The sequence below is a fragment of the Mustela erminea genome, chromosome 1 (assembly GCF_009829155.1).
Source record: "Mustela erminea isolate mMusErm1 chromosome 1, mMusErm1.Pri, whole genome shotgun sequence".
NCBI classification, from domain to species: domain Eukaryota; kingdom Metazoa; phylum Chordata; class Mammalia; order Carnivora; family Mustelidae; genus Mustela; species Mustela erminea.
In genome coordinates, this window is record NC_045614.1 from 92,176,264 (window position 1) to 92,319,572 (window position 143,309).

Sequence of the window (143,309 nt, forward strand, 5' to 3'; positions counted from 1 at the left end):
AGAGTGAGTTCATATAGCACTTGCCTAAAAGACGGATGAAATTTAGGTGCAGACCTGCCCTGGGATTGGGTGATAACCTTGTTTCAGTTTTCTCAACTGTCCACAAATCCTGTCTTGTTGCACTTCTAGTGTTTCTCTATCTCCCCTCTCACTCTGTGGGTAGGATGGGCTAGCTTTCAGGTAGTGACGATGACAGAGGACTGGGTCAAGCTCAGGAAACAATTTCACTCATGGGTCTGTAGGATTTCATGAGGAACAGGAAGAGCTTTCAGGATGCCTGCTGGTCTGCCCAGCTTTTTTCCTGCCCCTTCTCCTGGATGTGCCTGCTTTTTGGATATCCCAAAGCTAGACACTTGGTGGCTTGAATTCTCATTCCCAGTTGAAGGCGTTTGCTGGATCCATGTGGTCACCGTCCAACATGGAACTCCTACAGATGGTTGCCATAGTTCTAAGGACCAGCTATATAATTTATGGGGTCCCTTGTTCAAAGATTGTTAAGAATTTCAAGACAGCCTCTGAGTCGGAGTCCTGTGTGGCTACACAGTCTGCATGTCCATGGAATGTGTCCCAGTTGGCTCAAGGACAAAGGCCCGGAAGGTCACAAGATGTGAAGTCTATTTAAGAGACCATCCAGGTGGGCCTGGGTGGCTCAGTGGGTTAAAGCTTCTGCCTTCGGCTCAGGTCATGATCTCAGAGTCCTGAGACTGAGCCCCACATCAGGCTCTCTGTTCAGTAGGGAGTCTGCCCCACCCTCCCCAGCTTGCCTCTCTGCCTACTTGTAATCTCTATCAAATAAATAAATAAAATCTTTTAAAAAAGAGAGAGAGAGACCATTCAGATACCTTTCTATGGCAGCAGCTTCCCCTTGTCCACTACTTTCCATACGAGCTCACAGACGGGGTGCAGCATGGCAAGGAAGTGGGGAACAAATATAACTGTGGGTAAAACAGGGCCAGATCAGGACAGGAGAAACAGTCTTTGTAGAGCCTAGTAGATCGTTCCAGGATAATGCCTAAATTCTCCAAATAACTTAACACAGACAGCTGGGAAATAGCTTAATGAGAAAGTCCCTAGGCGTGATCATGAATATTGGTTGGGGCCAGAGTCCGTCACAATTGCTGTTTCTGGCTCTCTTTCTCTGTAATCAAAGTTCTGAACTGCCCTCACCTTCCATGTGCCCTCACTTGGGCCCCTCACAAAGCACAAGCAAGGAGCCCACTAAGTGAGCCCACGAAAGGCAGCCAGCCAGAATCCCAGGGATTCACACGAACCTCTACCCAGCACTTTGGGCAACGCAGATCTGCAGAATCACTTCCAAGCCAAACACCACATTTATTCAGCATCCTCAGTTTAGTTTATCAAAAGGGCTGCGTGTGATTCAGACTTTCTCAAAGGAATAGAGCGCCCCCTGCTGGGTAAATGGCATCGCCGTTAAGCTGTCCTTTACCAATGCACCAAAATCTGAAAATACACCGTTAGTGAATTAACATCGTAGAAGACCCAGAATCAACAGTATGACTCATAGTGATAAAGTTGTCAGTTATAGGAATTATATATGGATTTGGTGATAAGTTGATTTTTTTACATGTTTTATGACTCCTGAGTTCCTAACAATTTTTTTTTTTAGATCTTTATCTCAATTATGGAAACGAGGAAAACATTTTGAAGTACTCAATGTTCCAGTAGGATTTCCCACTCATTTCAGAGAAGAGTGGTCTCAGAAGATCTCACAGGGGAGGAGGCTGCATGGTCCAAGGAGAGGACATGGGTTTGGAGATCAGCCAGACTAGGTTGCTAGAGTGGTTTCAGCTTGGAACAAATTGTTCGATTTTGAGTTACCATCTTGTGATCACAAGGACAATAATATCCACCTTCAAAAGTGGTTGTGAGCGCTAGAGATCCTGTGCCTGAAGCGCTCAGAAGCGCTCAGTTAACTGTGGGTCATTGTTACTGTTACTCTATTATTATGAAGTGGGTCTAATTGGGCTTCAAAGGATCTGCCGCTTCCAGACACAGAGCCTACCTTCCCAGGGGGCAGGGGCTCCATCTGGCTCAGAGAATTTGCCCCTGGGTCACAAGGGCAGTGCTCACACTGGGCACTCCACTTTCTTTTGAACCCCACAACCACACTCTGGGTGCTGGCTTTGTGATACACACCTCTCACTGTGCTCATCTGGACAATTCTCCGTGTAAGAGATCCCTCCAGTCCCTCTAATTCCTCATCTGTCTTGTCAGCTCAAGCCAACTTCATCTCTCTCTTGAGCCAGTGCAAAAGCTCTTCTGTCGTTCCACCTCTGCTCTTAGCTGCTCAAACCCAGAGTAACTTCTGTTTGATAAAATGAGATCCAGTTGGGGCCACTCCCCTAGATCCCCCAGCTTACCTGCCTGCCTTGCTTGTAATTCCAGTCTCACCCCTGGGCTTTATGCAATTTGCTCTCCCTGCCATCGATCCTCAGCCCCCAGATTCCTCCCCTGGCTACTCCTTCCCATCCTCCAGGTTTTGGCTCAGACATCAAGGTGGGTACGAGAAATAGCACACTTTCTTATTTTCTTCAAAGCAAATTGAATTTTTTTGGCCTCATTCTGTTGTGCTGCAGCAATTAAATCTGTGGTGGCCACTAGGGTGTTTCTTCCTTTTAGGGTGTCACAGTTGTTTGGGTTGTTCATGAGTGACCTCAAAAGTGGGTGAGGACTTCTATTCTTCAGCTCATCTGGGTCACGGCTGCTATCCTCAAGGCCAGCTCTGAGGGGCTCTGGAAGGAGGGAGCACCAATGCTTGGGAGTCCTTGCCTAGGCTGGAAAACACCCCCAAAACACGAGCCTCTGAAGCTCATCTCACTGGGTACCACCAGCAACTGAGGCACAGTTTTCCACTACCTTTGAAGCTCCTCTCTCCTTTTCTCCCCTGCTTCCCAAGCAAGGGCTAGGGTTGTTTTTTAATTCATCTGTTCCCTATTGGGAACAAGAAGCTCAAAGGACCTAACCACTTACTTGGAGGAGGAAAAATTTCATAAACAAAATTACTATTTGAAGTTATGTGCTAGAAGTCTTGTTATAACATCTCACCATGATCATCCAGTCTAAGTCAGGTCTCCCAGACCCACTCTCTATACCCTGTGCTATAGGGCCGCACTGCTGGGGCTCAGTGTGGTCTGACCACACACCCATCCTCTGACTCCTGGCTCTGTGTTGGCTACCAAGAGTATGGTCACACTGTTCTCCAGGTAGCCTTGAACCCTGGGAATGCCTGCAGTATGTCTTCCCAGGGAACAGCAGGAGGGGCAGAACCAACGGCTGGGCATTGCACACTGGATATAAAGGCCTAGCCACTTGCCTGCAGCTGGGGAAATGGGGTGACCTCACATTCCTAGCACCCATGGAACCTGGCTCTTGACTTCAGCTTGGCGCTCTTTGCTCAGCCTCCTCCTCTGCTCTAGCCTGTTTCCTTCACAGGCTCCTCCTGAGAGCACCTCAATAAATTCCTTACACACGAGACTGCCTCAGGCTTTGCTTTCAGGTACCCAACCTAAGTGACAGCCTATTATTTCCCTTCTCCACACGTCACAATTTAAAATCATAGATGTGAACAATTATTGGCTTGATGTTTGTTTCCCCCACTAAACAAAGGCAGATGTACTTCTGTTCGCTGCTGTACTCCCAACACCAAGGGAGATGGCTTTTATGAAAGGCGATGCATTGAACTGGACACTGCACGAACACAGCCTCTCAACCTCGCTCTGCAGACTTCCCTCTTGGGTGCTGTGCGACATTTGCTTGAAAAGCCGCCTAGCATCTCTTGGGGCCATCATCATCAAGCCAGTCCTAGATTCATTCCCAAGCCGCAGTGGACAGTGTGGCCCAGGTTTGGTCACCTCATTCCTGACACAGTGAGCTGTGGTTTGGGCACCACATCACAGGTCAAACTTGGCGTGGGGGGACCATTCTTTGATGAGGGTGTAAGCCAAGCAGATACATCAACAGTTCTCTATCTTTACAAGCATCATACTGTGATTCAGTGAAAATCAAGACAGCTTTCACATTTTACTGGTCTACCTATATCCCTAGGAAAGGCTGGATTCATATGAACATGCCCTAGATTCCTTGATGTCAGCGTCTTAGCTGTTACATAGTTATAGACTAGTTATAGTAAAACCCTTATTTAATTAGAATGTGTAGGAACCATGGCATTCTAGGTACTTTCAGTTTTTGAAAAACTTTTCTCTTAATATACATTTTTCCTGAACATTAGACCCCTCTTTTCTACTGGGTTGTCTGTCTTTTGTTATTGAGGGACTGGTGACTTGGGGTCTTTATTCTGAGATGACTGACTTGTAGCCAAGACATGATGCACAGGGAGATCAGCCTGCATGTGTCTGGATTACAGGAGTTGCTACAACCCCATTTCCGACTGAAAACCTAAAATCAGCCCATTTGTGATATACTTCTTCCTAAAAGCTAGGCAAATAAAAAGACCCCTAAAAAAGAAGAGGGGTGCCTGGGTTCAGTCAGTTGGGCATCTGCCTTCTACTCCTGTCACGATGCCAGGGTCCTGGGATGGAGACCTGTGTTAGACTTCCTGCTCAGCAGGGAGCCCACTTCTCCCTCTTCCTCTGCCCAATCCCCTTCATGTGCACATGCTCTCTCAAATAAAATCCTAAAAAACAAAACAAAACAAAATGCAGAAGAGACACTTCAGTGATTCAGTCTTTCTAGTTTTTGAATGAGGGATACAGAAATATAAGTCAGGGCCTCTTCCCACAGTTCACAACCTAGGCAAGAAAACGTTGAGATGTCACTTAACAGAGGCAAATGATTTCAGGAGATAAATGTCCATGTTTTCAAAATAGGAGTTTTTTTTTTTTTTTTTTAAAGATTTATTTTTGAGAGAGAGAGGAAGAGCGAGCGAGTGGGGGGAAGGGCAGAGGGCAAGAGAAATCTCAAGCAGGTTCCCTGCTGAGCATGGAGCCCGACCTGGGGCTCCATCCCAGGACCCTGAGATCATAACCTGAGCTGAAATCAAGAGTCGGATGCTGAACCGACTGAGCCACCCAGGTGCCCCTCAAAATACAAGTTTTTATATAAATGTATAACTGAACATGGGCTTCATGGTGTTTCCGTCGTATCTGAAAGGGCTGTGAAAACACAAAATCTTGTTACTGAATAAAACTAGTGGTCCAGGTAGCCAAAGGTCCTTTCCAATGGCACCTAATTAACTTGTACAGAGCAGAAGTACCTGTCAGATAACCTTTAATCTATGAATTTATCCAAATTTTGAAAATGCCACAGGGGATCTGAGGAATCGCAACAATCCCAGATAACCATCCTGCAGTCAGGGGCTCTACACTGCTGTTCAGAGGGAGGCATGTGAGAAGTTAACAGTCCCCTCACACCTGGCTCCTCTGTCTTTGCTCGGCCCTCTCATCTCTTCAGTCACCCATGTCATGGGACACAACTCTGACAGTAAAGCTAAATCAGAGTGAAAGGCAAATGTTGAACCAGTCATGTTCAAACACAAGCTAGTGAATGAAGAACTTTTGGTTCAAAGGGCCAAATATTCTGCATTCCTGAGAAATCTCAACTGGTTTTTCATTCTGGTGTTTTCACACTGCATTTTGTTGTCACAAAAACTAGTTGGGTGTATATTTTTTACTGTAGATTTATCATGTCAAGATCTGAATGAGGAAACAGAAAGAAAACATTTTGTATCTATGTAATTTTCAAAAATCTGTCCATGAGAAAGGAGCCAGGTGTTAGTTTCCTACAGGGGGAACATTCTCATGGAGATACTGTAAGGCCAAGTCGGTCCACTTCATTTCTTGTTCCTTAACAGATTCCGTGGTGCCACCGTTGTCCTGTTCAGGTTCAGGAAGCTCATTCTGCAAAGGTACAACAGACATTCAGAATGCTGGTACACTCTGCATTAAGAAACCCCTTAAAACTCAAGAGCACTTTGGGTGCCTGGGTGGCTCAGTGGGTTAAGCTGCTGCCTTCAGCTCAGGTCATGATCTCAGGGTCCTGGGATCAAGTCCCACATCGGGCTCTCTGCTCAGCAGGGAGCCTGCTTCCCTCTCTCTCTCTCTCTCTGTGCCTGCCTCTCTATCTACTTATGATCTCTCTCTGTCAAATAAATAAATAAATAATCTAAACAAACAAACAAACAAACAAAAAACCTCAAGAGCACTTAGAAATCAAACCTCTGAGTTCTTAGAAACAGGCAGCATAACTGACAGAAATCTATCCTAAAGAAAGAACTAGGATGAAAAGACGGACCTTTTATCTCTTCTTGGGTAATCAGAGGAAAGAGTAGCCATCACCTCAGAGGACAGCTGTGAAACTAAATGGAGTAACTGAGATGGAGTGCTCACCCCTGCGGGCAGCCATCTGATGCTCAAGGAACGGCTGCTCTTATTACTAGAGGCTGGGCTCACCGATACTCAGTCCTTTTTTGGGAGGCTGCTTTCATTGAATACCACATTTGCTGGAATATTCCTTAAGTATAAGAAATGTATTTTTAACAAACTATCCCGTGCCCATCCTGCCAATGTTCTTATGGAGGTGAGTGGTGAGGGCTGAAAATGTAACATACTAGGTGAGGTGTCACCCTAGTGCTGGAGCACAGCAACACAAACCTCGGCAAATGACTGGTTCCTCCCCTGCTAGCATCTGTCTTAGAATGGTAAGCCATGGACCACACTTACTAGGGAATGTGACATATTTTTTCAGCTTGAGCTTTAATTTACATAGAACACTGTGTGAGTTTAAGGTGTACCAAATGATGATCTGATACATACATACTATGAAGTGATTATCACAATAGGGCTAGTTAACACACCCGTCACCTCATATAGTTAACTATGTTTTTATGTGTGTGGTTAAGAACTTTTGGTAGTTTCCTAATATTTTAAATTTAAATTTCTTATTACCAGGAGTATTTAAAGTTAGAGTATTTAAAGTTAGAAATAACATATGTCAAATTTCAACCTTAGTCCGTGGCATCAAACTGGTATTGAGTAAGTGGCAGCTAGAATTCTCATTGTGCACTCCCTTTTCACTGTTTTTCTGAACTTGAACTAAGCTGTGACCTATTATCTGATATGTGTATTATTCACTGAGCATAGTATCATCTCTTAGTCTTAAAGGAAAATGTGGGTGAGTGGAATTTTACTTCTCAGTAGGCAGCAGCAGTCTACTTGGAAGGTGCATTTTATTAATAGCTCTTCTCAGGGCGCTTGGCATGATCTGAAGATAAACAATCCCTGGAGTTTGTTCTCTGTGTTTTTTGTTAGGCCTCTACGACATAAATAGGATTGAAAATAAAAATTAATGCACAATTTTTAGATGATTTATTATGGGAGCGTAAAGAAACTCCCTGCAGAAGCGTTCTCTAGAGAGTGGGAAAGAAGAGTGTGTCCCAAGACCTGTTTGGTCTAAATCCAAGAGAAAACCCAGCTGTCTTCCAAACATTTTCCAGGGAAACTAGGATAGGTGTGTGTTTCGAGAATGTCTCTAAAAATAGCAAATGATCAATCACAGGTAGACAAATAAGAAATATAGTGTAAATGCCATTGCTTCTTGTTCCTCTCTATCTTTTGTACACTGAACTCTCATCTTCTGGTTTACTAACTTTGGTGTGGCAAACAGAACATGGCTCAGAAGTTTTGAGTCTACTCCTGGCATGACCCCTAACTGAGCTCCTCAAATCAACTCTCTGAACTACAGTTCTCTTCAAATAAAAAGTCAAACTATCCAGTGTCTCCTAGAGTTAAAGGAATCCACATCTTTGTGGATTTCTTTGCCCTACTAGTTTGTCCATTGACATCCTACTTCTAGTAGGGTTCACCAGATCATACCTTTAACCCACCATCCTTGGCACAAACTATAGCCTACCAGTGGTATTGCAACATCCTCATATGGCAGCTTATCTTCTCGCCAAGCATCGTCAATCAAATCCAAGATCCTTCCATCTCTCTGTACCTCACTGTCCATTCTTCTGCAGCTTTGATCTTGTCAGATCTGTAAGTCAAAGAGATTACTTCTTAAGCATGAAGACTGAGGAGGTGATGTAATCGAGCATTAGGCTTCCCCGGGCTTTTTAGCCTGCATGTATCTTTTGGTATAACATCACCCTGAGAAATGGGAAAGACTCATCTTCTCATCTGGGTCAGATGACAATCTAGTTCTAAGATCCCAGTCTCTCCCTACTGCCCATTCCCTTCCCCCAACCCATGGATGCTTTATAGCACATACAGGACAGACAGCAGACATAGCCTAGTTGACAGACCAATGTCACAGTGTGACAGAAGCCTTGTGTACAAGGCCACAGTATATCTAGAACATAGGTTTTCTCTAATTTGCATATTCACCTTTCCCTGTTCAGAATGCCTTCAATGAATCCCTAATTAATAACCAAGTCTCCTCTCTGTCCCCGTTAGGCTTTTTCTGCACTATGTTTTACAAGAAAGTCTCCACCTGCCTCAGCTTTAATATTAGCATTCCTAGGCACAGGAGCTAAATGAACGTACTGAGATACTGAACTGGGCTATGTGAAGTGACCAACTACAGAGCTGACAGAAATCCTCAGCTGAACTTTTAAAGGAAACTGTCTTTCTTAAAATAGTGCCCAATCCAAGTTCTGAAAGGAGCACCTGCAGGTGAACAACAGCAGCAGGCCCCCCGCTGCTCATTTCTGCTTCCCTTTGGGGTTCTTTCCTCTTTTAATGCTGTACTCCCTTCAATGCCTGGACCAAGTGGTCAAGATGTTACTTAGCTCCTTGGCCATGACTGACTATTTTTTCTCCTAAACATCTGCAGCCTACCTCTGGATTCCCTGTTTCCTAGTGTGGGCTCTGCTGCTCCATCATAGGTTCAATTTACTGTGTTCCCTGCCACAAAGCAGTCATCCTGATGGCCTGGAAACCAGTGGCACCAAAGGCACTCCCAGTCACTCCTAGTTTTTGAGGCTAGGAACATTCATAAAAGGAACATTCTTTAAGGGTGGACTCCCAACTCCTTCATACAGACCTATGCTTGGCCCCAGTAGCATGATTGCATAATAGCCCTAATGCCTGGGTAATAATTATTACAGGTTGGGGTTGGATAAGAGTTTTTAACCCCATGGTAAAGAGTCAGGCAAAACTGAAGCGTAAGGTGCCCAGCAATTTTGGCTACCAGTGAAACAGTTGAAGCCTTGATGTTTCACTCAAGAATTAATCCAGCACTACCCCATGGATAACGCAAAACAAGTATAAGGATATTGTCTTTAGAAAATGTACACACAGTTCCAGTTATATTTTTGGAATTCCTGTCCCACAAGAGCCCTTTTACCTGCTGCCAGTCCTGTGTCCCTGTTGCCCTGTCCCCTGCGATACCCTCATTTTTCCAGTTGATCAGAACTAGCTAATTCTCCAAGTCATACACAGATTCCACCTTTTTGTCAAGTTTTTTCAAGCCTCACTGAGCATTTGGCCCTTGAATGTCTCCTTCTTGTCTTTATGATCCACCTAACAAGTCTGGTAGTCTTTGTAACAGATTTCTCAGGTATCAGTGTCTACAATTATTACGTGTAAATATTGCAGACTCTTTCCCAAAGATGTGCTTTTGCAGCACATCTTTCCCAAATTTGGCCTCAATCTTTTCTCACCGTCCCTTTTCCAAACACCACTAACCCTGCCATATTTTCCAGCCTTTGCACTTAAAAGCCCTTTTCCTCCTCAGTAACGCTTATTTTCCTTTCAAACTCAACACTGGTGTCAGCTCATCTGGTCAACATCTCATTTCCAGAGTCAGGCCCTAGGGTGCCTTCACTCTTCAGGGGCTGGCAGCGTGGAAAGAATCAAGACAGCCAAAGTCCAGGACACCGCCACTGTCCAAAGCACCTGTCACACTCGACAGAATGAAACACTACCACCTTCCTGAGCAAACTTTCCTTACACATGTAACAGTTCCGATGCCTAGAACGCTCGTTACAATTCCTTTGTTTCCAGCTAAACTCCAGTCTAAAAAAATTGGCTCCCAGGTCGTCTCCTGCAGGAGGTCTGCTCCTAGACCCAGGGGGAGCATGGTACCCGTCCTTCCCGGAGTCCCTTAGCTCCCTGGGCGCAGCGAATGGTCCCAACTGGGAGCTTGTCACACTGTCCATTACAAGGTTTTCCCAAACCCGCGGCACGTGTGACCCCACTCCTGTGCTCTGCAATTCTACAAACGTATAGTCACATGAATTAAACGAGACGACCTTCTATCTAGCTAGAATTGACCCTCGCAGGCCACCACCATCCGTACACAAGTGTGGGCCCGCCCCCGTCCCGGCTTCCGGTTGGAGCTACCAAATGTGGAAGCGGGGGAGGTCCAGAACTGTCCCGCCAGAGCCCTTCCACCCTCCATGGCGTGCGGAAAGGAAAGTAATTGTGAAGATGAAGTGAGACATCGACCTCAACTGACGGAAGGTTGGAAAGGGCGACGCTAAGGAACCTACGGGTCCCCGTCCCTCCAAAACCAAGACTCTGGGCGCGGGAAAATCTTACCCGCGCCGGACCAGGGCTGCACCCGCTTCCACACAGCCCCTCCCCCTCAGCCTCACGTGACCCGCGCGCCTCTCTCACCGATCCCCGGATGTGGGTGAGCCCATATGCTTGCACTGAGGGGAGGCCTGGGAGGACACTTCAATTCAAAGTGAGGGGGCGGTGGGCGGAACGAACGTGGCGACGCCGGAGGCTGGACGTCGGGTCGGCGGTGACGCGCGTGCGCGCCCCCAGCCGGAGGTAACGGCGGGAAGCCTCGGGGGCGCGCTCGCGCGGTCCCAGTAACCGCATGGGCGCCCGGTGGACTGGCGAGGGGCGGGCGTGTCCTGGTCCGGAGGCAGCTCTGGCTGCGGTGGCGCCGCGGGCTGCGCGGCCGTATGGCCCGGGGCCGGCCTCCGCAGCAGCCCGCTGGCCACCAGGCCCGCCCTCGCCGGCCCGGGTCCGCTGCGGCGCCGGGCCCGTCGGCCTTCCCGCGTACGCCCTGCGGACCCGCGAAGGCGGATATGGCCTTGCCCGGCGCGCCGTCCCGGCCAGCCAGGTGGTCAGCCCCTCCCCAGAGGCCGGGCCGGCGGGAGGGCGGCGGGGGGTGCAAGCAGCTGCCGCCGAGTCCACGTCTACCGCGGCGGAGCCAGCTGCGGGCCGCTCTTCCTTTGCAGAGGAGGGACCCCCGGCACAGTCCTCCCGCCTAGGCTGCCTTATCTGGTTAGCTTCCCAGCATTGTTGTGACTTAGGCCCTTGACCGCACGTGATGCCGGTTCATTTAGGAGGGAATTTTAGCAAGTCTTAAAAAGTGAGTTGATGTTAGTACAAGAGGTACGGAAAAGTGGCAGAAGTCTTGAAGGATTGAAGAAGTTGAGAAGCCCTGAGTTTGCGGATTGGTCCATAAAAATCAGGGGTGGGAGATAAATGATAGGCTGAGAGTTTAAAAGGGACAGTTCCTTAGGGGCACTTTAATCGTGAAGATATTTGAGGGCAGTAAATCTAGGCTCAGTGTTTTTCTTACATTCCTTACAACAGAGTAAAAATGAGTCTGCTGTCAGTGACTGGTCTTCATTTACATTTAGGGTACCCTTACGTGCACGAAATAGTTTTCATTGAGCCTTACATGCAATTCCTTCAATTTCAATCCTTTAATAAAGCAGTTTTGTAGGGTAGGTACACTGCTGTTACAGAGTTCCCCTCGTGCTTGCGTTCCATTTTATACATGTGAAGAGGAAGTCATAATAAGGATCATACTACATATTACTTTCACATATTTACATATACTTAATCATAGCTGTAGCTTAATGGTATAACAAAATACATGTATTTTCTTACTTGAAATGCAGTGCCGCCTTTAGATTTGTGCAGCTTCTTACCCTTTGACTATGTCACTATCCGTGATCAGTATAGTAAAAATGAAATTAAAATGGGTTAGAGATTCATAAACCTCTATTAGACATTCACACTACCCTTAAAAATGTATGTAGATTCAGGTTTTTAAAAACTATTTCTAATAATTGCATGTTAGTTCTACTGTGCCATTTTCCTTCCATTAGAAGACCTTTGCTTTGTCCTTCCCTTTCTCATTTATGTAGTAGTGGTAGCCCGCTGGGACAGCATCTGTAATCCACTCTGATATATCAGAGTTGCCTCCTTAACCTTTTAAGCCACCCAGGTGCCTCCAGAGTTACCTACTTTAAAAAAAAAGTCAGCTTGATTTGAAATTCATCTGAAGCTAACATGAACAGAGGTTGCAGGGATTGAATTTATTTTTAGGTTGTTTCTTTTTTTTCTTCTGAAAGCTAAATTTGCTTTTTTGATTTTATAAAAGTGGATTACTGTCATCACACCTATGAAAATTTGTAAGAATTCCATGTTAGTATTCAGTCTGGGTTCAGATTTCCCCATCTGTCCCTTTGAAATGACCTTTTACAGTTAGCTCCTTTAGATCAAAATCCCTTAGAGGTCCACATGTTGTATTTGGTTGATAAATTGTTTAAATGTTTTTTAATAGTGCAGTTCGCTTGTGTCCCCCCCCCCCCACCCCCGGCAGTATTCTAGATTTAGCTTAATGCATCCGCATGGCATCCTTTTAACAAGTACATCTTTCCCTTTAAACCAGTAGTTAGATCTAGAATTGCACTGTCCACTATGGTAACTACCAGCCAGCTCTGGCTATTTAAATTAACTAAAATTAAATAAAATTAAAAATTCAGTTTCCTAGTTTTGTTAGCCATATTTCAAGTGCGCAATAGTCAAAGGTGCCTCATGGCTACCCTCTAAATGGTGCAGACATAAAATATTTCAATAATTGCAGAAAGTTCTGTTGAATAGCTCTGCTCTGGAAGATCAGACTTAACCTCAAATTTATTTATTTTTTTGTGGGGGTAAAGATGATTCCTAGGTGATGCAGTAGATAATCTATTGCATTAATTGTCAGAGAGGCATGAAGTGTCTGAGCTCTCTTGTGTTAAGATTGAGGAGTGTAATGCGTTCAGGTATTGTTAGCCCAATCCATCCATCCTGAAATTCCCCATGAGCTTTTCACTTAATGGTGAAATCTTTTTATGGATTTAGATAGCCTATATCCATTATTGCATTAGGGATTGCAGAATGGTGATTTTCTAATCCTATCATTCCTTCAGTATTACCTAAAAATCTTCTATGAAGAAGAACTCTACCCCATCAGCTATTTGACTGCCATCAGCTATATGAAATATAGCTTGTACAGGAAAAGCAAGAAGAATGCTTAATTCTTTCCCTGTTTTCAGACTACAGTAATGAGGTGGTGGCCTACCAATCTCCAAAGGTAACCATGAGGGGTTTTGCCTTTTTTTTTTTTTTTTTAAATCTTCATGGACTTGACTATATTTAAACTGTTTCAATTTGTTGCAGTCTTTTTTTCTTTTCTTTTTTTTTAAATACTCAAATTGCTCTGCCTTTGGTCAGTGGCACCTCTTTATGTTGGCTCCTGTCCATCTTCATATGATCAGTAGTCTTTGATAATTCATTTCCCTGTTTTCTGGTAAAACATGTTCTTTCATCATTTATACATTAATGGCTACCAAAAAGCCCTGGTTCCTTTGGGTGGGAGATGGTATTTAGAGACCCTCTTCTGGGTGCTAGAGGTGCTCATGGTGCCAGGTTGGTCAGTGGTTCTAGGATTTACAGTGGCCAGAGTTAGGAAATACATATATTTTTAAATATACAGAATTCACACTGATACTTACATTTTAATTTAATTTTTAAATTAATATAATTTTTATAATTTTATAATTTTTATAATTTTATAATTATATGTATTAATTATAAAATTAATATAATTTTATAATTTTTATAATTTTTAATTTAATATATTTGTTTTTATGTTTGGGTCTTTTAGTTTGCTGAAAATCTTGGAACCTAATATCGTTAATATAATTACTTTTTTTCCTATCCTATATTACATATATTGATTTCAGATTATACCAATTTTATTATTAACAATATGATTCCTGCATAGTTTTTAGGATTTCTTTGCAGTTATTTTTTATCTTTAGTTATATTCCACTTGGGATTACAAGTACAATAGAATTTTTGCATTTTAAAGGTATGTGAAACATTTTATTATATGGTTAGTTTTCCACCTTGATATCTAATTGATAGTTGATTTAATTTTGTTTCCCAGTTTTTCCAAACTGCTTTTTTCCCCCCATTTGGATTTGATTTATTATATGTAAAACATTAATATAAAACTAGTACTATAAAACACAGATATCCAGAAAAGTTTAGTGTCATTCCTCTTTTCTCTACCCTAGTTCTCTTTCTTTTCTTTCTTTCTTCCTTTCTTTCTTTCTTTTACTTTTTTAAAAGAAAATAGTTATTTTGAGAGAGAGAGAAAGGACAAGCAGAGGAGCGGAGCAGAGGGAGAAGTCAACTCCCAACTGATCAAGGAGCCCAGTGTAGGACTTGATCCCAGGACCCTGGGATCATGACCTGAGCAGAAGGCAGATGCTTAACTGACTGAGCCACTTAGGCACTCCCTAGTTCCCTTTCTTATAGGTATCATATTTAGTAGCTTGGGTTTATCCCTCCATAAAAAAAAATGCATTATCTGCTTGCTTTTCCTCCCTAGTAATATATGCCTTGTAGATCCTCCTAAGAAGTATGTTATCTGTTTTTACAGCTTCATAATATTCCATTGGTAGATGAATATTCAATTAGTCCCTGTTGATAGGCATTTGTGTTGTGTGCAACTGTTGCATATAGTACTGTGTGTCCTTGTACATATGTGATTTTGTATTTTTGCCATTGTGGCTTTGGGAAAGCTTCCTAGAAGTGGCGTGGTTGGATCAAAGGGTAAAGGCGTATTTTTTAGGTGCTAAGTATTGCCAAAATCTCAATAGAAATTGTATCATTTTCCATTCCTGTCTATAATGTATGTGAGGGCCCTTTTTCCCATAAATATAATTTCTCATAAGAGTATATTGTCCATATTTTGAGTTTTGGCTAATCTAAATACAGAAGAAAAGGTAACTTGGTGTATTTTAAATTTGTATTTCTCTTCTTGTGAACAAGATAGAGCACCTTTTCATGTGTTTTAGTTAATTAATTTTAAGTGTTTATTTTAATTTCCATTAATTAACATACAGTGTTATATTAATTTCAGGTGTACAAAATAGTGATTCAACAATTCCATACATCACCCAGTGCTCATCAGGACAAGTACACTCCCTAATCCCCAAACCTATTTCACCCATTTCTCCACCTACCTCCCCTCTGGAAACTATCAGTTTATTCTCTATAGTTAAGAGTATGTTTCTTGGTTTGTGGCTCTCTCTCTGTCTCTTTCTTCCCTTTGCTCATTTGTTTTGTATTTTAAATATATGAGTAAAATCATATGGTATTTATCTTTTTGACTTATTTTACTTAGCATTATACTCATTATACTCTCTATCTTCATCCATGTCATTGCAAATAGAAAGATTTCATTTTTTATGGCTGAGTTATATTCTGTCATATGTATATATCCATGGAGATATGTATATCAATCCATTATGTCTGTGTATATTTATCTCACCTCTTCTTTATCCATTCGTCAATTTTTGGACACTTGGGCTGCTTCCATATCTTGACTATTGTAAGTAATGCTGATCTTATATGTTTAAGGTCATTTGCATTTCTTTTTTTGTGAACTACTTGTTCATAACTTGTGTGCATTTTTTATAGATTCCTTTTCCCCCCTCAATTTTTATTTTAATTTTATTATTATTTTTCAAGATTTATTTATTTTAGAGAGAGAGAGTGAGCGAGCTTGGGGGAGGAGCAGAGGGAAAGGGAGAGAAAAACTCAAGCAAATTCCACATTGAGCACAGAGCCAGACAGGGCCTTGACCTCAATACCCATGAGATCATGACTTAAGCCGAAACCAGAGCTGGATGCTTAACTGACTGTGCTACCCAGGCATCCCTTCTCCTCAATTTTTAGATGCTTTTTATATATTTGGATAAATAATACTCTCTGATGAAACTTTCAAATATTGTGGTCTTTAGACTTCACTTATGCAATTTTCCTACGTAAAAGTGTATTTTTACCTACTCTGATTTCTTAGCTTCCTCCTTATTCTTTCTGGATTTTGAGCCATAGTTTGATCAGTGTTTCAAAAATTCCACTTTTATTTTGGAAAATTTCTTTGTTACTGTATCTTTGATTTTTTTTTCCACCTTAAGTTTAAGTAGGAACCTTTCTGGGCAATGGTAAATTATTATTTATTGGAGCAGCCAGTTTATCAACCATAGTAATTCTGACAGAGCCATAGATCTTTGTAATCATGGTAATGCCAAGACAGGTAAGGGACAGAGCATTGTTAGCCTCCTTTAAATGAGACTTGTTAAGTAGCATATCCCTTCTGTTAGTACACATTAATTCATAATTCTATCCAGAGATTTTATTTTCTTCCTGTGTCCCATTTTGTGAGTAATTTGATCATGGGTTTATACTTGGAATATTTTTCCTGATCTGTAAATGAAGAGTTTAAAGAGGAGTCCTTCAGATCCTTTCTAGTTCTTAAATTCCAGTATGCTAATGAATTTCAAAGCTTTGCCTTTTATTAGATATCCTATCTGGATTCTTTTTCCCCTAAGATTTAAAGTGTGTTTTCCCTGCTTCCTACCCTGTGTTCCCTTTAATTCTTCTATTCTAGATTTCACTGATTTAAAATAGCCTTCATTCCAAAGGAGAGTTACAATAAATAACTTAAAAGAGTTATAATTAATAAGTTATATTTGTTGAGGTCTTGGTTTAACTGCAGAAGTGACAGTTGTAGAGCTATACAGTTTTTATGTAACCACGTTAGCATTTTACATTAGTGGCAAGGAGTAGTAGATTACAAATGGTGAGTAATTTGCATTTATTTTTATGAACAAAGAGTATCTAACTTTACATCGCTATTACATGGCACAGGCAAAAGAAGAAAGCAGAGTGACATAGTATATAGAGGTGAATGAGGCTCGGTGTGGTTAGGAAGGAAGCGGTGAGAAACTCAGATGAGAAGAGTCCACAGAAAATCTGAGCCCTTGCTATTTACCTGATCCTAAACAATGAGAACTGATGGTGTTTGGCAGCTGTTCAAATAGATGGTGAAGGAAATTGGTAAAGAAACACATTACACATTAGATCATTTTCTAGAGAGAATGTTGCTGGTCCTCCACCCCCAATTTTTAAAAACAGAGATCTCTGTTTTAGTCTTGGACCATTAGTTTTACTTCTGAAATGGCAATTTCCAAAGGTGTGGGTTATTTTCACTATTGTGTTACTGCCATCTGGTGTCCATGGTGGTGAGTTTGCATTTTTTCCTGTACCCAGACTTTTTCGTTTGGTTTCATTTATTGCGAAGAAGACACTATTAAGCCAAAAGGAAAGATTAAGGTATTTTAAGATCTGGAATCCTGTAAAATTTATGAAGATTGCACATTGGTTGGGACTTAGAAGTTACTGCTTAAGTTTGATCCTATGACTCTAATGTATAGTTTACTGTAGTCAACCTATTTAACCCTCTAAGCCTCAGTTTCCTCAAAGTAATTGTGTCTGTCTTTTATGAGTGTTATGAAGAATGAATTAAACAGTGTGTAGGAGGCAGAACAGTCGTGCACTCAGTGACTATTACGTTCTGTCGTAAACATTGCTAATTATTAATAATATCATCTAGAAAATTATTACTATATATTACTAAGTATGTGTTACTAATTTATATTGCTAAATATATTAATGTTTAAGAATGAAATGACCTAAAGAAGTATAATTTTACTGATGATAGTTTTTAATGTCTGTAGTAGCGCTGTCCTTAGGAATAGCACTTTTTTATGGATTTAATAAATATCCATATACAGTAGGCAAGAGCATGCTACTTACAGTGGACATTGGCTACTAGAATGCCATGATACCTTGGGGACTATAGTTCATACTGCTCATTTTACAGATGCAAAAACTGCAGTCCAAGGACACAAAACTACTTAGTTGCAGAATAGGACTCTCTCCTGGGTTTTTTATCCACATGTACTGTGTAGACTGGGCACTGCCTCGCAGCTCCCCAGAGTAGAATAAGACATGGAATCGGGATTGTGCTGTAATTGACCATATCAGGGTTTGAAAGAAGGTGGATTAGAACATGAAAACCTCTATCTTTAAGTGTTTATTTTATTTAACATTGGTGTAAGGTGAAGGATCAGCCAGCTGTAGAAAAAGCCTCTCTGTCATATTTGTGCACAAATAGTTAAGTACTTCCGTTAGTAACTTTAGAAATGGATGCAAATAGCATGCAGTAGTTGTATTTTCCAATCTTCCATTCTCTTCTCTGTCTCCAGGACACTCTGTCCTCACCTTTGTCACTACATTTATCATACTGAGGCAACATTCTTGGTTAATTTTTTCTTTCACATACTTGACTATTAATTCCTTGAAAAGGAGCATGTCTTTCATCCTTGTGTATCTGGTGGTTGGTATGACACTGAATTCTCTGTTAAATGAAGAAATCCCCTTCCAGAGCATTGTAATTTTTGAATGAGGCATTAGGACGAATGGGTGGAACCTTCCACCACAGCTTTTGAGAATTACCTAAAGACTAATTCAGGGCTGAACCCTAAAGGCTTAAGGAAAAAAGCAGTGTCTCAGGAGTGAGAAGTAGTTTGACATTGGTTGATGTTTTGTAGAATTGAGAAACCAGCAAAGGGTACTTCTTCTCTTTTTTTTTAAGCAAAGGGTACTTCTATTGTCATTTCCGAATTGAAGGGTGATCTTTCACCTCTCTTCCCCACCTTCCTTTCTTCATGGTGTGACTTTCCCTTTCTATGGCAGTCTGTTCTCTCTCCTTCCTTTCTTTCTGTACTATGCCCTTCTCTATGACCAGCTTGTACAAGGGGGTTGGGAAGAGGGAGGGGAATTGTGATAAGTTCAGCCAAAACATCGAACATGTGCGTGCCATACTGAAACACTAGGCTCTCGAGCTGGAATACAATTAAATTTCTGCCCTTGAGGGCTGAATAGTAAGGAAAACGTGTGTGCAAAAACCTCATTCCGGATCGATGTAACTCCTGTGAAGGCACCTGTTAAGGACTAGCAGTGGGGAAGTAGAGAGGAGGGATGGCCTATAGAGTTGCCTTTGAAGGGAGGGAGAATGTTCTAGGAAGCTTCACCGGCCTGTCGTCTGAAGGGTGTGGGTAAGATCTGCCATGATGGACCAAGGAGTTCAAGCTCAGGGCATTTAATCTTTTTATAATGTCTCTTAAAATAAAAAAATCTACTTTTCCTCTGACATGTGTAATCCCTAATTCCACTCATTTTGTGAGAGGCTTTGTATCACTGTCCCTCTGCTTCTAGCCCCCCTGGTTCATAGGGGTACAAGAATGAGATACAATTACTATCATGTGGGGAGAGTATCAGCACAATTCAGGTCATTGTAAGTTACTTTCTTTCAGCCTGAAGTGTATTTGGTTTGAATATTTCTTGAAGTGGTGCTCCTTGACTGCTTCTATAGTCATCCTAAGATGTGCTATGTTTTCTCAAAGTTATTTGTTACTGTGTGCTTTCACATTCTTAGGTTTTTAAGTAGGACTGTTAGAACTTAAAAAAGGTATATTCTCCTGAATAATTTTTTTTTTCTTTCCCAGTTGCCAAACCAAAGGGGATTTGGCGATGGAGGCTTTGTTGGAAGGAATACAGAATCGGGGACATGAAGGGTAAGTTTGTTATTGACCTTAAACTTCTCACTAAATTATTTAGTTAGTTTATTTATTTATTAAATATTTTATTTATTTATTAAAGATTTTATTTATTTATTTGAAAGAGAGAGAATGAGAGAGACAGCATGAGACAGGGGAGGATCAGAGGGAGAAGCAGACTTCCCACTGAGCAGGGAGCCCCGATGCTGGGCTGGATCCCAGGATTCCAGGATGATGACCTGAGCCAAAGGCAGTCACTTAAGCAATTGAGCCACCCAGGCGCCCCTCTCGCTAAGTTTAAAAAGCATTTCCAAGTTATGCCTCTGATCATTTTGTGCCATAGTATAGAAGCAAAAATGCTGAGTGGAAGCTCAGCCGATCCACGTCCTGTCTGTGGACAGCATCTCTCTCTGGGGTGTTTGCCATATCTCAGCAATGTGGAGCTAGCTGCTTGCTTTCAACCCACTCTCAATTTTCTCTTCAAAAGCGAAAAGTCAAAGTTCAGAAGTTTTGTACATTAAGAACAAATGCTTTTATAAAGAAGTATTTAAGCCTTCTAAGCTACAGCTTTCTGTGGCTATTTCTGGAAACCTGTTTGAATCCAGTACTTCTTTGTCTACTTCTTTTTCTGCCTCTGAGATATCTGGCATCTCCTGTAACTGTGAAGGACAAAGGTCAGTTTACAATAAGGTCGGTTGCAGTAATTTTCTAGTAATAAGGGGAAGAATTAGTTGAAATACATCTGCCTCAAGGATGCGTTTCTTGAAACAGTTCTTAAAATTGTATTGTCATTTTCCCAATAGCTTCCTCACTTCAACGGCTTTTTATTTTGGTTAGCTAAAAATGTGACAAGCTTGCCTGGATTCTTCCTGACAGTGTTTCTAAAACATTACAAAAGGGCTAGTTGTTGGTTGTGGAAGTATTGCTCACAAGCCTGACTTAGACATCAGTCTTGTGTTTGACAGAATGACTTAGGCTTCAGAGTTGGGTATTAGAAGAAAGCAAGGTATGTAGGGGAATAAGAAATCACCTTAATATGAACATGGAAGGGAAAAGCTCAGAGATCCTTTTCCTTGTCTCTAATAAGTTCTTTATTGACATCATTCTACCTCAGCAGGGTTTACATCTGCTATATTTTTATACAGGAAAGAGGAAAAAATCATGGGCATGTGTTCTTATTTACAGGGGATTTTTGACATCCTGTGAAGCAGAACTACAAGAGCTCATGAAACAGATTGACATAATGGTGGCTCATAAAAAATCTGAATGGGAAGGGCAGACACATGCTCTTGAAACTTGCCTGGACATCCGTGAACGAGAACTTAAGGCTCTTAGGGGTCAGTTGGATATGAAACACAAAGAGGTAAAGCTGTTGATTCACTCCTCTTTTTGGTATTTGACCTTGGCTTTTATATTAAATATGTTTCTTTTTTAAGAAATTCTTTGTTTAAGTTCAACTTAGTTAACGTGTACTGTATTACTAGTTTCAGGAATAGAATTTAGTGATTCATAAGTTGCATGTAACACCCAGTGCTCGTTACGTCACGTGCCTGCCTTCAAGCCCATCACCCAGTTACGTTATCCCTCACCCCCCTCCCTCCAGCAGCCCTCAGTTTGTTTCCTAGAGTTAAAGAGTTGCTTATGGTTTGCCTCCCTCTCAATTTTCATCTTATTTTTTTCCCTTCCTTACCCCTATGTTTATGTGTTGTTTCTTAAATTCCACATAGGAGTGAAATCATACAGTATTTGTCTTTCTCTGACTGACTTATTTTGCTCAGCATAATACCCTCTAGCTTCATCCACATTGTTGCAAATGGCAGGATTTTGTTCTTTTCGATGGCTGCATAATATTCCATTGTATATGTGTGTCTGCACACACACACACACACACACACACACACACACACACCCGCCTCTTCTTTATCCATGCATCTGTCAATGGACATCTGGGCTCTTTCCATAGTTTGGCTGTTGTGGACATTGTTGCTCTAAATGGGGTACATGTGCCCCGTTGAATCACTTTTTGTATCCTTTGGATAAATACCTAGTAGTGCAATTACTGGGTCATAGGGTAGCTCTATTTTGAACTTTTTGAGGCACCTTCATACTGTTTTCCAGAGTGGCTATACCAGTTTGCATTCCTAAGTATGTTTCTTAAATATTTGCTGAAAAAAGCATTTGTATGTCAAGTTAGTTTCTATATTATATTTTAATTCTCATGGTTTCTTTTAGGAGAAGAATTTGTTGTGAAAACACATAAGCATATTAATATTTATTTCAAGTTATATTTGTATATCAATATTTATTTCATATTACCTTGCTCACATAGAATACCTAACTTCTTTAAGAAAATGTAGAGGGTGTATAGCCGTTATCCTATTACATGCCTTTATTAACATTGACTTGAGTTTAGTGAACATTGCTTTTGGCTTCATTTTATGGCTAGGGTAAAAAAGTTAAGCCCAAAATTTAGTAACTTGCCTCTTTGGGTTCGATTTAAAACGAAATTCAGAAAACCCTTAAAAAATTTTTTCTTTGCCCTTGTTGAAAATTGGGAGAAAAGAAAGAAAAGAGAAAAATAAAACTTACTTGCAATCCCACCACCACAATTTACTAATATGCTGATGGATTTCTCACAGTTTAGCTGATACAGTAAAAAGAAGAACATAGAATATTGGAAGGAAAGCAGAAAACACTTCTAAGCCCAAGAATTGCTTCTAAATGCCTGGCATCAATGTCCATGTGAGGGTTGGAAAAGTTGTAGGGAGGCCCTGGTCCCACGCCCCACTTTGCTGGACTCCTACAAGTAGAATCACCACACATGAGTACTGTTGACTCAGCTTACTCGGGGACACTTCTGTGAGTCTACACACTGACATTATGATTCTTTTGATGACACATAGCAAGAGTGTCATTTTAAAAACGTTTCATGTAACAAGGAGAGGATTAGTCATCATAAAAAGTGTTTTATGCTTGTCAGGGGAATCGCTCAGTGGCTGGCCATTTGCACTTTGGATCAAAGCAGTACAGAATACAATTGGCCACATCAAATTCAGTTTTCTGTGAATGCCATTTGCTAAACTGGAATTTATTTTAAAACTTGAGTAGACCTTAAAGAATGTATTTTAAAATTATACCTCATGTAAAGATGTAGAAGATGGCAAAAAAAATACATGGAATGATAATCATACTTGATTTTTTAAACATTGTAATTTAGGTAGGGTCAATGCTCCTTGTCTGGTAAGCTACTTTAGCTACCACTTCTTTATTTTTCCTGGGGTGAAACAAAAGTAGTTTTGTTTAGTAAGTCAAAGTGATTCGGTTTCCTAGCTAAGAAAAACAGTATATATATCTATCTATATATCTATTTATATATCTATATATATCTATCTAAGTTGTTTATTTTGTTAGAAACCCATTAAAGAAATTCCCACGTGTGTGATTATGAGAATATTTAGTCACTCTGAGACTGTTTAAACTTATTCCTGTAGCTTGGTTTTAATCTCAGGGGCATTACTACCATTACTTCATACCTTAAAAAGAAATTAAAGGGATTGAATGGATAGGTTCCATGGTAAGGATGTGAAGATTACAGTTTTGGCCTGGGGACATAAAAGAAATTTAGAATTGTAGCTGTCTGGTCAATTTACTGCTTCATTGATTGGGTTGCTGAAAGTTGATTAAGTTTCTAGAAGTAAAATGCTTTTACCAAATGCTAGTAATGGGACTCTATCCCATAGAGTTCTTTTGTGAAATTGTGTTGGTTTTTAACACGTTCATAATCTACTTTGATATAGGAGTTAGAAAATAGAGCTTTAAGTTTTTGTCATTCTTATTTGTTTGAAAGTTCTAGGCCTAGAAGCTGTGCTATGGTATGAACCAGTGCTACTCAAACGACACTGAGATGGAAAGCTTTCACCAGATTGTGAATCAGTATATTGCATCCTCCACTTCATGGAAAGTTTTGCTGCGTAAAAAAATGCCAGCTGCACTAAACAGTGTTTTTGGTGATGTCATTGCTTCACATTCTGCTTAAAGCTCCTTATCTTGCGCTGGATTGCTGTAGTGATCAGCTCCAGCCTATGTGCAGATCATGCTTGTAGGAGCACTAGCATAAACAGTTCATTTTGTAAGTGAATGCTTTAGCTGTTTTCTGATTACATTGTTGGGCTTGGCTGTTTCTTCTGGTGATAGATAACTCCTAATGCCATGCAGAGCAGGCTGACCTGATGAAATGAGTGAGGAACTTGGAGTCCTAACTCTGTCTCTTTTCTGCTGATTGGCCTTGGACAAATAGTCTTAACATATCTGAGCCTGTTTCATCATGTGTAAAATTGGGATATAATGTTTTTGTCCCAGGGTGGTTGTGAAGAGTGAGTTACTATTTAAGAAAGCTTTCTGAAAACTCAGTTGTATCTCAAACAATCTGTTATTTCAGCTCTTTCTTCTATCATCCATACTGGCAGTTTCAAACCTTAGCTCCTATTTTTCTGCCCAATGCCATTCCTCACTCTCAGCATTCATCCTCTTTTTCTCCTTTTTTTTTTTTAAAGAAATTTCAGTATTGGTGAGTGCCCATTATTGACTGGATCTTGGTACAGAAATAAAATTAAGCAATCTTATCTCCTCATTTAATATTTATGCTTGCCACTTGTAGTAAATAAAAAGATAAATGGTTCTGGAAGGCTGGTAAGAAAAACCAGTAATCACCTGCCCGCCCCTCAGAAAGTGGGATTCTGGCTTCTCTGAAGCAGTCATTTCGATGCCTTTAATTCTTTCTTTTGGTATTTTCCCCATGTTTCTAAGTGGCATTCAATACTGATTTTTCTGAATTTTCAGTTTTAGCTATTTCTCTAATGACTTGCTGCTATAAGAGATGAGTTTTGCTCTTTTATATAAAATTCACATCCCCTTATCCTGCCAGGATTATAGATCTTAATTTTTGGTTAAATTAGCATTTAGTATTTACATCATTAAAATGGCAAATATTATTCACATCTGAGTCAGTGTAATGATAAACTTATTTCTTAAACAATTTTTTGTCTTCCTGGGAATTTTCATTTGCTTTTAAAAAATGTACCTACCACTGATTCTTCCCAAACTCTCTGACACAAGTGTAAGTCTTCTATGTATCTTCAAATATATCAGGTAACCTATTTATGATTTCTTCTTCTTCTTTCTCTTTTTTGGAGCTTGCCATTCTCAAATAAGGATAAACTGTTATCTAGGTTAGCTGGATAGCTGTTATTTTGGCAACTCCCTTCACCATTATTCTGAAGTTTTTCCTGCTTTTCTCCTTTTTGTCTCTTTGGACTCTGTCATCTTTGTTTATTTCTCCATTTTTGGTAGAGCATACTTTTGAGATCTTACATGTATAAAATATCATTATTCTCTTTTTATATCTGATTGAAAGTTTGATTGGATATAGAATTCTGCTTTCAAAGTAAATTTATTCAGGATGTTTTTAGTTAAATATGAATCTTTCAGACTTTAATATCTGGTAAGGACAGGCTAGTTATTTTGGGCCAGCCCATCCGCTGAGGCCAACTACATAAACTAAATTAAAGAAAAAAAAAGTCTGCTTGAAGTAGAGTACTAAACAAGCTAGTGAAGAACCAGGCCAAGATCTCTGCTGGCTAGAGGTTGAGGGAGGAGCCTAGGGCTTGGGACAGTTGAAACTAGAGAAGGTAGCTCAGAGGATAGAGACTAAATGAGGTTTTTGATAACTTCAAGGTGCTAAGAGAATAAATGATTTGGTGTCCAAGGCAACTCTGACCCCTTCTCACTTTGGATTGGGACCCCAAAAGGCAGCACCCTAGGAGGGAGGATGGGCTAGATATAGAACAAGCCCTCTTGAAATCACCACTCAGCCACAGGCATTTAAATTTCTGAAATTAGTTTAAGGTGATCTTAGAGTGCCACTGTCTCTAAGCATGTCCTAAGTGCTAAGGCTTCTGTGAACCTGGAAAAAGTAAGCTTAAATTTTCTCCAAAGGGGGGAAAACACCATTCTGGGGCTTAAATTGTTTCCTCAAATAATTTTGCAAATACAACACTTGGTACCCACTCAGAAAGTAACCCCTGACACAGAAAGACAAGCGACAAAAATGCAAAAAGGCAGAAGCAACAGAAGATAGAAACAGGCCCATGGCAAATCTAGATACTGGCATTACCATGCTCCGACTTTGCAATAGCTATGTTCACTGTGGTCTAGGAGATAAAAGATAAGATTGAGCACTTAAAGAGTGGAAAATTAAAAAAAAAAGTGAAATGAATTGAAATTATAATATTGAAAAATAAAGTAACTGAAATTAAGGCCTTTAAAGATTAAAAGATAATTAATGAACTTGAAGATAGGTCAGAAGAAAATGTTTAGTATAAAGCATGGACAAATGATGGAAAATATAGAGGAAAGATAAGAGAAAGAAAATTCAGTGAGAAGGTATAATATGAGTATTTTTGGAATCCCTGAAGGAGAAAAAAAAAAATGCAACTGGACAGAAGCAATATTTGAAGATAAATTAACTAAGATTTTGCCACAAGTGAAGAAGGTCATGTATTTAAGAAGTCTGAGAATCTCAAGCAAGATAAATAAAAAGAAATATTTACCTAGGTTGAAAACTAAAAAACAAAGAGGAAATCTGAAAAACAATCAAGGAAAAAAAAACATTATTTAAGAAGAAAAAAAGATTATCTACAAACAGCTCCGAACAGCTGACTTGTCTCCTAAAACAGTGAAAGCCAGAAGACAATAGAATGATCCTTACAAAGAAATGACTTTTCCCCCTTGCCAAACCAAAAATCTATACCCAGAGTAAAGATAAAACAATGACATTTTCAGATGAATAAAAATTGAGAATCTGTCATTGACAGACCCACACCAAGGAAATACTAAATATTCTTCAGGCAGAAGGAAAGTGATCTCAGATCGAAGCTCAAGAGATAAAGGAAGAAATGAAAGGCAACAGTAAATATTTGGGTAAATCTGAATATTGACTGGATATAACAATAGTAGCATTTTCAGTTTAACATATATGTAGAATTATAATGGCATTTAAGTCTGGTTGGGGTATAAATAGAATAGAAGTATTTCTTTAGTCCTTGGGTTGCTTGGGAATTGGTAAAAACGACTAATGTTAGATTTATTAAGTTGCAAACCCATGTTTTAATCTCAAGAGAACTGTTTAGAGTATATATTGATACATTAGTAGAGTACATATTTTATAATCTAATAAAGGGAGAAAAATGAAATGATAAGTTAAAATTTCCAAAGAGGCCAGAAAGGCCAGAAAACGATCATAGAGCTCAGTAGGTACACATTGCACCTAATAAGATGAGAGATTTAAATCCAGATGGGAGGTTCCCTGCGCTCTGAAAGTGCGCCTGATACCACTTTGCTCTTACGAAAGACTGGTATCATTACCTGTTTTCGCTAGCTGACAGAAACCTGAAGAGAATTTCTACTTTCATGAAATGATCACTGTTCTTTGCTGTAGCCATTTTGACTTGCAGAAGGTTTCACAGGAACACTCTATTTTCAGATAATGGGGGAAACCTTGTAGGTCCTTTAAATGTAATTGCATACAGTGGCCTAATTAAAGATGAAAATTGTCCAACTGGGTAAAAATAAAGTCAACCATTTGGTGTTCATAAAGATACAGCAAAATTGTTCTTGTAAGAATTTTGTTTCTCGTTTTTTAAACTGAGATAAAACATATTAGTTTCATGTGTACAATGTAATGATTCAGCATTTGTATATATTGTGAAGTGATCACCACATTAAGTCTAGTTACCCTCTGTCACCCTATGTACTTACAAAATTTTTGTGGGTGTGGTGAGAACTTTTATTGCTCCAAAGATTTAGATGCCTCTATTTTCTCCTTTATTGATATTGCTTATTAGAATATGAGTGCTAAGGCATTTGGTGATTGATATTTTTATTTTATTTTATTTTAAATTAATACATACAATATAATATTAGTTTCAGGTGTACAACATAGTGATTTGATATTTATATACTTGATGAAATGCTCACCAAAATTATAGTTATCATCTGTCACCAAAAAAAAAGTTATTATAGTATTATATAATATATTATATAAAATATATTAAAGTTATTATAGTATTATTGACTATATTCTCTATGTAGTACTTTTTATCCTTGAGAGTTATTTATTTTATAATTGAAAGTTAGTAGCTCTTAATTCCCTTCATCTGTTTTGCCCATCCCCCTGCTTTCCTCGCTTCTGGCAACTACCAGCTCTCTGTATTTATGAATCTATTTCTGTTTTGTTTTGTTCGCTTGTTTTGTTTTTTAGATTACACATATAGGGGAATGATGAGAAGTTTTAAGATCTGTTTCTTGTTTGTTTTGTTTTTGAAATTGTCATTCTATATTGTGATTATTACCTAGTATTCCCCATTTTCCCTCTCCCTCCTCACTTACTAATAGATGAAATTCTAACCAGTTATGGAGAGACTTAGAGAGAGACTGATGGGTATTGATGGAGGTGAGGGCTGGTCATGAACCAGCTGTGGCTGGTATTAAACTATTGAAGAATGGTTTAGGATAGTGCCTTACTCTGGTTGGTGGAACTGATTTCTCTGAAGTGAGGTAAATGATAAAGTTTCTAGGCTCCTGGTATCTTTCCACCTGACATTATTATTCTGTTCTTTAATTTATATATTTTTTTTCTTGAAGACTCACTGATCTTTGTTCAGTATTCTTAGTTTCCAATGTTGTTATAACTTTGTGTATCTAATTTTTAATGAGTTTTTTTAAAATAAAAATTGTTAGGGAGAATAAATCAAATAGCAAGTTTCCATTTAAACCTAGAGATTTTAGAAAGTTTATTACATAATTAGATGTTTGACTTCCTAAGGAGTGGGGTATTACCATATACCATTGAGAACTTGTTTTTATGGATAAGTACAAAGGTTATTTCCATTTTTTATGTTTCAGGGGTATTGTTTCAATGCCAGTAATAAAAAATGCTACTACCTTTTTGCTTCTAGGTTGGAATGTTGCGTCAACAGTTAGAAGAACATGAAAAAGTCAAACAAGAGATGGCCATGGACTATAAGCAGGAGTTAAAGAAACTACATGAAGAAGTGAGATTTTAATTCTATTATGTATTGTATAATTCTTTCTCTTTAACCACTAGAATTTTGTCAATGTGCCCGTTTCTACTTGATAAAGTAGGAAGTATATAATCCATGGGAGACACAGGGATAGAAATCTATTTCTCTGTTCTGTGAATCCAGGCAAAAGAGTCTTGTCAAATTATATGTTTGGTACTGTCTAAACAGGGATTCTAAAATGTGTTTCTCAGTTGAGTACCTGAAAGAAATAAAGCTGTTTTTATATAATACTATGAAATACTGTTACCATTATTGGTATCAATATTGAAATAATGATATTTTAGTTTTTTTTTAAGATTTTTTAAATTTACTTGACAGAGATCACAAGTAGGCAGAGATGCAGGCGGGGATGCGGGGGCGGGCAGTGAAAACAAGCTCCCTCCCGAGCAGAGAGCCCGATGCGGGGCTTGATCCCAGGACCCTGGGAGCATGACCTGCACTGGAGGCAGAGGCTTTAACCCACTGAGCCACCCAGGTGCCCCGATATTTTAATTTTTGAGTTAAATCAGTTACTAGATTTTAAGTAATGGAGAATCCAATATATTCAGAAGCATTTTGGGATAAATAAGGAAAGTAAGAAAATTCTAGCAATTTAATATTATTCCTCAGATTGGGAAAAAAACACTGCTTTTATTTTTATTTAATTCCACAATACTCCTGTCCTGCTTATTGAATATCAGTGTTCCACAGGAGAATGGCTCAAGAACCACAGGGGAGGAATTTTTATTTGCTGCCTTTATCCTGGGTGTGGTTTATGGGGTCCTTAAGTGCAAGTCTATTGTAATAAAAGCCAAAGTTTTGTTTAAAGAGTATTTTTCCCTCAGTTTTTTTCTTCGATGCAGTATCTTTCTCTTCTAGTGTTTATTTTTTATATGCAGGTTTGAATTGTTTTGTATTTAATTTGCAAATCTAACACGCTCAGTCTATTTTCATTAGTACTGTTTAGCACTGCTCTTGCTTTCATGATACCAATTTGTTCCACCACCACTGTTTACAAATTCTTAAATTTTAAGTCTAGAAATAACTGTGTCTACAGTTAGGCAGACTGAAGAGAAGCTATGAAAAACTACAGAAAAAGCATATAAGGGACTTCAGAGGAAATGCCAAAAATCACAGGGAAGATCGTTCCGAAATTGAGAGGTTAACTGGAAAAATAGAGGTATGTTCATAGTAATAATGTCTTCGTAGTGGTTGTCAGCCTTCCTCTAGGAAGGTGCTGTTTCTAATAGTCCTAGTTCTGAAACCGATTTTCTACCATCTCCAGGACTGCCGTGGAGCTATTTCAGAGGTACATCCTGTCATCATCTAGTCGCCTGGGGCTGATGGGGTTACTTGCTATCAGTAGTTCTCACTAGGGCAGTACCACCCTTTGAGAGCATTTGGAAATGTATGGAGACATTGCTTTGGTTGTTCAGATGACTGAGAGTGAAACTGGTGTTGAGGGGACAGGAACTAGGGGCACTAAACCAGGGAATGCTGAGGACCATTGCATACAGGAAGAGTTATCGTACCCAGAATACCAATATTGAGAAGTACTGACCACCATTTCCTAGCGGTCTTCCGTGGGCAGTGTCCTTGTCTTATTTATCGCCCAACAGAGTTGGGGGCTGAGTAAATGTTGAAAGTACATGGCTTTTTGTACAGAGTACTGTGCCTATCAGATTGTTTATCCTCAGTTCCCATTTAGATGTAGTACGCCCTTTACCCCCTCTTTGCTGACTTTTTTATTAACAACGTAAGGGAGGTGGCGAGTTAACACTGCCAGAGGTAGATGAAGCAACAGCGCAGGACTGTCACACTTTACCCTTTCATCTGTCACTCCCCTCCTCTATCCGTGCCATTGGTTCTCCAGTGTCTTTAAGAATCCCCGAGGTCCTCTTTAGGCTGTCAGAGATTCTGCTCCAGTGTTATTACGTGAGACCTAGGAATCTGCATTTTATCCACCTCCCCTGGCTGATTGTAATTTGAGAACCATTGCTCAGCATCTCTCTGTGATTGCTTACAATTTGTCAGAGTGACCTTTCACCCACAAAAATGCTACTTAGAATTGTAATTTCTTTGTTTAATATTCTTTTACATCTTAATTTTTTTTTAATCTTTTTTAAAAGATGTTATTTATTTATTTGACAGAGATCACGAGTAGGCAGAGAGGCAGGCAGAGAGAGAGGGGGAAGCAGGCTCCCTGCTGAGCAGAGAGCCTGATGTGGTGCTCGATCCCAGGATTTTGGGATCATGACCTGAGCTGAAGGCAGAGGCTTAACCCACTGAGCCACCCAGGTGCCCCTACATCTTAATGTTTTTATACATTTGAAGAGCTTAGACTCAGAGGGCTGTGCAGACACTGCTTCCTCTCCAGCCATCTTTAGTGACACCGGGGTTTTTTTTCTCCCAAACACCTTATCTTCCTCTTGCCGCTCATTACCATTCTCCTTTATTTCTACCTCAAAACCACATCTTTGATTTTCATGTCACAGGCCAGTACCCCCAACCAGTATACGTACAACCAAAGTAGGCATCTTCTGATGCCTGAGTTACTTCCTGGCCCAGAGGTTTCAGTGCCCAGGGCATTGTCACTCTCTTCAGTGTTACACTTCTCATAATTCTTGAGGATTTCAGTATGTATAGGGATGATGCTTATAATACTTGGCTCTTTGAACTTCTTGGTGTTCTTTCCTCCATCCACATCTTGATCTCCTTCTTGTCTCATCCATCCATTCCCACTGCCATTCCATGGGTGTCAGTCATTATCAAACTTACAGACTTCCTGGAATCACATCTTTAATCATCTCATTCTTTAAATGCCGTCCTTCTCGTTGCAGTTCATGCCCTCTATTCTCAATAACCTCTTGGCTGTCAATAATCACTTGACCCCCAAGTGATTGAATTCTGCTGCCTTTTCACTGCTCGGTAGCTACCCCATGTCCTCACGTGTCAGTCCTCACACAGCTTAAATTCCGTGGCTGCATTCCTTACATTCCCCTTCAGCTCTTGTGTCCATTTCTTCCTTCATGATACTTGCTTGGCAAAACCATTAATCTACTTAAGTCTAGCTTTGTGCCTGCTCTCTACTTGCTGTGTTTGGCAGAACATGGCTGGAGAAAAACATAATCATGCTGACTGGCCTCATTTTAAATTCATGTTCATCTACCTCAAAAGAGTTCCTAATGCTTCCCAGAATCATATTACATTTCCCCTCACTCTGCTACTTTCCATAATGACTATTTTATACTTTCTCTTTTCTCAAACTTTTAGTACTTGTTCCCACATTCTCACCATTGGGTGATGATCTTGCTTTCCATTTACTTGAGAAAATGGAAGCAATAAGAAGAGAATTTTCACAAACTTCCAACATCTGCCCCCCTGTTTGCATCTGTGTCCATATGCTCTGCCTTCCTGCTAGTGGAACTGTCCACACTCTTCCTCGGCCCCTACCGGAGACATGGCTCCAGACATTCTTTTCTTTTGTGCCTCCTCCCTTCCTTTCTACTGAATGTTTTCCGCCACCATCCAGCTTTCTCCCCTGTTAAATATCCTCTCTTTACCTCTCTCTTCCTCTGGATGCTGCCCCATTTTTCCCTTTCGTTTTATAACTAAACTACTTTATGCACGTATACCTGTCTCCAGTTCGTTTTTGCCCATTTTTTTGCATCCACTCAGTAAGGGTTTTGCCCTGTCACTCTCTGGAAGCGATTTATATGGAGGTCACCAATGAGTTCCACCTTAAAACACTTTCTTGATTTGACTTAGAGAACAATCACGCTTTCCTGGGCTTTCTCCTACCTCTTTAGCTACTTCTCAATCTCTTTTGCTACCCACCCTTTTAACATTGGAATACCCTAGGGGTTATATCATTGGACCTTTTCTTTTCTGTATCTGTGCTCACTCCCGTAGTGATATCATTCACTCTCGTATTTTTAGCACTGTATGTATGTTGATAATCCGCACATTTATGTATCCAGTCTTAACCTGTCCTTTTTGCTACAGAGTAATTTCCAACTGCCTGGTTCAGCTGTTCCACAGCTCCACCTTGATGTCTAAAGCCATGTCAGACTTGACACATCCAAAATAAACTTCCTGGTTTCCTCTTCCCCATCCCCCAACACCATTCCTGTTTAAGGCCAACTCCATTCCTCAATTTCTCAAGCCGAAAGTCTTAGAGTGACCCTTGACTTCTCTTTTCTCCACACAGCAGCCACCATGATTCTGTTGTAAGTCAAAGCATGTCCTCTCCTTTACAAAAACCTTCCAGTACTATCTCTTAAAAGCCAAATTTATCCTAATGACCTATATAGTCTCGCTCCTTGTTAACTGACCTTTCTTTACCTGCTTTTCCCTTACTCCATTTGAACCACACCAGCCTCCTTGCTTACCCTTAAACATACCAGGATGCTTCCACTTCACTTTGTACTTGCCTTTCCCTTCCCAGAATAGTGTAATCTCATCCCCATCTCCCTGGAAGTTTACTTAAATGCCATCCATCCCTTTTTAAAATTGCAACTTCCAACTCTGAGCACTCTCTGCTCCATTTTCTGCAAAACAGGTATGATCATCTAATGTCTTATACACTGAATTTGTTGTCTATTGTCAGTTGAGTTGGGCTTGACTTTTTGTTTGTTTTGTTAACTATTGTAGCCCTACCACTTAGAATAGTTCCTGGCATATACAGGAGAATGGATGAGTGAGTGACTCTCAGAAAGCTGGTTAACAGTGATTATCCCAAACTCACTTCCGACTGCTGGAGTTGAGAATCCTGGAGGACAGTGATATAGAAATCCCTTTGATTTGTCCCATTTTCATAAATATTGGGCTCATTTTCTTATCAACAGGAAGTGATCCATGATTAATTTTGACTGTTTGGCTTTGGGTTACAAATATATGTATATCTCTTAAAATTCAGTACAGATATCCCCCTTGTTATTGAAGTTTTTGCAGTTCTTCTGTTGAGTTAGTAAAAATTTGGAATCAAAGGGTATTACATTATCTGAGTCTATTTTGTTCCTGAATTTCAGATACTAGAAGTAAGAATTGGCTACCCATGTGAAAATTTATTTGATCTGTTCAGTTTCTGGGTTTGGATATCAAGAATTTGGGTAGTGGGATCTCCCCATAATCATATTTTGAGATTTTAGTTCTCCTAAGATCAGTTTTCTGTAAAATCACTAAAAATGATAACAACCTTTAGGTGGCAGCAAATCTATGAAAATCATCACAACCTAGGATTTAGCATCTGTGTTTCATACTCTTCACCATTAGGGTGTTAAATTTAGAAAGACAGATAATCTAGAGGCACAGAATGTCAGAATTCAGTATTGCTCCATAGTTCTATCAGTTAAGTGAGTAATGGGGCTCCTGCTGGGGAGAAAGGTACATGTGTGCCCAGGGAGGAAGGGGAAAATTAAAGTAAAAGTGAATCAGGGAAGCAAGGACAGCAAGGGGAAGCACTTACAAGTTAAGTACCTTAATCACCTCTTCAGGAATTTCGTCAGAAATCACTGGACTGGGAGAAGCAACGCTTAATTTATCAGCAACAGGTGTCTTCTCTGGAGGCACAGAGGAAGGCTTTGGCTGAACAATCAGAGATAATTCAGGTAGGTTTAAGCCATTTTAAAATAATGAGAGGCCGAGAAGTCTTGATGGCATTGGCACTAGCTTAATGTGGTCCGTGTTTGCTCACTCGTGTCCACACTTGTGTCCACGCATGTCTTCATGCCACACACTCTTTTGTTTTCTCGCTCCTCCCTCATGCTCCCTCTTGCCCTCTCCGTCTTGCATTTTCCTGCTCACTCCACGCTCGCACTCATGTCATTTTCTCCTGATCTTGGTCTTCTCTTTTTCTCCCTTTCTGTCCCTCCCCATCTCTCTCTTTCTACCTCGGTTCTCTCTCTCTTTCTACTTCTTTGGGTCTCTGGCTTACTAGTCTGGGTGTTTCTGGCTTTTGCCTTAGCTCCATTTCCACGTTGTGCTCCATCTCTGCTAACTGGGGGGCCTTGGCCAAAATGCCTCAGTTGTGGAGCTTCAGCCCAGTTGCTTGGGCCTACAGGTACCAAGAGACTGACACCGCATTGATCTGCATCCTAACCAAAAGCAGTATCTTTGTGACAACGGAAACATGTTCTAGAACTCTAGTAAGAATCTTTTTTTAAATAAAGAACTAGTGACTTAAGCAGAACCAAAGAATAGCTATCTAATTTAGGGATATTTCTTCTTAGAACATACACTGTTTTTTTCAATTAAAAACCAAGAACACAAAAGGAAGTGAATATAGAGGGGAATAAATATTTGTGACCATCTGTTGTGTGCTAGACACAGTCTTAATGCCTCTTTTAGATTGCAGTTACCTAGAATATGTGGTTCTGTGTTGTCTGTTTAATATGATAATCTGTTAAGGTTATCTCAGTTTTATAGAATGAGGGAATTACTGGATAAGTTAAAAGAACTGAAGAGAAGCTTAAAAAAAATTTTTTTTTAAAACAATCTGCATTATTTGCTGCTTTAACTCTCAGTAATGTTTTGGCTTGTAATCATTCCCCTGAAATGTCAGCTGGCCAATTAATTCCCGTGAATGGCTCTGTGACTCCACTCAGGATGGGAGGAGGGGCCCACAGCAACCTCAAGGAAGAAAATTATTCACTAGGCTGCTGCAAGCTAAGCAGTCAGAGTGGGCCAATAAAATCCTGGCTGTCTAGACCACAGTTTTTTTTGACCTGAATGCTAAAGCACTATGCAAACATAAATAGCTATAAGGCACTGTTATATTCTAATTGTAGCTTTCAGTTTGGAAAAAAAAGAAAATCAAGTCCTGCTTTTTAGTTCTCAATTACTCATCTGTGGAGTATGCTTATTATTGATTGCAAATCCTTTTTTCAAATTACTATTGTGATTCCTCTGCATAATTAAACTTCATTGTTAGTAAAAGTGAGATTTTTATTTACCATAATTCAGGGAGGCCAGAATAAGAAGCCTTTAAAAAGCCAACATTTGTTTTCCCTGCTAAGGGTATTTGAATCATTCTCCTGGTAGTTTGTTTAAAACTACTTTCCCTGCTTAACTGGAAAAAATATTACTGTAATATATTTCTCTTCCCCCCTCAGCAAACTGAACAAAATTAAATCTTTCTGTGATTCAGTATGTGGCAATGCTGTATGACCATCATTTAAAAATGATTAAAAAAAAAAAACAGAACTTTTAAATTTCTGGATAGTTGTTACCCAGCATTAATAGTTACTATCATTTTGCTAGTTTTTTTTTTTTTTAAATTGTGGTAGAAAACATAAAAATTTACCGTCTTGGGGTGCCTGGGTGGCTCAGTGGGTTATAGCCTCTGCCTTCGGCTCAGGTCATGATCCCAGAGTCTTGGGATCGAGCCCCACATTGGGGGGAAGCAGGGAGCCTGCTTCCTCCTCTCTCTGCCTGCTTCTCTGCCTACTTGTGATCTCTGTCTGTCAAATAAATAAATAAAATCTTTTTAAAAAATTTACCATCTTAACCATTTTATTAAAAAAAATTTCTTTTAATGATTTAATTTATTTATTTGACAGAGATCACAAGTAGGCAGAGAGGCAGTCAGAGAGAGAGGGGCAAACAGGTTCTCTGCTGAGCAGAGAGCCCTATGTGGGGCTCGATCCCGGGACCTTGAGATTATGACCTGAGCTGAAGGCAGAGGCTTAACCCACTGAGCCACCCAGGCACCCCTATCTTAACCATTTAGTATAGTAATGTTAACTCTGTGCATGTTGTTGTGTAACAGATCTCCAGGACTTGTTTTACTTATAAAAGTAAGTAAGACTGTACCGATTGACAACAGCTCATTTTGCCAGTCTTGTTTCATGCTTCCCCACTTTTTACCTTTGGATGGAATATTACAAAGCAAATCACAGAAATTGTCATGTTTCCCAACAGATAAAGACCTTAAAAATTATAATATACCTGTATTACATTAACAGAGTACTTTATTAACATAATTTAATATTCAGTCTGTTCAGACTTCCCCAGTTGTCTGAAATTATATCTTTGTACAGTTTGATATTCAAATTGGAATCCAGTCAAGGTTGACATGTTACATTTTAGTGATATGTGAGTCACCGTTGAACAGTCAAGCGAGAAAATCTGGGAGGATGGATAAGTGGAGATCAGTATCCACACTTCCCCCAGTTTTTAAAAATTTGATATAAACTTTCTTCTTACATATTTTTTAACATCTGGAAGTAGAGTTCCCAATAACTTCTCAATCTTTGAGTCCTATGTTTGCTCAAGTTCTTTTCATCAGCTATTAAAGTTATTAAATACATGTTCATTTTGGAAAAAATGAGAAAATGTCAGTGAGACAAGAATTAAATAAAATCACCCATAATTCCATAATTTAGAGATCTCTCATGATGAACATTTTGGTGTAAATTTTGTCCAACTTTTTTTAATGTTTCTGTGCAGTGCACATTCCAGTCATGTACATTTACCAAAAAAACACAGTTGTGTGTTAGGGAGGTAATATGTATGTTTGGTTTTTAGATTCCATGATAGATGAAATCATACAGTGTTTGTCTTTCTCTGTCTGACCTGTTTCACTGAGTGTAATGCCTTCTGGTCCATCGGTGTTGTCACAAGTGGCAAGATTTCATTCTTTCTTAATGCCAGTAATATTCCATTCTAATAGAATACAAATACACACTAACACCCATTCCCCACATCTTCTTTAGCCATTTGTCTATTAATGGACACTTGGGTTGTTTCCATAACTTGGCTAGTTTAAGCAGTGAGGTAGTGAACATAGCGATGTGGTTCTCTCTTTGAGTTGGTATTTTTGTGTTCTTCAGATAAATACCCAGAAGTGGGGTTACTGCATCATATGGTATTTCTAATTTTGATTTTTTTGAGGAGGTGCCAGACTGTTTTCTATAGTGGCTGCACCCATTCACAATCCCACCAACACTGTATAAGATCTGCCTTTTCTCCACATCCTCACCAATACTGGCTATTTTGTCTTTTTGATAACTGGCCATTTTGACAGGTGTGAGGTGATATGTCATTGTGGTTCTGATTTTCATTTCCCTGATGATGAGTGATGCTGAGCATCTTTTCATGTGTCTGTTGGTCATCAGAATGTCTTTGGAAAAATGTCTCTTTATGTCTTCTTCCCAATTTTACATAAGGTTTGGTTTTTTGATATTAAGTTGTGTAAGTTCTTTATATGTCTTAGATTTTAACCCCTTATCAGATGTATGACTTGAAAGTATCTTTTCCCATTCCGTGTAGATTGCCTTTTTGTTTTGTTTACAGTTTCTTTTATCATGCAAAACCTTTTTAGTTTGATGTAATTCCGTTTGTTTATTTTAGTTTTTGTTGCCCTTGCCACAGGATACTGGTCCAAAAAAATATTGCTGTGACTGTTGTCAGAGAGCTTACTGCCTGTGTTTTCTTCTAGGAGTCTTAGGGTTTCAGTTCCTTTTTTTTTTTTTTTTTTAAATTTATTTGACAGAGATCACAAGCAGGCAGAGAGGCGGGGGAAGCAGGCTCTCCACCAAGCAGAGAGCCGGAGGGGCTCAATCCCAGGACCCCACCCACTGAGCCACCCAGGCGCCCCAGGGTTACAGTTCTTACGTTCAATTCTTTAATCCATTTTGAATTTTGTATGTAGTATAAGATAGTGACCTCCTATCATTCTTTTGCATGTAGCTGTCTAGTTTTCCCATCATTTATTGAAGAGACTCTCCCCGATGTTTGTTCTTTCCTCCTTTGTTATGGGCTAATTGACGATATAAGTGTGGGCTTATTTCTGGTCTCTATTCTAGTCTATTAATATATATGTCTGTTTTCATACCAGTACCATACTGTGTTAATTACTATAGCTTTGTGGGATAGTTTGAAATTAGGGGGTATGATACCTCCAGCTTTGTTCTTTCTCGTATTGCTTTGGCTACTTTAGGATCTTTTGTAGTTGCGCACAAACATTAGGATTCTTTGTTGCAGTTCTGTGGAAAATACCATTGATATTTTGATGGGGATTGCACTGAATTTGTAGATTGCTTTGGGTAGCATAGGCATTTTAACTATTCTTCCAGTTCATGAGCATGGAATATCTTTCTATTTATTTGTGTTGTCTTCAGTTTCTTTTGTCAGTGTCTTACGGTTTTCAGTGTACAGATATTTCACCTCCTTGATTAAATTTATTCCTAGGTGTTTTATTCTTTTTGATTGAAATATAATGGCAATTATTTTATAATTGCAATTTTCTGATAGCTCATTATTAGTGTAGAAAAATACACTAATGTTAGTATGTTAATTTTGTATTGTACAGCTTTACAGAATTCATTTATTCTAACAGCTTTTTCTGTAGTCTTCAAGGCTTTCTATATATAGTGTTATGCCATCTGCAAATTTTGATAGTTTTATTTTTTCTTTGCCAATATTGATGCCATTTTATTTCTTTTCCTAGCCTAATTGCTGTGGCCAGGACTTCCAATACTATGTTGTATAAAAGTGGTGAGCGTGGGCGTCCTTTTTATTTCTGATCTTGAGGAAAAGCTTTCAGCTTTTTGAGTATGAAGTTAGCTGTGGATTTGTCATTTATGGCCTCTATATCCCCTTTGTTAAGAGTTTTTAATCATAATGGATGATGAATTGTCAGATGCTTTTTCTGCTAGTGTGGAGGTGATCATACGATTTTGATCTTTCATTTTGTGGTGTATCACATTGATTTGCGGATGTTGAACCATCCTTATACTACTGGAATAAATCCTACTTGATAATGACCCTTTTAATGTATTGTTGAATTCAGTTTGCTCATATTCTGTTGAGGATTTTTTACACCTGTGTTCAGGGATATTAGCTTATAATTTTCTCTTTTTGTGGTGTCTTTGGTTTTGATACTTGGATAATGCTGGCCTCATAAGTTTGGAAGCTTTCCTTACTCTTAGTATTTTAGAATAATTTGAGAAGGATAGGTACTAACTTTTTTTAAAAAAAGATTTTATTTATTTTTTTGACAGAAAGATGGAGAGCACAGGTAGGCAGAGCAGCAGGCAGAGGGAAAGGGAGAAGCAGGCTCTCTGCTGAACAGGGAGCCTGACGTGGGGCTCGATCCCAGGACCCTGGGATCATGACCCGAGCTGAAGGCAGAAGCTTAACTGACAATTACCCAGGTGCTCTGGTACTAACTCTTCTTTAAATGTTTTGTAGAATTCACCTGTAAAGCTGTCTGGTTCTGGACTTTTGTATTTTGGGAGTTTGAAAATTACTGTTTCAGTTCATTACTTGTAATTGGTTGATTCATATTTTCTATTTCTGTGTGATTTAATCTTGGAAGGTTGTGTGTTTCTAAGAATTTTTCTATTCTGAAGATTTTCCAGTTTGTTGGCATGTAATTGTTTGTGGTAGCCTTTTATGGTCCTTTGTATTTCTGTGGTGTCAGTTTTAACTTCTCTTTTTTTATTTATTTGTTTCTTCTCTCTTTTGATCTTATCTATCTGGCTAGAGATTTATCAGTTTTGCTTATCTTTTCCAAGGACCAGTTTTTAGTTTCATTGATCTTTTTTATTCTTTAAGCCTCTATTTCATTTATTTCCTCTAACCTTTATTATTTCTTCCTTCTACTAACTTCAGGCTTTGTTTTTCTTTTCCTGTTTCCTTTATGTGTAAAGTTAGACTGTTCATTTGAGATTTTTCTTGTTTCTTGATGTAGGCCTCTATCTTTATGAACTTCCCTCTTAGAACTACTTTTGCTGCATAGTGTTTCCATTTTCATTTATCTAAAGGTATTTTTTCTTTTCGATTTTTTTGTTGACCACTTAGTTGTTTATAGCATGTTGTGTAGTCTCCATATGTTTGTATTTTTTCCAGTTTTCTACTTATAATCAATTTCTCTTTTCATATTGTTGTGGTCAAAAAAGATGCTTGATATGATTTCAGTGTTACTGAATTTACTGTGATTGGTTTTGTGGCCTAACATGTGATCTGTCCTGGAGAATTCCATTTACACTTGAGAAGAGTGTGTGTTTTGCAGTTTTTGGATGACATGTTTTGTTTCTATCTGTTAAATCCATCTGGTCTAATGTGTCATTTAAGGCCAGTGTTTCCTTATTGATTTTCTGTCTGGATGATCTATCATTGATGTAAATAGCGTGTTAAAGTCCCCTACTCTTTAATATATTACTGTCAGTTTCTCGTTTTATCCCACTTAGGTTTTTTAAAATTATTATTTAGCTACACTAAAGACTTTATAATACAGTATTTTATTCGGTTATCATGCTTAAATTTTTCCTTTTTTAATATGACAGATCAACAAATGTATAGTCATAATGATTGCATAGAAGTCCAGTCTACCATTAAATATACCATAATTAACATATTGAATCCCTTATTGTGTTAGAACATTTAGTTTTTTACATTTTTACTCTTGTAAATAGTGCTTGGGTGAATGTCTTTGTCTAAACATCTGGGAGTATATGTCCATTTATATTCTTAGGAAATGGCCCTAGAAGTGAAATTGCTGTATCAGTATACTTGTACATTCTTAAAGATTTTAATATATATTGGCAAAGTACACTCCAAAATTACATTGATCCAGACTTCACCAGCAGTATTTGGGATTGTCCATTTTCTCTCACTTTCCCAATATTGGGCACTAATATTTTTTTAAATTTCACCTACTTTTAAGCTTGTCCTTGCCAGTCTGACAGGTGAAGAATATGATACATGATTATTTCTTTTAATGTGCATTTCTTTAATTATGAATAAGGTTGTGCATTTTTTCATCTACTTGCAGACATCTCCATTTTTTGTAAATTGTTTGTGTCCTTTGCTCATTTTTCTTTTAGGAGATTTATATTATACTATTTTGAAATAGCTCTTCCTACATTGACTATATTATTAACACTTTGTTGTTTTGTTGCAGTTCTGGGTGTTTCCTAGTTTACCTTAATTTTTGCCTGATAGTTTCAGTGGAAATATGGTTGTTTTATAAACAATTATTTAGAATTGCTTAATTCTCTTCTAATTTTTTCTGTAGGGTTTCTATCTTGATGTCATAGTGTAAAGCTTTATCTAAGCCAAGATTTCTTCTGCTTTATAATTTTTTTATATATTTGATCTGATAATTATTATTATATGGTATTTGATAAGCTAAATTTGTTTTTTTTCTAAATGGTTATCCACATATTTTATTGACTGTTAGATTTTGAGAACTTGACAGAGTGATTCTAAAATTTTTATGGAAGAATAAATGAATGGTACTAAGCAGCATTTTCTAAAAGAGCGAGGGTGATGTTCTATCAAATATTAAAATGTATTATATTAAAAAGAACAGTTCTTAAACAACGTGACATTATTAGTTGCAATGATAGAATGATGGTTATATATGCATAGAAAAGGATCCATTTAGTCACTAAAACATAAGGTTATTTCTGTTTAGAAGGCAAGAAATCACGTGCTACTTTCCCTCTTGTCCATATAGAAATGTTGAAAGGAGATATTAAGGGAAATCTTTGAGAACATTAAAACATTTAAAAAATTAAAGTATTAAGCCAGCAGAGAGTATAAAATATTTAGCTGATAAATGTTATTTGAGAAAAATAGAGGTTCCATTAAATATACATGTTTTCCTTTTGAAATATTTAGATGACTGTATATCATTCAAGTTAGCTTTAAATCCACTTCTCAATTTTATATGTATATATATACATATGTGTGTATATATATATATATATAATTTTTAAAGCATCCTTTTCATGTTACAACCTATGAAGAAAAGATGATCCTAACTCAAATGTTAATCTGTTGTCTTGGTAGAAATATCAGAGTTAATTGAATTGGGTCAGACCTACTGTTGAAAGTTTATAGTGACATAGACACAACAGTGATAAGAGGGTATTACTGGGAGCCAGTCTCTTAATGGGCTCCTCAAGCTGCTCCCTGTTGGAAATGCTGCAAGGCTGTAGCCTGCACTGACATGTTTGGAGTCGACACTGATGGGGAGATTGATAAAGATGGTTCCTGCCACAGTCATAGCTTCATTCTGGGATCCTTTGGAAAATAAAAAGCCCTTGTTTTTTCATATCACATTGTTCTCAGGAATCTCACTATCTGGGAAAGCCATTCCATTGAAGCATCAGGATTACAGTAAAGCCAGAGAAGGATTTGACCTCAGTTGCAGCCACCCCCCCCTTCCCCTACTCTCACACTTCCATTGCCCACCTTGGATTTTATTCCCATCTCCTTGACATAAATTGCCTCTTTAAATATTTCTTTACTTTTATTTATTTATTTATTTTTTAATTTTAATTTTTTATTTTTATTTTTATTTTTTTTTTTAATTTCCAGCATAACAGTATTCATTATTTTTGCACAACACCCCGTGCTCCATGCAATCCGTGCCCTCTATAATACCCACCACCTGGTACCCCAACCTCCCACCCCCCGTCCCTTCAAAACCCTCAGATTGTTTTTCAGAGTCCATAGTCTCTCATGGTTCACCTCCCCTTCCAATTTCCCCCAACTCCCTTCTCCACTCTAAGTCCCCATGTCCTCCATGCTATTTGTTATGCTCCACAAATAAGTGAAACCATATGATAATTGACTCTCTCTGCTTGACTTATTTCACTCAGCATAATCTCTTCCAGTCCCGTCCATGTTGCTACAAAAGTTGGGTATTCATCCTTTCTGATGGAGGCATAATACTCTATCCCCAGGGGTACAGGTCTGTGAATCACCAGGTTTACACACTTCACAGCACTCACCAAAGCACATGCCCTCCCCAATGTCCATAATCCCACCCCCTTCTCCCAAACACCCTCCCCCCAGCAACCCTCAGTTTGTTTTGTGAGATTAAAAGTCACTTATGGTTTGTCTCCCTCCCAATCCCATCTTGTTTCATTTATTCTTCTCCTACCCACTTAAGCCCCCATGTTGCATCACCACTTCCTCATATCAGGGAGATCATATGATAGTTGTCTTTTTCTGCTTGACTTATTTCGCTAAGCATGATACGCTCTAGTTCCATCCATGTTGTCGCAAATGGCAAGATTTCATTTCTTTTGATGGCTGCATAGTATTCCATTGTGTATATATACCACATCTTCTTGATCCATTCATCTGTTGATGGACATCTAGGTTCTTTCCATAGTTTGGCTGTTGTGGACATTGCTGCTATAAACATTCGGGTGCATGTGCCCCTTCGGATCACTACGTTTGTATCCTTAGGGTAAATACCCAATAGTGCAATTGCTGGGTCATAGGGCAGTTCTATTTTCAACATTTTGAGGAACCTCCATGCTGTTTTCCAGAGTGGCTGCACCAGCTTGCATTCCCACCAACAGTGTAGGAGGGTTCCCCTTTCTCCGCATCCTCGCCAGCATCTGTCATTTCCTGACTTGTTTATTTTAGCCATTCTGACTGGTGTGAGGTGATATCTCATTGTGGTTTTGATTTGTATTTCCCTGATGCCGAGTGATATGGAGCACTTTTTCATGTGTCTGTTGGCCATCTGGATGTCTTCTTTGCAGAAATGTCTGTTCATGTCCTCTGCCCATTTCTTGATTGGATTATTTGTTCTTTGGGTGTTGAGTTTACTAAGTTCTTTATAGATTCTGGACACTAGTCCTTTATCTGATATGTCATTTGCAAATATCTTCTCCCATTCTGTCAGTTGTCTTTTGATTTTGTTAACTGTTTCCTTTGCTGTGCAAAAGCTTTTGATCTTGATGAAATCCCAATAGTTCATTTTTGCCCTTGCTTCCCTTGCCTTTTGCGTTGTTCCTAGGAAGATGTTGCTGCGGTTGAGGTCAAAGAGGTTGCTGCCTGTGTTCTCCTCAAGGATTTTGATGGATTCCTTTCGCACATTGAGGTCCTTCATCCATTTTGAGTCTATTTTTGTGTGTGGTGTAAGGAAATGGTCCAATTTCATTTTTCTGCATGTGGCTGTCCAATTTTCCTAGCACCATTTATTGAAGAGGCTGTCTTTTTGCCATTGGACATTCTTTCCTGCTTTGTCGAAGATTAGTTGACCATAGAGTTGAGGGTCTATTTCTGGGCTCTCTATTCTGTTCCATTGATCTAGGTGTCTGTTTTTGTGCCAGTACCATGCTGTCTTGATGACGACAGCTTTGTAATAGAGCTTGAAGTCCGGAATTGTGATGCCACCAACGTTGGCTTTCTTTTTCAATATCCCTTTGGCTATTCGAGGTCTTTTCTGGTTCCATATAAATTTTAGCATTATTTGTTCCATTTCTTTGAAAAAGATGGATGGTACTTTGATAGGAATTGCATTAAATGTGTAGATTGCTTTAGGTAGCATAGACATTTTCACAATATTTATTCTTCCAATCCAGGAGCATGGAACATTTTTCCATTTCTTTGTGTCTTCCTCAATTTCTTTCATGAGTACTTTATAGTTTTCTGAGTATAGATTCTGTGTCTCTTTGGTTAGGTTTATTCCTAGGTATCTTATGGTTTTGGGTGCAATTGTAAATGGGATTGACTCCTTAATTTCTCTTTCTTCTGTCTTGCTGTTGGTGTAGAGAAATGCAACTGATTTCTGTGCATTGATTTTATATCCTGACACTTTACTGAATTCCTGTATAAGTTCTAGCAGTTTTGGAGTGGAGTCTTTTGGGTTTTCCACATATAGTATCATATCATCTGCGAAGAGTGATAATTTGACTTCTTCTTTGCCGATTTGGATGCCTTGAATTTCCTTTTGTTGTCTGATTGCTGAGGCTAGGACCTCTAGTACTATGTTGAATAGCAGTGGTGATAATGGACATCCCTGCCGTGTTCCTGACCTTAGCGGAAAAGCTTTCAGTTTTTCTCCATTGAGAATGATATTTGTGGTGGGTTTTTCATAGATGGCTTTGATGATATTGAGGTATGTGCCCTCTATCCCTACACTTTGAAGAGTTTTGATCAGGAAGGGATGCTGTACTTTGTCAAATGCTTTTTCAGCATCTATTGAGAGTATCATATGGTTCTTGTTCTTTCTTTTATTGATGTGTTGTATCACATTGACTGATTTGCGGATGTTGAACCAACCTTGCAGCCCTGGAATAAATCCCACTTGGTCGTGGTGAATAATCTTTTTAATGTACTGTTGAATCCTATTGGCTAGTATTTTGTTGAGTATTTTCGCATCTGTGTTCATCAAGGATATCGGTCTATAGCTCTCCTTTTTGGTGGGATCCTTGTCTGGTTTTAGGATCAAGGTGATGCTGGCCTCATAAAATGAGTTTGGAAGTTTTCCTTCCATTTCTATTTTTTGGAACAGTTTCAGGAGAATAGGAATTAGTTCTTCTTTAAATGTTTGGTAGAATTCCCCCGGGAAGCCGTCTGGCCCTGGGCTTTTGTTTGTTTGGAGATTTTTAATGACTGTTTCAATCTCCTTACTGGTTATGGGTCTGTTCAGGCTTTCTATTTCTTCCTGGTTCAGTTGTGGTAGTTTATATGTTTCTAGGAATGCATCCATTTCTTCCAGATTGTCAAATTTATTGGCGTAGAGTTGCTCATAGTATGTTCTTATAATAGTTTGTATTTCTTTGGTGTTAGTTGTGATCTCTCCTCTTTCATTCATGATTTTATTTATTTGGGTCCTTTCTCTTTTCTTTTTGATAAGTTGGGCCAGGGGTTTATCAATTTTATTAATTCTTTCAAAGAACCAGCTCCTAGTTTCGTTGATTTGTTCTATTGTTTTTTTGGTTTCTATTTCATTGATTTCTGCTCTGATCTTTATGATTTCTCTTCTCCTGCTGGGCTTAGGGTTTCTTTCTTGTTCTTTCTCCAGCTCCTTTAGGTGTAGGGTTAGGTTGTGTACCTGAGACCTTTCTTGTTTCTTGAGAAAGGCTTGTACCGCTATATATTTTCCTCTCAGGACTGCCTTTGTTGTGTCCCACAGATTTTGAACCGTTGTATTTTCATTATCATTTGTTTCCATGATTTTTTTCAATTCTTCTTTAATTTCCCGGTTGACCCATTCATTCTTTAGAAGGATGCTGTTTAGTCTCCATGTATTTGGGTTCTTTCCAAACTTCCTTTTGTGGTTGAGTTCTAGCTTTAGAGCATTGTGGTCTGAAAATATGCAGGGAATGATCCCAATCTTTTGATACCGGTTGAGTCCTGATTTAGGACCGAGGATGTGATCTATTCTGGAGAATGTTCCATGTGCACTAGAGAAGAATGTGTATTCTGTTGCTTTGGGATGAAATATTCTGAATATATCTGTGATGTCCATCTGGTCCAGTGTGTCATTTAAGGCCTTTATTTCCTTGCTGATCTTTTGCTTGGATGATCTGTCCATTTTAGTGAGGGGAGTGTTAAAGTCCCCTACTATTATTGTATTATTGTTGATGTGTTTCTTTGATTTTGTTATTAATTGGTTTATATAGTTGGCTGCTCCCACGTTGGGGGCATAGATATTTAAAATTGTTAGATCTTCTTGTTGGACAGACCCTTTGAGTATGATATAGTGTCCTTCCTCATCTCTTATTATAGTCTTTGGCTTAAAATCTAATTGATCTGCTATAAGGATTGCCACTCCTGCTTTCTTCTGATGTCCATTAGCATGGTAAATTCTTTTCCACCCCCTCACTTTAAATCTGGAGGTGTCTTCGGGCTTAAAATGAGTTTCTTGGAGGCAACATATAGATGGGTTTTGTTTTTTTATCCATTCTGATACCCTGTGTCTTTTGACAGGGGCATTTAGCCCATTAACATTCAGGGTAACTATTGAGAGATATGAATTTAGTGCCATTGTATTGCCTGTAAGTTGACTGTTACTGTATATGGTCTCTGTTCCTTTCTGATCTACCACTTGTAGGCTCTCTCTTTGCTTAGAGGACCCCTTTCAATATTTCCTGTAGAGCTGGTTTGGTATTTGCAAATTCTTTCAGTTTTTGTTTGTCCTGGAAGCTTTTAATCTCTCCTATTTTCAATGATAGCCTAGCTGGATATAGTATTCTTGGCTGCATGTTTTTCTCGTTTAGTGCTCTGAAAATATCTTGCCAGCTCTTTCTGGCCTGCCAGGTCTCTGTGGATAAGTCAGCTGCCAATCTAATATTTTTACCATTGTATGTTACAGACTTCTTTTCCCGGGCTGCTTTCAGGATTTTCTCTTTGTCACTGAGACTTGTAAATTTTACTATTAGGTGACGGGGTGTGGGCCTATTCCTATTGATTTTGAGGGGCGTTCTCTGAACCTCCTGAATTTTGATGCTCGTTCCCTTTGCCATATTGGGGAAATTCTCCCCAATAATTCTCTCCAGTATACCTTCTGCTCCCCTCTCTCTTTCTTCTTCTTCTGGAATCCCAATTATTCTAATGTTGTTTCGTCTTATGGTGTCACTTATCTCTCAAATTCTCCCCTCGTGGTCCAGTAGCTGTTTGTCCCTCTTTTGCTCAGCTTCTTTATTCTCTGTCATTTGGTCTTCTATATCACTAATTCTTTCTTCTGCCTCATTTATCCTAGCAGTGAGAGCCTCCATTTTTGATTGCACTTCATTAATAGCTTTTTTTATTTCAACTTGGTTAGATTTTAGTTCTTTTATTTCTCCAGAAAGGGCTTTTATATCTCTCGAGAGGGTTTCTCTAATATCTTCCATGCCTTTTTCGAGCCCGGCTAGAACCTTGAGAATTGTCATTCTGAACTCTAGATCTGACATATTACCAATGTCTGTATTGATTAGGTCCCTAGCCTTTGGTACTGCCTCTTGTTCTTTTTTTTGTGTTGAATTTTTCCGTCTTGTCATTTTGTCCAGATAAGAGTATATGAAGGGGCAAGTAAAATACTAAAAGGGTGGCAACAACCCCAGGAAAAAATGCTTTAACCAAATTAGAAGAGATCCAAAATCGTGAGGGGAGAGAAAGGGGATAAAAAGAGGTTCAAAAAGGAAGAAAGAAAAAAAAAAGAAAAAAGAAAAAAAAAGAAAAGAAAAGAATTAAAAAAAAAAAAAAAAAAGGAAAACACCTTTCAGAAAGTGGTTGTTTTTCTGTTTCCAGAATTGCTGTTCTTCTTCTCTTCGATCTGCCGATGGATTTTCAGGTGTTTGCAATCTTTAGATAGGCTATCTAGCTGATCTCCGGCTAGCTGAAGCAGTCTCAGCCTGCTACTTCTCCGCCATCTTGACTCCTCATTTCTTTACTTTTAATACCTCTTCTGTGAGTTGTATTGTTGAGGTAATTCCACCCATTCCAACAGAGTAGTTAGAATGCAACATTTTAGATTAATAAGAGGAAGTTCTGCAGAGGGGTGGAAGAAAGTATAGAGGGAGAGATGTATGGGGATGGGTTCATATTTACATTTTAATGATAACTGTTACTGTGTGTGCATCTCTTTGGCTGTACTATAGGAATACTTGAAGCGTTTCAATGGAAGCATACCTCCCTGCTAATATTTGAATAGTATAAATTGGATAATGAATTCTTTTAGAAGCATTATACGTTGTGTACTCTGTTACTTTATGTCTCAGTTTTAATTGAACATTAAAGGAATGCAGTATTATAATTGTAACTTTGGCAATATCTTTATCTAGAGGCCTGTTGCCATTTTTGTCTTTTATGAAATTTTTTTGTCCAAGAAAGGGAGGATTACATTTTTTTCTTTCAGATGGAGTTGGTGTAGTATATTCTTTGTTATCCAAATTCTCATAGTTTGAGGATTTTTAAATGATAAATATTCACTGTGTAAAAAAGCATGATACATAACTGTATGATCTTAATTACATTAAAATACTTACTTGCGTAGATACACACATGGGACCCAGAAGTCAAACTGTAAACTGCTTGTGATTATGGATGACTTTGTTCTTTGCTTCTTGTGTTTTTCAGTTTCCTCTTATGCATGTGTTAACTTTTAAAAAATACATTTTTTAAAACCCAAGAAAAAATAAGAAGTTGTTCTGGTTTTGAGTTCAAAAAATTATTGGCAGTGGTTATTGCCAGAAAAGCTCAAAAATATATTAGCCTTAAGATTCCTCTAATGCCAGATATTTAAGAGAAATAATTGTTACTTTGTAAGTAGTTTATATGGTTGTTTCTGTTAGTCTTAGAAGAGGTATTTTGGACATATTCTAGTGTGGTTCTGTGTAATAGAAATAAAATGAGAGTAATATGTAACTTAAAACATTCTAGAAGTCACATTTAAAAAGTAAAAAAGAAAGAAGTAAAGATTTTGTTTATTTGAGAGAGAAAGAGAGAGATAGCAAGAGCAGAGTTAGGTGCAGAGGAAGAGAGGAAAGCAGATTTCCCAGTGGGGCTCAAACCCAGAATCCTAGGACCATGACTTGAGCTGAAGGCAGATGCCTAACCGACTGAGCCACCCAGGCGTCTGCTACTGCGGTGTTAAACACATAATGCTAGTGTTTTGTAATTACGTGTTGTCTTTCATCTCAAGTGTCCATTTGGGCAGAGGCTTTCTAGCTTTGTTCTGCCAAGGCCCAGGGCGGCTGTGCAGTTTAAGATGGGGTCGGGAAGGTTCAGCAAGTTGGGACTCCAGTCTCTCCTCCGCACCCTCACCCAGTCTCTTTAGTTATTTTTTCTGTACAGGGTTCTTTATAAGAGTTTCCCTTGAGGCAGAAAATGTATATATTGCATTTTAAAAGTTTGGACACAGTTGCATGCTCGGCAGTTATTCTTGTGGACCTAAACCTATTTGATTTCTTTTTTTCAGACTGTTATAGGAATCTGGTAAGAAGTTTTTGGTTCTTTACACCGGAATCTTGATCTGTAATTTCTACAAACACGATTTGTCTGTTTCTTCACCTTTCTCCTTCCAGTATTCCTCTGCCTTATGGGCACTATTGAGCATCTACTTTATGTGATCATAGTATAAGATTTGGGTCCTGTACAGTATACAGTAAAATCTTTAATCCATGGCAGATTGATTTCCTAGAGACATTTCCATTTAAATTGCTAAAAAATAAAACTGGATACCTTTACCTTTTAAAAATATTTACGATAAGACAGTTTTACTTACACAGACAGTTCATGTCTGTCTTCAGTATTTAGATGAAGTACCTATCTGGATGCAGGATTAAAACTTGTGAACGCTAGAAAGTTGGAAACTAAAAACTAGGATAGCTGGGATACACAACCTAGGAATTATAGAAGTCTGCTGGAACTTTATACTATAGGTCTGTGAGATAGTCACTAATCAGTTTTAATCAATGTACCTCAGTAGATAAATCATTGAAAGAAACTAATTTTTTTAATTTTATTTTTTTTTAAAGAAACTAATTTGAGATACACCGTATTTGGTTAAGTCTTTTAGCTCAGGAATTGTCTAAATATTGATGATAGAACCCATCTTTCCTCTCCTCCATGCACCTTTTTTCTCAAGGAACAAAATTCCTCAGTTCCCTCTACCCCAGATTTAAACATTTTGTGGTCATTTTGAATCGTCTGAATATGCATGTTTGTAATGTATCTGAAAATACAGAATAATTAACTACATGTAACATGTTCTGGGAAAGGTAAATTTGACCTGGAAAGTTAAGAAGTTTAGTGTTTAAGAAAAAAACCCCAATTTATGAGCTTCCATAAGAAATAAAATAATACATTATAGTTCCTGTATTTCCTGTGATATAAAGAGGAGAGGAATCCAGTTTTCTTATGTGATGACTCAGATGCAGTTAGACTTCTGCACTAGTGGGAGAATAATGCAGCTGTTCCTGTAGTAGGTGGGCAGCATCTCTTCTCCTGAGGAATCCCTTTCCCTTCTCAGTTCTTTCTTACCGCTTCTCAAGGTAGTTATTATATGATTTCTTAAGATTTCATTATTTGAGAGCAGTTTTCTGTTTGTAACAACATGGAGAGGGAGGTACAGAGATTTCCTGTGTGCTCCCATACATGCATGGCCTCCTCCATTCTCAACATCACTCACCAGAATGCTACCTTTGTTACTAGGGATGACCCTACACTGACACATGATAGTTTACTTTAGGGCTTCCTCTTGGTATTTTTTGCTCTGTATGAGTTTGTACAAATGTGTAATGACAATACCCATCATTGTAATAGCATACCGAGTATTTTCACGGCCATAAAATTCCTCTGTGCTTTCCCTGTTCATCTTTCTCCTGCCCTGCATCCCCATAATCACTGATATTTTTATTGTCTCTCTAGTTTTGCCTCTTCTAGAATGTCATGTAGTTGGAATCATACACTATATAGTCTTTACAGATGGGCTTCTTTCCCTTATTAATGTGCATTTAAAGTTCCTCCGTGTCTTTTCATGTCTTGATAGCTCATGTTTTTAGCACTGAATGATATTCCATTGTTTGGATGTACCACAATTTATTTATCCACTCATACCGAAGGACGTCTTGGTTGCTTCCAAGTTTGGGCAATTATGAATAAAACTGCTGTGAACATACATGTGCAGGTTTTTGTGAGAACATATTTTCAACTCCTTAGGGTAAATGGCAAAGAACACAATTGCTGGATCATATGGTAAGAATATATTAAATTTTGTAAGAGAACACCACATTGTCTTCCAAAACGCCTACAACATTTTGTATTCATACCAGCCATGTATGAGAGTTCTTGCTGCTCCACATCCTCACCAGCATTTGGTATCATCACTGTTCCAGATTTTGGTCATTCCGATAGATGTATAATTATTGTATTAATTTGCGTTTCCCTGGTGACATATGATGTAGATCATCTTTTCATATGTCTGTTTGCCATCTGTATATCTTTTTTGGTGAGATGTCTTTTCAGGTCTTTGGCCCATTTTTTAATGGAGTTGTTTGTTTCCTTATTCTTGGGTTTTAATTTTGATATATTTTGTATAATGGTCCTTTATCAGGTATGTCTTTTGCAAATATTTTCTCCCAGCCCCTGGCTTGTCTTGCTGTTCTTGATACTGTCTTTCAGGGAGTGGAAGTTTTTAATTTTAATCAAGTTCAGTTATTTATTTCAGGGCTCGTGTCTTTTGTGTCTTATCTAAAAAAGCATTCCTATACCCAAAGTTATCTAGGTTTTCTTCTATGCTATCTCCTAGAAGTTTATAGTTTTGCATTTTACATTTAGGTCTATGATCCATTTTGAGTTAATTTTTATGAAGGTTAGAAGGACTCTGTCTAGATTTATTTTTTTGCTTAAGGTTGTCCAGTTGTTACAGGACCATTTGTTGAAGAGACTGTCTTTGTTCCATTGTATTGCCTTTGCTCCTTTGTCAAAGATCAGTTGACTCTGTTTATAGGGGTCCATTGCTGGGCTCACTATTCTGTTCTATTAAACCGTTTCTCTTTTCTTTTACCGGTATTTTGATGTCTTAATAATCATTGCTTTATAGTAAATCATGAAGTCAGGTAGCATCAGTCTTCCAACTTCTTTTTTTTTTTTTTTTAAGATTTTATTTATTTATTTGACAGAGAGAGAGAGATCGATCCCAAGTAGGCAGAGAGGCAGGCAGAGAGGGGTGGGGGAAGCAAGCTCCCTGCTGAACAGAGAGCCTGATGTGGGGCTCAATTCCAGGACTCTGGGATCATGACCGGAGCCGAAGGCAGAGGCTTAACCCACTGAGTCACCCAGGCACTCCTCTTCCAACTCTTTCTTCTTCTTCAATATTGTGTTGGCTAATCTGAGTCTTTTGCCTTTCCGTGTAAACTTTACAATCAGTTGGCCAATATCCATAAAATAATTTGCTGGGATTTTGATGGGGATTGTGTTGAATCCATAGATCACAGTGGGAGGAACTGACATCTTGACAGTGTTGAGTTCTCCTATCCATGAACATGGAATTTCTCCTCATTTTCTTAGTTCTTTGATCTAATTCATCAGTTTTATAGTTTCCTTTAAATAGATCTTGTACTGGGACGCCTGGGTGGCTCAGTTGGTTAAGCAGCTGCCTTCGGCTCAGGTCATGATCCCAGCGTCCTGGGATCGAGTCCCACATCGGGCTCCTTGCTCCGCAGGGAGCCTGCTTCTCCCTCTGACTCTGTTTTCCACTCTGTCTGCCTGTGCTTGCTCTCGCTCCGCTCTCTCTCTGACAGATAAATAAATAAAATCTTAAAAAAAAAAAAAAAAAGCATAACAGATGCATACTTTTTTAAAAAATAAATAAATAAATAAATAGATCTTGTACTTATTTAGTTATATTCATACTTAGATGTTAATATAGATGATACCATGTTTTAAATTTAAATTCCACATGTTCATTATTGGTATATAGAAAAGTGATTGAGTTTTGTATATTAACCTTATATCCTGCAACTTTGCTATAATTTCTTATTAATTCTAGGAGGGTTTTTTTTTTCTTTTTAAGTTTTTATTTTAATTCCAGTTAGTTAATATACAGTGTAATACTAGTTTCAGGTGTACAACATAGTGATTCAGCAATTCCATATATCAGCCAGTGCTCATCACAATATGTATACTCCTTAATCCCCATCACCTATTTAACCCATCTCCCTACCCACCTCTCCTCTGGTAACTATCAGTTTGTTCTCTGTCATTAAGAGTCTGTTTCTTTCTCTTTTTCCCTTTGCTTCTTTATTGTGTTTCTTAAATTCTACTCATGAGTGAAATCATATGGTATTAATCTTTCTCTGACTTACTTCTCTTAGCATTACACTCTTTAGTTCCATCCTTGTCATTGTAAATGACATGATTTCATTCCTTTTCATAGGTAATATTCCATTGTGTATATATACTACCTCTTCTTTATCCATTCATCAGTTGATGGACACTTGGACTGCTTCCATAGCATGGCTATTGTAAATAATGCTGCTATAAACATAGGGGTGCATATGTCTCTTTGAATTAGTGTTTTTTATTTGTTGGGTAAATACCCAATAGTGGGATTGCTAGATGGTAGGGTTCTATTTTTAATTTTTGAGGATTCTTCTAGGAGAGTTATTTGTTGTTGTTGATTCAGATTTTCTACATGGACTATCATGTTATCCTTGAGCAAAGGCAGCTTTGTGTCTTCCTTTCCAATCTGTATACCTTTTATTTCCTTTTCTTGCCTTATTGCGTTAGCAAGGTCATCCAGTTGATATTAAAAAGGAGTAGTGAGAAGTGTATCCTTGACTTGTACCTGATCTTAGTGGGAAAGCTTTGAGTTTCTCATTATTAAGTATGATGTTAGCTGTACAGTTTTGTTTTTTTTCTTATATCATCTTTAGCAAGTTGAGAAAGTTCCCTTCTAGTCCCAGTTTTTATCATGAATGGGTTTTTTGGGTCATGAGTAGGTTATTATAAATAAGCTAATGCTTTACATTTTTTGGCAGTAAAACTCACTTTATTTTAGTCTTCCTTATTCATCATTTCTTCTTTTATTATTTCACTTCTGTCTGTTGGTAATCTGTGTTTCTAGGCTCAGCTTGTCAATCGGAAACAGAAATTAGAGTCTGTGGAGCTGTCCAGCCAGTCGGAAATTCAACACCTGAGCAGTAAGCTGGAGCGGGCCAATGATACTATCTGTGCCAATGAGTTGGAAATAGAGCGCCTCACCATGAGGGTCAATGACTTGGTTGGAACCAATTTGACTGTTATGCAAGAGCAGCGGCAAAAAGAAGAAAAATTGAGGGAATCTGAAAAACTATTAGAGGTTTGTTTTAAAATTACTATAGTTAGTGAAATGTGTGTATGCATGTTTTTAAGAGAAAATAACCCAAAAGTCCATTAACTGAATGGATAAAGAAGATGTGGAGTGTGTACACACACACACACACACACAGAGAGAGAGGAATATTACTCAGCCATCAAAAAGAATGAAATCCTGCCATTTGCAATGACACAGGTGGAACTAGAGTGTATTATGCTAAGTGAAATAAGTCTGAGAAAGACAAATACCATGATTTCACTCATATGTGGAATTTAAGAAACAAAACAGATGAGCATAGGCAAAGGGGAAAAAAGAGGGAGGCAAACCATAAGAAACTCTTATAGATAGAGAACAACTAAGGGTTGCTGGAATGGAGGTGGGTTGGGGGAAGGGGATAATTGGGTGATGGGCACTTGTGATGAGCCCTGGGTGTTACATGTAAGTGATGAATCACTGAATTCTCCTCCTGAAACCAATATTACATTATATGTTAACTAACTAGCATTTTTTATATTTATCTTTTTATTAGTTTCAGAGGTAGAATTTAGTGATTCATCAGTTACATATAACACCCAGTGGTCATTACATCACGTGCTTTTCTTAATGCCCATCACCCAACTATCCCTTCCCCTCCAACCCTTCTCCCCTCCAGCTAACCCTGAGTTTGCTTCCTAGAGTTCACAGTCTCTATGGTTTGCCTCCCTCTCAATTTTCATCTTATTTATTTTTCCTTCCTTTCCCCTATGTTCATCTGTTTTGTTTCTTAAATTGCACATATGGCTGAAATCATATGGTATTTGTCTTTCTCTGACTGATTTATTTTGCTTAGCATAATACCCTCTAACTCCATCCACATCATTGCAAATCGCAAGATTTAATTTTTTTTTTTGATGGCTGAGTAATATTCCAGGGTGTGTGTGTGTGTGTGCGCGCGCTCACGCACCACATCTTCTTTATCTGTTCATCTGTTGATGGACATCTGAGCTTTCATATTTTGGCTATTGTGGACATTGCTGCTATAAACATTGGGGTTCATGTGCCCCTTTAAATCACTATGTTTGTATCCTTTCGATAAATACCTAGTACTCTAATTACTGGGTCATAGGATAGCTCTATTTTCAACTTTTTGAGGAACATCCATACTGTTTTCCAGAGTGGCTGCACCAGCTTGCATTCCCACCAGCAGTGTAGGAGGGTTCCCCTTTCTCTGCATCCTCGCCAACATCTGTTCTTTCCTAAGTTGTTAATTTTAGTTATTCTTACCAGTGTGTGGTAGTATCTGGTTGTGGTTTTGATTTGTATTTCTCTGATGCTGAGTGATGTTGAACATTTTTTCATGTGTCTGTTGGCCATTTGTATGTCTTCTTTGGAGAAAATGTCTCTACATGTCTTCTGCCCATTTCTTGGCTGGATTTTTTATTTTTTGGGTGTTAAGTTTGATGAGTTCTTTATGGATTTTGGTCAGTAGCCCCTTATTTGGTAAGGCATTTGCAAATATCTTCTCTCATTCTGTGGGTTGCCTTTTAGTTTTGCTGACTTGTTTTCTTTGCTGGGCAAGAGCTTTTTATCTTGATGAAGTCCCAGTAGTTCATTTTTGCCCTTTTCCCCCTTGCTTTTGGCAATATGTCTAGTGAGAAGTTGCTGCAGCCAAGGTCAAAGAGGTTGCTGCCTGTGTTCTCTAGGATTTTGGTGGATTCCTGTCTCACATATAGGAGTTTCATTCATTTCTTGTTTATTTTTGTATATGGTGTAAGAAAGTAGTCCAGTTCATGCTTCTGCATTTGGCTGTCCAATTTTCCCAACATGATTTGTTGACTAATTAGAATTTAAATAAGAACTTAAAGAAAATTATCCTTGAACTTGGTTCGAGAATCTGTGGATTCTTCCATATTCCCTAGCTAATGGATCAGACATTGATAGCCTTATTAATATTGTACCTGTTATAGTCTGACTCTCTGGCTTTCTTTTCTCATGAAATAGAAAAATTGTAATAACATCTGACTTTTTTCTATTTTTCAGATTCTCCAGGAAGAAAAGAGAGAATTGAAAGCAACACTTCAGTCTCAAGAAAATTCCATGCATGAGGAAAGAATGCAAAAGGAGAAGCTACAGGCAAAGTTAAAGCCAACTGACACTCAACACACACTAGAGACCGTAAGGTATAATTAATCTTCAATATTAATTACATCCACTTGGAGTTTTGGCATTGAGAACCAGTTTTAATATTATTATATATTCATAATTTTGTGTTTGATCACATTATGGGTTTTCTTATTCACCTTTAATTTCTGAGTTAGATTTTTATAGCATTGTAATTTTTTTCTGCCTCCAGTTTGGGTCCCTAATGAAAAGACTGTAATGTTAGAAAGTAGAAACCACTTGGTCAATCTATACTCTTGGTAAAACTCCAAATGTGGAAGGAATTGTGGTCCATGTCTCCTGGAATGCCTCCCTTTCTTGGTAGACTAGGTCATGACAAGTGGCTGCTTGTCATCAACATCATCAATAAGGCAACTATCGAGATAGCTCATTAAAAAAAATCCTTCACCTCATTGTATTTCTATGTAGGAATTATTTCTGTGAGGCTTGTAGTGGAGAGTAATAGAAGGAACTATGCTCCTTTCGCTTGATTTAAGTCTGGTATACATTTCTGTACTTGCCAGAACTTTCCTGTAACTTTTTCAGCTTTTTTGGCTCAAGGTATCAAGTGGAAACAAAAAGTTTTGTCATTTTGCCTTTTTCCTTGAAAAACAGGTCAAATCTCAGTTGAAAAAGGAGTTAACTGCTCCTGACTTTTTTGGGAAGCATCATCTGATGCCTCTTTATTCTCCCAAGTGTTCTTTTCCTGAAGCAGGAGACAAGCTGAAGAGTTCCGAAGAGTTTCATTACCAAAAACAAGTGGGAAACATGAACTGATTGTGCATTGTTTTATTTGCGAAGATCAGAGGTCTTTAACAGCCCTCCTCTGTCTTTAGGTCACTGGAGGAGTCACAGGCCGAAAGGAGGTACACCTTGCAAGAGCAGGGGGACTTAGGCAACATGCTGTCCCATCTGGATTTCACCCACAGTAGTGAAGAACTTCTGCAGGCAGAGGTGACTCGTTTGGAAGGCAGGTAGATAATTACGTACACATTTCAATAATGTTCAAGTAGCTAAAAATGATTCTTGATCATCATATTGATAAAGTAAACTAATGTAATAGTCTTAGTGAAGGGGCACCTGCATGGTTCAGTCACTTAAGCAACTGACTCCTGATTTTGGTGCAGGTCATGATAGCAGGGTTGTGAGATGGAGTCCCATGCCAGGCTCTATGCTTGGTGGCAGTTTCCTGTCCCGCTGCTCCTCTTCCTGCTTATGCTCGCTCTCTCTGTCTTAAAGAAATAAATAAAATCTTTAAATAAGTAGTCTTAGTGAAAAAATAAGTGTTTTTTTCTTTAGCATCCACAGATAGCCTAACTTTTTATTTCATTGCAAAAACAGAAGCAGTGAAAGAAGAGTTTCCTAATTTTTCTACCACCAAATCTACCAGTCTGCCTGCATCTGTGCCTGTAGTCTGTTAGAACACACGAGCTGATAGATGACATGTCTGTTCCCCTAAGATTTCACTATCGTCCTGTTTGCACAGTTTTTAATTTTCTTTTTACATCATCAAGTTCTTCCTTTCTGCTGAATCATTCTCACTGGTATAAACTAGGCTTTAATATTTCCCATATTGGGAAAAGATTAAAACCCTCCTTGAATCCTATATCCCTGGCAAGTTCTTCCCACATTTCTCTGCTCTCCTTCAAAATCAGATTCTTCAAAAGAGCTTTCTATACTCACTATACCAATTTTAATTTTGCATTTTGCCTGTGTAGAACGTTTCCAGTTAGGCTCTGCCCTGTACCAGCTATCTCACTGGAGACGCTCTCAGCGAGGGCACACTAGGCACATGGTGCTTCTTCCTTCTTTCCCGAAGTGCTGCTGATCATTTTCTTGGTGCTGGTTGAATCCCGAGCTATGCTAGAGCATACCCAGCTCACCTGTTCCATCATCGTACTTGTGAACTTCTGTTTGTCATACTTCTAAACTCTGTGACTTGGAAGAGTTTGATAATTTGTTTTAAACATGAAATGTCGTTATTTGTAAACTAATTTTTTCTGTATGTAAAAGATTTAAAAATATATGAACTGCTAGCCTTTAGGCAAACAAACAACAAACATTTTGCTCTTTTACCCTTTCAAGTTTATCTTTAAGTTTTACATTTTTTACTTATTATTTCTGTTTTTGGAAACCACCAGATATTTTCTTTACATATTAAATACCATGCAGACACCGTTTTTTGCTTTATTTGTTTTGCACCTTGAAATACTTAAGATATTCTTGGTTATCATTATTGAGATGGATGTGTATTCTTTCTTTATTTTATTTTTTTTAAAGATTTTATTTATTTATTTGAGAGAGAGAGAAAGAGTGAATTAGAGGTGGCACCAGCTGGGGAGAGGGGCAGAGGGAGAGGGAGAAGCAGATTCCCCACTGAGCAGGGAGCCTGATGCCAGGCTCAGTCTCAGGACCCTGAAATCATGACCTGAGCCAAGGTAGATGTTTAACCAATGGAACCACCCAGGCGCCCCAGGTGTGTACACTTTAGATGAAATAAAATAAAGCCCTTGCTTTATTTTGTTTATTTTTTAAATTTATTTTCTTTATCTTTATTTTATTTTGCCATCAAGAGCAAGAGTCTGTGAGTGGCTGCGGGGAGGAGCAGAGGGAGAGGGAGAGAGAGAATCTTAAGCAGGGTGCATGCTCAGTGCAGAGCCTGACATGGTGCTTGATCTCACAACCTTGAGATCATGACTGGAGCCGAAGTCAAGAGTCTTGATTATTATTCTTTTTGATATTGGAACTGAAATTTATATTTTCTAGCATAGATTTTCCATTGATTGACTTTTTAGTATCTTACATGTGGGTATATTTTACTGTGCTCCCATCAGACTCTAAGGACCTACTTCTTATTTCTGACTTGCAGTGTGACCTTACACCCTTAGCCTCTTTAAGCCTCAGTTTTCCCATCAGTAGCTAGGACAAGAGTATCTTGTGATTTTTTTCTCTCTCTACCTCAGTGTTTGACACACTATACTAATGTACTTAGTACCAAATAAGCGAGCATTCTAGGATATTGAGAAATAGGTAAAATTGAGATAAATGGAAATAAACACCAGTGTTCAGTAATAATCAGTGTTCAGTAATAAAAATGACTTTAAAAATTTTTTTTATCAAAAGAAAAAGGAACCCATATTAAATAGTTTATTTGTATTGTTTAGTTTAAACAAAATATTCCCTGAGAAAGGAGCAAAAGGATTTTATTAGCAAAAGTGAGTGGTGAGATCTGAGAGTTACGGTGCCCCTGGTTCTCATATCTGGTGAGGGATTGATTCCTAAGTAAGGGTGACAAGTGGAAGCTTTGTGTAGGCTGGAATTGTAATCAAGTATGGTAGAGATTAGAATTAGGATGGTAACTCCTGTCCAGTTTAGGAGAGAAAAGTGGTAAAGTTGCTGTAATCTTCAGAATTTTATAACCAGTTAAATTTTAAGCAGAGGCAAAGGGTGTAGATAAACACAGAAATCAAAAATATCCCCAAAAGTTTGAATTGGATTTAGTTGCCTCTGTTGATGAGGAAATTGGAAATGAGTTTTAAATTGGGGTGGGAGGTGCTATTTAAGATAATTCTTGGACAACAAAAGGTAAGTTAGATAATTGAATCTGTGGGCTTCAGGGTTTTTGAAGTATGTGATCATATTTTTGTCTCATACACAGCTTGGAGTCTGTGAGTGCAACATGTAAACAACTGAGCCAAGAACTGATGGAAAAATATGAAGAATTGAAGAAGATGGAAGTACATAACAATGAGTACAGGGCAGAGATTAAGAAGGTAAAAATCTGCCTGTCTGCAGTCGCCAAGTTGTATGTATTAGTGGACTGAGCTGTGGGTTGGAAGGTCACAGGAGTTATATTTAATGAGAGAAAAATGTGGTTCAAGGAGCCACTTGGTATTCAGGAGTAGACACACACCTGCAGCGTGCTTAGGGAAAGTTTTTGTCATCCTCAGGGATGACATAGAAGCATTTTTGAGGTAGTTGAAGCCTCTCCTCTCTGAACTCTAAGCTTTATTTTAAACATGTTTTGATGAAAAACTTTCTAAAAGATTTACACTCTTTTGCTTTCAAAACGGTTTCATATGAACGAGCACTTAATATTTTCATAGACTGAAGGTGGTTGTTAAGGGTATGTATTCTGTGCCATGGTGTACTCAGTATCCTCGTTGGCTGCTGAGGTGTGCAGAGCTGTCTGTCTGCATTCATGGGCCCCGGCTAGTGTGTTTGTTGACTCGTAATTTTTATCACTTATTTGAGATTACTTCTAGCTTCCTTCTTCCTCTTGCCTTTCTGTTGTCTTTTGTGGACAAGGAAGCCATATAAACAAAATTTTTAGCTTTGCCGCTGGAAAAAAAATAATGAAGTGCACAGGAGCTGTCTTCTAAATAATGCGCGCATGGACTTAGACACAGGTTCTCAGCATTTGAATAAACCATCTCTCCCCGTTTTGAGATTAATAAGTTATTGTGGGTGTAGCCATCTGACCTTCAGTGTAGACATACAGCTTGGTAAATTGCTAATTTTCTGCGGACTGAATTAAGGAAAAGAATTCATGTCTTGGGGTAAGGTAAAAATTGCCCTACTATTTTAACTATTGACATATTTGTCTGTGTGTTTTCTTTTTATTCTTTATGCTTTCCTTTCTGTTTCTTTGTAGTTGAAAGAACAGATTTTACAGGCTGAACAAAGTTACAGTTCGGCATTAGAAGGAATGAAGATGGAAATCTCACAGCTAACTCGAGAGTTACACCAGCGAGACATCACTATTGCTTCCACCAAAAGCTCATCCTCTGACATGGAAAAGCGACTCAAAGCAGAGATACAAAAGGCAGAAGCAAAAGCCGTAGAACACAAGGTGAAGCTTGAATAAAAACTCTTCATTTCAAGCATTTTTGAAGATTGAATTTAGTATAAATATAATTTCCACAGTATTTCATTCAGCAAATTTTTATTAGACTCCTGCAGTGGGCTGAGGTGTGCTGGTTCACAAGCATTCTGTGAGGATTGGTGGGGAGGGGAGAGTGGGTACAGAGTAAGAGGCTGTGTCTGTTGTGCATAGCAAGAATGTGATGTGTTCACGGGAACAGATTGGAGTACACATGGGTGAGTGCCCCAAGGAAGGAAACTGAGAAGCAGGGACTGGCTTTCGATGGTCTCTGCTGGCATGGGAAGGGCTTAGTGTTCTCTTGAAGCCATTAGGGAATGGCTGTAAGGAGGCATCAAGGTTCTCTTGGTTGTGATATGGAGAGTGTGCAAGGAGGCAGAGAGACCACTCAGATGCTCTTACAGCAGTAAGATGGTGGCTCGAGCAGTGGGCAGGGGAAGTCGAGGGGAATGCAGGAATTCTGAGATACGTAGCTGGTAAAATTGACTGGGCTTTGCATTTGATTGGACCGGGAGGGCGAGTTAGAATTAGGGGAAGATGTCACTCAGGATTGCATTGTGGGCGATTGAGTAGAAAGTGATGCCTTTTAGTGCAGGAGAGAAAAGATAGGGAGCAGGTTAAGGAAGATACTGAGTTTGTTTGAAAGTAACACAAAATAGGGAACCTGGTGGAACAGACACTGTTTTGAGATTAAGGCTGGATGTTTGTAGGAAATATCTAATAGTCAATTCCACAGAAGACCTGGAGTTCAAGGTTAGAATCAGGGTGAGGCATTTGAAACACCCTGAGAGACTTAGAAAATGTGGTGAGAAAGCATAGAGATGAAGACAGAGATTGAACCACACTTGGGGAACTACTCATTTAGGGTAAAAAGGCATTAGAATAGAGCTAAAAAAAAAAAAAAAAAAGTAGCAATGAGGAAGAAAACTGGATAATTTTCATCAAGGAAGCAGGAAACCAAAGAAGGCCAGAGCCTGTTTCAAGTGGCAATGGTGGAGCAGACCAGCTGAGGAGAGTGAGGAGGGAGAGTAAGTCACAGGCACACCTGCTCTTACTGCACTTTGCTTTATTACACATTGCGGATGTTACATTTTTCACAGACTGAAGGTTTGTGGCAACCCTGTGATGAGCAAGTCAGTCAGCACCATTTTTCCAACAGCATTTGCTCACTTCATGTCTCTCTATCACATTTTGGTAATTCTCGCAGATTTCAAACATTTTCATTATTACTATATTTGTATGGCAGTCCATGATCAGTAATTATAACCTGCTGAAAGCTCGGCGGGGGGGGGGGGGGGTTAGCATTTTTTAGCCAAAAAGTATTTTAAAATTAAAGTGCATACATTTTTTTTTTTAGACATAATGCTATTGGACACTTAATAGACTACAGTATAGTGTAAACATAACTTTTATATGCACGGGGAAACCAAAGTATTTATTTGACTTATTTTATTGTGATACTTGCTATATTGCGGCGCTCTGGGATTGAACCTGCAACATCTCCAAGGTTGTCTGTAGTCTCTTGTGAAAGGAGTGCGGTCCCTCTGATGTCGGAGGTGGAAGCTGCATGAGAGGAGGCTAACACTGGAGAGTGGGAGGGATTGACCAGGGAATGTGGTCATCTTTTTTTTTTTTTTTAAAGATTGATTGGTTGGAAAGAGCAAGCACGAGCAGGGAGAGGGGCAAAGGAAAGGGAGAGGGAGATAATCTCAAGCAGACAGCCCGCTGGACACAGAGCCCAGATGTGGGGCTTGATCTCAGGACCCTGAGTTTGTGACCTTAGCCAAATCAAGAGTCAGCCGCTTAACCAGCTGAGCCACCCGAGTGCCCTGAACTCATTCATCTTATATTTTAAATACATGTGTGTTAATACATCTTGACACATCTTTTTAAAAAATCTTTTTATTTTTTAATTTTTTTGATGATTTTATTTCTTTGAGAGAGAGACCATGCATGCATGAGTGGCAGGGAGGGAGAGAGGGAGAAGCAGACTCCCTGCTGGGCAGGGAGCTTGATTCAGGGCTCTATCCCAGGACCTTAACCAACTGAGCCACTCAGGTGCCATTAAAAAATCTTTTTAGAAAGATATTTATATATATAGATATGTTATATGTTTATTAACATATTAATATATTTCTATGAATGAATAATGCATCTTTGCCTAAGGAAAATGATCTATGGAAACATTTTGTAGATGCATTTGATGTATTTGTTTGTTTTTCTGCTTTTCCCTTCTCAGGAGATTTTAGGACAGATGGAGTCACTCAAGTTAGAAAATCGTCATCTCTCTGAAATGGTGATGAAATTGGAATTGGGTTTACACGAGGTACATAATAGAAACTTAAGTTTATCTGTTATCCAAGTCTTTTAAAAAAATCACTTCGTAAATACTGATATTTTAAAGAGAGAGTAAGGATCAAACTGTGGAATGATCCTTCTGCAGAAACTTGCTCAAATAAAAAGAAGTCAAGACAGTTGATGGCAGTGGGCAAAATACCACTCCCCACTTCAGCAACTGGCAGATCTTTATATATTATATATACGACAAAATACATGTACAGTCTGTGATCTTAGTAGGGAGCATGTACATAAAGTGCTTAGCATTGTGCCTGGCATTTAGTAAGTGCACAATTAATGTTAGGTGCTATTATTATTATTGTTACAATGATGTTCATAATATCTTTTTCTTATAAAGTATATCATCTTTTATATAATTTGCCTTTTATTATATTTCTATAAGATATAATTCATTTAGTCAAATATTCTGAAATTTTTTGTGTTCAAAGTATTTTCATAGGTAATGAGACGGATGCAGTGATGAGTCAGATAGAATTCTTGGCTGTAAGAGATTGAGAGTGAAGGAGTAGGGGAGCACGAGTAGTGTGTACCAGCTCCTGTGAAACGGGGAGACTGTGCTTAGTTACAGAGAGTTCATAAGCGGTATGGATGTCCTTTCAGCTATTTTGTTATAAAATCCTTATAATTTGCAAAATGACCCATCTATTCTGACCCATTTCTTCTTAATGTAGGTCAAATGCTCAGAGATTGTAGAAATTTTTTCTCTCTGCATTTCAGAGACTCTGTGCCCCAGAGACGTATGGCTACACAATACCCCTATTCACTACTAAGTAGTTTTAATTTCACAATCATGGATTATGGAGGCTGCAGTGGAAGAAAGTGCAAAACGTTAAATGAACACTTTATTTCAAGTTAAAGAAAATATCGGGGACTGTTTTTATAATCTTTTGGGACAATAAGATTATCTTAGCATTATAAACCGTAAAGAATTTTACAACATAAATAATTTTGCAACATTAAAATGTAAAATTTGTGGATGGCAAAAGACTCCATAAAAAAAGACTAATAGACTGGGGGAAACAATCTATAAATAGACAAAAGTTAATATATTAATATAAGGATTTCCTGGAAAGATAATAAAAAGATTAGAAATCAGTAGAAAAATGGACAAAGAACAGAGATAATTCATAAAAGTAATGCAAAAATCCAGTAAACAAGAAAAGCTGTTCAGCATCCCTAATAATCAAAACTAAATAGGTAAATACTGGCTTGACAATGATTTTTAAAAATGAATATAGCCAGTATTGGCGAGGATACAAGGCAACAGGCTCTTGTGCTCTGTTAATGGGAAAGTGAATTGGTATAGCCATTCTAGGGGACAATTTAGCAATATCCATTAAACTTGTAAATATATATAGCCTATAAACTTCTGGGTCATGTGCATTTCTGCTTTTGATAATTATTGCAGAGTAGTTTTCCAGAAAGGTCATATCAGTTTACATTCCCAAAGAATCCATCCTACAGGAGCAAATGTGCTGAAATAGCCATTTTGGTGTTATTTGCAATGTACAAAATTTTGAAGTAAACTAAATGTTAATCTGTAGAAGGATGATTGATTTGTGGCTTTCTATACTATGAAATATTATGTCATTTAAGGTGGCAGATGAAAATATGCATCTGATCTTGCTCCTTCCCAAATCCCTCTAACACTGTAATGAAAGGATTTTTTTTTAAGTGCAAACCAGCAAGGGAAGGGAAAAAGAGGAGAGGAAAGAGCAGCTAAACCCTTTGTAAGGGGTCGTTGGAGGGAGAGAGGAAGGAAGGAAGGAAGGAAGGAGATTTTATTTACCCCTATAAAGCCTATATGAAGCTAGTATGGAGAAAGCCAAGGACCAACCTGATTTATACCACAGAAACTTCAAAAGGCTCAGGATTTGGCTGGCAATACCTGATTGAGAGAATCTTATCTTATACAGTGATTACCTGTTCATATTTAAGAGTTGGGAACCCTTAGGGGAGCTTAAACCAGACTATGACCAGAGATTCTGTTGAGCTTAATTTCTCCTGAAATTCCCATCTAACAGTGATAGTCCTGTCCTTTGTTCACGCAGCCCAGCATGTGCTTGGCACACAATTTCTATATTACCTCTCACATTAATTTTTTTTTTAATTGTCAATAAAATAATTAATTTGAGAAAGCTTTAAAAGATGACTGCCAAAAGCAAAGCACTGTTTTTTTATAAAAAATGTATATTCAGTGACATCAAACATCAGACTCTAACTGGTCAAAATCCCATCAAGCAGTTTAAACTTCCTCTGGTTTTGAAATTACACACAGTGTGAACATGTTGTATGTATGAAGAATAATTTTTAGAAAGTTTCTTTTTTCATTTTACCACCTAGGAAGGTAGAATTACTTTTACAAATGGATGTTTGGATTAAATAACTATTTTAATGAAATAATCTAATTATTTTAATAATGAAAACAGTAGCTCTGATAAAATTATTTGCCACCTTTAAAAAATTGACAGTAGTTTTTCATTTACTCTTATGTCCTGCCTTTTTTTTTTTTTTTTTTTTTTTGAGATTTTAACTGGCATTGACAACTTACAAAAAAATTCTGTGACTTACTCTCACTATTGGTATACAGATAGTCAAAGGCTACATTTTAAATTTTATGTTGTAATTCTGTTAAACTACTTCGACCAACTTATTATCAGAAAATTCTTTATAGAAAAGATCAAGCTAAATATCATATTAAATTCCAAAGAAAATTATCATAATTTTTCAGAATGCTAACAAAATATTTTGTCATTAGAGAAAAAACAAATGGTCTAGACTACTGTGTTTTCAGGTAGTATTACCAGGAAACACCTAGAAAAGTAAAATTCAGGATCACAGAACCCAGACCAGATCAGAATAGGATCACCTACCTTACACCTGAATGCTGTCTCGCTGTGTACTTCAAATTGATTTCTCGTACCACAACAGGTGCTGATGTTAAGTAAAAGTCCTTAAGACCAGAGAGTACTTATTTAAAAGTTGTCCCTGCCAGTTGGAATTCCTTTTCTGAACCTTCTGTTCAGATGTCTTTCTTTGAAATAGGTCTCTCAGTTTTCTTCCATAGATGCTCTGGAAGAACCCATGCTGCTATTTTCTTTCTTTTTTCTGTTTCTGATTCTCTCTTGTAGCTCTCCGCCCTCTGAGTTCCAGCCTTCCTCTAGCTCCTTAGATCTTCCTTGGCACATCAGGGAAGCCCATCATGCTCCTCATTTTCCACCCCCACTCACTGTAAGAAACAACACTTGTTTTCTCATAAGGGAGGGGCCCAACCACAAACAGTGACTTTAACCAAAGCAAAGCCATAGATGAACTAGATACAACTAAAAAAAATTAAAAAAAAAAAGTAATTTCCTACCAGCTGTATCACAGATCACAAGTATTCTTATACAAATTAAGTAACTCTAGTATTCTTTTTCATTAGGCAAAAGAGATTTCACTAGCAGACCTCCAGGAGAATTATATTGAGGCATTAAATAAATTAGTGTCTGAAAATCAACAACTACAGAAAGATTTGATGGATACTAAGTCTAAGCTGGAAATTTCTACTCAGATGTGCAAAAAAAACCATGACAGGATCTTTAAACCGATACACGGCAGAGCACCTGAGTTCAAGAACACAGAGTTCAAGTAAAATTTCTTCACAGTTTACTTAAGATGTGTACCATTATAATTCTCATTTCTTTGAGAGTAATTTTAGACTCACAGAAATTAAATCTTCCTCAAACAGCTCTATGTTTGACTCTTAAGTACAGTGTATACAAGCAAAGCTACTATGAGGTCACAAAGTGGCGGAGGAGGGTTATAAAGCACTTTTATTCAGATTTGAGTCTCACACACTCTGGACATATATATAAACAGTGTCCTCCCTGCCCTGAGCCTTTCCATGCTGCCTCCCACCGCTTGAACCCCCACTGGTACCATAAGAAGTCAGAATTGGCTTTTTTATATTAAGAAAGCTTCCTTTGTATTTTTGGTCAATTAATTATAAGCTGTTACCATAAGAAGTCAGCATTCCAGGAAAACCCACCTGGCTTCAGCTCTTACTATATGGCTCAAGTGTTTTCCTACCAACCTACCAAAGCCTGTGCAGATGCCTCATCTCCACTGCCAGCTTGACACCAGGTCCCCTGTGCACAGTACTTCCCTCTGCTTTAGCACCAAACACACTAGATGACTCTGGCAGCTTGTCTTTCTCACTGTATTGTCCATGTGTGAGGGCCGGGGCCTGGCAACGGGGATTGGATGTGGGCCTGAATGGATGGGAAGAACAGGGGGTCTGAGTGGGCTGCTCATTTTATAAGTTACAGCCTTAAACTGGTTAGCTTGTTCCTTTATTTTTAAGTTCCTTTATTTTAACTTCCTGTAACAGTTAATACTTTTAATACTTTCTGTATTAAAAGGGAGAAGTCACTACAATTTATATTTGTTCTGTTTTCTAATCTGCTATCCAGGCCAACCCATGGCCCGTACAGACATGATGGAATGAAGACTGAGCACTACAAAACAGGTCTTCATTCTCCGAGACGACAAGCGTTGGATAGTATAGAGCCCATGTCTGGGGTCCTCAGCCCCCTGAGTTCTCAGATCACCCCGTGCAGTTCTGTCTCTCTGCCTTCTCACTTTCTCTACAAAACTAACTCTCTGCCTTCAGTGCTAGATACAAACGAAGCCAATTATTCTGACACTGTCTCTGAGAGTATAAATGACCAAGAGGAGTTTATGTCTTCGGTATGGAAACTTTCTCATCTTATTATTTATTAAGTCTGTTTAGTTTGGTTTTAGTTTTTATTTGAAGGATAAAGGAGGGTGAGGGGGTGTGTTGGTTCCTTTCTTACTAGTTTTCTATCTCAGGTACTCTGTATTTTTCTCATGTATTTCTGTCTTAGGATTTTGCTTGTGAAGACACATTCAGCTGTGATTACTTTTTGAAGTACATCTTAGTCTGAAAGTTGATAGCCATGCCTTTGTTTTTGACCCTAATTGTAAATTCTTTTCCTGCCTTTTTCAAAAAGAGAAGATCAATTTTGTAATTGGAGTGATTGGTTCAAGGAGTGTCTCTGGATGCCAGGATAGTCGTGAGGTCTGGACAGTGAATAAGGAAGGGAGGAGCTGTGGGAAAGGGAGAAGGGTGGGTGGAGGCGGAGGAAGGAAGTGGTCTGATGCGTCCAGAGCACGGATTCAGTACCACACAAGGCGACGCTGCACTGACCTCATGTTCCTGCAGCTGCCGTGCAGACTGGAAACTCTTGCCTCCGGCCAGTCATTGCCCTCCCCAGTTAGTGGTCCCACACCTGTGGAGGTTCAGTATTTGTGACTTTTCAGTGTACCAACAAGTCCATGGAGAGGTTCTGTTTTCCTTTTTAAAGTAAGTCTCCGCTTCACTTACATGTATTCTGAAATTCAAAAACGTCCTCCATTTGGCACAAAACTTAATTGGCACTAAAACCTGACCTGACCTGAACAGATGTGGTAATATATGTAGACTTTATTTTTCTACTTAACGTTTCTACTAGCATTTCTACTTAGCATTTTACTTCAGAAATATCAATATGTTTGATTATGGGACGTTACCTCAGACTCCGATAAGGTAATATAGTAGATCCTTGTTAATCATGGATTCTGTGTTTGTGAATTGCCTACTTACTAAACTATTTGTAACCCCCTGTCAATACTTGAGGGACTCCTATGGTCATTTGTGGTTGTGCGCAGAGCTGTGAGAAATCTGAATCCCCAGACCTGTGCATTCCCAGCTGAGATTGGCCGAGGTGGCACTCTGCCCTTCTGTCCAGCTGTCACACAGAGGTGACCAGACTGGGGAGGAAGTGGGGACAGCACAGTGTAGCATCAGGGGCGTGGGCTCTGGGGCCTGGTGAACAGGATTGGATTCCCAGCTCTGGCACCCACTAGTGGAACGGCCTCAGGCAAGTCACTTCACACTTCTGAACCTCATTTTCTTTTTGTAAAATAAAGAAAATTGACTCTACCAGAATGAATTGTTTTAGGATGATTGTGTGTGTGTGTGTGTGTTTCCCCAAGGAGCAGTGATGCTTTTTTCAGTAACTCATTGTTTGAGGTGACTCTAGAAATAATGACGGTGTGCGAGGAAGGACTGTGTGCGGTACATGTCCTATATTCCCTTTATGAGCTCTGGATTCTGAAACACCATGGCCCAGGAGTTTCAGATGAGGGATTATGGACTGAGGTTTTGGAGGTGGGAAAGTACTGATTTCACTTGGTATCTAATATGTTATCAGTAGTTTGTTGTACTTTAAAATCGAAGTAACATATTCAGATTTTAAAAGTGAATTTGCAGTCACAGACAGTAAGTATACTCTCTTCTGGGGTATTAAAGGCTATTAAAGGCTATATGTGTACTTTTTACAAAGCCTAAGCAGATATTCTTCAGATCCACGACTAGTTTATTTATTTAACACTTTACATTCATACAATTTGGGTCAGAAAGGAAGAGGTCTGTAGTCATTTTTCCAGAACATCTCTCTCCCTCCCTCCCTCCTCCTCTCTCTCCCTCCCTTCCTTCCTCTTTACTAGTTTTATCATTCGGATAAAAACAAATATCTCTTCAGAAGAAAAAGTAGTTTTCTGAAAGTCACCTCTTAACATTTCTGGTTAGAAAATAGCATGAAAATATATGTGAGAAGCATACTGTTCAACTTATATATGTCAAAATTGGTTTCTCCTGCAGTGTCCCTTGCCTGTATCGCCTCTTGGCTCAATAGCTACCAGATTTTTGGAAGAGGAGGAGCTGAGGTCACATCATATTCTAGAGCGCCTAGATGCCCATATTGAAGAACTTAAAAGAGAGAGTGAAAAGACAGTGAAACAATTCACGACCCTAAAGTAGCCTCTAAAAAAAATCACAAACTTGGAAATAAAAATAGACCCTGAAGAGTTACTGCCACCCGGAAGTAGCAGCTCTTCACAGCACGAACATACAGAAAATCTGAAGACGAGACATCCTAACACTGTTGTGAAGAAACCTGAAAAACCGACACTTTTCTGAGGCATTTTCACTGCACTGGTTTGTTGGAAGAACTTTTTCCAGCAATAATTTGTAAGAATAAACCACTTTGCTAGCCTTTTTTTTTTCCTCACATTAATATTTCTTTTAAAGTGATATTTTCTCTTGATGACTTAAATGTGACTAGCTATAGACTAATTAAAATAAAGATTTTATGATACAAGTTGAAGATAAAATAAGAAGTATGTAGTAGAAGCCTGGATTTCAGAGGCAGACTGATCCAAATCCAGGGCAATGGCCTGACCTTGCTGCTTACTAGCCAGCCGGGCTGCTAGCGTGTACAGAGGCAAAAGAATTTTGCCAGGAAGTTCCCTTTTGCTCCGAACATAAGTATAAGAGAGAGGCGGGGGGAGGGGACGGGCTGGTTTTAGGTGTGGGGTGCCTGTGGAACGTCAGATGGAAATGCTTAGTCTCTGCCTTTCTGAGATCTTTAAAGGGGAGACGAAGGTCTCAGTGTTCAGAAGGTGTTCGAAACCAGGGAGAGTTGATGAAGTCCACCTGATGAGGTCCCCAGGGAGAGTGTGTAGGGAGAGAAGAGCAGAAGGCAGGGCCAGGGGTGCTGAAGGGCACCAACATCTGAGGGACACAGGCAGCGCATCTGTGTGCAAGCCATCAGGAGGTCCTTTCAGTTCTGCTTCCAGAACCTCTCATAGATGCAGCCATTTCTCTCCTCCAGTGCCTCCACCCTGTCCAGACTAACCCAGTCTCTCGCTTAGATGCTGGCAGAAGCCTCCTACCTGGCATCCCTTCCTCTCCTGACCCCAGTAAGCGGAACGGTGTCACCGCTGCCTCCCTTGAGATTCTTCAGAGGCTTCTTGCTGCACTCAGAAGGACTCTGAATTACCTCCCAGAGCCTACAGAGCCTTCGGTTATGGGGCCTGCCTGCCTCGTGCAGTGCATCGTCTTTCGTCCACAGTGCTCCAGCCATGCTCCCTCCTTTATGTTTCCAGTGCAGCCAGCTTCAGCCTGTTAGGGTCCTTGTCCTTGCCGTGTGCCTGGAATCCCTCTCACCTCACCCATGGTTGGGGTTTCTTGCCATCAGGTGTGCACTCTAAGGTCTCACCTTGAGGAGACCTCTGACCAGCTTCTCCCAGTTTCTCTAGCTCACCGCCTTGAGTTATTCCCTCTGTGGTACTCCCCAACTCTGAAATCATTCTGTTACTTGATTTAGGTTTTCTGTTCATTTTGTTTTGTTTTAAGTAGGCTCCATGACCACCGTGGAACCCAGCACGGACCTTAAACTCACAGCCCTGAGATTGAGACCTAAACTGAAATCAAGAGTTAGATGCTTCACTGAGCATACAGGGGCCCTTTGATCTATGATTTTATCATCTGTTTTTACCCGTAAGCTCCTTGAGGGCAAGGGCGTTGCCTGTCTGGTTGTGGTGGGGACCTCATGACCCAGCACAAGCCTGGCCCTGTGCAAGTGCTCTGATGGATAAATGTTCTTCCCCAGGTGCACCACGCTGTCCCTTCGCGCCTATGTATGTGCTGCCCCCGGGGTCAGCCTCCTCTTCCCATACTTTTACATGGCCCTGCTATCTTGTCGGCAAGGCCTTCCCCCAGCTCCTGACCAGATAGCGCCTGACCTTTAAGAGAGCTTCTCATTTCTTGGCATGCCCTGTGTGTGCCCCTCTCAAAGCACTGACCACACCATGCTAATTTCTGTCTCTCCCAAAGACTCCTTAAAAGCAGGGGCAAGGTCCTGCCCACATCCAGGGTGCTGCCTCGCACATAGCAGGTACTGAGTGACTTCTCAGTAGATAACAGTCGCTACTGTTCTTGGCTTCATTGCACTTACCTGCAAAATGGGGATGATACCTCACAGGGTGGAGAGGATTTATTGAAAATACATTTCTGAAAGGGCTTTGAGACTCTAAAAGGATTGTACCCATCTGGTACATCTATAGTACTCCCCACTCTGAAATCATTCTGTTACTTGATTTAGGTTTTCTGTTCAGTTTGTTTTGTTTTTAGTAGGCTCCATGACCACCGTGGAACCCAGCACGGACCTTAAACTCACAGCCCTGAGATTGAGGGATTGGATTGGATCAGTATGCAGGGATTTCTGAGTTTCAGACTGTCCCAAGCTTCCACCTAAAATATGTAGGGTACAGCCCCAAATTTCCATGGCTCATGCTGACTAGGAGGAACAAGGACAGACTCGAGTCGCTGGAGATACTTAAGGAATCCTGAGGTACTATGTACTTCTTAAACTCCCACCATGTTGTTAAAGTTGAGGGAAACAACCTAGATTTGTCAGAATGTTTGATTGTAATTTAATCTCCCAACTTCGATTTTCATAAAGATATGCCAAATACTAAAATGCGTCAGACTAAATTTGAGTTAGTTTCTTAATACACATTTTACAGAATCTTTGTAATCAGGATACTCCCATGAGATGGAACGGTAAGGGGGCTCTCACCTACTTTTGGTGTTTACAGATGATGTTGTGTTGGGTCAGTTGCCTTGTTCCTCTTGGTCAGCATTCTCTGTGAAGTTTGGTCTGGATTTCTATGCAGGTTTTAGCTGAAGAGGACAAAATTGAGTTCTTACTATGAGTGGGATGCTGCATTTGCATGAAGTGTCCTTTGATCTCAGTAAGTCTAGAAGGCAGTGGGTGTCACTGTTCCAAAACAATGGTGAGGATTTAAGTGGCTTGGCCAGGACCTGAGAGCCCCGGTAGAGCCTAGGTAGAGGTAGAGAGTGTGGACTCTCCAAGCAGGCGACCCCATTCCTAATCCTAGCTCTACTGCTTACTAGTTGTGTGATCTTGGGCAAGTTAATTAACCTCCCCATATACTTCAACTTTCTCACCTGTAAAACAGGGGAAATGAAAATCATACCTCCCTTTTAGGGTTTTTGTGAAGATGAGTATTTGTAAAGTACATGGCACAGTATTTGGCCCAGTAAGCACTATGAAAATATTTTGTTGAATAGATGAAGAAATACACTGTTCCTTTTAAGATTTTGAGAGCAAGCACGAGTTGGGGCTGGCACAGGGAGAGGGAGAAGCGGGCATCCCACTGAGCAAGGACCCCAGTGCGGGGCTGGATCCTAGGACTCCAGGATCATGACCTGAGCCGAAGGCAGACGCTTAGTTGACTGAGCCAAAATACAGTTTCTATTATGTCTATTCAACTTAAAAAAATTCTACCTTCCCTCTCATACACAGACACATGACACCTAGTAACTATGGGTGATGGTAATCTGTTTGCAAAACACCCCTGAGTCTGGAAACTAAAAGTAACATGTGAGAAAAATAACTGTGAAATAAGTTCTGTCATTAAGAACACACATCAGCAATCAGTTGTCATGAATGGCAGTCAAGTACAGAAAGGCAAGGTTAGAAAGAGATTTGTTTGACTTGTTCTAGGAACCGTTTGAGATAGGATACAAAATGTACTAAAAGGAGATGAAGAGTGGAATCAGGGCAGAGGGAAAACGAGAGCCGTAAATGTCCATTCGCAAACTAACCTCTAGTTCAGCTGCTAGGGCAGACAGCAGATTCACCTCTGAGCTGCTTAAGGACAAAAGCAGAAAAGGAGACATTACTTAAAAGCTTGATGGTGCCCACAAGATCAAAACAGACCATGGGTTCAGGAGAAGCACAACTTCTCTGAGAGTGTATATGAGCATTTGGCTGCTTGTCTGAGTGTTAGGAGAGCTCCTACAACTTATAAGAATGAGAGCATCTGTACGGCTTCCTTGCAGCAGGCCTCAGTAAGGGCTGATGGCAAAGGCTGGAGAGCAATCAGACCAGTTCTACGGCGGTCCCAGATGGGATGGTGTAAAGCTCTCTCAGTCTGGCCTGACCCAGGAGAAAATTTAGAGAAATGAGGGGCTGTGGGCCGTCAAAGCAATCTTCTATAAAAGCTATTTCTCCACAGTGTGATTTCCATAATCTGACAACCAGTTCATTCTTCTTTCTTCTGTGGGAACCGAGAGTTTGGGCATTTTATGTTGCCCAGTAAGGCTAGATTCAAATGACTGGACAGTACAATCAGAAGTAAGTAGATACTCTTCTTACAAAAAGAATGAGCCTTATCAAGGCCGTGCTTGAATGGTGGAAGGCCCAGGGACTCCCTGATATTAAATGTAACAGAGATAAATTTGCATATGTCCATTTTTTTGTCGGAGAGTATCCACCAGTTTAGAAGAACCACCACTTTAGGGACTGGAATTTTCCCAGAACTGTGTTCTGTTTTCTGGGGAGAGATGCAAAATTGTAGGAGTCCAACTAATTTGTATTAGGGCTAAGTTTTAAAGTGTAGTTGAATAGTCACTGGAACCTCAAGCTGTTCAATAATAAAAAGGCAAATAACCCAATTTTAAAGTTGGTTAAGGATCTGAATAGACATTTCTCTAAAGAAGATCTATAAATGGCCCAAAATCACATGACAAGATGCTCTTGCCTCACTAGTCTTCAGGAAAATGCAGCGCAAAACCACGTGCGCTACTACTTTGCAGCCACCGTAATACAAACGATGGACAATAACAAGTGTTGATGAGGATGTGGAAATGTCACAGGCTTGTGGGGTTCTCGTCTCACCGAGTTGAAGAGTGACTCTCGCAGACACAAAAGGGTGAAGTGGAAGTTTATGAAGGGAAGGTGAGAACAGAAAGGAGAGAGCAAGCTCTCTAGAGCGAGAGTGGTTCTGAATGGGTTGCCACTGAGGGGTTTTAGGCCAGTCTTTTATTGAAGACTAGACCAGCAAGCTTGTGGCCTTGAGATTCTTGCTCCCTCTTGGTCTGAGCAAGGACAATTGATAACACCCTTAATAGCTGACTTCTTTGAGGTTTGGTCATTTTCTGTGATTACACTGACGCCGCCAAAGAAAAATGCTCCCTAACATCCGAGGCCTGGTGGTCTAGTCTATTCCCTGATCGCTTGTTCACTGTTTCAGAGCCTAGTCAAGGGCCCCCATCTCTCCCAGAACCCTTTCCTTACTCAGAGAAATGGGAACCCTTATACATTGCTGATGGCAAAGTAAAATGGTGCAGCCACTCTGGAAAACAACTGGACAGTTCCTCCAAAAGTTAGAGTTACCATTACGCAGCTGTACCAACCCTAGGTGTATGTCTAGGCTCCAAAAACACATGTCCACTCAAAGTGGAGCACATGAATGTTCATAGCGTTACTCCTGGTAGTCACAAGTAGAAACAGTATAAATGTCCATCAATCTGTGAGCCCATAAACAAAACGTGGCGTATCCAGACAGTGGAATATGTTTTGGGAATAAACAGGGATGAAGTACTGCTGCCCCAACACCGAACCACTTTGAAAACTTTCTACTATGTGACAGAAGCCAGTCACGAAAGACCACATATGTATGATTCCATTTATATGAAGCGCCTATGATGGGCAAATCTGCAGAGACAGATAGTACACTGGTGGTTGCTAGGGGCAGGGAGAGGGAGAGTTTGGGGGGTGCTGAAGACTAAAGGGTAAGGGGTTTCTTTTGGGGGGATTCTGAAATGTTCTACAATAGGTTTATGACAGTTACCCAACCCCGAATATAACACCACCCAAATCTAGTGAATTACACACTTTAAATGGGTGAATTACATGGTTTCTGAATTGTATCTTCCTAAAGCTGTTACCCAAAAAAGCCTCCCTGATGTGTAGCAATGCCTAGAAAATTCAAATTTATATTCAAACTACATCACCGCACGTTCAGCACACGCATGCCAAAGTTTCGTCGTTTCCACTCTGTGCTCACACTCAGGAGTAACCGTGGTGGCCCTCTGTAGAGAAGGGGTGGCCAAGCTCCATGAGCGGAATTGCCTGTGAGAGGAGCAGTTCCTCACTGCAAGATAATGTGGGCAAGGGCTTTGCCGGGAGCTGGGTGCACTGCGAGGCTCCCGCCCTTCCTCCTGCAGAGTGTGCTCCTGTGCTGCCTGCGAGGGGAGCAGTTTCCAGCATTCCTGAGGGTCCTGGCAGCGAAGTCGAAGTCCGTAATAACCAGCCAGGCAGAGTTTCTTGGCTCAGTATCTCGTATGGAGGGGCTGCAGGAATGCTTGGCACTAACCTCAGTGGTGAGGAGGGCTGCGTACAGAACGTTTCGGAGAGCGTTACAGACCAATGATGGGGGCGTGTGTGAATATGGGACTTGTGCCCTAACACTGCTTGGCAAATCCTCCAATATCTCTCCAAGCATGACTGGGAAAAACAGAGAAAGAAAAGCCAGATCCATTACATAAACCAGCTCATTTCTTCAGCTATGGAACCCAGATGAGCTAAGACCATTTGACACTAGTTTGCCCAATGCTTTCATGGAACAGCCACTCCTTTGGGAGGCATCTAGTGTGGCTGAGCTAGTTGTTGGTTCCCAGAGCTGTTCTAATTCCCACAACATTGGCTTCGGGAAGCAATGAGGGCCTCTCGGTAGACCACCTCTTGGATTTGCCTTGCCCCTGATGGATAGCATGAACTAAAACAACTCATCAGTCCCTGAATCTTTCTGGAAACTAGAATGCATGTTTTAGGTCCTCAGCTCCAAATTCAATCCCATAAACAAGATAAGAAGTGTTTTCTACCAGTTAGTTTCTTTTCTTTTTTTAATTAATGAATTTATTTTTTAAAAATATTTGAGAGCGTGAGAGAGAGAATGAGAGGGAGGGGCAGAGAGAGAGAGAGGGGGAGAGAGAAACACAAACATTCTCCCCACTGAGCATAGAACCTGACACAGGGCTTGGTACCATGACTCTGAGTTCATCACCTGAGTGGAAATCAAGAGTCTGATGCTTAACCAACTGAGCCACCCAAGCGCAGCCCAGTTAGTTTCTTCAACCATGGGGGAATATAAGCCTGATCCCAGCAGGAGCGTATACTCTGTGCACAGTTCCCTCTATAACCCAACAGAGCTGTGGCTGTGCAGGAGCCCAGTGGTTTCCCCAGTGATCTCCCTCCTGGCTGACAGGCCCTCAGCCCAGCATGGACTCCTAACCTATTCATATTAACAAGTCCTGGACCATGAGCAAAGAATGGGAAAGTTTCTAGGTGGCTTGTATCTTCAGCCTGTGACCTCCTGAGTGAGCCCTCATTTGTAGACTAAGAAGGCATCACCTGATCTTTTTATTTTGCTCCAAAAAGTCTTAATATAAAAACATTTTTAAACAACACCAGGCAATTCCAATCTTCTCAGGTGAAGTCATTCCCTAAATCCATATTGTTCAAAAACCACTTTCCAGAGATCTGAAATTTTTCAGTGTTAATATGTATTCCTTAGAAATATGCCAAAGCAGAATGGGAAATGCTGCATATCTTATCTCCTAGGGCCAGAACAGAAGTGGCAGAACTGCATCTCCTCCTTTCCCTGGCCAAGATCCCTCCACTCCTGCACCCTCCCCCAGCCTCCCATATTGTTTTCCAAATCACTGGGAGTGATGGCCTTAGACCCTTAGCCTTCTTAACCTTTTGTGTGCCAGGGACTTCTGTGCAGAGTGGGGAAGCCTATGGACCCCTCAAAATCATGACTACTTGCATAAAATACATAGTGCTAAAAGGAAAACCAGTTATTTTTAATGTTCTGTTATCAAAACCTAAGAGGAAACAAACTTGTGATATGGTATTATATATGTTTCTTTATTAACATTAAATAACAAGACCAAGTGACAGGTCTGTTGCAGACGATGCTTTCAAAGCAGGAGTGCATGAAAATAATATTTTGAGATGTCTACAACAAGTGTAATGAGATATGAAAACATCTGTGATTTCTTTTTGAATAAAGCCCCAGGTACTGGTAGTTGCTGTGGTTTTTGGCTTATATTCCTAATGAAATAAAAACCAAATTTCAGTTAGAGCTTGTTGGGAATTAGGGTGTTGGTTTTCCCCATCCAAGTTCATGGAGCCCTACATTCTCTCCTTGGCCCCATTTGTAGGAGGTCTGTGAACTCCAGTTTAAGAAATCCAGAACCTTGGGGCACCTGGGTGGCTCAGTGGGTTAAGCCTCTGCCTTCGGTTTGTGTCAAGGTCTTGGGGTCCTGGGATCGAGCCCCGCATCGCATCTGGCTCTCTGCTCAGCGGGAAGCCTGCTTCCCTCTCTGTCTCTGCCTGCCTTTCTACCTACTTGTGATCTCTGTCTGTCAAATAAATGAATAAAATCTTTAAAAAAATTTTTTTAAATAAAAAAAATCTGGAGTCTTTTTTAGAGCTTTCTTATGGTTTATTTATACCTGGTCAGTCTGGTTCTCTGCGAACATTCATTATTATAGAGGGGGTAGTATTTCTTTTTTGTTTTATTTTGAGAGAGAGGGAGAGCTAGCAAGAGAGAGAGAGAGAGAGAGCGCGTGCGAGCGCACGCACAAGGAGGAGAGGGAGAAGCAGGCTCCCTGCTCAGCAGGGAGCTTGATCCCAGGACCCTGGATCTTGACCTGAAGGCAGACACTTAACAGACTGAGCCACCCAGGTGCCCCAAGGGGATAGTATTTGTGCCTAGTGTCACCGACTTACACAACGGAACTTTTTTTTTTTTTTAATTTTTTTATTCATGGCATACCTTTGAGCATCTTGGAGAACTAGTGTTGTGCATTAGCGGGCCAGAGCATCCCACCTGGGTCATTGGGGTCCCTGGGGTCCTAGAAGCTCTCAGCATTTGGGACAGCCAGATCAAGCCAGGGATGGGTGTGTGACCAGGGAGAAGCTGGACTACTCGGACATCTTCGACAGCTGCAGAAGGTGCTGCTGTCCACAGCAGACAAGGGCCCCATGGCCCACTGGACGAGCTGGTGCTCTGTGCACCCAAGGAGAATTTGCAGCCCAAGTGCAGCTGTCTGGAGGCTGTGGGGCAAGGGACAGGTTGGGGGTGGTTGATGTAGGGGGTGACCAGGTGATATTCTTCTGGATATAACTCTAGACGGCAGACTCAAATCTGTCTTCGCAAAAACAATCCAACAGTCTCAATCTTTCTGGAATCTCAAGACATAAATGTTTAAATAGTGCAAACAAGGCAAAAATTATTGTCCTGCTGAGGTCAGATAGTCATAGCTGTCTGCTGATGTACCCTGCCACCCCTTACTGCAAGCTAGCTACAGGTTGACCGCTCCAAGATTCAGAAGTTTTTCAAATTAGTGTTTCACATTAATACTAGATCTAAAAGTGTTCGATTGGATTGAAAGTCTATCCATAATATTACTAGAAACCTCAACAATAGATTTGTCAATGAAAGAAGAGAAATTACAATTAGTCTTTCAATACAATCTGGATTATAATTTCCGAATTAATGTTGTAAAGAACATTATCACTACTTTGCAAAGTTTCTCATCAAGGTGGACTATGAAGAATTGAAAGACACTGTTAATTAATAACACCTTGATCAGGAGTTGTGTGTAGCAGTTTTAAGTATAAATCCTTATATAAAAAGTTCAAGTCACAAAAGAAAGCTCAGGTTTTCATTACTTTTTTTTTTTTAAAAGATCATATTGGAAGTTTTATATAAAGTCAATGTCTCTTCTGGTACTAGCATTTGTTTTATCATTATAGTTACATATTGCAGAGAAAATGTAATGAATTTTGTCCCATATAGACACCTTTAAATCCTCTCCTTTTACCCCAGAGGGTTGTACAAATATCACTGCTCATGTGAAGTCCTCTGTGAAATGTTCCGCTATGAGATGAGACCTCGTGGCGGGGCCTGGCATGGGTTCTGGCACGTCGTAGGCCCGCCCTTCCTCCTCTTTATTTGCCTCAGCTCAAATATTTCTGTAGTTGAAATCTATTTTGATTAATGGTTAAACATATGTGGGCTACTCTGATGACAGCTCATCCATTTATTAGTTCATTCATCAAACATTTAATCAAGCAAACCCCTCATCTTAGAGGCCCGAACTCCAGCTACTCCCTGCAGATGCCAGCGCAGGTGACACGGACCCGAGCTCCCTTCCTGCTCCTAGAACCTCTGACAGGTGCACGAGGCAGCCTAGTAACACACTTGAGCCCTTAGCAATTTGCATCACCAGTGCTTCAAGACAGCCCCCACTAATGCCCAGGGCTATGGGGCCCTGTGGAGGGACTCTGAGAACAGAGGGGGAGGGCCTCAAAGCCAGAGGGCCACTTAGCAGCTGTACGCCCTTGGGCAGTTTCCTCCTCTGCAGAGTGTGGACTCTGATCCCGGATCAGTGGGGCTGTCAGGAGGCCAGGTGAGCTACTGAAAAGGAGGGGATGGAAAAGCTGGAGGTGAAGCCTTGCAGGTAGCATCAAAGAGGGCAGCTGTAGGAAAGCAGGCACTCAGGCAGCTGACCCTGGCCTCAGGGTCTGGGGGACAGTCAGAGGGGCAGGTGTGGAGTGACCTGGACAGCCAGCTTGTCCAAAGGGAGTGCTGCAACTCAATCCCCTGTGATGATCACAGGCTTCTTGAGAAAAGTTGGACAGATTTTGATGTGACTTTCTTGATTTTTAAATGTTGGCACTGATAAATGCTTTTTTCTTTTCTTTTTTTTTTTTTTTTTAAACACTGCATGCTGAACAGAAAAGTTTGCAACCTCTGCCCATACCAGTGTTAGGATGATAAGGATGACTGGGGAGGCAGGGTCCCTACCACAGGCAAGGCCCCTTGGAAAGGGAGTAGAGAAAGCACAGTAGGAGGAAGGGTCATCTTCCTTGTCGGTGGGGCTCCAGGGGAAACTGATGCCACAGAGCTTGGTCAACCACCATGTGTTCCTTCCATCCTCCTTGGAGAATGGGGCTCATTTTGCAACAGCAACTTCTGTTAAGAGCTAAAACCATAAAACTTCTAGAAGAAAACAGGAGAAAATCTTTGAGACCCTGAGTTAGGCAAAGATTCTTCTTTTTTTTTTTTTTTTAATGATTTATTTTTTAATTTGAGAGAGAGAATATGAGCAGGAGGGAGAGAGAGAATCTCAAGCAGACTGCACTGAGCGCAGAGCCCAATGCGGGGCTCCATCTCACGACCCTGAGATCACGACCTGAGCTGAAACCAAGAGTTGGACGCTCAGCTGACTGTGCCCCCCAGGCACACCACCCTTTTTAAAAAAATAGTGACATGAATGGTTTCCTTCCCCTGGAATTTAACAAACGCCAACATTTCAACGTATATTCTTTGAAACTTACATAGAATAAAGGATTACTGAAAATGTCTTTGTTTTGGTCTAATTCCATGCCTTTCTTCTGTTTCCAGAAGCAAATGCTATCCTGGTGATGGTGCTAACACCTCACAACTATATTTTTGGATTTGTACATGTCCACAAAGAACAAACAGCATGATTTCCCGTAGTATCCTCCTATGTATATGTCTATGTGCTAGAAACAATTAGAAATTGCACTTTAAAAAATTGGTACCATGAGCACATCATGAAAATACATCTGTCAATACCTAGAAATGTACCTAATAAAAGATATGCAAGACTCCACAAAACGCTACTAAACATTACTGAGAGAAAGGAAGAATTTGCTACCTCATCCTTAAAACTGGGAGACAGGAAAGGGGGCTGGAGATGGAATGGCATGAGATGTCTGAACGCACCATCTAATGCACCATCAGTATTTCACATTTATGTTGTTAACACCCTGCAAATACTGCATTTAGTATACTGGGATTAATATGATATTTGGGGTATACTCTTTCTTCATGAAATTAGCATTTACTTTGTTTCAACACAGCTTTCACCTAATAGTCCTGCAAACTCCTCAGTGTCATTAAAATAGCCACGTGAAGTCACCTGTATCGGGTAACTGAGTCCTTGGTCTCATTTTATGTTTTCCTATGACATGCCTCCTTCCAAGGCTGGGTCCATCCTCCTTGCTGGGCAGCTGTTCTGCAAATTTGTCCTATTACCATCCTCCTGGGTATCCTCTTGTCCCCCCTTTCTGTAGGAGCTTCCTGGTCCCAGTGCACCCCATTACCTGTTTATAGGAGGAAGAGTTTTAATCTTGAACATCACACACTGTGATTTCTGTCATGTTCTGTTTGTTCGAGGAGAGTCACTGAGTACAGCTCCCACTTCAGGCGATGGGAACCAGGCTCCACCTTAGGAAAGGAGGAGTACCAAAGAATCTGGAGATGTTTTTAAAAGCAAGATGCACTTGCAAACTTTCTGTGTGTGTGTGTGTGTGTGTGTGTGTGTGTGTGTGTGTGTTTGTGGCGAGGGATTCCTAGAGGTGATCCAATTGGGTTCTGGTCCTGTCACTGCAATGCTGCCTGTAGATTGTACTGATGGGTCATTTTTCTTGCGTTGGTCAGTTTCCTCAGAGAAGAAATGCTTGGAGCATATAAGTTAGGAAGGCCAGGTTCAGGGCATTATATGGGATGAGGACTTGGGGTGGGGTCACCAGAGAGTATGCAGATTGTATAACTTTTCTAACTATTGCTTTAGTTCAAGTAGTTTCGGATGCTGATTTGCAGGCTCTCTTGAATGGGAGATTTCCCTTTTCTTTCCTTCTCTTTGGGCTCTCCTTCTTTACGTAGGTAGCTGACAGCTGTTCGAGCCAGCTCCCAGAAGCCCCAGATGAGCTGGGTTTTGTACTGGTGGCTCAGGCTGCCTGCCCTGTGGTCACCTTGGACCTATTACAGCTATGATTGTGGACCATTGGGTGGATTGACTCAACTGTTTGAGTATACGGCAGTCATATATAGGGAGGATCTTTTAACAGAGGTGTCCAGTAATGGGATAGCTATTTCACAGAGCAATGAGCTCCTGGTCTCTGGAAGATTCTAGAAGAGACAGGTGGCCAAGTGTTGGAAACAGGATGTCTTCTTTTAGAGGCTGGCCTCAGTGATGGCTGTGATTTCAGGAGGGGCCTGTGACCTCTGAATTCAACCCATAGCACAACACATGGCACTTCCGTCGCATCCTCGTAACGCCGAGGACACCGGTGGTGTGGGGTGATGACAGCTGACATTCACGGAGCAGGTACTATGTGCCAGGAGCTATCCTGCTCCCTGCATTCATGTTCAGTCATTCAGTCCCCACAGGAAACTTGCATGGGGGCTGTGACGATTATCCCCAGCTCACGGCTGAGGAAACGGGGACAGGGAGGATCAGCACTTTGCCAAAGGCAGCAGGAGGTGGCAAGAGCTGGGACAGGAGCCAGGGGGCTGACAGAGGCTTTGTGCCCAGCCTCATGTTGGCGGACAGGGTCAGAGGTCTGGGGGCCGGCCAGAGCCCAGTGAGGAGGGGTCTCCAGCTAGCTATGAGGCTTCCCCAAGTCAAACCAATGTTTACAGAAAGAAACCGAGGCTTCAATCATACATGAATGGCTCCCGACGGCGCGAGACAGCTTTCAAACAGGGGGCCAGCAGCTAAGAGGCCATCTTTCCAGAAAGATGCCATTGTCTTCTCAAACAGACTCTTAACAGTCTTCCTGAGCTTTAAAAACGTCAAGTGAAGCTTTGACTGACAGAATACATTTCCTCCTGCAACCAGGTTAACGTATTCTCTTCACTGTGTTTCTCCTGGGAGGTGGGGAAGGAGGTCTGATGCTAAAGAAATGGATGCCAAGGGGTTCACAGTGCTCACGCTCGCTGCAGTTCCTGAGGGCGGAGCCATCATGAAATATATGGGCAGGGGAGGGGATAGCCTCCAAATGCCTCGGGCATCTTGTCCACATTTAATTGTTTACAGTATAATAAAATGTTAATTTTCTTATCCCCTTGGTGTTCACACACATGCAAATACATCAGCCAAGTATTCAGGGTGTACTTTGTAATCCTGCAGTGATTTTGTCTTAAATAAACATCTCCTCCCCATCCCCCAACCCCCCTCCCCATCACCCTGCTTTTTCTATGTGGGAGCCACCAGAGGCCCTCACCCCCAACACCTGCACTTCATTCATCAGGCAGCCCAATTGTTCCTGGCCATCCGCTGTGGTGGCTGCTCGCGTGCCTTCCTACCGCAGGCTTCTCCACGGTCGTCCCTGCCACCCTGGAGCAGGGCACCACTGCCTCTGTCCCCGCACAGCCGGGGTGAGGTGATGGCTGATTCCTTGTGTCAGAGAAGCAGTCAGCCGTCCCTCCTGATGGAAACAAAGCAATCTCAGTGCAGGCCAAGGGCGGTGGGCTCCTGCCAAAGAAGGGCACTCCTCTGATCGATCGGGAGACCTGATGGTTTCCTGGTGGCAAACCGCGCAAGCACTCCCAGCTGGTGGCAGTTTCTGTCTTCCTGTAAACAGACATTTCCCACGGGGGGCAGAGCCACTCACTCCTGGGCCTGTGCTTTTGTAGTTAGTTGAGCAAAAGAGGGAAATGACTTAAAGATGTTGTAACTTAACAGCCATGTAAATAAATCCAGTGATCTATGAATTCAGTCTTGAAATGACAGATGGATGTTCACTTCAAAAATGTATTGATCATTTATCCTAAATGCAGGTGTCCTGTAAGCATGGTGATGAAACGGCGAGCAAATCCAACTGGCTGCCTTCTTCCTGGAGCCCAATGCTGGCGTGCATCTTCATGCTCCGAGTGGGTATGGCGGGTGGGGCCCTCCTGGAGCCCAGAGATGTCAGGAGGCCTCCAGACCGTCCTCAGACCTATGGATGGACGCTGACTGGTTGCCAGTGGGCTGGCTTGCTCTGTTTGCACGGCTGGAGGTAGGACCGGCAGACACCATTCGCTGAGTTTGCGTGCTGCTATACAGAGGCACCCGAAGCTTAGGTTATAGAAGCTCCTTCAAACAGGGTCCTGGAGGGAAAGTCTGGGGCAGGAACCGCAATTAGGTAGAAGAAAGGCAGTTTCATAAAGCTATCCATGGCCAGAGGGTCCTGACCATTGCCTGCCACCGGCAGTCACAGATAAGGTGGTCGTTCTTCCCTTGTCAAGTTCAAGTCATGTGTTCGAGTTCTGATCTGTGGGGTAAGCGCGTGTTCTCCTTTAGAGCCTCAGAAATAAGTGTGGGCTGCTGGTCTTGGTAATAAGGCCACCACCTTCCTTGAAGACCCGCATGAACTACGTCCTCAACCATCCCCAGGGTTCTCATTCCAGTATCGCCTCCAATCCCAGTTTCCCAGCCCTTTCTGGGGGGTGGACCTCCCTGAGAACGTCTTGGGTTCTCCTCGCAGTTCAGGCTCTGGTGTCCAGAGCTGGGCAAAAGGCACAGGAGCCAGTCTTTGTGAACTGGAAACATGTTTCAACAAATGTCAGTGAACGGTTATTGGACTGCTGAGTTATGTTACTTCGCTGGTCCTGTCTTCATCTTTCCTCTCTGTTGTCCCAATGAAACACTTACCAAGCGTTCACCAAACCCCGATTTTGTGCCATGGAGAAAAATCAATGTAACCATGTTCAAACAATTCATCACCAATGCACGAGCCTCCAAGTACCCCCCAATTTCATGCATCATGCAGCAAGTACCTGGTTGACAGATGAGCTGACAAAAGGCTAAGGGAGCATGGAGGGTGGACAGATAGGGGCTGGTTCAGATCCCTGAAGACCAGGCAGGGCATCTCCAGACAGAGATGGAGGGAAGGGCTTCCCAGTGAGAAGGAACAGCATGTGTGAAAAGCACCGTGGTGAGAGGGTCCATGGCCTGTTTGATGTCATGTGGTTGATTTTTGCAAAAATGATCTCGTGGAGAGTTACAAGAAACAAAGCAGAGAAAACAGTGTGAAGCCACAGCGGGGATTATAGATTGAATGTTTGTATGCCCCCCAGAATTCATGGGTTGAGACCGAATCCCCCGTGTGATGGTGTTTGGAGGTGGGGCCTTTGGAAGGTGATTACGTCGTGAGGGTAGAGCTCTCATGGATGGGAGTAGCTTCCTTATAAAGAGACTCCAGAGAGTAAGCTTGTCCCCTCCACCAGGTGAGGACACAAGAAGAAAGCAGCCATCTACGAATCAGGAAGTGGGTTTTTATCAAACACCGAATCTGCAAATGACTTGCTCTCAGATTTCTAGCCTCCAGAATGGTAAGCAACGAATTTCTGCTGTTTATTAGCCTCTCCCATCTCTGGTATTCTCTTACAGCAGCCAGAACAGACTAAGACAGTGGGGGACTGAGTCTTACCCCTTGGACAATGGGGAGTTTTTGGCAGGTTTTAAGTAAGCGTGTAACATGAGCAGATCCTTCTGGCTTTAGTGTTAAGGCTGCTGTGGGTGACGGAAGCAGGAGGCCAAGACAGAGAGGGAAGGAAGAAGCTGCCTTCTGTCAGTCGAGTCTCCAGCACCTTGAAGGCAGCCCTTGGAGGATGTGTTCCTCCTGTCAGACATGGATCCCACCCCTGTCCCTTCGACAAAGCATTTGGTGGCTTCTCACCAGTGATCACTGGATCCCAGATGGCTTTGAGATGAAGCTACACCCAATCTTCTCTGAATCCTTTGCGGTAGACACAGAGGCGTACTGCTCAGCTTTCCTGTCAAGAGAGAACTTGATGGTTACCTGTAAGGGGTATGTCAGATAGCTGAGAGCTCTTGGTTGGCAGTCCCTTCAGGGTCTGCCTTAGCTTTATACTGTGTTGGATTCAGTTTGCTAATGTTTTGGGAGGATTTTTATATCTGTTTTCATGAGAGATATTCATCTGTTTTTCTATTTTCTTATAATGTATTTTGTTTTGGTATTAGGATGATGCTGGCCTCAGATGAGTTAGGAAGCCCTCTGCTTCTATCTTCTGGAAGAGGCTGTAGAAAATTGAAAATTGGTATAATTTCTTCTTTAAGTGTTTGGTGGACTTCACCAGCAAACCTCTCTGGGCCTGGTGCTTTTTTTGTAGAAGGTTATTGATTATTGACTCAATTTCTTTAAAAGTTTATAGGCCTATTCAGATCACCTATTTCTTCTTGTGTGAATTTTGACAGATTGTGTCTTTCAAGGAATGGGACCATTTGATAATGGTAGGTTATCAAATTTGGGGGCATAGAGTTATCTATAGTATTCCTTTATTATCCTTTTAATGTGCATGGGATCTATAGTGATACCTCCTTTTTCACTTCTGGTATTGGTAATTGTGTCCTTTCTTTTTTTCTTAATTAGCTTGGCTAGAGGCTTATAGATGTTATTGATCTTTTCTAAGAACAAAGCTTTTGATTTTGCTGATTTTCTCTATTGATTTCTTATTTTCAATTTATTGATTTCTGTTCTTTTTGAATTATTTCTTTTCTTTTGCTTACTTTGCTCTTCTTTTTCTAGTTTCCTATAGTGGAAGCTTAGATTATTGATCTCAGAGCTTTCTACTTTTTCAATATATGCTTTCAATGCTCTTAATTTCCTTCTAAAGAGAGCTTTTGCTGCATCTTTCAAAGTTTGATAAGTTGTGTTTTCATTTTCCTGTAGTTCAAAATATTTCAAAATTTCTCTTGAGATTTCTTCTTTGACCCATTAGCTATTTGGAAGTGTGTTGTTTAATCTACAAATATTTTGGGATTTTCCAGTTATCTTTCTGTTACTGATGTCTAGTTTAATTCCACTCTGGTCTGAGAGCAGACATTGTATAATTTCCATTCTTTTCAGTCCATTGGGGTATGCTTTATGGTCCAAAACATGGTCTTTCTTGGTGACTATTCTATGTGCAATTGGAAAGAATATGTAATCTGCTATCGTTGGATGAAGTAGTCTATAGATGCCAGCTGTATCTAGTATTTGGGGGTGGTGTTGAGTTCAACTATTTCCTTACTAATTTTCTGCTTATAGATGGATCCATTCCCCCTATCCCAGAAGCATGAGGGGATTTTCTCTGATATTCACTGTGAGACCTGGTAGAGATCCAGGAGATAAAACTCACAAAAATGTAGGGGTTCTGATGACTGGGTCACCCTGGAGAGTTTTCAACTCTCAAGACTGTCCACACTGAGCCCCAGCAATTTGTTGATTACAATTCAGGTTTTCCCACCCAGGCAATAATTCCCTGGGAGGCTCCTGTTCTGGTGGACTGGGATTCTTGGTATCAGCTGTCAGTCTCTCCAGTTTGGGGAGGGGACAATGATTTACCTTGTGACTTCACTTCTCCTACAGACATAAGTTTGATTTTTCCACTTGTCAGCCTTTTACCTGTTGGAGGGAATGATGGCTTCTAGACTTCTTACACGCTGGATCAGAAACCGAACACGCGTCTTAGCTTTTGAACTGGGTCCAAGCTTTTCCTGGTCAGCCAATGACTGAGCAGACTGGGGTCTATAGGGCTTGGCTGTTTAGACTTGGATGGCTGTCCGAAGTTCTCTCTGCTTCCTCCCACTTTATCTTTCATGGGCATTACACTCTAGTACCTTGTTTGCATTCCTAACCCTGTCTCGGCATCTGCTTGCCAGGGAGCCCACCTGGCACATTTGAACATATGATCAATACTGTTTTGGTTCTAGGAGGAAAGCAGGGAAACCTGTGAACCACGGATGTGGATAATCTGACTTACAAGGTGTAGCTTGCTAACCTTCGGGCTAGTCTCCACCACTCACCCTGTCACAGGTCCCTCTTTAGGTGTGGTTCTATGAGCCACCCCACATAGTGCTGCCCGGAGTGAAGACCTTAGTTAGAACCTGGCCTCTTCAGAATCCAGGTAAAGGAGGTGTTTCTGCCTCTGTGTCAAAACCAGTTTTTGTTTGAAGACCTACCTTTTCCATCAGCACCTGACACAAATTATCCTTTCTCCAAAGATAGCAGACTTCTTCTGAAAGGCTTTCATGGAAACCTTGTCTTAACACAACTAATAGTTCTATATTCTTATAAGAAGATATACGGGGAGGGCACCTGGGTGGCTCAGTGGGTTAAGCTGCTGCCTTCGGCTCAGGTCATGATCTCAGGGTCCTGGGATCGAGTCCCGCATTGGGCTCTCTGCTCAGCAAGGAGCCTGCTTCCTCCCCTCTCTTTCTCTGCCTGCCTCTGCCTACTTGTGATCTCTCTCTGTCAAATAAATAAATAAAATCTTTATAAAAAAAAAAAAAGAAGATATACGGGGAGTCATGGGGCAACTGGTGGTGGTGGGGCTCATATCATCGTGGAAAGCAATCACCACAGCGGAGCTGCGAGATGATGAAGGCTTGAATTATGGCAAAGGCTGTGGGAGTGGGGTTGGATGTGAGGCTGGGAGAGTGGGTCAGAATGGCCCAGATTTCATCACTGAGGGGAATGAGGGAGTCACTAGTGACCATCACGGCTCTGACTCAGCTACCTGGGGGATGGGGATGCATTTACTGCACGGGGGGGCCCAGGAGGAGTTGGAGGGAATGTAGGGGAGAAAAGTAACTTCAGTTCAGTATCTTTTGATTTGGGGATGCCTGTGGGATATCTAAGGGAAGGCATCCCAATCGCTGCCTGACTTTTCATTTTCTTTTGTCCTGCTTGCAAAATCAGAGAGAAGCAGCATCCTGTCAGGGGCTGTTGCTTTCCCTTTGGTCCCTCTGCTGGGTTTGCTCCAGCCCCTTGCCCTCAGGCAAGAGAGGAGCAGGCAGCTCAATCTGCTGGAGGCTGCAGGGCAGGCTCTTAACACAGCAGGGCCCTTCAGACATTCCCAAACACAATCCCAGGGCTACCACCTGCCAGCATATGTTCACAGAGATGCAGCATCACAAACTCTCCGGACTGGAAGGGACGTTAGAGGTCATCCGTTCCAGCCTCCTGGTTGGCACTCTCGGATTGTCCGAATCATTTAAGAGTTCCTTTTCTGAATGCAAGAGACTCTCTTCTGACTTCTCCTTAAATATGCTGTTAAAGACACGGTCCATCCGTGCGGTTCCTTCCTCGGGAGACGTGCGTGGGGGCCTCACGTTGGTGGGTCCAGCGGGGAGAGGTGCTACAAGGCCAGATTTGAGAACACAGTTCTTTCTGTCCTTCACACTACAGCTACGACGATGGTCTCCATGGTTACGGCAGCTTCTCAGGGGTACCTGGCTGTTCGTGTTGTCTATTTCCCTAAATGTCTAATTTGTGAATAACCTGTTTAGGTAACCTGCTGGGAAGTTTCTGTATGTATCTGAGAATCAAGACATAGATATATACTCAAAACAACAAAAAAAGAAGGCTGATAGGCATTTGGGGTACATTTTTTTCTTTTACTAATAACAGAAATTAGGATTGACTTGAAAAATTTCAAGTTAAACAAGATTCAATGAAAGAAACACTGCCTTCATGTTCTTCAAAGGCATGTGAGCCAGAGAGGGGCTGAGCTAACCTAATTATGTTTTCTTTAATGTGACATAGCTATTTGCCTGACATTCCATTTGCATCTTCCCGTCACATTCAAATGGCTGGGACATTGATTTTTTTTTTTTCCCCCCCCCGCGGACTCCCTTTGAACATGAAAGTGTTTTTTCCTATTTTTTTCCCCCCTGGTGAGAGCAGTGATAAGAACGGATCGATAATTACATTGTTGGATAAAAATGAATATAAATTTTATTGAAAAACAACACCAGCAACAATGTGGGGAAAGCCTACTCAACAGCCACTGGCCCACACAAGTCAACACACACGTTATGAAAAGTAATCAGCTCTTAAGATTTCTGGCTACTTCTTTCCAATGAAAAGAAATGATAGACCCCAGAGAAACTGATGTGGGACACAGACGCACATCACCCCTGAACACACTACTAACAGCGAACGATGTGGCAATCAATAATGTTCACTTTGTGTTTGTTGGGGACGATCTAGTGTACTTGAAGGATTAACTGGTTTAGAGAGAATTTAGTCCTTCCAGTTAGCCTAGCATCTAAAACCCAGACCACTGGGAAAACTTTTCCAGTTTTCAGAGTCCTTTGAGAAGAGGATTTTCACAAACTTTCTTGGCACCTTGCCCCTCCTGCTTGAAAACAGGAAATAGTTCTTTATGTCTAGCCTAAATCCTTCATGCTTCAGTTAATCTATTTATTTCCTTTTAATCTCCGCAGGCCATGAGGAGTCTGTCTGGGTGGGGCGGTGCAGCATATGGGGAACTCACAATGACCATAATCAGATTGAAACGGCGTCCAGCTGTGCTGCTGGCACACTGAAAGGAGTTAATTGCCGTTGTGGTTGTAGCCCATTTGCCCCCCACTCCCACACCCTCCCCAACCTTCTGCACCCTTCTGCCTGTGGCCAAAGCCCTGAGTGTGATCAGTCTCGGTCCTTCACCAGCGTAGTAACGAGCGCGGTCAGAGCGGTCCCTTCCGGTCCCATATCCAGCGTTGTTTCCATTTCAAGACATGATTTCTCCGGAAAACACCCCCGAGTATTACATGCCGTGTCTTCTCACCCTGCCAGGCAGTCCCCGAGCTCGCCTCACGGCTTGCGCGTGCCAAAGATGTGCTCCGTGTGTACATGAGGAAACACCCAGTGAACTGAACATAAACGTCTCAGTAGCGAATTTCAGATTCTGCCTAAAAACCCCGGGGGATCCGCTCGCCCTCGCAGTTCCACGCTATGGGCACCAGGGGGCGCCCGTGCCATTCCACCAGACGCCGGGACTCGGGTACCGGGAAACAAAGATGGGGATTTGAATAAAAGGCTTCAAAATGCAACCCTGAATTCTATCCTGAGCAGCATGCGTGTAAAAATTCATGAAATTGGATTTCATTCCATGTATTTTTACTTCGGTGGAAAGAAATTCAGGTGATTGCTGACAGTGCCTACAGCTGTCTTTACAAGGGTGGGGGGGGAGGTTAACACAGAAGGAGGGGTTCCGGGTTGCTCTGCAGACCTTTGGAGAGGTTGGGCCTGGTCTTTCTGGGGCAGCTCCCGTTGTGCGGAGTGGCATCATCCTCTGCCCGCTCCAGAATGTACTGATTAGTTATATTATTTTTATAAAAAGGTACATGTCCTCATCAGGACTAGCCATGGTTCTGGGTCCAGGTAGTCACATGAGTCATAGAAGGCACTTGTTATTTGGATAAAACACAGCAGCACATTTCTTTCAGCCCATAAAATCAAAGGTGTGAAAAAAGGCTGTTTTCAGGGTGTAAGAACTCCCCTTGTTTTCCCGTCGTGGTTACTGCACAGCGGTTCTGCCTTGGGGGCCTTTGTGCATTTTCCAGGTGTGAGTGACAACAGTGCCAAAGGCTTGGGTGGCAGAGCCTGCCAGAGGGTACTGGACATAGGCCAGGGGAGAGCGCAGACCCCCATGGTGTGCTGCCCTTGTATTCCAGGGCCCCCCACCTGGTGAGGCCTGAGTATCCCTGTCACATGGCTCAAGGTCAGGTCCAAGTTGGGTGGCAGCGAGGACCTTTGGGGAGGTGATGAAGTTTTGGGAGCCTGGAAATTTAGGCAGTCCTCTTTGGGGTGCTGCCAGGCTGCTGCCACCCACCTTGAGCTCTGAGATGGCAGGGGCAGGACCCCCTTGGTTCCCTCTGTTACCACAGCATCTCACACGGAGCCCGGTGCTTATGAAGTGCCCCGTGAACCTTTGCTAAATACACGAATGTGAGGATGATGGCAGGGAGGGGAGGCATGGGCGTCCGGCTGGCTTGGCTGTCGCTGATCCTGAGGACATGCAGAAGAGTAGTTAAGAGGCAGGGCGCTGGGCAGTGCCAGTTCTCAGGGTGAGGGCACTGACACTGGAGAGGGGCTGCCAAGCTGACAAGCCAGGAGGTAGGGAGCCCCGGCAGGGGCTCCTCGTGCTGGGAGGGTGCTGCCATGGCCACACAGGGCCTCTCCCTCCTTCCTTCTCCCCTGCCCTTGCAGGAAGGAGCCAGCCTTGCCGCCGTTGCCACGGCAACACGGGCCTGAGGTGCTGCTGAGGGCCGCTGGGCAGCTGAGGTTCCTAGGGCTAGAGAAGGCGGCGTGGAAGGCAGGACCCCAGGGGTCCCTTATGGCAGAAAAAGGTCAGAAGGGAGATGGGATGCAGACAAGCCCCAAAACAGCTCCCAGAGCAGGTGGAGGTCCCTGTGTGGGCTTTGCTGGTGGGGACCCTTGGGGGTCAGCAGAGCCCTGTTAGTTCATGAGTCTCCTCGGCACTGTGGTATTTGCTCTATTCCCTGCCTGGCCTCCCTGCCCAGGTCTTGATTTAGGGTTATCAACAAGACCCCCCGACCCCCCAAGGGCCTAGCAGCCTCTTGAAGCAACCTGTGCAAGTGCAGGCCAGGGCCTGAAGGAGCCCAGCCTCTGAGAGGGCCTGGAGGGCCACCGACTCACTAGACTGAGCCGGACTGTGGGCGCTTCTGAGAGCGCGGAGTCGGAGGCCTCGCGCTCTCACTCTTAGGGGATGGGGCTGCTGGGGTGTCCCCGGCCCTCCGGCCCTCCACCCAGGGCACCCAAGAGTGGGCCCTGGGAGCCCCCTCCTGACTCTTCTATCGCCACATTCTCAGTGTTTCTGGGACTGTGGAGCCTCCAGCCAGACGCAGGCTGGCGAGCTTCCTCTTCCGACCTTCCTTCCTCTAGGGCTCTTAAAGAGCAAGAGACAGCAGGAATGCAGAAGATGGTCAGGTCTGGGGGAAAAAAAATGGTAGTCTGACGCTCCCTGGGGTCCAAGAATCTGTGAGAGACGCTGAGGCTACCTGAAAGGGGCTCTGTGATTCATTCAGGGTGACTCAGCCTTGCAGACCGGTCTCTCTTGGGCACGAAGGACAATTCTCTCACCATCGCGTGAAAAGCTTTCTGCCTGGGCAACCTCCCTGCTTTCCCACATCAACCCTATAAAAACAACAAGAGCATTAACACGAGAAGGGGGCATCTGGGCAGTGGTGTATGGTTCACAATACCTTGGATTTACATAGCACCTTTTTCTTCTAAAGGGCCCATGCCTCCGTCCCCTTGGCCGCGGCCACAGCCAAGTGAAGCCGTGGGATGCAACATCCCCGCCTCCGTGGCCAAGTGGAGAGACTGAGGCAGAGGCCTCGAAGTGGTTTCATGCAGGCTCGGCGGTGTCCGGGGCTCTCTGCACCTCCGTCGGGCCCTCCCTGGGCAAGTGTGGGCTCGGCCCTCTGGGAAGGGGCGGAGGGGGTGGCTGGGGCACCAGATCTCACTGGGCGTTCACTTTGTATTTCAGGATGTAGGAGTAGAAGTTGTGGTTGGTGTTCTCCAGCACCATGACGTAGATCTCGCGGCAGCCGGCCGTGCTGCAGCTGCCCTCCCAGTAGCCCTCTTGATTCAGGGTCAGGGGCCATGTGTCCTGCCCCTTCACCAGGGCTTTGGCAACCCCATGGAGTTTCAGTTTGAATGAGACGTCCCGGTTGGCGGGAAGCACGCCTGACAGAGGCTCCAGCAACTCATTGCCCTGCCCCCAGTTGCCAAAGCTCTCGGGGAACATGGGCCAGTTCACCTTGGTGTTGGTGCAGCACAGGAGGTAATTGAAGACGAAGACGTAGTTGCCTGGCTCCAGCCTCTTCTTGACAAAGATCTTGAGGGCAAACTTGCCCGCCTGGGGCAGCTGGACCTTCAGCTCGGCCCGCTTCTCCCGCTGTAGCTGGAAGATGTAGCGTCGCTGCGTCTCCTCGGTGATGGGGCCTTCATCCCCATGCAGGGAAGCCAGGACGCTGATGCCCTCCTCCACGTCGAAGCTGACAGAGCAGCGCCCGTCGCTGGTGTGGATGATGGGGTCGGGGTGGGAGGGCTTCACGATGCCCATCTGCTCCGAGAACCAGCTGGGGCCCACGGGCTGGTGCAGCTCGGCCGGCAGCCGGACGCTGAGGTCCACGTAGTTGCACTTGAGCGTGTACTCCAGCACTGAGCTATAGACGTCAGAGTTGCCCTTGGCAAAGATCTGTAGCTTGTGGGTGCCCACCGCCGGAGGGTATATGTCCAGCTTCATCCCGTTCTTCCGGAGGCTCAGCAGCCCGTGCTCCTGCTTGCCGTTGAGCATGAACATGAAGAGTGTCGGGGCACGGCTCTCAATGGTGATGGTGGCTTTCCCGTTCACTGTGGAGAGAGAGCCAGGGTCAGGGGCGGCCCGGGATGTGCCGATGTGCTGCTGAGTGGTTAACACCTGACTCTCGGGGGAAGAAGCCCTGACTCTACATCTGCCCATTTCCATGGTGTGAGTGTTTCCAGCATGATGGATTTTAGGTGATCGAGACGATGTCCCCGAACACCGTGTAAGCCAGTCGCGGCACACCACGGGAGGGGCTCCCCTCCGGGCTGCGGGTGTTCTCTCAGGGTGAGCACCTCGGCAGAAAATCTGCCCCAGCTCTACTTGTTTGCCTCACCCAAGCGATTCTGGATTTCATTTAGATGAAAGTGGCCTGGAGGCTTAGCCAGATTTGAGCAGGGGAGAGGGCACGGGGGCAAGGAGGGCCTGTGACTGCGTCGAGGGGCTCCCTTTGTCTCCTTCCAGTCTTAAGCCTTATTTCACGTGCTCCCTCCGGCCTCTGTTTATTACAGTGGCAGTGTCTGTCAGGTGAACCCTGGACCTTCAAACCTGGCTGGGAGGGTTTCATTGCCAGAGGCTGTGCTCGAGGGGCGGGGCTGCCTCCTTGCTCCTCCCACTGCTGCCACCCCAGGACTCTCACTTGGCTGTGGCTTGGCCTATCTCTGGAGGACTTTTGCCTCCCCTCCCCTTCTCCCCTTATCCTCTGGTTTTGTCTTCCTCTGTCCCGGTCCCTGTTTTTCAGGGATAGGTGGTCAGTTCTCCTGCTCTACCGACCATGAGAACTCCCCTACCTGGTCGTCCCTGCCTTGCAGGACCATAGGGAGGGGCTGTGGCTCCTTGCAGAGCCTTAATCCTCTTCCTCCCTGAAGCCCCACACCTGCGCCTTGTCTCAGCAACCGCCCCAGCCCAAGTCGGGTTCACAGGTGAGTGCAAAGGAAGGGGACAGGCTACCCTCAGAGCCACTCTCCCCAGGAATCTTTTCCCAGTCTGAGGTCTAATGCTTTTGCTGGGGAGGCCATGTCTGGGCTCTAGAACAAGTACCTCCAAGACTTCCCCTCTAATCTGCCCCAAGGCCCTGACTCCAGGCTGCTCTGCTCCTGAATTCAGGGCTAATTCCCAACTAGCCAATGAGAATCCCAAAGCAGCCGCAAGAAAGGACGGGCATTCACTGGCTGGCTCCTTCTGTTTCTCCACGGACTTCTTCATCTGGAACCTTTACCCGGCCTTCCCTTGCAGGGAACCCCTCCCCGCTGCAGTCCCCTTCCTCCCACATAACTCATCTGGCCTCCGTCCCCACTCTCCAAAGACTTCGGTGACTTCCTTGGAGCCTCTGGGCTGCCGGCCCACCCTCCTGGCCGCCCTCTTCTCCTCTCGCAGCCCCGGCCCGCTCCAGCCCTGTCCAGCCACCACGGCACATTCCCTCTGCTGCCATGCCTTCCCTCTCTGCCAAACTGCTTGTGGGGTGCTTTGGGCTATCTTCTTTGGCCGCTTTCTTTCTCCACTGCCTCCAGCCACTATGGGACATCTGTCTTATGGTAACCTCCAAAGGAACGTGCCCCAGAGCAACAGACTTGTTACCAGTCTCTCTCTGTTGAATCTCTCCCCTCCCCTTGCTTCCTCTTATAGACAAACTCAGTGCGCAGAGGTTGTCTCAGCCTTCAACTGCTCATGGCCCCGCCCTGTTCCATCTTGCTTCCGAGTTGGCTGTGAGATGGCACAGAATTCGCCTTTGATGTGGAGTCCCATCCGAGGGCCCCTGGCAAATTAGCTGCCTGGTCACTCCTGTGTTCACTTGCGTGAGTCACCATCAAACTGGAGACCAGTGAGAGTCCTGTCCCCTCCTGCCTGGCCTGAGTCAGGACCTCCTTTTTGGGACCACAGCGTATTCTCCTGCCTCTTCCAGGGTACACATCCCAGAGCCTCACACCTGTACTTCCCTCCACCCTTTTCCCCCAAACCAGATAAGACCTTGGCACAACGTCTGACTGTAGAGAAGCCTTTTCCTGAGCCCTCAGTAAGGTCCAGCTCCCCTGGAGGCCTTTCTTGACGCTCCACATCCCCTTCAGGAACCTTAGCATTGTTGTACTGAATCAGTTCCTGCGATGTCTATCTTCTCCATAGGGGTGAGCGCTGCGGGGAATTGGCTTCCTGCATCCTTTCCTGCGTGTCCCAGGCCTCACCAGGGTGCCTGGGCCAGCAGATTCTCTGCAAAGGATTGCTGAATGGCTGGAAGATTGAAAGAAGGACTGGCGGCCCTAGGGACTCTGTGGGAGCCCGTGGCCTCTCCTGCATCCCTTCTCCCTCCACCTCCCCTTACCCCTGTTGCTGGCATCCCCCCCCCGCCCCCCACATGCCCGTCCTCTTCCTTCCCTGCTTTTCACCCACCTGTTTCTCCTCCTGCTTTCTTCTCTTCCCCACTCTTAACAAAACTAGCTCCAACAAAGAAATAGTCCTTAAATATGCATCACGAATATGGGATCAGATTTGAGATTACTGTATATTAAGAAACCCAGTGTTTACATTCTGTGTCTCTTGCCAAGGCAAGTTCTACTCCGTGGCGTTAATTTGACCTTGGTGTGGCCTGGTCCATGCTTCCCTGTGGTTCCATGGCCCACACCAGTGAGAACAGGCTCCCTGTCTGATCTGTGCCCAGAAAACGTGTTCTTGAAGATAACAATCTCACACTGTCATTTTAACAGCAGGAGCCTCCAGATATTTGTAGTTTTAGAAGAGTATTTGAGAGCTCAGCAAACTGGTTAAGGAAAGCATTGTGAGGCAGAAGGAGGAAATCAGCTAGAATCAGCACAGGGATACCTGTGCTCCCCGTGCCCCTATCCCTCTACATGGGGGCTGGGGCTCACCAGCAGACCCGCCCACAGACCTCTTCATGCTAACAGCCAGTGCCAGCTCAGGTCCTCCCTTTTGGGAGTATGGGGACCCCGACTCTCCAAGATGATGCCAACAGGTAGGACTTTCCTGAAATGTGGGGGTGTGTGTGGGTGGGCTTGGGGGGTAGGTGCACCAACTAGGCTGTGGTGAGCCCTGTAGTGTGTCCAGGTTATGTGCCCAGCCCTGGACCAGGCACCAGGGCCTTCGACGTACATAAAGCAAAGGTCATGAGGCTCGTGACCACAGTTCTGTACCCTCTCCCTCACAGCTGCCCCCCCCAAACCTCAGAATGCCCAAACACACCTGGCTGGGTGCCTGTGGCCCCTGTGGGGATGTGGGGAGCAAAGGTCAGTCTAGGCCAGCCATGGGGACAGCTCAGCTATGGGTCCTGCCCTTCCTACTCCCACGGAAGTTGGGAGGAAAAGGCTGGACTCTGCCTCCAGGAGGGAAGCTGGCAGAGATGACAGGCATCTGAACTGGTCAAGGGAAGGACAGAGAGGAAGGCAGGCAGGCTGCACCCCTGGAGCCAGCCCTGGTCTAGGGGTGCTTGAGTTCAGACGTTGGGGGGCTTGCTGTGTCCTTTCAGAGCGTGTCTGTCCCTGCGTGTGGTGACGCCTGCTCTCTTCCAGCTCCTAAGGCCCCGCTCAGCAGCAATTCCCTGATAAAGCCTCCCCCAGTCCTCTGTCCCGGGAGACCCCTGCTGCTCCCCCACTCCCTGCTTGGACCGCCGACACACAGAGCCCAGCTTGGCTGAGCCAACGTGTCCTCTTGGTCCGGAGTTCGGGAGAACACAGCAGGCTAGTGAGCTTCTGTCAGGGATCCGAACTGGGAGGTGCGGACAGCCAGGCCTGAGGCGATCCTTTACCTGCTGCAGGAACTGAGAGAGATTCACCCAGCTGGGGACCCTCTGTTCCTGGCTCCCTGACAGGCTGGGCTGTAATTGGGGTCCTAAGGCCTAGGGAAACCCAAGCGTTTCCTATGCAACTGCTTTTTGGTTTATGCTGCCGTGAGGAGGTGTCTGTCCCTGCAAATGTGACCTATGGCTGTGTCCTCGCCCGGGGGGCCCGATGGCCTTGGCTGCCTTAGTGGGCATCTGCACATACACACAGCTCACAGGGAACTCCCGGGCCCTGGCTGGGTCCCCTGGGTGCCCAGATGCCTGAGGGGCAGAGCTGGCTTCCTGTCCCTGCTGCCAATGTGGCAGCCACCAGCTTTGGGCTTACCTGTTCTGAGGACAGAAGTCTCTGGGTGGGCGCTCAGCATCCCCTTGTTGTAGAATTCACTCTTGTGATACATGTTGCTCTCAAACTGCCTCAGGGATTGAGGTGGCTTTAGCAGTTGCCAGTTCTTGTTGTCTGGGAAGTGGTCCTCAATGAAGAGCGCAGGGTGGGTGAGGAAGTAGAATTCATTGTAGCTAGAGGTGGGGGCGAAAGCTGGTCAGTAGCCATGGGGGTAAGTAGGCCTCAGCTCTGTGGAGAAGGAGGTCGGGGCTCGCAGGGGGACATTCTCTTGTCTAGCACCTCCACAGGAGGGGTCCTGCCAACAACCCAATGGGGAGAGGCACTATCTCCAGTCTTATCACGGGCACCGCAGATGGCCCCTCCATGGCTGCTTGCAGAAATAGGGGCCATGGCAAGAAGGCCTACTCCAGCTGGAGCAGCGTCCAGGTGGGGAATGAGTTCTGCCTACTCTCAAAGCCCAGCAGAGATTTGAGGGAGCAAAGGCATAACCCAGGCACCCGGTGTCAGCCAGCATGATGGAGGGAGGGCAGGCAGTGGAGGTGCTGGGTGAGCAGCCCTCTTGCGATCCCTGGGCCCAGTGAGACAAGAGCGGGCAGTGATGGAGATCAAGAGAAGAATAGGGAGACTCCGCTGAGCTAAAGCTTCATGCGCAGCTTGTGTTTGGCTTGTATGCCGACCTGTTGAGATTTAAACTGCAAAAATCAGAGACAACGCTCTCATTTTTCTAGATAAAAAAGAATCTGAGTCACTGAGAGATGTTATAATCCCGGGTGGATGTCATGGCTGTAGGGTAAAACCGGAGTTGGCCAGAGCCTTGGAGAAGAGACGTGCTGCAGCGCCCTGCGGCCCAGCACCCTGCCCCACCGTGGCCAACAGGGACTCTGTGCACCCACAGCACCCTTTCCCACAAACAGAACCCCTTCCTCAGTGGTGCGATGTGGCTGCATTGGGCCCAGAGAAGTGGAGGAAGGGAATTCAGACTTTCTTGTATTGTAAACAGCCAGTGGGTCCAAGGCCTGAAGGGAATCTGCGGAAGGCAAAGCAGCTCTCAACTTTCCTTCCATTCTTGTATGGCCGGTGGGCAGATGCGGGGCTTTCAGCCCTTGGGCCAAGGCAGTGATGGGGAGCCCGAGGAGGGCTTTAGGCAGTGGACGGTGAGGGGACAGAAAGATCCAGCCCTTCCTATTGGCTTGGACCTAGCACACTGCAGAGCTGGAGGAAGCCTGGGAGTGGCCGGCAGCAAGGAGAGGTGCCCTGGGCCCTCCCGGCCCTCCTGGCCCTCCCACTTCCTTCAACCTCGTGCCTCCCCGCTTTCCACCAGCTGGACGCCCAACAGCCCTGAGATTTCTACTTACAGGAAGGTGAATTTGGAGGTGCTAGAATCCACCAGGCCACTGCCCCAGGTGCTGTCCACCAGGTGCCATCTCCCCTCCAGGTACACAGCGTTCCAAGCATGGTCAAATTCCCCCGAGAAGCTCTGCCCCGTCTGGTAGCCAAAGCCCTTGGAGTAGCCAGGCACAGTCACGCAGTGCACTCCAGCGATCCTGGGGGTGGGACGGGGGTCTGAGAGGTGGCTCCTGCTGGGGTTGCCGGACCCCTGCAAATCTGTCTATGGCCCCAGGCCTCAGGCAAGTCTGCGGTCAGTCCCTCTGTGTCTCTCCTTTTCCCTCCCTTTCACAGAGTCCCATACAGACAGCCTGAGGGCTGTTATTTCCAGGACTAGGAGAGAGGGGACACAGGGCTGGCTAATCCTGCTGGCGCAGACTGGCTTCAGTCCCCACTGCCCGCTCCTCCCTAGAGACTGAGCAAATCACTTCAGAAACATCTTTCCCCAGATGGAACCCGCCTGAGTGCTCCACCTGGGGTCTTCACGAGGACAATGGGTGCAGTAGCGAGGACCCCCCAAGAACATGGAAACCAGGGAAAGGATGATGTTTTTGAAGGATCAGAAAAGCTCGAAACATGTGGCTGAGGAGTTGGGTCTGGGTGACAGGGATAGGGTGTCAGGGAGGGGTGGGGTATGAGGGTACAGAAAAAAGCTGAGCCCTACTCTCTCCATGACATCATGCTCTAGGACACCTGTGTTAAGACAGCCAGGGTAGGCCAGCCAGTATGTCCAGCCCTGCTCAGAGCAGACGGGCCCATGGCTCAGATCACTCAGGTCCACCTGCCAGGGCTACCACAGTGCGTTCAGGTCATATGCTGACTGACTGTCCTGGCCACAGTTTCGGTGTCCCCCACAGATGTCCTTTGAGGGTTGGAAACGTTGGCCCTTCAGCCTGAAATTGTCCAGCCCTCTCGACTGTGCTCCTCCATGGCTTACAAGCACTCTGGCACCACTTCGGGTGGCTGGGAGAGTGAGGGATGGATGGCGGTCACCTGTGGGGACCACAGAAATCATGGGCAAGCTACAGTGTGGGTGTCTGTAGCTGAAACCCCGAGGCACCACCCCAAGATCAAAGCAAGAGGCCGAGTGTCCTTCCATGAGCAGCTGGCCTTCCTCTGCAGCTGCCTGCCCATGCCACAGCAGTTACCAGGGCCGGCTGCTATTCTGACCTGGGGACGCCCTGTGCGAGCCCTCTTGGGGGTCTTTGTGTGAAGGAAAAAAAGGTGTTCCTTCTTAAAGAGACTTTCTTTTGAATTCTGGCAGCTTGGTATAACAAACACACTGTCTATGCTCCCCAGGATGTTCACAGTGGCTCCCTCAGTGGGGCTCCTCCAAGCATCGCCAGCTGCCCTACTCTGCGCTCGCCTCACATGAGTCAATTCTGTACTCTCTGTGTCAGCCAGGCTTGGTGGCCTCTGGTGGCCTGGGGCCTTCTGTGGACCAGCACTGCGGACTCCAGTGCCCTCAACAAGAAGGCCAGGGGCCTCTCAGGGTGACGGAGGAAACAGCTCCACATTCGTTACAGGAACAGGGGAAATTTTCCCTATAAAAACATATGTTTCTAAATTTTTTTTTTTTTTTTTAAGAGAGTTAGAGAATGGGAGAACACCTGCATGTGAGCAAGCTGGGGAAAGGGAGCGGGGAGGGGAGAGGCAGAGGAAGAGGCAGAGCCTTCAAGAATCTCAAGAAAGCTCCACACTGGGCCAGACTCCACCTCACCACTCTCCGAAATTCAGTCAGACGCTCAACCGGCTGAGCCGCCCAAGTGCCCCCAGAAAGTTTAATTGCCCACTGGAATACTGGATTAAATATTACTTATCATTCGTTGAGAGAAGCTGTGAAGTGAAATGGGGAGCCTGCTCGTTTCCACATTCCACTCCGCTTCTCCTGAACAGTGTCCTGTTCCCACGTGTGCCTGGGCTTCCCTCCTCCATGGGGTGCAGGCCTGCCTGCGGCTTCACAGAGGAGGGCTGGGCCTCCCAGGCTCTCTGAGACATGCCAAGGGAACAGAGCAGCCAGGCGCCCCAGGAAGGACTTCAGGAGCATTCGGGGAACGGGGACAGAGAACAAGAGGAACGGGATCCCGATGTCAGGTTTTTCTGCTGATAAAGGCCAAAACTTACTCCTGGAGCAGCCCAGATTCAGGAAGCACAGGAGGCAGCAGGCCCAGCAGAAGCCCTCGGGGTGGGGTGGTGGAGAGTGGGTGTGAGGGTCGGGGGGCTGTGCATGCCTGGGGAGTCCCCTGCCTCAGAAACTGCAGAGAGAGTGGGGGCATGATTCTGGTCGGAACTGAATGTGTTCACTCAGAGAAAACAGGCAGCAGAGGGGGAGAAGCGAGAGCAAGGCTAGAAGGGTGGGATGGAGGGGCCCACTGCGGGGCTTCCCTCAGAGGCAGGGCTCCCCTTATTCAGAGTGAGTGAGAAGAAGTGTGAGGTACGACGTGCTCCTGACACAAGAGGAACGAACAGAAGCCTACGAAATCCTGCCATCAGAACGAGGCCTGAGTGAGTGAGTGTGTGTGTGTGTGTGTGTGTGTGTGTGTGTGTGGTTGGGGGGGGGTGTGCGTGTACAGGGCCGGAGGCGGAGAAGGAGAGCAGACTGCACCTGGTCTCCTAGTAATGCCATTATGGGCAATTGTAATTTTCTTCTTTAAACTTCTCTGGATCTTCTAAATTTTCAGTAATGATCATGTGTTACTTTTAGAATTGGAAAAAAGCCATAAATACTCCTTGAAATTACATTCTTCGATGAGTTATTTTCCTTTCTTGCCCAGAAACGTCTGTGTGCATCCATTTCCGGGTGCGTGCGGAGGGATGTGGAGTCCCAGGAAGAGTTCTGCACTAAGGGACTGACGGAGGGGAGCTCTGGACCTCTGGATGTGCTGCCTGTGGGGGCCTGGCCTCCACTCCAGCACCTCATGGTCCAGGAAAGAAGGGGAGCCCTGCACATCTTCACAGCCCTGGGGGTTGCAGTGAAACAGAGCCGGTGTCACTGTGGGCAGTATGGCTGGCCGTGTGCCTGGGCAGTGGGCCCAGGGTACCCTCCCAGTGAGGGTGGATGTAGGCTTTGAGAACCAAGTGGGGGAGCAGCAGTGAAAGCCTGACCCCAAGCCTGGGAAGGGCAGAAGGAGGTAGAAGTGCGTGGCTGGAGGGGAAGTCACTGGGCCAAGTCAGGGGATCTGGGCTCAGTCTAAGCTCTATGGTCGCCTCCAGGGTAACCTTGCCAGGCCCATCATGGGCAAAAAGAAAGGTTGGCATTACGTGATTGATAGGCAGGGCGATTCTCCTAAGACAGGCTGGAGGGAAGCTGTGAAGGCCATGGAGAATGCCTGGGGCAGAATAAAGAAGAAAAAAGAATCTTAGCTGTGAGCTTACACCATGCTTGACTATGATAGGAGGATATTTTATTATGTGGCAGCAATATGCAAGGTGGATTGGACAAAGAAGTCATGATGTAAAGCATTATTGTTAATAATCCATAATTCTCATGCAAAATTGTGGGACTAGTAATTCCAGATGCAGGTTGCTAGTCAGGATGACCCACAAACATTTCTTGCCATTGAAAGACCACCGACTTTTGTGCAAAGTATGTACCAGGCACCAGGGTTAGGGTTAGGGTTGTCATATCATATCATATCATATCATATCATATCATATAATAAGCACTATAGCTTAATAAAATATTCTGAAAGGAAAGTTCATTGGCTGCCCTAGATAAGTGAACTATCACTAAAATGCTAGTGATGCACACAGCCCTTTTAGGGGACCCAAAGGAGGAGGAATTTGCCGGAAAGATCTAGGAGAGCATGGAATAAGAGACAGAAGATGAGAAATGTTTCCACCTCCTCATGAGATCTGGCTGGCCATTCTAGAGCCCCAAATACCACCCCAGGACATCGATTTGATAACCTCAGGCCACAGGGTCTTGGTTTGTACCCGTGGTAGCTTTTAAATGGCCAACACCTGTGGTATCAGTTGCAGAGGGGGTGCAGCCTGTCTGTGACTATTGTTGTATACAGACAGGGTCCACAGCCTGCCGTGGGACCTGAAACACTGCATTAGCCCCACCACTGCCAGGCCCCCTCTGGGTGGCCGTGTTGTCTGGGGTGGGCCATGTGACCTGCAGGCGTCAGGCTCTGACCTCAGTGTACCTCTCCAGCTCCTATCAGCTCTCCAGGGAATGGGAGCCACATGGAAAATAAGAGAGGGAGGGAGGGATGTAGTTAATGGGAGATGCAAGGAAGCATGCTCTTCTTCCTTTTTGTTTTTTGTACGTTGATGAAAACGTTGATTGTATTCTATCCTTTTTAAAAAAGATCTATCTATCTATCTATCTATCTAGAACACATAAGTAGTGGGGAGGGGCAGAGGGGGACCGAGAGAAAGAATCATGAGCAGGTTCCGTGCCGAGTGCAGAGCCTGATGTGGGGCTCGAGCTCATGACCCTGAGATCATGACCTGAACCCAAACCAAGAGTCAGCCTCTCCACCAACTGAGCTACACGGATGCCCCCCAAATTTTGTGATTTTTATACCAAAGCAGAACAAGCAGAACCATAGCTTATGTTTTGCTGTTTGTAGAGCCAATTTCCTGTAAATCTGACAGTGCCTCTGTTTCCGCGGCACGGTCTCCTTTCCCCTTTCTCGCACCACCCTTAATGGTGAGGTCAGTAACCGTAGTAATTATTCTCACTCTGAGGCCCTGTGTCGGGCCTTTTGGGCGTGTGACCTCAGGGCCCTCCTCTCTGACAAGCGAGGAGTCAGAAGAACAGAAAGGGAGGCTGACTTGCTTGGGGACACACAGCCCACCAGTGGCCAGAGCAGCCGCAGGACTCAGCTGTCCTGACACACACAGTTCAGGAAGCTTTGTAATGTCCTTTAGTAAGCCAAGATATGTTTTAAATTATAAATGAATGGGCGGAGCAAAATTAAAGGATGGTTTGTTGGAGTGACATCCTTCATCTCCGTGGGCACCAGCCTTCACTGTATCTACAAGGGCAGGGGAATTCAGATGTCCTTTTCAGAGACTTCATATGACAAAGTCAGATCTGGGCATAACTTCAGGTAAGCCCTGTGAAATGGTCACTCTCCAGCCTTTGGGGCCTTTGGAAGCAAATGATGTGTTGGGATCGTCTGGGACATCCGGCTGAGGAGAAGCAGGCCACTGCTCTTGCTCTTTGTGACAGCAGGAGGATGGACGGGGAACCGGCTGACACCTGACTGGTGACAACCAGTCTCCCCAGCATCAAAGCCTCAAACAAGCACGAAGCTCCAGGCTTTCCCCAGAGTCTCTGGAAACTCTGCCAGCTGGTGGCGCCAGAGTCATGATCAAGGCGGGGCGGGGCGGGGGGTGTGGCGGGGAGGGGTGGTACTGGAGGCTGACTTGGTGGCAGGAATCTGGGAACTGAAGCTTGGCCCCTGCAAGGAGGTTAAGCAGAATTCATGAAGGCTGAGGGGAACTGAGGCAGAAGAGGGGACACTAATGCTGGATGATGGGAAGTCAGAAAGAAGCCAGACCAGCAGTTAAAAGCACTGCACTAACAGAAAAAACTCACATCGGTTACCTGGGAAAGACGGTGAGGAAATGAAGGATGTTGCAAAAATATCTGCGTTCCCCACCGAATGACTCTATTCAATCAGTCTTTAATGAGGCCGCTGCAAGGAGGCAGAATGGACGGGCAGCAGTAATGATGGCCGTGTGGGTACTACTCTTGCTAAGAGGCCGTGCTGACAGCCGAGCCGGGATCAATCAGCACGTGAGGATTGCATGTCTTCTGTTATTAAAGACTCAGCTAATGAATTTACCAGACCTCTGGCAATTATTCGGCAAGTAGGGGAATTAGGAAAGTGATGCATGGGCGAGGTTACTGATCTTTAAAGCCAAAGTTAAAGGGATCCAGGGAACCGTGAGCTACCGTTAACCGTCTGAGCAGCGAACAGTTTTCACATGCTGACTGCCAGGTTGGAACCTGGCTTGAAATGATGCAAAATGTTGGGATGTGATTTAATCATCAGCTGCAGCCCAGAGGAAGGCCATTGTTAAGCATCCGGATCAGGCCCAAAATTGACAGGTTCACTCGAGGCAAGTGTCAGTTTTCTGAGTCTATGTGTGTCTGTGGGACAGTTCCACTGAGTGACAGTGTTCCCATACTCAAGAAAGGCAAAGTTAAAAACAAAAATGAAAACAACCCAACAACCCCAAAGTCAGGTGAGCAAACTCCGAACTGCATGTTCTCCCTTAATCCTAGCACTGCCAGCAGGCACTACAGTCCCCATGTACAGAAGGGAAAACTGAGACTCTGAGAAGTTCCTGCCTTTCCGGAAGCAATGCAATTAACAAGTGGTAAATTGAGGACTGGAAATTAAGGATGGGGGAGCTGAGGACGGCGAACGTCTTTCTGACTTTCAGTCTGGCACCCCTCAGCACCATGCTTGGAAGGCTTATAACGGGATAAAGAAGGATGTATCCTATGCCTGAAAAATCTTATGCCTGAAAAATCAAGTTGGCCAGCTAAGATGAAAATTACACTTTGAAAGGTGCCAGGCACAAATAGAGCTGAAAACAGACTGAGGGTTAGTCCATGATTTAAAATGAGAGGGAGGCCCATTTCATACAAATCTGCTATGAATATCTTGTCATTTCTGGTCATCCTGGGCCTATAGTGTGTAGGATTCTGAGCTGGGTATTGACAGGGGTAGCAGAAACAAAGAGAGGGTGGCGGAAGACACATAAAAGACCTATTAGCCCCACAAGACAGGTAAGGAAAAATGAGCACAGGTAACATGTATATGATAGAACAGAGTCTGGGAAGGAATGTGACAAAATGTTAAGTGTTATCTCAAAGTGGTCAGAGTGACCTAATTTTCTTCTTTTTGCTCTGTGCCTTTTATAAATCATCTATAATTAATAAGGAATTTTTTTTTATTATTTTGGAAAAGTTACTAAATAAAAGCATATGGCAAGCCCGGAGCCCGTGTATATGGTGTGTTGATGACATCAAGGGAGGGGACAATGTGGGGCGGGTTGGGGGGTTTGACCATCCAGGAGTGGGGCTGGAAGGAGCATTAGAGAGAGGGGAGTGGAGTAAGCTTGAGGACACAGAAGTGCGGGCAGTGTCTCAGGGTGCAGGGCTGGAAGGGAGCCAGAGTCGGATTTTGGAGGACTTTACAGGGCAGTGTGAGCCTGTGGGTCCTGTTCAGGAACCCAGGGCCTAGGGAGTCTGGGCAGATGGCCAGTGAGGATCCCGTTTCCTGGAGAGGCCCCCAGACACGTTGGGGTGCCCAGAGCCTGGAGCCGGGGTAGGAATGGGAGGGGGGGAGGGAGAGCCCGCTCTGGTAGAGTGGATGGGCTGCGGAGGGGCTAGCATCCACAAGGGCCTGACCTGTCCTGGTTGCCTCTGGGACGGGGGTGTCAGGGGTGGGGCGTGGAGGTGGGGGACACAAAGAGCACGTGGTGTGGGGAGGTGGGAGAGCCCAACAACGGGGTGGTGGGGAGGGGTGGAGGGTTGGGCCAGGAAAGAGCTGTGTGACTGCAGGAGCAGGACGTCTTGGGCTGTCTGCGTCAACATGTACACACATCACCGACACGTCACAACTGCCCACCTGTGGACCCCTGAGTGTCTGTTGCTGCACTTGATTTGATGAATCTGCACCTGAGTCCTGGTGGGCTGACATGGGTGCCTGCGAAGGCCCACTACCAGAGGCCTGCGGACATGGTGGGCGGAGCCTATCCATTTCCCCGGGGAAGAGGCTCTTCAGCAGCCTCCTGGGCTCCCTGTCTCCTGAGGAACCCAGCAGACCTTGGAGCGTGAGCACGGGAAGCTGTGAGGTTGGCGGGGCTCCACCAGCCTGGAGTCTCTCTGGAGGTCACCTAGAACCTCCAATGGTGCCTCTGCACACAAGTGGTTTCCTTAGCTGCTGTTACCCACTGGGGGGCCTGGCCAGGAGCTCATTCCCAGAGCAAGGAAAATGGAGCCTAAAGCCTCCAAGAGAAAAGCCTAACTTCCTACATATTCAGCTCCTCTAACTGACAAATCCTTTCAGGTAGGAGATCATCTGTTTCCCCCAAGAGAGGGACCCCGTGCCAGCCCGAGGACAGGCTTTCACTGTCCCCTTGGCGTCAGCAGCCACTGTCCCACTGCTCCCAGACCTGCCATTCTTCTAACCTTCAGCCATGCAGAGATCAGAGAAGGTGGAAAAGGGGCCTTTTATAACCAAATTATCTCTGTGCTTTCATCTGCCATTATGTTAATGCATCGCGAAACCCGGCAGATGGTACAAAGTCAATTATGCTGGTGTTAAAGAGGGAGAAATTGACCTTTTTAGGACTCACTTGGATTCCAGAGCAGAGTTTGCAAACTCCGTTTTCAGGCCTGGCATGTGGGCCTTGAAGGTACGTGAGGCGCTTTGGAAAGGGAGAAGTGGGGGAGGGGTCGCAGTGGTCAGCCCGGATCTGCCTACCTTCCGTGGGACCCCGCTCGTACCTGCACATTTTCTCAAAGAGTCCAGCGTAGCCGTCACAGTTGGTCTTCTGGGTCCGCAGGATGTCTGTGGGCTTGAAGGCCTGGCGGTCCTTCTCTTGGGCCGCCTCGACGTCATACTCTGGAAGGCAGAGAAGGCTGTGAGTAAGCAGATCTTGGGAGGCAACCAGGGGTGGTTGCCTGTGGCCCGTGACACTGTCCCCACCCTCTGCTGGCTTTTCAGCACCATTTGGACTGGCCTCCCTCAGGTCCCGGAGAAACCACCGCAGGCTGAAGGGAACCAGGCCCAGCCAGGGCAAGCTCTGGGAAATGTCACCTCCTTGTGCAGGTGGCAAGCTCTGGGAAATGTCATCTCCTTGTGCAGGTGGCAAGCGGGAGAGCGAAGCATTGGCAGAGCAGGCTGCCTGGCTCGTTAGGCCTCTGAGGAGAGGCTGGAAGGGAAGGGGGCCAAGACAGCACCAGGGGGTGAGGCCCTTGTCCTCTGCCCTTGTCCTCCCCACCACACAGCTCCCTAAGCAGTTCCTGGGAGGCTGCTCACCACCCTGCTGCAGCTGCTACCCCAAGGTCTCATGCTGACCCACAGGGGACGCTCTGAGCTACCACTAAACGGGGCTGCTGGGTAGTGAAGGCCTGGCAGGAGGCCCTGAGGCAGGAATCACGGTGGCCGCTGAGGGCATGAAGGGGACGTGTGTGAGGGTGGCAGACAGGAAATGTATGTCTTACTAATGTTCTGTTTCTGATTCTGCCCCCTTAAGGCCCAGGCTGAACGGAGCTGCTGGCTTTGGGGAGGGAGGAAGTGGCCTCTCAGGCTCTGTGGTCAGATACTCTACCTGTGTCAGGTGAGTTCATCCTCTAAGCTGCATCCCTCACTGCTGCTCTGGGAGGACAAAGGAAAAGCCCAGTGGCAGCAGATCAGGAGAGCCCCTCCGCCGGTTAGAAGGTCATAGGGAAAATGCTAGAAGTCTACCGCACCACCTGGCTCTTCCACTGACTGCAAGGGGCAGCATCCAACATCCAACATCCCCCTAGCAACCCCTGTTGGGCCTGGCTTGACCTGGCCAGACTCTCAAGGCTGTCCTGTGCAGAGCTGGGGACAGGTGCACAGGCCCAGGCCCAGGCCCAGGCCCCCTGAGGTTGCTCTGAGTGCCTGGAGATGGGGCTGAGGTCGTGGGTGTGGGAACAGGGAGAGGGAGGGGCTAGCCCACTCTTTCTGGCACTGGTGTTTTAATGAACCTTCCCTATCCTTCTTGGGGATGACCTTCTGTCCTGGGTTCTCAGGTCTGTGCTGCAGGTTTACCAGGGAGCCAGGACTGAGCGAATGCTGCCCCTGGGTAAAAGGCCTTAACTCTGGTCACTGGCTGTGAGCAGATGGCCACGGGGGATCCCCCACCCCATGACCCTTTATGGAGACTATTAGTACAAGGCATGTTTTACCCTCCTTGGTTAGTCTTTGGTAATTCAACCTAGCCATCTGGGAACTCTTCTCCTCTACTGTCCGTCTCATGCCATACACACTTGTGGTCAAGTGAATCCCAGACGGTCTCCTCTAGGAACAGGGTCCTTCAGGGAGTGGCATCAAGGGAATCCTAGAGCCAGCAGCACCACAGGTGGGCCTACCTATGTGGTGGCAGATCCAGATCCAGATCACGCGGACCCTCTCCAGGTCACTGTGGGCCTCCTGGAGCAGGTCGCTCACCAGCTCGTCCAGGCCACTCTTGACCGTCACCTGGGGGATGGGAGGGGTGGGCTATGTCAGGGCCTGGATGAGGGCTGTGGGAGCCCCAGTGCCTTGCTACTGGCAGCCGGTGCTGCTTTTCCTCCAGGCAGAGAGGAGGAGGAGAGGGCCAGAGGCACAAGGGCTTGGCTGAGGGCAGCCTTTGGTTGGGGGGCTGGACAGATCAGGGAGAGCTGACCAGCTGAGTCACTGGCCCTAGAGCCACACACCCTTTCTTGGCAGACCCTGGAGCCATCCAGGTGGGTGGACATTGGGCAGCTGTAGCAGCTCCTACCCATATTCAGTACTACCCAAAGTGATCTATGGACTTAACACAATCTCTACAAAATTCCAAAAAATTTTTTTTTTTTTTTTTTTTTTTTTTGCAGAAATGGAAAAACCATTCATATGAAATGGCAAGGGGCCCAGAATAGCCAAAACAATTTTGAAAAAATAAGAATGAAGTTGGAGGACTCACATTTCTGGATTTCAAAACCTACTATAAAACTATAGTAATCAAAATAGTGTGGTACTCACACAAGGATCATATAGGTGAGTGGAATAGAATTGAGAGTCAAAAAATTAGCTTATACCCCTATGACTAACTGACTTTTTTGTCAAGGATGACAAGTCTATTCAGTGGGGAGAGAACAGTCTCTAACAAATGGTGCTAGACAACTGGATATCCACCTACAAAAGAATGCAGTAGGACCCCTACCTCATACCATATACATAAATTAACTTGGGGCGCCTGGGTGACTCAGTCAGTTAAACAGTCAACTCTTGGTTTTGGCTCAGGTCATGATCTCAGGGTTGTGGGATTGAGCCCTGTGTCGGGCTCTGGGCTCAGTAAGGAGTCTGCTTGAAATTCTTTCTTTCTCTCCCTAAATAAATAAAGAGATCTTTTTAAAAAGTTAACTCAAAAAGGATCAATGGCTTAAATAAAAGAACAAACATGATAAAACTCTTTAAAGTAAACACAGGAATAAATAACCATGACCTTGGATTTGGCAACAGATTCTTTGAAAGAATGCTACAAGCACAAGTTACAAAAGAAAAAATAGATTTATTGGGCTTCATAACAATAAAAAACTTCTGGGCATCAAAGAACATGACTGAGAAAGTGAAAAGACAACTTATGGAATGGGAGAAAATAGTCACAAATCACATTTCTGATAAGGGATTAATATCCAGAATATATAAAGAACTCCCGCAACTCAAAAAGACAAACAGCCCAGTTTTAAAATGGATGAAGGATTTGAATATACACTTCTTCAGAGATATATAAACAGCCCATGAAAAGCTTCTCACATCATTAGGGAAATGTAAATCGAAACCACAGGACGCCACTTCACACCCACTAGGAGGGCTATAGTAAAAAAGATAGTAAGGATGTGGAGAAATTAGAACCCTTGTGCCCTGTGAGTGGAAATGTAAAATGGTGCAGGTGTTGTGGAAAACAGTTTGGTGGTTCCTCAAACAGCTGAGCAGGATTATCATATGATCAGTAATTCCACTCCTACGTATATGCCCAAGAGAACTGAAGAGAGCGAGACAGACATTTGTTCACCTATGTTCATTGCAACATCATTCACAATACACAGAAGACAGAAACAACGCAAGTGTCCGTCACAGATGGACAGGTAAACACATGAAGTATATCTCTACAACGAAATATTATTTATCCATGAAAAGCAATGAAGTTCTCACACATGCTACAACACGGATGAACCTTGAAAACGTGAGGCTGTACAAGCCAGACACAAAAGAACAGGGACTGGGTGATCCCACTTAGGTGGACTATCGAGAGTAAGTAAACATGTTCAGAGAGACAGTGAGTAATCCAGAGGTTACCAGGGAGAACAGACAGTGACAGTTTCATGGGTATAGAGTTTTTGTTTGGGGTGATGGTGGTACAATATCGTGAAGGCAGTCAGTGCCACTGAGTTTCACACCAAAAAATGGTTAATGTGGCAAATTTCAAATTATACGTATTGTACCACAATTAAAAGAAAGAACATATAAGGTTTTCTTGCAGGGGCCTCGGGAGGAAAATTGGCTGGGATTGTAGGCAAGGCAGCCTTGACTACGTTTAATCTTTCTAGAGAAGCTGGGGCAACTGGGTGCTTAATTCTTGCCTGCGTCTCCGCCAGCCCCCACCCTACTGTACTCCCTGAGCTCCTGGATCCTTTCCACCACTCACCTCAGCACTCCAGGATGTACTGTCTGACCACAAGGAGAACTTGACCCCGCTTCTGCCTCCCACCTACCCAGCTGCTGCCTGCCTCCTTTTGTTCAATGTCTAGCTCCAACCCCACAGTTCTCATCTTTGTGCCTCCCTCAGGGCCAAGGACAGCGCCTGACACATCGCAGGGCCCACACTCCAGCCTGGGTGACTCCTGACTTCACCTCCTGGCTTCTGGGCCATTGGTCCTTACCTCCCGGCTCTACCAGGGCCTGGCAGGCTCTGGACACCCACTGCTTTGTGGCTGGGTCTCTGGCCTCAGCTGGGCTCCCAGCACTGCTCTCCAAGCCTGGCCAGCAGCCTGTCCTGTCCCTTCAGGCGGCCATTACAACTCATCCCACTCTCCTCAGATCCCAACACACCACCCTTCTCTCCCTCCGAGACAACCTGGCCTCAGACTCAACAAGACTCAGGCGGGATTTCCCCTCAATGAGCCTCCCTCCCGTGCAGCCAGCCTCTCTGTCAGCCTTTGGTCTGGGCCTCTTGTCTTTGCAGGCCTTGCTCTTCTCAGGCAGTGCCCCTGCTCACCTGTGTCCTTACCTCCTCCCTTCCAGTCCTGGCTGCCCTATCCCCTCCTGTCTTCACCCCCTCCCCAGATCTTCTTCTTAGGGCTGCCTACATCTCACCTCCCTTTCTCTGCCAGGTTCCTGTGGGGTCTTCTCTTCACTCCCTCCTCCTTCACCCCTGCTTTGTTCCTCAGCCTGGCTGAGTCTGGCTGAGGATCTGACGCTCCTCTCAACTCCCTCTGGGAATGGGAAGTGCTTCAATGAGGAAGTAGTGGAAATGAGTCAATCCTGACCTCACTGGACCAGACAGAACGGCTCATGCTATTGACCATCCTTGACCTCAGGGAGCTCTCCTTGTACCTTCGAGAACATTGATCCTTCCTGGTCTTGCCCTGGTGTCAGGTGGCTCAGGGCCCTTTTGGACCTCCTGCCCTGTCCTCCCCAGGATGACACGCACCCATGGCTTCAGCTCTTAGCTCAGTCTGTTGGTTCCTGGATCAGCGTTTCCTGCCCAGATCTCTTCAGGCTGGTGAGGGTTCCGGGCTTGGAGACAGGCTGCCCAGTGGTCACTTCCCATGCTGTTCCCCAGGTACTAAAGCCGACTGTCCCAAAACAAACTCGTCACCCCTGACCCTTGCTCCCTTAGTGAGGAGCTATCCCACCCTCCCTCCGTCCCTCAGTCTAGCAGCCTGTGAGCCCCCTGCCTTCCACCTCCCTCACACACACCGGGATGCGGTCCTCCCTTCGCCTCCGGCTCAGGGCTGAGCTTTCCACTCCTCTCTGCTCTCATTTTCCCCACTTAATCCATGTCACACCTGCTCCTTCTGGGACAGTGGACCACCCCCTGCTGATGGTCCTGCCTCAAATCTGACTCTGGATTCAGGTCCCTATCCATCCACTCATCAATTCACCAAACTAGCTTCTTGAGCACCTACTAGGTGCCAACCATAGGGTGGTCTTTTTAGACTATAGATGACCTCCCTGCTGACCAGCCTACGATGACTCAGCTTCGGCAATGGACCCAGCTTTGTGGCCCTTCCAATCAGACATGCCTGCAGGGTATGCACCCTGGGTGGGGGGTACGTCAGGACCCCGTGGGCAGCACTGGGGGGATGGAATGGGCTTCTGTCCTGGGCAGGGGTCTGGTGCCTTGGCTTTCTTTTCCCCATCCGTATGATGTAAATAAGCACTCTAGGCCATCTGACCAAGGGACTGCAGGTGCACTCAGAAGGGACCCGAAGAAAGGCTTCATTATCCTGACTCAGGAATCTCCAAGCCACCTTACACAGAGGGGTTTGTTCCCTTACCTGTGAGGCATAGGTGTCCAGTTTCTCAAACTGCCGCAGGTCCAGGGGCATGGATTTCAGGCTGGACCGATCCCAGGGGTAGGCTGCAAATGCAGGAAGGCTTGGTCAGCTACTGAGGACTGCTGACGAGGGTGGCCTGGCCCAGGACTTTCTGTCTTTTTGAGGAGCTGGGATTGCCCGACCTTCAGCATGCTTCCCAGAGCCTGAAACACTGCTCCCAACGGACTAGATCTCCTAGAAGAGTTCTTTAATCAAATGGGCTTGTGAACAATGGCAACTCCTCCAGTTCTTCTGGAGACTCACAGGGGATCTAAGCCTATCTGCAGACCTCGGGAAGTCAGCAGTAAAGAAACTGGTTTCCCCTCAATGAACTCAGCAGTGTTCAGACATATTAATGATGGAACCCCTTCTCTCCATCATACAATTTTCTGTAGACTTCCTGCTAACTGTTCCAGGAAAGTATGCTTTGTGGGAAGCATCCAGGAATGCTGCCAGTCCCTGGCGGGCTCAAGGAGAGAGGGTCTGTGCCATAGCCACGGCGCCCAGGGTGGAGGGCACCCTGGGTATCGAAGGAGGGTGTGCTAACACTAAGCCATGCAATCTTCTGTGGGTTTGGCACTCAGACAAGCTTCCTCCCAAACCCACAGTTAGCTGGAGATTGGAGGACCCCAGGAAAGCCAAGTGTGAGCTAACGACGTGCACCCCAAGTGCTGTGGGCAGGCTTCAGAGGGAGACTGGTCCCCACAATCACTCATCTGTGCTCGCCTTTCTCATAGGAAGCCAGGACACAGCACAGCCCCAGTCAGCTGCTGCAGGGCTAACTGACCAGTGGTCAGACCAGCCATGGATGGACAGCAAACTCCTGTCTCAGGCTGACAGGGAGCCTGGGCTCTGGCAGGGTCCCTCTTATTCAGGTTTCCCTTATTCAAAAGGCCGACCAAAGCAGGCAAGGTGGGTGGGAGGCCAGGGTGTAGGTGAGGACAATGGGTCCAAAGGGACACTCATCCCAGAAGTCGCTGATAACCCAACTCTGGGCTGGGTGCTCTTGGGCCCCCAGGGGATGGCAGCCAGCTTGGAAACCACAGAGCAACATGGGAAAGTGTCCTCTGGGGGCTGCATGAAGCCTTGGTTCTCACAGGGGCCTCCCCCTCCCTGGGGCTGTTGGACTCAGCCACTGGGCTGCAGCACACATCTGTGGGGCCCCCGGGAGAGTGAAGGAGATGGTGGATTGCGTTGTAAGGTTAGTGGCACTCTGCTCCCTGGGAGGGCGTGGGCTGGGAGTCCCCTGTGGGCAAACACAAGAGAGAAGGTATAAAGGTATAAAGCCTCGGTGCCCGCTGAGGGGGCTGTGCATCCCTCAAGGTCTGCGAGAGACCCGTGCCTTAGTGCCACAGGCCCAAGACAGCGGGTGAGGGAGTGGGAGGAGCTCCTGCACAACCCTCCTGGGCCAGCATCAGCTGAGGGGCAGTGGCAGCTGGTTAGGGTGCTGGCCAACTTCCAGCCACAGAGGAGCTCTCAAACTGCAGTCAGCTGTCTGAGCAGGCCATGTGGGTCTGCCCGCACTTCCCAACGGGCCTTCCTTCCTTACAACCCCATCAGCTCTGGTACATTCCCCAAGGCTGCTTTGCACTGCATTTTTGTTTCTTGCTGACATCTGCAGTGGCCCCTAGAGGGGTTTGGTCTCTTTGACCCCAAACCTCTGAGTGGGTCCTCACCACCTCACGGGCTCAGACACAACCAGGATCTGAGGGCTGTTCCTCTCCCGAGAGGGGGCACAGCATGCTGGCGGGGATGGCAGGCTGCCCAGACCCTGAGGCTGTGGTGGTCACTCACCAGCCCAGCATTTTCTTTCTGTGTTTTTCTATTCCTTCTAAAAGGGCCAAGACGTTTCCTGGACCCTTCCCAAATCTTCTGCCCAGTATACTCTTACCCTGGGGCTCCCTGGAGGCCCAGCACCATTGTGGCTCACATCTCTGATTCTGGAGCTGGGATCTCTTGTCTCTTATTACTTAGATCACTGTCAGTCCCTATCCTGTGTGGTGTGAGCACAGCCCTTGTCCAGCCACCTCCAAGGGAGGAGTTAGGCACCGGCGGCAGGCTCTCAGTGCCTTCTCCCTCCACAGAATCCGGGTCCTGCCACTCTCTGACAAGGGCCAGCAGGCTGACCTAAGTGGATATGAAGTGGACTTACATTTAACAGATTTCTGCTCAGCACAACTCTGCAAATGAGGTCTCCCCCGCCCCCACTGAAAAGAAGGATGACATTTCTAAAATAGGACTCAAAACCCTATTACTAATTTTACCCTTTCTTGGTTCCATTTTACAATATCTGAACATTAAAAATACCCACAATGATTTATGCCTCATTAAATTTACCTTCTGAAGAGATTACATAAGCTCTAAATATGATTTTGCATAAATACATTTAAAATACCAGTGGCATTAACTGAATTATTCTAATTTTAAAGCAAAACAATGGGAAGAAGTGCCAAACTACCAAACCTTAGACGTCATCTGGTCTACTGAGAGGAAAACTGAGGCCCACAGAAGGTGAGTGAGGGACAAAAATAGAATTAGAAGGCAGGCCATCTATCATCCCATTCAGGGTTTTACCCTCTGTCCTGTTCTGCGTATTCACATGCCTCCTACCTTACAGATGCTTGGCATTCCATTTAAAGTTAACACAGTTCTGAATTCTGTTTTTAATATGTTTTCTGTAATGGGTTGCCTTGTTATTGGGGTTTATGCTTCAGCTTTGGGGTCACATGGTGTGTGAGCTTCTCATTACCCTGCCTGTGTCCATGGCAGACATTGCTAATCAATCATGATTCTCATCCCCATCCTGAGCCCAGGGGTGGCCCCCAACTCTCACACAGATTGGCCTACGAGGCTAAACCAATTTACCATCCCACAGAATGGCCCTGGAGCAGGCGTTGCAACTCACCGTGGGCATCTTTCGTTCCAGGCTGCCGGGGTTTTGTGTTTCCATTTTTATCACTTTGTAAACCTGCAATATCCCAAAGGTCAGAAGTGGAGACGCTTCAAGAGAAATCCAAATGCAAGCACAGACAATAGTCTAGGTGGTGGTCCTGGCTTCTGACCCCTCCTTCTCACTGTCTTCCCCTCGCCTTATTGTTCCCATATCACCCACCATCTATTACTGCTGGAATGACTCTGGACTTCCTCCTGTGGTTGAGGAAGCACTGGCAACAAGGAAGGAATGACAAGAGAGAGAACAGTGGTCTGTGAGCAAAGGCAGGATTTACTCTGACATCAACAATTAGTGTTCCTTTGTGAGTCTGCCTGGATCCTGGAGCTCCCGCCTTGCTCCAGAGTCCCCTGCCATCTTGGAATGCATCTGGGGTTGCTAAGATCACCAGTGCATTCATTGCCAGATAAGAGCTGACCACGGGAAGAAATGAATGCGGGGCAAGGGAAAGGCAGTTCCTATGGAGCTGAAACCCAGAAAGGTCAAGCAATCATTAAATGATTCCTCAGGAAGGAAGGCTCAAGGCAACCAAATCCAAATCCTATTAATCCTGGACTTTCACACAGAATGGTTGCCAAGGGTTATTAGACTCCTCCAGGAGAGGGGCTGCTGCTTTGAAACCAGGTCAGGAAGATGTGGGTCCCTAATGGAACCAGGAGGAAGTGGGGAGTAGGGTGTCAAGGTGGGCTGTTTTACATACCCTTGAAACCCACCGAAGGTTATAAATACAACAACGGAAGGATGCAAATGAATAGAGGCACAGAGAAACAGTGGTCCTTGTGTTTCTTACATCTATATTTTATTTCCATCTCCATTATTTGGTAGAGTGATGAGGGTTCAACAAGAAGCTAGCGTTTCTTGTGCACTTCCCATGGCTGCCTTATGCTTTAGACTATCTCATTTAACTTTACAACAGTCCTATGAAGGAAGGTGAATTATTTTCCTCCTTCCATAGATGAGGAATTTGATTCCAAAAGGAAAGTTAAGCTACTTGTCCAAGGTGAGAGCAGAGATCTGAGCCCAGCCAGTTGACTCCAGGGCCTGTCTGCTATACACCTGACTGCCTTTCTGAGACCCTGACCTCCGATGGCTGCAGGAGCAGGCAGCCAGAAGGCCCTGCCTTGCCCATGCATGGACATAGAGAGAACCTGAGCCCTGGCTGCTCTGGAGTCGACATTCCTTGGCCAGAATTTCCCTAGGCCTCTTTAGCCATAAGGTAGACAGATGTCTGGAGAGGGCCAGACATCTGGAATAGACATCATGGGCCTGGGTCTATGCACCTTGCACAAAAGGCAGCCAAGCATGTGGCTAAGAGTATAGGTCTCAGGCAGACCTGGTTCTGACCCACTTCTAGCTGGTACTTTACCTTCCTGGGCCTCACTTTGCTAACTTATAAGGTGAGGATAGTGTTGGTTTATAACAAAGCACTAAAAAGCTAATGAATATAAAATCTTTACCACTGGGTCTGCCACGTTTGGGGAAGACAATAAATGGCATCTAAAAACAACACTCTTGTGATAAAATTCATCTTTAGCTAAATGCCTTGGGTTACCCACACCTAACTGCACAGACTCAAGAACAGTGGCTATCACTTATGGAGAAAAGAGGCCCCAGAATGAATCCATCATGCCTCTGCCTCCTGCCAGTGTGTAGACCTACATTACTCTTCTCCTGCTCCCATAAGAGGCCTAGTTTGGGCTCTGGCCCATTAAGTGACTTTGATTCCTCCCTGCCAGCCCTCCACACACACATAGCCCTGTACGTACGTACGTTTAGCCAAGGAGAACTTCTTGAGCAGCTGGGGCATGGCATCTCGAGGGTGGACCTCCACAGTCAGCTGTGTCCCTGCAAAGGAACGGGAGGTGATATTCTCAGCTGGATGTTGCCAGGCAAGAGTGCAATGTCCCGTGACAGATGTTTGAACAACAAAACACAACTGGTTTTAAACTTTCTTCTGAATATACAAATAACTCTTGTTTAAAAAATTTAAAAAAAACCAACAAAATACAAGCAGTTTTCAGATCCAGGCAAGATGGAATAAGAACATTCTACCTTGTCTTTCCCACTGAATGTGACTATAAATGTTGGAAAGAATGCATGGAGCGAGTATTTGCGGATTCTGTAAGGTAAATCAGAGAAGGCAAGCTGGGGAATAGGATTAGCATTTAAAGCACCACCAGATTTGCAGTGAGCTCACCATTCCCCTCCCCTGTCATATTACTTAGACTGGACTCAAAGGCAACCCCAAATCCATAAGTACACAAAGGGTAGAGAGAAGCAGTGCTCCATGAGAAGTCCTTTCTTCCAGCTTGTGGATTAAGAAAGGAAACCTCTAAGGGTCAGAGAGTGTGGGGGAAATTACTTGCTCTACCCCCACCCTTTTTTCTGTTATTTCCTCACTCAGCCCCTAGCAGTCTGTTGGTAGCAGTGTAGCAGTGATTTTGTTGGTCAGACAAAACCTTAAGCACCCGAGTCTTTGAGGGAGGGCACTAGAGAAGTTATGATTCCCTAGAATGTGAGAGCAAATACTCAATTTTTTCCTCTCTCTCTCTCTGTCCCCCACTGATTGTCTCTAGGTGCAGACAGAGTTGTGAGAAGTACCTGGCAGGGTGGGGAAACTAAGGTCCAGCTTTCATGCTGGAGAACTGGGAAGTGAATTGTGAGGGGGAGGGAGCTCAAGAAAGCAAATCTATGCAGGTATGGATGAACTCTTTTGGTCACCTCTGTGTTGAACATACATGGATCTCATCCTAAGCATCATACTGCATCATACCACAGTCTTTGGGAACTAAACTGATGGGGCAGGTCAATGCCTCGAGTGGCCACTGGGAAGTCAATGTGCAGGGCAGGTCTGCATAGCATTGCAAAGGCTACAGTCCAAAATTACCCAGCATGTGTAGAACCAGGAGTAACTGTACTTGAAAGGAAAAGATAATCAACAGATGGTAAGTCCAGGATGACATAGATTTTGGAATTATCAGACAGACTTTCAAAGAGCCATAGTAACCATGCTCTAAGAAGTGATGGCAAATTGTCTTGAAATAAATGGAAAGACACCAAGAATCAACAAAATAACAGAAATTATAAAGATGAAACAAATAGAAAGTTTAGAACTAAAAAATATAATAGATTGAAAAATTATCTGGATATACTAAGTAGTAATACGGAGATGACAGAGGAAAGAGTCAGTGAATTTGAAGAAAGAGCAATAGAAATTATCCAATATGAACAACAGCAAGAAAAAGTGAACAAAACTTCAGGGACCTGTGGGATAAATCTTAAATGTCTAACATTCATGTTATTGAAATTTCAGAAGGAGACAAGAAATAGTGTGGTGTAGAAAAAAAATGAAGAAATACTGAGATAATAATCAATGAAACCAGAAGCTGGTTCTTTGGAAAGATCAGCAAAATAAGAACCAGATTGAGCAGAAAGAAAGGGAGGTAAGACATGAATCAGGAATCAAGACACCAGGATCAGGAATAAAATATGTGAGACCCCTACTGATCACATATGTATTAAAAGAATAATAAGGAAATACTACAAACATCCTTATGTACATAAACTCTACAACTTAGATGAAATGGACCAATTTCTTGAAAGTTACAAACTACAAAACTCATCCAATGAGTAGATAACCTCAGTATCCCTGTACCCATTTTAAAAACTACTTGTAGTTCAAAATCTTTCAGAAACAAACAAATGCCAGGTCTAGTCACTGACAAATTCTAAGAAATATTTAAAAAGAAATAAGACCAATTTTTAAAATAAGATCTTTCAGAAAACAGAAGAGTAGCAAATATTTCATTACCCATTTCATGAGGCCATCATCGATCTGATGCCCAAACCGGACCAAGATAGCACAAGGAAGGAACCCTACAGCCCAATATTTATTTTCTTTTTCTTTGTGTTTTCAGACCAATATTTCCTATGAACACAAAAATTCTCAAAAAATATTGGAAAATTAAATCCAGCAATATAGCAAAAGACTAATACACCACAATCAAGTGTGATTTATTTAGGCAATTCAAGCCTGGTTCAATATTTGAGAACCAATAAATGTAATTCACCTAATAATATTAGCAGGCCAAAGAAGAAAAACCATGTGATCATATCAATTGATGCACAAAATGCGCTTGACAAAATTTAACATTGATAAAACCTCTCAATAAACTAGGAATTGGAGGGAACTTCCTTAATCTGAAAAAGGGTATTTATGGAAAATCTATAGCTAACAGCTATAGTCAAAAATGGAATGTTTTCCGCTGAGGATGGAAACAAAGCATGGATGTCCACTCTTACTGCTCTTAATAAATATTACACTGGAAGTTCTACCCAGTGAAATGAAACAAAACAAAAAGCAATAAAAGCCCTATAGATTGGAAAGGAAAAAATAAAACTCTCCTTATTCACATATGACACATCTATCTACATAGGAAATATCAAGTAATCTACAAAGAAATTTCCTAGAACTAATAAAGTTTAGCATGGTCACAGGATACAAGGTCAGCACCCCAAAATCGATTATATTTATATTTGCAACAAATGATTGGAAATTGGTTAAAAAATTAATATTTACTATAGCCCCCCAAAATTGAAATGCCTAAGTGTAAATCTAAAAAAAAGTTCAGGAGCTGAATGTTGAAAACTACAAAATATGATTAAAAAATTAAAGAAGACAGGGAGGGAGGAGTCAAGATGGCGGAGAAGTAGCAGGCTGAGACTGCTTCAGCTAGCCGGAGATCAGCTAGATAGCTTATCTAAAGATTGCAAACTCCTGAAAATCCATCGGCAGATCGAAGAGAAGAAGAACAGTGATTCTGGAAACAGAAAAACATCCACTTTCTGAAAGGTAGGACCGGCGGAGAAGTGAATCCAAAGCGACGGGAAGATAGACCCCGGGGGGAGGGGCCGGCTCCCGGCAAGCGGCGGAGCAACGGCGCACAAAATCAGGACTTTTAAAAGTCTGTTCCGCTGAGGGACATCGCTCCAGAGGCTAAACCGGGGCGAAGCCCACGCGGGTTCAGCGTGGCCTCAGGTCCCGCAGGGTCACAGAAGGATCAGGGGTGTCTGAGTGTCGCAGACCTTGCGGGTATTGGAACGGGAAAGCCGGCTACAGAGACAGAGCCGACAGTAAGCTCACAGCTCGGGGTTACCTTGAACTGGTCGCAGGCTCGGAGAGCTCGGAGCGCGGCCGGAGGTCAGGCAGACGGGAGTAACTGGGCGCTGTTCTCTGAGGCGCACTGAGGAGTGCGGCCCTGGGCTCTCGGCTCCTCCGGGCCGGAGACCAGGAGGCCGCCATTTGTATTCCCGTCCTCCGGAACTCTACGGAAAGCGCTCAGGGAACAAAAGCTCCTGAAAGCAAACCCGAGCGGATTACTCACCCCGGCCCCGGGTAAGGGCGGTGTAATTCCGCCTGGGGCAAAGACACTTGAGAATCACTACACCAGGCCGCTCCCCCAGAAGATCAACAAGAAATCCAGCCGAGACCAAGTTCACCTACCAAGGAGTGCGGTTTCAATACCAAGGAGAGCAGCAGAATTCCAGAGGAGGAGAAAGCCAAGCACGGAACTCATGGCTTTTTCCCTGTGATTTTTTTTTAGTCTTGCAGTTAATTTAATTTTTTTCTTTTTCATTTTTTTTTTTTTTTTCTCGCCTTTGGGTAAAAATTTTTTTTTTTTTTAACTGTTACCTTTTTCTTTTTTAACGATTTTTACTAGTTTATCTAATATATATATTTTTTCTTTTTTATACATTTTTCTTAGGTGTTTTCCTTTTTTTTTTAAATTCTTTTCTTTTCTTTTTTCTTTTTTCTTTCTTTTTTCTTTTTTTTTCTTTCTTCCTTTTTGAACCTCTTTTTATCCCCTTTCTCCCCCCTCACGATTTTGGATCTCTTCTAATTTGGTTAAAGCATTTTTTCCTGGGGTTGTTGCCACCCTTTTAATATTTTACTTGCCCCTTCATATACTCTTATCTGGACAAAATGACAAGACGGAAAAATTCAACACAAAAAAAAGAACAAGAGGCAGTACCGAAGGCTAGGGACCTAATCAATAGAGACATTGGTAATATGTCAGATCTAGAGTTCAGAATGACAATTCTCAAGGTTCTAGCCGGGCTCGAAAAAGGCATGGAAGATATTAGAGAAACCCTCTCGAGAGATATAAAAGCCCTTTCTGGAGAAATAAAAGAACTAAAATCTAACCAAGTTGAAATAAAAAAAGCTATTAATGAAGTGCAATCAAAAATGGAGGCTCTCACTGCTAGGATAAATGAGGCAGAAGAAAGAATTAGTGATATAGAAGACCAAATGACAGAGAATAAAGAAGCTGAGCAAAAGAGGGACAAACAGCTACTGGACCACGAGGGGAGAATTTGAGAGATAAGTGACACCATAAGACGAAACAACATTAGAATAATTGGGATTCCAGAAGAAGAAGAAAGAGAGAGGGGAGCAGAAGGTATACTGGAGAGAATTATTGGGGAGAATTTCCCCAATATGGCAAAGGGAACGAGCATCAAAATTCAGGAGGTTCAGAGAACGCCCCTCAAAATCAATAGGAATAGGCCCACACCCCGTCACCTAATAGTAAAATTTACAAGTCTCAGTGACAAAGAGAAAATCCTGAAAGCAGCCCGGGAAAAGAAGTCTGTAACATACAATGGTAAAAATATTAGATTGGCAGCTGACTTATCCACAGAGACCTGGCAGGCCAGAAAGAGCTGGCATGATATTTTCAGAGCACTAAACGAGAAAAACATGCAGCCAAGAATACTATATCCAGCTAGGCTATCATTGAAAATAGAAGGAGAGATTAAAAGCTTCCAGGACAAACAAAAACTGAAAGAATTTGCAAATACCAAACCAGCTCTACAGGAAATATTGAAAGGGGTCCTCTAAGCAAAGAGAGAGCCTACAAGTGGTAGATCAGAAAGGAACAGAGACCATATACAGTAACAGTCAACTTACAGGCAATACAATGGCACTAAATTCATATCTCTCAATAGTTACCCTGAATGTTAATGGGCTAAATGCCCCTGTCAAAAGACACAGGGTATCAGAATGGATAAAAAAACAAAACCCATCTATATGTTGCCTCCAAGAAACTCATTTTAAGCCCGAAGACACCTCCAGATTTAAAGTGAGGGGGTGGAAAAGAATTTACCATGCTAATGGACATCAGAAGAAAGCAGGAGTGGCAATCCTTATAGCAGATCAATTAGATTTTAAGCCAAAGACTATAATAAGAGATGAGGAAGGACACTATATCATACTCAAAGGGTCTGTCCAACAAGAAGATTTAACAATTTTAAATATCTATGCCCCCAACGTGGGAGCAGCCAACTATATAAACCAATTAATAACAAAATCAAAGAAACACATCAACAATAATACAATAATAGTAGGGGACTTTAACACTCCCCTCACTGAAATGGACAGATCATCCAAGCAAAAGATCAGCAAGGAAATAAAGGCCTTAAACGACACACTGGACCAGATGGACATCACAGATATATTCAGAATATTTCATCCCAAAGCAACAGAATACACATTCTTCTCTAGTGCACATGGAACATTCTCCAGAATAGATCACATCCTCGGTCCTAAATCAGGACTCAACCGGTATCAAAAGATTGCGATCATTCCCTGCATATTTTCAGACCACAATGCTCTAAAGCTAGAACTCAACCACAAAAGGAAGTTTGGAAAGAACCCAAATACATGGAGACTAAACAGCATCCTTCTAAAGAATGAATGGGTCAACCAGGAAATTAAAGAAGAATTGAAAAAAATCATGGAAACAAATGATAATGAAAATACAACGGTTCAAAATCTGTGGGACACAACAAAGGCAGTCCTGAGAGGAAAATATATAGCGGTACAAGCCTTTCTCAAGAAACAAGAAAGGTCTCAGGTACACAACCTAACCCTACACCTAAAGGAGCTGGAGAAAGAACAAGAAAGAAACCCTAAGCCCAGCAGGAGAAGAGAAATCATAAAGATCAGAGCAGAAATCAATGAAATAGAAACCAAAAAAACAATAGAACAAATCAACGAAACTAGGAGCTGGTTCTTTGAAAGAATTAATAAAATTGATAAACCCCTGGCCCGACTTATCAAAAAGAAAAGAGAAAGGACCCAAATAAATAAAATCATGAATGAAAGAGGAGAGATCACAACTAACACCAAAGAAATACAAACTATTATAAGAACATACTATGAGCAACTCTACGCCAATAAATTTGACAATCTGGAAGAAATGGATGCATTCCTAGAAACATATAAACTACCACAACTGAACCAGGAAGAAATAGAAAGCCTGAACAGACCCATAACCAGTAAGGAGATTGAAACAGTCATTAAAAATCTCCAAACAAACAAAAGCCCAGGGCCAGACGGCTTCCCGGGGGAATTCTACCAAACATTTAAAGAAGAACTAATTCCTATTCTCCTGAAACTGTTCCAAAAAATAGAAATGGAAGGAAAACTTCCAAACTCATTTTATGAGGCCAGCATCACCTTGATCCTAAAACCAGACAAGGATCCCACCAAAAAAGAGAGCTATAGACCGATATCCTTGATGAACACAGATGCGAAAATACTCAACAAAATACTAGCCAATAGGATTCAACAGTACATTAAAAAGATTATTCACCACGACCAAGTGGGATTTATTCCAGGGCTGCAAGGTTGGTTCAACATCCGCAAATCAGTCAATGTGATACAACACATCAATAAAAGAAAGAACAAGAACCATATGATACTCTCAATAGATGCTGAAAAAGCATTTGACAAAGTACAGCATCCCTTCCTGATCAAAACTCTTCAAAGTGTAGGGATAGAGGGCACATACCTCAATATCATCAAAGCCATCTATGAAAAACCCACCGCAAATATCATTCTCAATGGAGAAAAACTGAAAGCTTTTCCGCTAAGGTCAGGAACACGGCAGGGATGTCCATTATCACCACTGCTATTCAACATAGTACTAGAGGTCCTAGCCTCAGCAATCAGACAACAAAAGGAAATTAAAGGCATCCAAATCGGCAAAGAAGAAGTCAAATTATCACTCTTCGCAGATGATATGATACTATATGTGGAAAACCCAAAAGACTCCACTCCAAAACTGCTAGAACTTATACAGGAATTCAGTAAAGTGTCAGGATATAAAATCAATGCACAGAAATCAGTTGCATTTCTCTACACCAACAGCAAGACAGAAGAAAGAGAAATTAAGGAGTCAATCCCATTTACAATTGCACCCCAAACCATAAGATACCTAGGAATAAACCTAACCAAAGAGACACAGAATCTATACTCAGAAAACTATAAAGTACTCATGAAAGAAATTGAGGAAGACACAAAGAAATGGAAAAATGTTCCATGCTCCTGGATTGGAAGAATAAATATTGTGAAAATGTCTATGCTACCTAAAGCAATCTACACATTTAATGCAATTCCTATCAAAGTACCATCCATCTTTTTCAAAGAAATGGAACAAATAATGCTAAAATTTATATGGAACCAGAAAAGACCTCGAATAGCCAAAGGGATATTGAAAAAGAACGCCAACGTTGGTGGCATCACAATTCCGGACTTCCAGCTCTATTACAAAGCTGTCGTCATCAAGACAGCATGGTACTGGCACAAAAACAGACACATAGATCAATGGAACAGAATAGAGAGCCCAGAAATAGACCCTCAACTCTATGGTCAACTAATCTTCGACAAAGCAGGAAAGAATGTCCAATGGCAAAAAGACAGCCTCTTCAATAAATGGTGCTGGGAAAATTGGACAGCCACATGCAGAAAAATGAAATTGGACCATTTCCTTACACCACACACAAAAATAGACTCAAAATGGATGAAGGACCTCAATGTGCGAAAGGAATCCATCAAAATCCTTGAGGAGAACACAGGCAGCAACCTCTTTGACCTCAACCACAGCAACATCTTCCTAGGAACAACGCAAAAGGCAAGGGAAGCAAGGGCAAAAATGAACTATTGGGATTTCATCAAGATCTAAAGCTTTTGCACAGCAAAGGAAACAGTTAACAAAATCAAAAGACAACTGACAGAATGGGAGAAGATATTTGCAAATGACATATCAGATAAAGGACTAGTGTCCAGAATCTATAAAGAACTTAGCAAACTCAACACCCAAAGAACAAATAATCCAATCAAGAAATGGGCAGAGGACATGAACAGACATTTCTGCAAAGAAGACATCCAGATGGCCAACAGACACATGAAAAAGTGCTCCATATCACTCAGCATCAGGGAAATACAAATCAAAACCACAATGAGATATCACCTCACACCAGTCAGAATGGCTAAAATCAACAAGTCAGGAAATGACAGATGCTGGCGAGGATGCGGAGAAAGGGGAACCCTCCTACACTGTTGGTGGGAATGCAAGCTGGTGCAGCCACTCTGGAAAACAGCATGGAGGTTCCTCAAAATGTTGAAAATAGAACTGCCCTATGACTCAGCAATTGCACTATTGGGTATTTACCCTAAGGATACAAACGTAGTGATCCAAAGGGGCACATGCACCCGAATGTTTATAGCAGCAATGTCCACAACAGCCAAACTATGGAAAGAACCTAGATGTCCATCAACAGATGAATGGATCAAGAAGATGTGGTATATATACACAATGGAATACTATGCAGCCATCAAAAGAAATGAAATCTTGCCATTTGCGACAACATGGATGGAACTAGAGCGTATCATGCTTAGCGAAATAAGTCAAGCAGAGAAAGACAACTATCATATGATCTCCTTGATATGAGGAAGTGGTGATGCAACATGGGGGCTTAAGTGGGTAGGAGAAGAATAAATGAAACAAGATGGGATTGGGAGGGAGACAAACCATAAGTGACTTTTAATCTCACAAAACAAACTGAGGGTTGCTGGGGGGAGGGGGTTTGGGAGAAGGGGGTGGGATTATGGACTTTGGGGAGGGTATGTGCTTTGGTGAGTGCTGTGAAGTGTGTAAACCTGGTGATTCACAGACCTGTACCCCTGGGGATAGAGTATTATGCCTCCATCAGAAAGGATGAATACCCAACTTTTGTAGCAACATGGACGGGACTGGAAGAGATTATGCTGAGTGAAATAAGTCAAGCAGAGAGAGTCAATGATCATATGATTTCACTTATTTGTGGAGCATAACAAATAGCATGGAGGACATGGGGACTTAGAGTGGAGAAGGGAGTTGGGGGAAATTGGAAGGGGAGGTGAACCATGAGAGACTATGGACTCTGAAAAACAATCTGAGGGTTTTGAAGGGACGGGGGGTGGGAGGTTGGGGTACCAGGTGGTGGGTATTATAGAGGGCACGGATTGCATGGAGCACGGGGTGTGGTGCAAAAATAATGAATACTGTTATGCTGGAAATAAAAAAATAAAAAAAAAATTAAAGAAGACATAAATAAGTGGGTGAATATACCATGTTCATGAATTGAGAACTCAATATTGTTAGATTGGCAATTCTCCCTAAATTGATCTATATAAATTTAATGCAACTTCATTCAAACTCCCTGGAGGAATTTTATATATATTTAACCCACTGAGCCACCCAGGTGCCCCAAGAATTTTATATATTTCAGATTGAGGCAAGATGATTCTAAAATATAGATGGAAAGATAGAGCAACTTGAGTAGTCAAACCGATTTTGGAAAAAAAAAAAAAAGTTAGAGGACTCCAGCCAGCTGATTTTAAGATGTGTTATAAAGCTACAGTCATCAGTGTGATATCGGTAAAGGGATAGATACATAGATAAATAGAGCACAGTTAAGAAATAGAGCCATGCAAATATGGCAAATTGATTTTTCACAGAAGTGCAAAGACATTTCAATTAGAAAACGAGTAAAAGAATAGATATTCACCAAAGAAGAGATTACAGATGGCAAATAAGCATAAGAAAAGATGTCAAGATGATTAGCCATTAGGAAAACAAATTAAAACCACAATGAGGTATCATACCTATTAGAAGAGCAGTAATAAGAAATAGTGATAACATACTGACAAAGTTGTGGAGAAATCAGATCTCACACACTGCTGGTGGGATAGCAACTCTGGAAGATGGTTTGGCAGTTTCATATAAAACAAAACATACACTGAACGTATGACCCAACAACTGTAGTCTTGAACGTTTATCCCAGAGAAATGAACACTTACGTTCACATGGAAACCTAGACACAAACATTACAGAAGCTCTATTCACAGTGACCCCAAACTGGAAACAACCTAAATGTCCTTCGGTGGGTAAATGGGTAAACACCCGGTGCTATGTCCATATAAAGGAATACTTCTCAATAATGCAAAGAAACTCTTAGGAGAGGCAAGAGGATATAATTACGGAGATTCTGGCACAAAGGAATTTTGGGGTGACAGAAGTGCCCTGTATTCTGAATGTAGGGGTGGTAACATGAGCAAGTGTTATGCATGCATTAAACCCGTTAAACTATATACAATTCGAATTTAGTAATTTAAAACAACAACAAAAAAAGAAATACCTACTGAACAAAAAAGCCTGAGCAGATGATACACGAAGATATAAGAATCTGGATGATACAGGAAGATATAAAATAAAGAGCGAAAGTCCAAAACAGGGTTAGAGTAAACTTGTTCTTCATAACTTGCTTTCTTTTCTTGACCCTTCACATGTCAGTGAATATAGTCCTACGTCATCATTTTCAGTGGGCTGCATAGTACTCTATTCTACATAGGGTTTATAATCCACATAAGCCATCCCTTTTGGTAGGATAGTTAACTTTTCCCCAATGTTTTATTCTTATAATCAGCGATGTCTGAACATTCTGATACACATCTCTTTACGCTCTTTTCAAATCAGTTCCTTTGAACAAATTCTTAAATATGAATCACAGCTTATAGAGATTTTTAAGACTTTTGTTATATACTAGCAAACTTCCGGTGAATGATTTTATCATTTGAGGACCACACCCTTAGCACGAGAGGATGCCCGCTGTGTTTGCTTTATTTGATCGCAAAACTGGTCACAAAACTTTGTAATTCTGAGAGGTCTTTCGTTCTGTCCCTTGAATGTGAGCTGTCTGTCCTTACGATGTGGTTTGGCTAGTTAGCATGTGATGTTAATATAAGTGATGCTGGGCAAGCTCTGAGCCTAGGTCTCAAGAAATTTTGCAGCTTCTGTCCTCATTCTTGGGATTCTAGCCACAAATGCCATGTGCATGAGCCCAGGCTGGCCTGCTGGAGGAGGAGAGGCCACGTGGAACAGAGTAGAGGCATCTCAGGTGAGGCCACCCTACCCTACCTGGTCTCCAGCCAACTTACCAGCTGACCACGAATACACGAGCAAACCGGGCCAAGACCTGCGGTGAACTGGGTGTGTCTCAGGCAAGCACGCCTGGCCAACCTGTGCCCTTGTGAGCTGGTAAATGCTTACTGGTTTAAGCTACTGAGTTTTGGGGTGATCTGTAATAGAAAAATAGGTCACTGATATACTCACTGGTATTTGATTTTTATCAATCTCAGAAATTTTTATTAGTGAATAATGACATCTCATCTTTGTGTATTTAATTTTTAGTGTATTTTTCATATGTTCATTTGCCATTTAAAATTCCTCTTTTGTGAATTACTTATTTTCCTACTCATGTATTTTTTTCCTTATTAATTTTGTAAGAGTTCTTTTTACTAACAGGTCCCCTGCTAAGTGTATTGCAATTATTTTTCACAGAGTAACAATATTGACTTTCTTGTGTGGCTCATAAACTTGCTCTACATGCCAAAGAGGGTAAATCTCAAATAATTTTGTAAGATACAATGTGGCCTTCCAAATAGCGTTACTCTGTAGAGGTTAACATCACTTTGAGTGTAGTTTCTAGCACATTCACTGTGAAAGAAAATCAGTGTGTGATTTTATAATTAAGACTCTAAGTATTTCAGAATTCAAAGCATAATTCGGTTCTGGTCCTAGGATCGGGGTGCCATTGCCAAAAGCAAGCATTTCCTGTGTGTCTTCTCATGCTGCATGGGCCTGTCATCCTTTGCCTTTTCACTTTTTCCATCGGAAACACTTTCAGGTGTTTTCCAAAGTGAGTGCCAAGCTGTACTTGGCTGCAAGATGCCTTACAAGAAACAGATTTAAAAAACCTGCCCACTCTCTCCCCTTTTCTCAGGTCTCAGCATGTAATGCTCTGAGAAGTCCTGCAGTGAAGAAGTCTATATGACCCAGTACTATTTTGTGAAACACAATTCAGAAAATGCTGGACTGGAACAATACCCAGAAGCTGTAAGAAGCTGCAAACCTGAACAATTTGGTTTAGGGCTCAATAATAAACCCCTTCCCCAAACATCTCACATCTAACATCTAGGCCCTTCTAACCACCCCCAATTCAGCCATGCTTCTTTGTCAAAGAAGGAGTGAGCTGAAAAACAAGGGACTGTTAACGCCCTGGCGGAGAGTGGCTGTTGAGATATTCTGATACACTGATGTGGCCTGCAAGGTCCAACCAGCCATTTCCAATCCCTTCTCTCTTTCCTGCACTTCCTCTTCTCTACCTGCTCATGGATAGGGGCTCAACTTCCACTATTCTCCTGAGCCCCATTTCCTGACTCTCCCCCAAAGCAGCATTGCTTGTCAGATCTATTTGAGGAAAACAACAAAGTTCCCTGGTCTCCCTGATCTGTAGGAGTGTGATACCCACTCTTATCACACACACAGGTATGTGAGGACCCTTGCCAGGGTGGCTGGAGGGGGAACTTCTCTGCCTCAGAAACTGGGCCTGGGTGTGCTGTCTTACATGAGCAAGAGTCACTGAGGAGCTCTGTGCTTCCTAAAGGTGTGAAATGGTAAGATTTTGCAGACTACTACATTCCTGTATCACATAAAACTCTTAATTTAAGACAAAAATTAACGTGACCAATCATCTGATGATAAAGAGTGGAACATCATTTGGAGCAAGATTTCAAGTAAGGACTAAAGCCCAAGTACAGTCAGGTACCATGACACCAATCTTAACGGTCCTACCAAACCCACAGGAGGCCCTTCCTGGGACGCCAGGTCACCTGACTAGCTCTCCCATGGTGCCCCTCCCTGGTTCTGCCAGTTGTCACCCAAACAACATCTCCGAAGCTGCAGCCTTGGGTGTGTTAGGAGCAGCACATTCACAGGTGTCTCCTGCTCCCCTTGACAAGTGGTTGCTGGGGCCCTTTCCCAGATGCCACCAGCTTTGTTTCCTTTTCCCTCTCCTCTGAGATATGGAGACACAGCTGGCAAGCCTCAGCACGGCCATGGCCGACCGCCTGGGGTCTACCTCGTACCTGGTCAGGAGACTTCTCCCCCTCAGCAGCTTCTCCCCAGGTCTCTGCAGGTTTGAATGAGGGTTTGTCTCCAGGCCTAATTTGCTCAGAATATCTAATGCAGAGATGGCAAACAGATTTCCCATTGTTCATTAACTCTGACTGACTGGAAGTGGCTGCCTGGAGTGTCGATTAATTAGCGAGGACTGTGGGCACATGAGTGTGTGTGTGAGTGTGCACACATGTGCGGGTGTGTATGAGTGTGGCTGGGGGCAGGGGCGGGGGCTGGGGGATTCACGTCAGATCCTTGCCATCCTTGGCTGAAGGGGCCTCACTAATGCTTTTTAGAACTGGAACTTGGGTTAATAACCGGGTTCTTTGCCTGGAAATCTTTCCCTGCAGGAGTTGAGAGTCAGGAAGCCTCAGCTAAAGCATCTGTAATTCAGAGACACTCAAAAAGAGCTCCAGGGTAGGTGCTTGGCAGAGGCGTGCTGTGGTTTCTGCCCGGGGAGCAGCAGTCCACACCCAAGAAGAAGTGCCCCTGCTACCCCGGGAGCAGCACACCAGAGGGTGGCAGGGGCAGTCCAGCTCTTCAGACTCCTCACCAGCCTCCGGCCAATGCAGCGGGAAAGGCCCACCCAGCAGTTCTCATCACCAGATGACCCCCTGACGGCAGCGTGTGCTGATACCACTGTGGGGGGAGCACCCGTGAGGCTTGGGGGGATGACAAAGGGCATCTCTCATGCCCCTAACTTGCTAACCCATTCCGGCTTTCACTGGGCTCTTGAAAACTCAGAGCCCTTCAGGGTTCCTTCTGCAGAGCAGAGCCCACTGGAATGTTCCAGGTCTGGAAGTGCAGGCAGTGTGACCCTAGTGCCTGCATCATCAGTGAAGGTCCAGAGTGCCCGCGTGTGGACAAGGGTGCAGGACCTGGCAGGACAGAAGCCTCAAAAGGGAACTCAGGAGTCACTTTTGGGGCCTGAAATCACAGGGACTCGGGGGATCACGCTCCTGTCATTCCACCCAACCACCCATTACAGACCGATCTTCTGAGGCAGCCCTCTCAGCCCTCTCACGAAACTCCAGGACTCCAGTGATCTGTTTGTCACCCCCTGCATTAGGTTTCTCATACCTGGTGCTCCTGCTAGAAGCAGGACCTGTGAATGTTACCTCACCCACCAGAGGGGACTGTGAGATGTGCCTAAGTTAAGGATCTGGAGAGAGGAAGATCATTCTGGATTATCTGGTGGGCTCAGTGTAATCCCAAGGATTCTTATAAAACGGAGTCAGGAGATTGAGCTCCTTATGTGGAGAATAGGCAATGTGACAGTGGTCACAGACAATGGAGTGATCAGCTACAAGTCAAGAAGGGCCAGCAGCCTCTGGAAGCTGGAGGGATCGAGGAACAGATTTTCCTCTGGAGCCTCCAAAAGGAAACTTCCCTGGGGACACTTAGCCCAGTGAGACTCACTTGGGACTTGTGGTCTCCAGAGCCCTTGAAGAGAATATCTGCGTTCAGCCACCAAGCTTGTGATAATTTGTTACAGTAGCCATAGGAAACCAACACACACCCCAGGGAGCTCACTCTCCCCCCATCCTCCTCCTGCCTCTGTTCCTTCCTTCAGCCTCATTCAACACCCTGCGCTTTACTTCTGAAGGCTGTCTGTCTCCCTCAGCAGGGAGGGGCAGGAACCCTTGTCCATTTTGTTCTGGACTCCAGTTCCTCCCCAGAGAGGTGCAGCCTTTCCCTCACTGGGGCTCAGGCTCTCACAGGACCCCACTGGGCCCATCTTATTCCAACCTACAAGGCTCTGCTCTGCACCTAGGACACCAAGCCCGCCATTCTTTCTGCTCTCTGGAAGCCTCGAGTGCTAGTAGGGGGAACGTGAGTGGCCTTCAAGTTGAGAGCATGAGTGCGAGGGTGTGGTGTGCCAGGTGAGGCTCTGGGGACTTGTGGGCCCCTTCCCATGCCCATCTTCCTGGGACACGGTGGGGGCAGTGCCCTGTGGAGGCCTGGCAGGTGCACCAGGCTCGGGGACCACAGCATCCCCTGGCTCAGCTTTCCTGTGCACAAGCAGGGATAACACCATGACCCCAACGGGGACTGTAGCCAGAACTAAGCAAGATGAGTTATGTAGTGGTAAATCCACTTTCATGTTCATGAGGTGTTGGTTCTTTTTGATTTGTGGTGAGGTGTGTGCTGCTGGTCCGTTTCGGAGAGGCAGGGGGCTTAGGTTTTTCTGGGTGGTGTGCTCAGGGGGAAGGCAGGGGGCCCGCTGAGTGGTGCCTGTTCTGGAGCCATCTGCCAAGAGGTATAGTGGCCCTGGTTGCAAGGAAACTTGGCCTCCTGCTGCTAATCCATCTTGACAGGCCTTTCCTCACTGCCTGCCAGGGCCTGTCTGTGGGGATGCTGGATTAGTCTGTTTCTGAGGGCAATTCCCCGAGAGACTCTGAGTCCTCCCGGGACTCCTACTTTACCACTGCCCCCTGGACATGGTCAGATCATTTCCTTACAAGTCAGGGCATCAGCACTGAGAACAGCAGGGGTGCAAGTTTAGGGCTGAGTCTAAGAGAGCTCTCAGGTACCAGGCCCTCAGTCTCTAAAACGGAGCAGGAAACCAAGGTGGGAGGTTAGTATGTGGGTAGGGGCGGAGTGGGGTTAGTGAGGGGGCGGTTGTCTCTAATTAACCTGGTCTCCCTTCCAGCTGTAGCTGTAGAGTCCTCCTGTCTCTACCCCTGCTGCCTCATTCCCCCACCATGTCCACTCCCCCCCCCCCGGCCCCATACCCTGTGTTCTCAGATCCAGTCAACTGCAGAGTCAGCATGGTGACACCCTTGTCTGAGCCCCACAGAGTCCCCCAGAACCCATCCCTGTGAAGTGAGGATTCTCAAGGAAGGGCCCTCTCACTTCCCTTTGCTGAGTTAAATTCATCCCTGGGTGGAAGGCCCTGGAAGGCTGCGTCTTGGAAGGAGCGGCCAGGGAACCGCGGTGACTCAGGAGGAGGGAAGGCTTGGACAGGGGGAAGGCCGCTTTCCAGAAGCTCTGTCGAAGCATTGCTGTGCGAGGGTTAACAGCATAGGTCTTGGGGTGGCCATGGGGAGGTGGGGGTCAGGTGGCCCCCCACTCTGATGCTTTCTGGCTCTGTGCTCTTGGACATATGACAACCTTTCCAAGCCTCAGTTTACTCATCTATAAATCGAGGCCAGCTGACAGTACGGATCACATGAGTGTGAAGTTCATTTGCAGGAGGATAATTATGTAAATGGACCACCAGGGTGCCTGGCACATGGTTAGCACTCATAAATGTTAGCTCTGGTGATGACAGCAAGGGCCCTGAGGACAGATGTGGGTTCTGTGGCCCAAGGACTTGATCACTCTCTCGCATGTCATCCCGCAGCCTCTCACTGCTTCCCATGGGATGCGGGGAGAAGGAGAGGGAGATGGAGAGGGTGCTCCAGCATCCATAGGGCAGAGAAGAAAGTTTGCCTCTTCCCTTGCCGTGGTTCTGGCCTGGAGAGCAGAGACAGACAGATGGGGGCTGGAGGAGAGGCCACGGGGCATGGTGAATCCTTACCTTGGTTGTCGTAGGAAGTGATGACCTGGGTCTGCTGTGGATGCTGCTTCTCCGCCAGGCTTCCTGTGAAGCAAGACAGATCCGCAGTGACCACTGGGACAATGGCGCGGAATTTGCCCCGGGCCGACCAGGGAGCTGGGTGCATCTGCAAGAAAGGCAGGCTGGTGGGGGGTAAACTCATGCCAGGCCTGACCTAAATGTGTGCCCATCTGTGTGCACACACGTGTGACTCAGCCCCTTTACACACCCGAATGCAGAGGCAAGTGACTGTGAATCTGTGGGCACATACCCTTACATCTCTCAGCGGTGCCAGCAGAGGCTGGGTTTCTTCTCGAGAAGTAGGGTGCCCCTCCCATGGGTCCCAGCTTCAGTGTGGCCGGGCTCAGCCGCCAAAGTGCAAAGGGATGCCTTGCTGATCATCACCCTCTCTGTGGAGTGGCCCGGGGAGTGGGGTTCCTACCCCCATTTTATAGCTGATAGGCCTGCAGCCTGGGCCTAACTTTTGGCTAAAGATATTGCCCCCAGGGACTTGAGCCCCCAGTCTCCTGATTTCTAGGTCAAGCTCTTGCCTCCCTCTGAACAGAATGGGGACAGCTTGCCTTCTACTCCTGTTTAGGAGTTGGGGTGACCTGCAGTATGGGTCAGTTTCACGGACATTCGCAGGGCCCCCACTGTGCAAATGTTCTAGGGATCCCGCATTAGGGATCTTTATGTCTTTGGAACACTGAGCTGTCCTCAGAGCCTAGTGGGATCAGGCTGCTGTGAGAAAGGCCCCATTCCTACCACAGGCCATGAAGGGGGAACCCACAGGCTTACCTGCCTCTCTTATGAAGCAACGCCTTTTCCTACGTCTTTCCCTTACCAGCTGCTGTGGCGGCCTGGTCTTGCTGAGTATGCTGCAGGTATCAGGGGAGGGGCTGGGGAAGGACCAGGGTTGTGGCAGCAGGGCCTTCCCCCACAGTGACCACCCTGGCCTGCCATCTTCCTTCTCTCTGGCCTCCCACTGGTCTGCAAAAAGTGTCCAGCCTGCCACTGGAAGTGGTCGTTAAGTGTAGGGCCTGGGTCTGGAAATAGCCTGCCTTTGGGGCGCTGGTCTCAGCAGGTTCCATTCAGACATCTTCCTTTGTGCACCCAACCAGATCTGCCACTCAGGGCTTCCCACATCTGGGCCCAGGCAGAAGGTGGTCAAGGTGGATAGGCAGGTCACTGAGCTGGGCTGGATCTTTGATCCCCTGGCAGGGTCTTGCCCTGGAGAACCTGCCTACTCTAGTCTTCTCCTATGAGCAGGCCCAGCCAGGACCCTCACCCTGAGGGCTGAGGTCGGTGGGCTGGCCAAGGGCTAGGAGCACTGAGTGTGCCAATCCACGGTGATGTCTGTTTGGAGCTCTTAGGCCAGACTCAAGCGAGGACAGCGAGGCTGCCTCCTTCAGCCACAGCTGGCTACATCTCCTGCTGGGCTGGCAGATGAAGGAAACAGGATCTGGGAAGGGAATCCTCAAGGAGGACGATTGGCTGGCATAGCTGCTGTGGGTATTTATAGTCAGGGCTGCACAACTGGTTTCCCTGTGGCTATGGGGTGTCGGTCCCCATGCTGCTAGGCAGACTTCGGCCAGGACCAAGGAAAGTAGCCAATCACAGCAGGGGAAGCCCGTTGCCGGGCAAACTAGTGGGGTTGGCTGGGCCCAAACACCTGCTGCTCGGAAAAGTTTGGAGCAGTCCAGGCTCCCCCCACCCTGCCAACACCCCGGCTCAAGCAGCACACAGGGCAGTGAGAAGGGGAACATGTGCCTTTTTGGATCTGCCCCATGTTCGGCCACATTTGTGCACACTCCACCAGCACAAGCCATCAGCTGCCTCCTTTGCAGGTGAAAGCCATCCCGTTTCCAGGGCTGGGTGCCTTGGACGCCAGTGAAGGAAGTATGTACGCAGAGTCTCACCATCAGAAAACACAGAGAGAGAAGCTGTGATTCTAGTTTCTGCAAGCACATGTGCAACTTGAAAACAGACATAAAATTTTACTTTAAAATACCTATACTGGTGGAGTGATGCAACCCTTATCTTTTCCAGGCTCTGCAGAGCCTCTCTCCAGGCCTCCACTTACCTGAAACTCTCAGTTTTCTCTGGTGGTTTGGCAAGAACTACTTTCACACTCCTCATTTTTTTAAAAATTATTTTTAAAAAAGATTTTTATTTTTTTAAAGTAATCTCTGCACCCAACATGGGGCTCAAGCCCACAAGAGCCGCACACTCCACCTACTAAGCCAGCCAGGTGCCCCGTGATCCTCTTTATTTTGTTGTATTTTCCCACTAAACTTCCCTCAAATCAGGGGCTTTAAAGATGGTAAAAGTAGGATAAATTCACTGTATTTCAATCGTCTCCTAACGTAATAACATGGCTGAGAAGCCTTAAGATGAATTTCCGACAACTCAAGGTAAGAAAGCTATAACAAATGAAGATGGCTGTGTTTCTTCCCTCCCACCTCAACCCACTTTTCCACTCACCCGCTTGTACGCTGGCCAAGCGTGCATATTTGCATTGCCTGCTGTGCATTTTGTGGACAGGTTGCTGGTGGTCTGATTCTCAGAATTCTAATGAGCCTGCAGTCTAGTTTTCTAACTTTGGCATCTGCTTTGGTCCAGGTAGAGCAGGTGCATCTATTGTCTTATGGCCCTGAAACAATGGTCAGGAAGCTATCCCACCATGTATGCCCATGAGCCAGGACTCCAAGGGCTGGTCCCCAGGGCAGGAGCATGTCTCAAGTATGATCTGTCTTTGTGCATAGGGCGGGGAACACAGGAAAGCTCTTAACCTCCAGGGAGCTGGGATTCTATTGCAGTGAAAAGCATTATGATTATAATCATTAACATGGGCCCACGAAGGCAGGGGGTCTTGACTGTTTTTATTCCAACACCTAGAATCCTGCCTGGCATGAAGGAAACACTTCAGACCTTTGATGAGGGAATGAATGAACGCATTTACTTTTAGAATTTCATCCTTCCCTTTTGTTACTGTCAGGAGGGCAGAGCATAGCTGTTTGGTCTCATTTAGCTGGGGGCCCGATTCTCCACCTGCAGAGGATTCTTCACGCCAGCATTTGATGAGTCCAGATCTGAATGTGACCCCTAGTGGGGCCCCAGGAGTGGAGATATGACTCTTGTTAGAATTCTCACGTGCCCACAGTGCAGTTTCGCTCATGTTTGTTCTTGGAAGGTGGGCTTATGAATCTCTGAAGGGTACAGAAAAATACCTAGTAGGGTCAGTCCATGGATGGCATTCCCAGAGCTGTCCTGGGCCTGAAGGGTGACAGACAGCTGGCACCAGAGAAAGGAGGATTTGGAAATGGACTTCTCTCAGATCTTACTATATTCTGGGTCCCCAACCAGACAGGAATACAGCACCCATCTCCCTAGACCTGGAGTAATAATGTCCCCAAACAGGCCACCTCCTTTCTGAAAAAATTTTCAAAGGGTAGATACCGGACCTGATGTGAGCAACCCCACTTCCAGGGGGAACGCACTCAAAACTTGGGGGATGCAATGCCAGGGAAAACTTTCTGGGGTCACAGTGGCCCCAGAGGCATGGCTGAATCACGAGCAGCTACTTTCTGATTGATTAGATATCTAGAGCCAGTGAAATTGAATTCTTCCATCATTTTTCAATGTGTTGAATTACAGAGACGTAAAAAATAAGATGAAAAGAGAGTTACCTTGCACATCATTTCCTTCGAATCTCTGCCATCTCCGGATTCCGTTTCTGACGCCCTGGAGTCCTGTGGAATATAGGGTCTGGCTTGAGGGTCTCCACGGTGGGAAGACCCAGGCCAGCAAGTGATGGGCCAGCTGCTAATGCATCTGGGCTGAGGTGGGGCTGGAGGAATCCAGCTCTGTCGGCATCCGGGAGAGGCTGCCACAAATGAGACACACTTTAAAACATTAAAGGAAAATATTAGAATAGCAGTTTTCAAAGGTGATTGTCAGGATCATTCGGGGAGAATTTCCCCAGTACAGATGCCCATTTTTCACTCCATATCTCTGCTGCATGAATATGGAGGCACATTGTGGAAGATGTTCATCATTCATTTTGCCTACCTATTTCCCTATGCAGGGAATCTCCCGCTTTTAGAGCTATGATGTAAGGTAGAGGGTGGGCAAAGAGGGTCTATCCTTATAGGAAACTCAAGTGATTGTTGGAAAACTGTGAAAATTCTCCCTGGATGATAGTCTCCCAGCCTCCCTTGCAGCTATGGACAAGCTATGGACCTATGCACCATGGACAAGTGTGGCCCAGGCACAGCCACTCTGAGGGACCTGTGTCTGCTTCCACCTTAGGACCTGATGATGCAAGAGAGAAGCGCTCGCTCTCTCTCGCTTTCTCTCGCTCTCTCTCTCTGGTCATGGCTGGAAGTGGCAGCTACGAGGTCGAGTTCCTGGCACAGAAATGGTGTACGTTCTGGCAATGGGAGCAGCTGCGGTAAGATCAAGCTCCTGATGAGGAAGGAGTCCCTAGGGTCCTTTGGTGGCAACTGAGGTTTCCTCAACAGACCAGCTCAGCTGGGCAGCTGATGGTGCTGTTCCAGGAAGCTCGGCCTCCAGCCCGGGTTTCTAGCCCTTGCAACCCCTGCAAGTCCCCCAGTCCCTTCCCAATGCTCTTCTTTTCTCCAGTGCTCTCTGCAGCCAGGATCCGGGCTTACAGCTCGGAACCCTTGCTGACACCTGTGTGGAGTGGAATGCACACATCACACCAACTTGGGGGAATGAAACCTGACTATGGGGCACTTTTAAACTGGGTGGAGGTGGCTTTAGGCCACCTCCTCAGGGCACAGGTTAGGAGGTGAGGGTGTCCAGGCATGCTTTTGAGAAACACTGTGTAAAGGAGAATGGAAGGGCCGAAGAGGAAAGAGCAGAGAGCATCTGTTGGCCACTGGGCACACACTCTCTTTGCCTCCTTGTCCTTCTGACTCTTTCTGCCACAAGGACACAGCAGAAAGCCACCCGATCACATCTTTACTTAGCCCTCTGCATTGTGACAATTATGGAGCTCAGGTCCTCCTTCACAGAGCCAAGGACCTGGGCTGGAGGGGAGATAGGAGGAGATGCCTGGAAGAGGTGTGGGGACATTTTGGATCTTGTGCCCCAACAGGAGGCCTCGGAACATGCTAATTTAATTCAGTGTTTCCCTGCCTTCAGCTGTGTGGGCCCATAGGCCGGCTTAGCCAGGGGTCTCTTGGACATCAACACTGCCCAGCAGACTTGGAGGCTGG

At 43.8% G+C, this 143,309-nt stretch overlaps 3 protein-coding genes across 17 annotated transcripts in view; 1 reads left to right on the plus strand and 2 right to left on the minus strand.

Annotated features, from left to right (window-relative positions):
- Positions 1–5,693: 5,693 nt before the first annotated feature.
- Positions 5,694–10,686, minus strand: ANAPC13 (anaphase promoting complex subunit 13). Of its 5 annotated transcripts, none has more exons than XM_032333680.1 (3): positions 10,521–10,608; positions 7,888–8,013; positions 5,694–5,876 (listed from the first exon to the last, which is right to left on the minus strand). In XM_032333680.1, the coding sequence occupies exons 2-3, from the start codon at positions 7,984–7,986 to the stop codon at positions 5,751–5,753; spliced, it is 225 nt and encodes a 74-aa protein (XP_032189571.1). In that variant the 5' UTR covers positions 7,987–8,013; positions 10,521–10,608; the 3' UTR covers positions 5,694–5,750. The 5 variants fall into 5 exon arrangements, with proteins under 5 accessions (XP_032189571.1, XP_032189599.1, XP_032189590.1 ...); XM_032333708.1 differs by having other exon boundaries at positions 10,428–10,546; XM_032333699.1 differs by lacking the exon at positions 10,521–10,608 and adding an exon at positions 9,926–10,034.
- On the plus strand, positions 10,511–71,938 carry CEP63 (centrosomal protein 63). Of its 11 annotated transcripts, none has more exons than XM_032333611.1 (16): positions 10,511–10,614; positions 19,643–19,711; positions 20,879–21,056; positions 28,708–28,803; positions 29,870–29,992; positions 30,098–30,121; positions 34,308–34,421; positions 55,124–55,357; positions 57,374–57,513; positions 58,330–58,467; positions 61,152–61,266; positions 62,148–62,345; positions 64,615–64,701; positions 68,158–68,363; positions 69,188–69,464; positions 71,440–71,836. In XM_032333611.1, exons 2-16 carry the CDS (start codon positions 19,668–19,670, stop codon positions 71,596–71,598), a joined length of 2,133 nt encoding a protein of 710 aa, XP_032189502.1. In that variant the 5' UTR covers positions 10,511–10,614; positions 19,643–19,667; the 3' UTR covers positions 71,599–71,836. The 11 variants fall into 11 exon arrangements, with proteins under 11 accessions (XP_032189502.1, XP_032189485.1, XP_032189510.1 ...); XM_032333619.1 differs by lacking the exon at positions 10,511–10,614 and adding an exon at positions 10,674–10,757 and having other exon boundaries at positions 71,440–71,938; XM_032333573.1 differs by lacking the exon at positions 10,511–10,614 and adding an exon at positions 10,766–11,055 and having other exon boundaries at positions 71,440–71,938.
- Positions 71,939–91,929: 19,991 nt separating this feature from the next.
- The window catches only part of KY (kyphoscoliosis peptidase), a 53,839-nt gene continuing 2,459 nt past the window's right edge, over positions 91,930–143,309 (minus strand). The window contains exons 2-11 of the mRNA XM_032333732.1: positions 141,756–141,818; positions 138,049–138,111; positions 120,952–121,026; positions 119,137–119,199; positions 116,193–116,275; positions 112,038–112,146; positions 110,424–110,541; positions 101,911–102,099; positions 100,538–100,728; positions 91,930–96,475 (exon numbers count right to left, since the gene is read on the minus strand). Coding sequence (XP_032189623.1) covers positions 95,580–96,475; positions 100,538–100,728; positions 101,911–102,099; positions 110,424–110,541; positions 112,038–112,146; positions 116,193–116,275; positions 119,137–119,199; positions 120,952–121,026; positions 138,049–138,111; positions 141,756–141,818 — 1,850 coding nt within the window. The 3' untranslated portion in view covers positions 91,930–95,579. The remainder of the gene's footprint in view (positions 96,476–100,537; positions 100,729–101,910; positions 102,100–110,423; positions 110,542–112,037; positions 112,147–116,192; positions 116,276–119,136; positions 119,200–120,951; positions 121,027–138,048; positions 138,112–141,755; positions 141,819–143,309) is intronic.

Coding starts and splice junctions, on each gene's coding strand:
- ANAPC13 (XM_032333680.1), bottom strand. CDS start 7,986: ATGGACAGTGAGGTACAGAGAGATGGAAGGATCTTGGATTTGATTGAC. Junction 5,877..7,887: donor AGGATGTTGCAATACCACTG/GTAGGCTATAGT, acceptor GTACCTTTGCAG/AATGAGCTTCCTGAACCTGA.
- CEP63 (XM_032333573.1), top strand. CDS start 10,895: ATGGCCCGGGGCCGGCCTCCGCAGCAGCCCGCTGGCCACCAGGCCCGC. Junction 21,057..28,707: donor TGGATATGAAACACAAAGAG/GTAAAGCTGTTG, acceptor TTTTGCTTCTAG/GTTGGAATGTTGCGTCAACA. Junction 62,346..64,614: donor CAAAAGCCGTAGAACACAAG/GTGAAGCTTGAA, acceptor TTCCCTTCTCAG/GAGATTTTAGGACAGATGGA.